The sequence below is a fragment of the Zingiber officinale genome, chromosome 8B, assembly GCF_018446385.1.
Source record: "Zingiber officinale cultivar Zhangliang chromosome 8B, Zo_v1.1, whole genome shotgun sequence".
NCBI lineage: Eukaryota > Viridiplantae > Streptophyta > Magnoliopsida > Zingiberales > Zingiberaceae > Zingiber > Zingiber officinale.
The window spans coordinates 4,000,343-4,141,429 of record NC_056001.1 but is presented as its reverse complement, the minus strand read 5'-3'; the positions used below and the strand labels follow the sequence as shown (position 1 = coordinate 4,141,429).

General features: G+C 41.2%; 11 protein-coding genes, 1 long non-coding RNA gene, 1 other non-coding gene and 2 pseudogenes across 19 annotated transcripts; 5 read left to right on the top strand and 10 right to left on the bottom strand.

Annotated features, from left to right (window-relative positions):
• The first annotated feature begins 5,100 nt into the window (after positions 1 to 5,100).
• Positions 5,101 to 9,437, top strand: LOC122014466 (1-aminocyclopropane-1-carboxylate synthase 3-like). The gene is made up of 4 exons (XM_042570697.1): positions 5,101 to 7,596; positions 7,696 to 7,827; positions 7,926 to 8,086; positions 8,170 to 9,437. Exons 1-4 carry the CDS (start codon positions 7,450 to 7,452, stop codon positions 9,122 to 9,124), a joined length of 1,395 nt encoding a protein of 464 aa, XP_042426631.1. The 5' UTR covers positions 5,101 to 7,449; the 3' UTR covers positions 9,125 to 9,437.
• Positions 9,438 to 9,859: 422 nt separating this feature from the next.
• On the bottom strand, positions 9,860 to 11,110 carry LOC122017104 (probable xyloglucan endotransglucosylase/hydrolase protein 10). The gene is made up of 4 exons (XM_042574607.1): positions 10,892 to 11,110; positions 10,715 to 10,815; positions 10,412 to 10,605; positions 9,860 to 10,332 (listed from the first exon to the last, which is right to left on the bottom strand). Exons 1-4 carry the CDS (start codon positions 11,085 to 11,087, stop codon positions 9,927 to 9,929), a joined length of 897 nt encoding a protein of 298 aa, XP_042430541.1. The 5' UTR covers positions 11,088 to 11,110; the 3' UTR covers positions 9,860 to 9,926.
• A 531-nt stretch (positions 11,111 to 11,641) lies between these two features.
• Positions 11,642 to 11,713, bottom strand: TRNAQ-CUG. Its single transcript has one exon. It is a non-coding gene; the product is annotated as a tRNA-Gln (tRNA).
• Positions 11,714 to 11,796: 83 nt separating this feature from the next.
• Positions 11,797 to 13,334, top strand: LOC122016035 (transcription termination factor MTEF1, chloroplastic-like). Its single transcript, XM_042573178.1, has 2 exons — positions 11,797 to 12,661; positions 13,198 to 13,334. The coding sequence occupies exon 1, from the start codon at positions 11,820 to 11,822 to the stop codon at positions 12,645 to 12,647; it is 828 nt and encodes a 275-aa protein (XP_042429112.1). The 5' UTR covers positions 11,797 to 11,819; the 3' UTR covers positions 12,648 to 12,661; positions 13,198 to 13,334.
• A 139-nt stretch (positions 13,335 to 13,473) lies between these two features.
• On the bottom strand, positions 13,474 to 16,075 carry LOC122016033. Of its 2 annotated transcripts, none has more exons than XM_042573176.1 (3): positions 15,158 to 16,075; positions 14,013 to 15,091; positions 13,474 to 13,905 (listed from the first exon to the last, which is right to left on the bottom strand). In XM_042573176.1, the coding sequence occupies exons 1-3, from the start codon at positions 15,978 to 15,980 to the stop codon at positions 13,750 to 13,752; spliced, it is 2,058 nt and encodes a 685-aa protein (XP_042429110.1). In that variant the 5' UTR covers positions 15,981 to 16,075; the 3' UTR covers positions 13,474 to 13,749. The 2 variants fall into 2 exon arrangements, with proteins under 2 accessions (XP_042429110.1, XP_042429111.1); XM_042573177.1 differs by having other exon boundaries at positions 15,221 to 16,075.
• Positions 16,076 to 24,209: 8,134 nt separating this feature from the next.
• On the top strand, positions 24,210 to 29,970 carry LOC122015441. Its single transcript, XM_042572316.1, has 7 exons — positions 24,210 to 24,470; positions 24,564 to 24,696; positions 25,173 to 25,276; positions 26,153 to 26,324; positions 26,537 to 26,677; positions 26,770 to 26,905; positions 27,058 to 29,970. The coding sequence occupies exons 1-7, from the start codon at positions 24,412 to 24,414 to the stop codon at positions 29,607 to 29,609; spliced, it is 3,297 nt and encodes a 1,098-aa protein (XP_042428250.1). The 5' UTR covers positions 24,210 to 24,411; the 3' UTR covers positions 29,610 to 29,970.
• Positions 29,971 to 30,390: 420 nt separating this feature from the next.
• LOC122016261 (ras-related protein RIC1) lies at positions 30,391 to 33,721 on the bottom strand. Its single transcript, XM_042573498.1, has 8 exons — positions 33,551 to 33,721; positions 32,997 to 33,069; positions 31,486 to 31,533; positions 31,356 to 31,403; positions 31,214 to 31,285; positions 30,985 to 31,140; positions 30,780 to 30,883; positions 30,391 to 30,658 (listed from the first exon to the last, which is right to left on the bottom strand). The coding sequence occupies exons 1-8, from the start codon at positions 33,562 to 33,564 to the stop codon at positions 30,565 to 30,567; spliced, it is 609 nt and encodes a 202-aa protein (XP_042429432.1). The 5' UTR covers positions 33,565 to 33,721; the 3' UTR covers positions 30,391 to 30,564.
• A 31,831-nt stretch (positions 33,722 to 65,552) lies between these two features.
• On the bottom strand, positions 65,553 to 67,821 carry LOC122017780 (transcription factor bHLH87-like). 2 transcript variants are annotated; one of them, XM_042575470.1, is made up of 3 exons: positions 67,621 to 67,821; positions 67,266 to 67,552; positions 65,553 to 67,178 (listed from the first exon to the last, which is right to left on the bottom strand). In XM_042575470.1, the coding sequence occupies exon 3, from the start codon at positions 67,142 to 67,144 to the stop codon at positions 66,212 to 66,214; it is 933 nt and encodes a 310-aa protein (XP_042431404.1). In that variant the 5' UTR covers positions 67,145 to 67,178; positions 67,266 to 67,552; positions 67,621 to 67,821; the 3' UTR covers positions 65,553 to 66,211. The 2 variants fall into 2 exon arrangements, with proteins under 2 accessions (XP_042431404.1, XP_042431405.1); XM_042575471.1 differs by having other exon boundaries at positions 67,266 to 67,478.
• Positions 67,822 to 71,300: 3,479 nt separating this feature from the next.
• LOC122017814 lies at positions 71,301 to 76,592 on the bottom strand. Of its 3 annotated transcripts, XR_006121463.1 has the most exons (3): positions 76,105 to 76,592; positions 75,909 to 75,993; positions 71,301 to 74,452 (listed from the first exon to the last, which is right to left on the bottom strand). It is a non-coding gene; the product is annotated as an uncharacterized LOC122017814 (long non-coding RNA). The 3 variants fall into 3 exon arrangements; XR_006121462.1 differs by having other exon boundaries at positions 75,909 to 76,592; XR_006121464.1 differs by having other exon boundaries at positions 71,301 to 75,993; positions 76,086 to 76,592.
• Positions 76,593 to 77,673: 1,081 nt separating this feature from the next.
• Positions 77,674 to 79,542, top strand: LOC122014418 (protein indeterminate-domain 7-like). 2 transcript variants are annotated; one of them, XM_042570649.1, is made up of 4 exons: positions 77,674 to 77,765; positions 77,883 to 78,030; positions 78,137 to 78,542; positions 78,619 to 79,542. In XM_042570649.1, exons 2-4 carry the CDS (start codon positions 77,907 to 77,909, stop codon positions 79,346 to 79,348), a joined length of 1,260 nt encoding a protein of 419 aa, XP_042426583.1. In that variant the 5' UTR covers positions 77,674 to 77,765; positions 77,883 to 77,906; the 3' UTR covers positions 79,349 to 79,542. The 2 variants fall into 2 exon arrangements, with proteins under 2 accessions (XP_042426583.1, XP_042426584.1); XM_042570650.1 differs by having other exon boundaries at positions 77,880 to 78,030.
• Positions 79,543 to 80,407: 865 nt separating this feature from the next.
• Positions 80,408 to 85,616, bottom strand: LOC122015668 (annotated as a pseudogene).
• Positions 85,617 to 98,200: 12,584 nt separating this feature from the next.
• On the top strand, positions 98,201 to 104,841 carry LOC122015032 (glycine dehydrogenase (decarboxylating), mitochondrial-like). 2 transcript variants are annotated; one of them, XM_042571668.1, is made up of 16 exons: positions 98,201 to 98,604; positions 98,699 to 99,948; positions 100,077 to 100,322; positions 100,425 to 100,502; positions 100,567 to 100,667; positions 100,770 to 100,965; positions 101,036 to 101,161; positions 101,252 to 101,437; positions 101,835 to 101,948; positions 102,380 to 102,532; positions 103,081 to 103,269; positions 103,505 to 103,582; positions 103,813 to 103,938; positions 104,010 to 104,108; positions 104,269 to 104,386; positions 104,487 to 104,841. In XM_042571668.1, exons 2-16 carry the CDS (start codon positions 98,734 to 98,736, stop codon positions 104,585 to 104,587), a joined length of 3,126 nt encoding a protein of 1,041 aa, XP_042427602.1. In that variant the 5' UTR covers positions 98,201 to 98,604; positions 98,699 to 98,733; the 3' UTR covers positions 104,588 to 104,841. The 2 variants fall into 2 exon arrangements, with proteins under 2 accessions (XP_042427602.1, XP_042427601.1); XM_042571667.1 differs by having other exon boundaries at positions 98,202 to 98,604; positions 98,726 to 99,948.
• Positions 104,842 to 106,942: 2,101 nt separating this feature from the next.
• LOC122016009 (cytidine deaminase 1-like) lies at positions 106,943 to 108,463 on the bottom strand. The gene has a single exon (XM_042573140.1). It carries the CDS (start codon positions 108,416 to 108,418, stop codon positions 107,486 to 107,488), a length of 933 nt encoding a protein of 310 aa, XP_042429074.1. The 5' UTR covers positions 108,419 to 108,463; the 3' UTR covers positions 106,943 to 107,485.
• Positions 108,464 to 116,648: 8,185 nt separating this feature from the next.
• Positions 116,649 to 134,793, bottom strand: LOC122015665 (annotated as a pseudogene).
• A 1,146-nt stretch (positions 134,794 to 135,939) lies between these two features.
• Positions 135,940 to 139,279, bottom strand: LOC122017518 (cytokinin riboside 5'-monophosphate phosphoribohydrolase LOG7-like). Its single transcript, XM_042575158.1, has 7 exons — positions 138,965 to 139,279; positions 138,088 to 138,185; positions 137,599 to 137,629; positions 137,190 to 137,289; positions 137,028 to 137,098; positions 136,722 to 136,865; positions 135,940 to 136,346 (listed from the first exon to the last, which is right to left on the bottom strand). Exons 1-7 carry the CDS (start codon positions 139,112 to 139,114, stop codon positions 136,251 to 136,253), a joined length of 690 nt encoding a protein of 229 aa, XP_042431092.1. The 5' UTR covers positions 139,115 to 139,279; the 3' UTR covers positions 135,940 to 136,250.
• Positions 139,280 to 141,087: the final 1,808 nt, after the last annotated feature.

Sequence of the window (141,087 nt, the reverse complement as noted above, 5' to 3'; positions counted from 1 at the left end):
TTATATTTCTAAAGATTTAGAAAAGATCTCGTTAGAAGAATTTTTTTTCTACTTTTGAAGTGCATAAGTCAAGATGTGCAGGAATGAAGGAGCCCAAGAATAACGTCGCCCTCAAAGCTTCGAGAGACGAACCAGAGTCGGAATCCTCTCTCGATGACGAGGAAATGGAAATGATGGTAAGAAGATTCAAGAAGCTTTGTAAATCCAGATCTACTAACCATCCACAGGGGAAGAAGAAAAGGACGATCCGCTGCTACCACTGCGACGAAGAAGGGCACGTCAAGGACAATTGCCCCAAGCTGAAGAACAAGAACAAGGAAAAGGTTAAGAAGCCTATCCAAAAGCGAAAAGCCCTAAAGGCGACGTGGGATGATACGTCGTCGGAGTCGGAAGTCGAGGCATTCTCCGGACTTGCTCTAATGGCAAGTCATCAAGACGACGACTGCGAGTCAAGCTCTTCCGAAATGAGCATCGAGAGCATCGATGAAGGGGGAGCTTCGTCAGAGGAAAGCAGTAGTTCAGGGGGAGACACGGAAAACGAACTCGACAAGGTAAGTCAGGTACGTTCACTTCCTCCCAATAAACTTTATAAATTTGTTAAGTTATTAACTAAAGACTGCTGTAAATTAGAAAAAGAAATAAAAAATTTAAAAATAATCTTAGCTAAATCTTGCCCTATAGAAGAATTAGATAAATCAAAATTGGAAAATAAAAAATTGAAACTTGAAAATAATGATTTGAAAATTCAAGTAGATAATTTGAAAAACCATGCATGTTCATCTAATTCTAGAAAATTTAAAAATTTAAATTGGTATTATAGATATCACCCGGGACAAATTAAGAATATCTCTAGAAAATATGTCCCTAAGAAATTTTTAATCAATCCAGTAGGCTGGAACCTTTATTGGGTTCCTAAATCTTGCTTAGTCTAAGTTTTAAAATTAAAATTAAAATTAGCGCTTTTCAGTGAGAAAATTAAACAATGAATTTCTCTATGAGGTTTTGTCTAAGGAAGTGGTTGTTGCTCCAATAACCAAGAAGGCCTAGTACCTCGCCACGACCGGGAAGCCAAAATATTGAAATAAATGTTTTTAACTTTCTGTCAAAGCATTAAAATTAGAATTAATTAATGCTTTCAAAGTTTAAAAAAAAACATTTTTTCAAAATATTTTTATACTTAGAAAAATACTTTTTGCCAAAGTCAAATTTTCACTTAGAAAAATTCTCAAAGTTTTCACTTAGAAAAATTTTCTGCTTAAGTTACTTAGAAAAATTCTCATTTTTTGTTAATTTAGAAAAATTTTCATAAGACAATTTTGTTTAAGTTAAAAGACCATTTTGAAATTAAAAATTTCTGCTTAAAGTCTTTAAGAATTTTTTTTACTCTAAGTCTTTAACCCTTAGTTCTTTTTAAACCCCATTTTTTTATGATCAAAGGGGGAGAAGAATTAGTATAAGTCTAGGGGGAGGTAGAAATTGAAAATTGAAAATTTTTGAAATTTAATTTTGTTGCACATTATTGCAATAACTTGTTTTAATTTTATGTCTAGTTTTGACCCTAGCTTAACTTGGGTTGATTACACCAAAAAGGGGGAGATTGTTGGAACCCCAAGGTTGTTTTGGTGTGATCAACAAGTTAAGTTAAGTCCTGCGTTGTTTCTAACCTTGTGTCTAAGTGTGCAGGAGCTTAGGAACACAGGTAGTCGAGCGGAAGACGCAGCTAGCGAGAAGGACGGCAGTCCGAGGGACGAGGTGCTGCGGAAGAGTACACCGGCGAACGAGAAGGAAGCGCGCGGTGGTTCCGAGGGACGAAAGCCGGAGCGGAAGATTGCTCGGGGAGCACAGCTAGCGAGAAGGTCGGCCGAGGGACGAAGACTGGGATGAGTATGTTGGCGGACGAGAAGGAAACACGCGGCGAGTCCCCGGAGGAAGCCCGCTTGAGAAGACCGGAAGTTGGGTTGGGTGAGCCCTTTCCGGATGGTAGAGATCACCCAAGTAAGCGGATTCGAGCGGAGACCCGGACCGAGGCGGGACTAAACCAGACGAGGTCCCGGAGCCAAAAGTCAACCGAGTTGACTTTTTGCTCGGCGCCCGAACGTGAGTTTGACCAGCAGCGTCTTTCGCGTTACGGGCGTTGAGATAAAGTTTATCCCAGGCGCCGGAACCCTTCCAGGCGCCCCGACCAAGACTATAAATATAGCCTTGATCCAGAAGCTGTCAATCAACTGAGAACTCAAGCATTCTTTCTACACTTGTACGCTTTTCTGTTTTAAGCTTCTATTGTGCGCTTCATTGCAGTAAGAGGCTTCTCCGCCTGAAGGAGATACTAGTGCTACGCTTTCTTGGATTAACAACCTTCCCGGTTGTAACCAAGTAAATCTCGGTGTGCCTTTTACTTTTCTGCTTTTATTTATTTCTCTTATTTTACAAGTGTTAGTTTAAGAGTTCGAGAAGGGTGTTTGCGTTTTGATTTTTGCAGGGCTATTCAACCCCCCTTCTAGCTGGCCCAATGGTCCTACAGTTTCACACACAAAAAAAAAATCTTTCCCATTTCCCATCAGCTTCCCTTCCCCCCAACTCTTTGTCTTGTGTGTATCTTTCAAACAAAAAGAACACAAGTACAACTTCTCATACAAGTCTCGTCTCATTTAATTGAGTTTTTTTTATGGGCTGACTCTCCTTTTCACAAAATGATAATGCTTTGATTAAATATTAAAAATCAATTTAATTTCACTTAAAAATTAAAATATTCCCAAAAATTTATAATACTATTGAACTTATCTCATGAGGGGCAAAATATATAAATAAGAGAGGGGGGGGGAGCAAATTATAAACTATAATGATACTAATAAAAAAAATTGAGGGAGGGGGGCATTTTCCCTTAATCTCAAGACATGGAATTTTGCATTGTTATTCAAGTCCTTATAGATCATCCAATGAAAAAAGGATTCTCTTTGAGTGCAATGGATTTATTACCAATACCTCTAACACACCGACATGTGAGAGTGATAAGTGAAACCATCCGATAGCCCTTTCATCAAGAAATTGAACCAAATCCATCAAAGCATGCCCCCGAAATGCTAATGAAAAGTATTTTGAAATGAAACTTTTTGCACAAGTTCATTGTATTTAGTATACCAATGAAAAAGTTCCAAGTAATTGTCTCTATTTATTGATAAATTAGATTCATCATGCCCCCGAAATGCTAATCCCCGTCTCAATAGAAAACAAATATAATCAACAGCTACATTTAACCGAGTTCAATATTCAACTCTGTCTTTATTTAGCTTTCCAGTAAATAAAGCAAAACACTCCCACTAAGATTTTGATTTGTTAGATCATTGCATTTCGATTTTGCTATGCTGTGAAAACTATCATGCTTGCCAACATGTAGATCAAACTTCTCTTTCTTTCTCCAATTTTTAAATCCCTCGCCAACAAATGAATCTCCTCCACCTTGGTTACTTGGAGTTCTAAAAAGATAACAATGTAAATACTATGCACTATCTTTGGATATGTTATCCTCCAACCAGGCCGTATATTTTTTAAACTAATCTGCAACAAACCTTCTTTTGACATTTCCTATTTCAGTTTGTGGAAAGTCATGAAGATCAAGTTGACAAGGTCCCTTTAATAAATGTGCCTTCACACCTGATCTTTGTCATTACCATCATAACTCCATATTATTGGTCATTGTCCAAGGTTTGCTGGAAGGTTTTCAAAATAAATAACCCTATTTTGATTATGGGTACGAAGATTCAATCGATGTAAATTTTTTTTTGAGAAATTTATCCAGATATAATATTATTCTTCAACTCCAACTCACTAATAACGAAATTTGAATGTAAATAGATAAAAACTTCAATAAAATTTATAAGAGTCAACAAAAATAAAAGAAAATCTTACCGATGGAAAGTTGGGAGAATAGTTTTTGTTGGAACCCCAAGGTTATTTTGGTGTGATCAACAAGTTAAGTTAGGTCCTGCGTTGTTTCTAACCTTGTGTCTAAGTGTGCAGGAGCTTAGGAACACAGGTAGTCGAGCGGAAGACGCAGCTAGCGAGAAGGACGGCAGTCCGAGGGACGAGGTGCTGCGGAAGAGTACACCGGCGGACGAGAAGGAAGCGCGCGGTGGTTCCGAGGGACGAAAGCCGGAGCGGAAGATTGCTCGGGGAGCAAGAGACGCAGCTAGCGAGAAGGTCGACGACCGAGGGACGAAGACTGCGGATGAGTACGCTAGCGGACGAGAAGGAAACACGCGGCAATTCCGAGGGACGAGAAGCCGGAGGGAAGCCCGCTTGAGAAGACCGGAAGTTGGGTTCGAGTGAGCCCTTTTCCGGATGGTAGAGATCACCCAAGTAAGCAGATCCGGAGCGGAAGACCCGGACCGAGGCGGGACTAAAACGGAGTAGAGGTCCCGGACACAAAAATCAACCAGAGTTGACTTTTTGCTCCGGGGCGCCCGGAGCAGCCCGGGGTGCCCGGAACAGTCCGGGGCGCCCGGAACGTGAAGTTTGACCAGAACGCGTCTTTCGCGTTCTGGACATTGGGGGATAAAGTTTTATCCCCCCCAGGGCGCCCGGAACCCTTCCAGACGCCCCGACCAAGACTATAAATATAGCCTTGGTCCAGAAGCTGTCAATCAACTGAGAACTCAAGCATTCTTTCTACACTTGTACGCTTTTCTGTTTTAAGCTTCTATTATGCGCTTCATTGCTGTAAAAGACTTCTCCGCCTGAAGGAGATACTAGTGCTACGCTTTCTTAGATTAACAACCTTCCCGGTTGTAACCAAGTAAATCTCGGTGTGCCTTTTACTTTTCTGCTTTTATTTATTTCTCTTATTTTACAAGTGTTAGTTTAAGAGTTCGAGAAGGGTGTTTGCGTTTTGATTTTTGCAGGGCTATTCAACCCCCCTCCTAGCCGGCCCAACGGCCCTACAAGTGATATCAGAGCCAAGATGCTTCAGGAGGACTAACCGCCAATCGAAGCAAAGATAATGGCGGTTGCGTACCTGCATAAGGGACAAATCATCCCTTTTTATACTACAACGGATGTTTATGGGGTCTGGCGGGTGTCAGGGAATGTCGACTGTTAGGCTTTGTCTGGCGGTGAATGACACGTGACACCTCCTCATAGGCCGGCGATAAAACCAAAGGGATAATGAACCCCGACTGTTAGCATATTCCCTGACACATTGATTATTCTCTGATAGGCAGTTACGATTCCCTTGCTTGCTTGTCCAGTAGTGCCTGGCATCCTCCGCTCGTGATTGCTACGCTAGACCTTTACACTTCCTAACCTCGTTCTGATATCTTACTAACCCTGGTCGGACATAACTTCCAGTCCTGTCCTTTGAACCTCGTCCTATGTGTTTCCTGCTGCCAACCCTGACCGGTCTTGTCTCTTATTGGCATTACGTGTCGCGCCTTGTATACTTTGGTTATGTTTATCCCTACTTTCAAGCTGTACGTCTGACTTCGTTTGTTCCGACCTGTACGTTTCCTTGCTCCAAGTATTCTGAGCCATATGGCTATAAATCCTAACCTGCACGCCAAGTCTGTATTCCGACTTGCTTCTATTTATTGTTATCCATGGCTTGTACGTTCCGACCTGCACGCCAGGTATGTATCCCAACCTGCTTATATCCGCTGCTATCCATGACCTGTACGTTCCGACCTATACGCCCAATCTGCATACCGACCTGCTTCTATTTGCTGTTATCTCTGGCTTGTACGTATCGACCTGTACGCCCGATCTGTATCCCGGCCTGCTGATATCCGCTGTTATTCGCGGCCTGTACGTTCTGACCTGTACGCCAGGTCTGTATCCCGACCTGCTTATATCCGCTGTTATCCACGACTTGTACGTTCCGACCTGTATGCCAGGTCTGTATCCCAACCTGCTTATATTCGCTGTTATCTACGGCCTGTATGTTCCGACCTGTACATCAGGTCTGTATCCCGACCTGCCTATATCCGCTGTTATCCACGGCCTGTACGTTCCGACCTGTACGCCAGGTCTGTATCCCGACCTACTTATATCCGCTGTTATCCACGACCTGTACGTTCCGACCTGTACGTCAGGTCTGTATCCCGACCTGCTTATATTCGATGTTATCCACGGCCTGTACTTACCGACCTGTATGTCCGATCTGTATCCCGACCTGTTGATATCCGTTGTTATCCACTGCATGTACTTACCGACCTGCACGCCAGATCTGTACTACGCCAGAGGCCTTTCCCTCTACGCCTTTACATGGCCTATAGGCTATAGGCCCACTTCTTAACTGTACTTGGGCTGTAAGCCCCATTCTTGATTGCTATTCGAGGATGGATTTGGTCCAACTTGTAAGCATATCCTTTGACTGCCTCGTAAGCTAAGACTTGGACCATAGCCACGCAAGCTTGACTTCTGACCTCCACGTAAACTTGACTTCTGACCTCCACGTAAGATTAACTTCTGACCTCCACGTAAGTATGACTTCTAACCACATTCTTTTACTGATCCCACCATCATGCACCGTATCATATTACTATAGTCTTATGGTGTTAGAAATTCACTATTCTTCTTCCTGTTTCCGTTAGCTTTGTTTAATCATATGTTTTTTTTCCTATCATCTTGGAATAAATTTAGCATCCAACATGACCGAGAGGGCGTACGTCCCTATGTGTGTCCTCCTGGCCGTGAGTTATACAGAAAGAGACATGAACCCAATTAAAATTCCAAGTGGGAGCAAGTGTCTAATGCCAAATTTGCTCATCATCTGATCTCATGCCCTTTAAAACCGTGGACTAAACCTAAAACAAAGCTAGAGGAAGCTGCAGGGGAAGGACCTTGAGACGTCGAAGGCTTAGCGATGTCAATGTTAGCATGATTATATTAGTCTTCCTAATCTCCATGATTATTATATGATTAGCCAGGCTAAACACAGCTCCACCTCCGACAAAGATGACCTCGACACCATCTCTGTTTTGACCGGATCATGGACTTGGGGTTCAGGATGATGAAACAGAGGAGCTCCCGTTGTCGGCGCGCACACAGGCACGGGAGTTACTTGGGTGGGTCTCTATGTTTCACATCAACTGTGAGTCGCCTCCGTGTGTTTCAACGGGTTCATCATATAATTATACTCTGAAATGAGATGACGATGGTCTGTCGACGGAGAAGACAAGCATTCTTTTACGTGACAAAGAAAAGTGGAACAGCGATTTCAAAATGGAAAACTGGACGAACATGTCCCATCCTTTTCCAATATCATGGGTCCAGAACAGACTTTTTGTCGGCATGGTAAATTTCAACCCCGAGTATACTCGAGCTAATATCAGAAAGCCATCTATAAAAAGCTGCCTCTTGTGCTTCTAATCAACAACCAAATCTCCTCTCGCTCTCTCCTTCTTCTGTCTTCTCTCCGTCTTCTGGTCTATACATCCATAAGCCGTACCTTAGAAAATGATCCAGAAGCTGCTCTCGAGAACCTGCAACACACACGGACAGGACTCCTCGTACTTCTTGGGATGGCAGGAGTACGAGAAGAACCCCTATGATCCCATTGCTAACCCTACGGGGATTATTCAGATGGGCCTGGCAGAGAACCAGGTTGGTCTCTCTGATTTCTAAGTACTCGCGCGAGTTCTTAATTAATTAATTCTAAGTGCGTAAAATTAATCTAATTAACTCTTCGTGCAATGGTTGCAGCTCTGCTTTGATCTGATCGAGTCATGGCTGGAGAAGAATCCTGGCCCTGCCGGCTTCAAGGAAGATGGTGCACTAATCTTCCGGGAGCTTGCTCTTTTCCAAGACTATCATGGCCTGCCTGCGTTCAAGAATGTAAATCCACACAAACGATCGATCAACTTCTTTACGATAACTAGCTAGCTAGTCCGTAATTAACTTCGTATCTAATTGGATGCAAATTAAATTTACAGGCATTGGTTAAATATATGGGAGAAGTAAGAGGAAACAGAGTAAGGTTCGATCCCAACAACCTGGTCCTCACTGCAGGCTCAACTTGCGCCAATGAGATCCTCATGTTTTGCCTTGCCGATCCTGGCGAAGCATTCCTCCTACCTACCCCATATTATCCAGGGTATATATTCACGTCATGGATTAGTTTAACATTTGCTAAATTTGTTGTGAATCACTAATTTGGTTTATGATTGTGTTTTGCAGATTCGACAGAGACCTCAAATGGCGAACCGGAGCCGAGATCGTCCCGGTGCACTGCTCCAGCTCCAACGGATTCCGCATCACTGCGGCGGCGCTGGAGGAGGCGTACCACCGGGCGCACAAGCGCGGCCTCGCCGTGAAAGGAGTTCTCGTCACCAACCCCTCCAATCCACTGGGCACCGCCATGACCCGGCGCGAGCTCGACGAGCTCGTCGACTTCGTTGTCGCCAAGGACATTCACCTCGTCAGCGACGAGATCTACGCGGGCACCAACTTCGCCGAGCCGGGGTTCGTGAGCGTCGCCGAGGTGGTCGCCGATGGAAGGGCCGAGGCATGCCGCGGCCGCATCCACATAGTGTGTAGCCTCTCCAAGGACCTCGGGCTCCCGGGCTTCCGCGTCGGCGGGATCTACTCCGACAACGAGGCGGTCGTGTCGGCCGCCACCAAGATGTCGAGCTTCGGCCTCGTCTCCTCCCAAACGCAGTACCTCCTCGCTGCGCTGCTCTCCGACGAGGCGTTCACGGCGGAGTACGTGGCGGAGAACCGGAGGAGGCTGCGGGAGCGCCACGACGCGCTGGTGCGCGGCCTGCGAGGGATCGGGATCGAGTGCTTGGAGAGCGGCGCAGGGTTGTTCTGCTGGGTGGACATGCGCCACCTGTTGAGCGCCGTCACGTTCGAGGGTGAAATGGAGCTGTGGAAGAAGATAGTGTACAAAGTCGGGCTCAACATCTCTCCGGGGTCCTCCTGCCACTGCGACGAGCCCGGGTGGTTCCGCCTCTGCTTCGCCAACATGTCGGAGGACACGCTCAGCCTCGCCTTGAGTCGGCTTCAGACCTTCGTGGGCTCCTGCCGCAACCGCCCACACTGCAGCGGTGGCGATGGCCGCACGAGAAGGCAGTTTTTGGCTCGGTGGGTGCTCCGGTCATCGCCGGCTTCCGACCGCAAGTCCGAACGCTAGACAGAGATGCTCAGATCATCAATTGCATGCGTAATTATCAAATTCTTTATATTAAATTAATCTGTCTCTTATTTATTGGTTATTATTTTTTCCTCGGTGCACTTCCATCGATCTCATTGAACATTGGAAGTGACCAAGGTTGATGCGTCAGAGTGTGAGTCTTTTGACTTCAAAGTTTTAGCTGAAGTTTATGTCTCTCTCTTCCCGTCGTGCGTAGACAAAAGTATTGTTTGTAAAATGGGCGGGCAGCACTTGTGTTGTCCAATCTGTATTTTCCAGCTGGACTTCAAATAAAGCATTACTTATGGTTATACACTTTATTGTTCTAAGAATATCGTCATATATAATAAATGTATTCAAATAAAATTGTAAAAAAATTCAATTACTGCGTTATTTTTAAACAGATCCAGGCGTCACGTCATATGTTGCCTTGAAATCCTCACGATGCCATAATTGAGACCATGACGGACTCGAGTTAGACCGGACATGGCCGATGTGTGGACCAGCGACACTACAACACACGTGAAGCGCATGTCCCGGCGAGAACACGCCATTTTCTTGTGTCACATATTAAATTTCCGCGGCGACAACCAACGATTTGCCGGAGCCTGATTAGGATTTAGGCGTGGTGCTGAGAACAAGGCGGCGGGCAAGATTGTGCTCTGTCCCCCGCGTGTCGCTCGCTAAGCGGCACGGTCAGGTAAATCGGTTGGAAACTTGAGTCCGTCATGGTAATTAATGCCTTTGAAGTAATTAATTTTCGTATTAGCTATATATAAATATTTTGACAAATCAATCGAGTTTAGTATTCGGGCAATGAACACTCTCTCGGTAGCTCATCCTGCAGGAATCTGTTTGTATCTTGGCAGTAGTCGTAGATGAGGTAGTATTTTCGCACCCACTTGAACAGCCTCCTCTGCCTCCATGTCAAGCTCTCAAATTTGCGTTGGTTCCACCAGTTGCCGCGGCTCTCGGCCCGGCAAAACCGAGGCCTCCCCTTCCAAACACAAGCATCCACCTTGTAGTTCCTCAGCCAGGCCACAAAAGGCCCCTTCGACCAGTTCACCTTGTCGCACCCGCCGCGTGTCGCCCAGCTGTCGCCGTTCCATAGGCTCGCCTTGATCCACATCGGCTGCCACCGGGGAAAAGCTACCCCCTTACCGGCATGGTTCCTGAACACCCTGATTGGCACCCAATCCACCATGAACCTGCAGCAATCATATTTAATTATATGAAACGAATCTGTCTAGTAGTTTAATTCTGGACCAGCTGATGTAATTTACTCACACAATCTGATAAATGTTCCAAAAGATTGAATAAGTGTGGTAGTCTTTGGTTGGATCAAACCAGAGGTAGATCCTCTCCTCCCTATCTCCGGATCCATTTGCATAAATATTTGTTTGCAGAATATATGGTTGCCCGCTCACATTACCCAGGAATTCAAAATCGATCTCGTCGCGATTAGGTCGATCAGAAGTAGCCTACATCGTTAATTAAACGGAAGTCCAATTATATATATAATTCTGATAACTACTGATCAACCTGACGACAAATTCATATGAATTAAGATAGGAAGTTTATACAACTGACGTAGTAGGCAAGAACAGTGCCGGCTGAGTCCCCAGGCACCAGTTTGATCTGCATATCAATTTGTCCAAACAAGAACTTATCGTTGGAAGCAAAAGAAGAGCCTGCAAGGAATTAAATATATATATATGCAAGTTATCGCAGAATTATTGTGTCGATTTAAGTAGCATGCAGATATACCTGATTCATTGTCTAGCAGTAGGCTTCTTGAATGGGCATCAGAGGATGTGATTACATGGCCGGGAGACCAAGTGATGTGGAAATCAGAACTGAAATTCCCAGTGGAGACGACAGACGCGAATACTGAGTTAATAATGCTTGCAAACAAGGAGGTGAGAAGAAGGAAAAGCTTGCTTCTGTCGTATGGATGAGCCATGGCGATTGGTGACGATATTGATTGATTATAGATGGGCTGAGATTGGATGTTAGGATATATGAGGTGTGGTTTGGTGATGAAGCAAGAATGCTTGGCGTGAGGGAAGAGGAAAAGAATGATATGTGTGCATTATAATGAAAGAGAGGTATTCCGCAGGCTTTTTGGCGTTTGAAACACCTACAAGTTTTCTGTTGCGCTTGTTCACTGTTTGTGAAAAGTGATCGATATATATATTGCGATAGATATCAACTTTCCAAAATGGGCCGGGTCTGATAGTCTCTTTCATTCAAGAAATTTGCGTCTTCCTCAATTCAGATCACTTTTTAAAGGCTTGGCATTTGGTTTTGTATACATATATACGTGGAATTGATTTTCCCTACGTCTGTTTACTTTGAGGAGAAGTAAAGCTGGAGGAAAGAGGAAGAGAAGAACCTGAGACAGGATGCAAAATTAATTTATCAAAAAGTTTTTTTTTAGTGATTAAAGTATACAAGAACCAGACTATTTAAGAAAATGCAGTTGAAGAGGAAATAGATAAAAAAAACCATATATTCAGGTCCCACCGAGACTTGAACTCGGGTTACTGGATTCAGAGTCCAATGTCCTAACCACTAGACCATGGGACCACGATGCAATAATCATTGCATTTTTAAAATAAAAGGTATATAAAAAGAAATGCTCAATAAATGGAGTCGAAACAAGCGGCAGAAAGGCCAGGTGAAGCCGCGAAGGATGGCTGTCGCACTAGGCTCCTCCCGCCTTCCCATCATCTCTTTATCCAGACACACGATCCCCAACCATAAACCTTCTCCGGTGACTCCTCGCCCGCACAAACCCCTCCTCCTCAGGTTCCGAACCTCCCGCCGTCAGAGCCTCCGGTACCTCACTTCTCTCGGCATCGCCTCCTCCCCCGAGTCCATCGCCTGGTCCCTCTCAATCGTCGAATTTCTCAAGTCCAAGGGTTTCTCCGATCACCACTTCTCCCGCCTTGCTGCCGTATGCCCTGCCATATTCACCTCCGCCACCGACGTCCACCGCACCCTCGCCCCTGTCTTCGCCTTCCTCGCCAATGACCTCTCCGCCAGTCCCGAGCAGGCCCGCGATTTTGTTCTCCGATGCCCCGACCTCCTCGTCTCCAACGTCGAAAGTCACCTACGCCCCACGCTCTGCTTCCTTCGGAATCTCGGGCTCAGAAACGTCGGAGCGCCGACCAATCTCAACGCGCACCTTCTCAACACCCCTCTCGAGAAGCTGGTCTCCAAGATCAAGTTTTTAGAGTCCATGGGGCTGTCACACGAGGAGGCAGTTGGAGTTTGCGTTCGCTGCCCAGCAATCTTTGGCTACAGCGTGGAGAACAACATGAAGCCCAAGATCGACTACCTGGTGCACGAGATGGAGAGGCCGATCGAGGACGTGAAGAAGTTTCCGCAGTATTTCGCCTTTAGTTTGGAGAATAAGATAAAGCCGAGACATTTGCATTTGAAGAAGAGGGGGGTCCAGATTCGCTTGCAGAGGATGTTGGTATGGAGTGATGAGAAGTTCTACGCCAAATGGACGTGAAACTTATGGCCAGTGTCAGCCCACAAACCTCTATATACTCGTTTCGTTTTAATTTATCGAAATGAAATTTAGATTCTACATTGTGTGGCACTTCAAATAGCATACCGTATTTTTCTAACTAGTTTAGCAGTCATGAAGAATACAAATTATATATTGTAGAACACCAAGTCTTTTAGGAATTAAAAAAGATATGCCTAGCTTCATTAGTTAGATGTTTGAGCAGCTGCATCAAGCAAGCTTAGAAAACCAATGGCTTATCTAGAAAGACTTCGATCAATAAGTATGGGGTATTGAGTGTTTCCTTACTCGTGTAACATCAATGACCATCAAGCAGGTCTATGGGAATTGGCATAGTTAGGGCGATGTCTGATTTGTAAATATTTTCATTCAAGAAAACAATGCTTGTACCTCATGCCTCTTTAAAAGTTTTTCCCTTGTTCTTGTTGAAAGTTTATGCAATCATGCTAAAGTTTATTTATTTATATACTTTTTTTTTTTTACTTAGTTCCTTGAGATTTAGGGTTGAAGCTTCATTTGATTTCTTTTTCAGGGTTTCTTCATTTGCTTCAACTTTCTACATTTTGTACTTTATGTTGGATCAACATGAATCAGTATTCTAATTACAATTACAGATGATAAACCCCTCCAGTGAGAAGAGCTTTAAAAACTGTAGTTGAGCAATTGATCTACCATTTACTGTTGAGTGGCTGACTATTGACCTCTAATGTCTTATATTTTCTTTTAAATAAAAATTGTGAAAGCATGCATTGGTTTGGTTAATATTTATGAGCTAAAATATTCCAATGAACAATCTGTCAGGGAGAACTTTGAAAGATGCATGTATATCTTCTTATTCATCTATGTCTAATGTATCGATCATGAACATATATGACTGACCCTGCAAGTGAGCAGTAGAATTCTTCCTCACCTATGAGGAATGCTATCACAGGCTAACTTCCCCTCTAGTTGACCAATCATCCGAGCTATTTTCAACTCAAGACCTTTCTGAACTTGCTCAAAGATAGTTCTAATGATATCAGCAAACTGCCTCAAGTTGAAGCCTATAGATTTATCATGTGCATCAGCTCCAGAAAAGATAGAATTAGTTTTGGACTGCATTTCTGTGAACTTCTGTCCTGTTGCCACAACACTTTTGTAGTTCAAATGTTTCTTCTAGATAGCACATAAGTGTCTCAGATTGCTCCTTTGTTCTAACACGTTGTGAGTCTCTTCTGCTTCCTAACTGGTAGTTGCCCTCCTAAGACACACCAAGTAGAAAAGAAATTGGACGATGAGGCGAATAATGAGATTCGTGAAAGAAATGCATCAATGGCAATATAAAGGAACTTTATTTCTTTTTCTCACCATTCTATTGCACAAGTCATCAGTCTTCTCTTCCAGTGACTGGTATCTTTTCACTTGTTTGTGTAGCAAAGATTTCATTAGGAAGAAGCCTTTCATGTTTTGTTTGTCCTCATCAATCTTTCTGTCTTCAGCTCCAATTCCACCAGTATTTATTGTATCCATGTTTGCCAACTGTTTATTAGTCAGTAATCCAGCCAACTTCTCGAGAACAAGTTGTTGCTGTTTCAGCCTCTTGATGTTGTAGGAGACACCAAAAGTATGAACGTATGTCTTCCAACAGTATTCTTCTCTTATAAATGATGGTTCAGGGGACGTGAATTTGCCAGAAATTGCAGCATCCTCTTGCAAGCCATTTTGTTCGTTAGAAGTATGAGGATTAATGCGTACCTCTTTAACTTCTTTTATTTCTTCTTTAGGAGAGTGCAATGTCACTGAAGCATCCTCAGCTTGCTCCTGCAATGAAATTTCTGCTCGTTCTGGTTCCGGAGACATATCTTCTCTGCAGTGTTTCTCATGTTCTTGAAAATGATTGGTTCCAATTTCTTCCTTTTCCTTGTAAATTTCACTCTCTTCATTGGATCCCATCTGCCTCAGTCTTGTGTTACCAACTTTGATCTCTGTAAATTTCCCAGTAGATTTGGGCTTTGAATCCTTATACTTCTCTCCTGTTTTCCTCTCTTTGAGTTTCACCTCTGAGCAAAGAGGCTTTTGTTGGCAACCCCCAGGATTAAGAGAGCAACTTGAATTGCTTTTTTGATGTCGATGAAAAAGGAAGCTGAGCTGCTCCTTCAGCAGCTCCGTTTCCTTCTCCTTTTTCAACAACAGGACCTCCAGTTTGACGTTCTCCTCTCTCAAGTGAGACAGACTCCGATCAAGTCCTTCTATGTGAGACTGAAGCATTTTTATTTCCAGTGCCTTCCCCAGAACCTGCCGCTGGTAAATTTCCAATGTCTCTTCTTTCTGCTTCATCTGCTCTATGAATGCCTCTACCTCTGCATGATGCCTCTGCTTGATGATGCTCGCATGCTTCTCATTCCCGGTTCGAACCCAGTCTTGTAGCTCCTGCAAGTCATCGAGTTCTGCAACAAAGCAATACACAATGTGATTTTGAACTGGAAACGAAGAAGATAAAACGGAAGCTGTACCTGGCTCATAACTTCCATCGCTCAATGGAAGGTCCGAGCACATGGACGGAGAAGAGCACCGACCTCTCTTTCCCTCGGCTTCGAGGTATTCCGGCAGCAGATGCTTCGGGTTGCCATTTCTGCGCTTCGACTCCCACATCTTCCTCCACCTCCTCATCTCTGCCTCAGCTTGCATCTTCTTCGCTCTCAGCAACTTCACTTCGTTGAGCAGCACCTGCTTCTCAGTCGCATCGAGCTTAGATTTCCTCAGCACCGCGCCCAAGATTTTGTCCTTCTGCTCGCAGTCTTTCCGGATCATGGCGCACTCCTCCGACAGCTTCGCCTCTGCCTCCGCCGCTGCATCTTTCTCTCGCACCGCCATCTCGAGCTTCCCCTTGGCTGCCTCCACCTGCACCAGCGCGCGTCCCATCTCGGATTCCATTCGGCATTGGTTCGACAGCAGCTCCACCAGCGTCGCCTTGTGCTTCCACAGCTCGGCCGCGTGCTCCTGCGTCACCGTCTTGAGCCTCTCCCTCATCTCCTCCGCCATTTGCTCGCCGAATTCAGCCTTCTCCTCCAATACCATTCTCCTCTTCGACTCCTCCTCCAAAGACTCGCTCAGGGTCTTTAAGTTCGCTGCGTACTTTGTGTCGCTCGATTTGAGGCCGCAGAGCTCGCCGAGCAGGGCCTCGATCTGACGTCGGAGGCTCTGCCTCTCGGCCATCCAGCTCTGCTCTCGGGCGGCGAAGATGCTGACCACCTTCTCGTTAGCCTGCGCGTCCTCTTTTCGCCGCCGCTTTAGCTCTTCGATCTCCGACTCCGCTCTGCTAAGCTTGGCCTCCATTGCAAAAAACTCAATTGCTCGGCGGTTGTCAACCTCAGGATGCGCTATTCTCCTATCATGAATTATTGGAGTTTGCAGGGTGTTAATAGTGTGGGTTTTGTCACCTTAGACTCGTGAGAAGTGAGGGTACGGCTGATCTCATTTTCAGGCGACATGAAAGATTGCATAAGGCTGCGCTAACCAATCCGGGTTTCCAGTGGAAAAGCCTGTGCGTTGCTGTTTATGAGCTTGTCAAGCGAACAATAACTGATAGACTAAGCAAACTGAAACTGATAAATAAAAAACTACCAATGTGGAATGGATTCACAGCGTATCGAAATCAGACGATTGAAAATATTTTCCTTTAAGATTTTCTTTATCTATATTATTCAAGTTTGCTGATCAGTTTTATAAGCAAATAATTTCTAACAAAAAAAATATCGAGCTGCCAAAACATATGGAAATATATAGAAATCTGAATATTTATACAGAAATTGATCTCTTTTTATGAATTAATGGATCTTTTCAGATGATGCAACTATCACAAAATATCTCTTTATTTAAATAACTATCAAGTAGTTACAGATGAAATCATCCAACCAAGAGACATATTATTCAAGATAAATTCAAATGAAAAGGCACATTTGTTTAAATCAAACTCTCCCATGTATTGCAATCTCTTACAATCCATATATAATATTTCTTCCAAACTGATTATAATAGATTCATATACAAAAGAAGGTATCTTTCGAGTTTAACCTTCAATTAGTGAAATACTTCAAAGCATTTGCAAGACGATAGTGTACCTTAACATTGAACTTTGTCTCTAATCAAATATCAAAAATGAGACTATAATAATTCAGAATCAATGATTTGACGGTTCTTGGAGAGTTGACCCTTAACCTTAATTATTCACGACGGTTACAGTTTACGGTTCGGAATCGTCAATTCACGATTCACCGTAGTTCGTTACTATTCACCAAGGTTTGCCACGATTCAAGATAATTATATTAAAAAAATAAAAATTATAAATTCATAAAATAAAAAAAGACTTGCACTTATTTAAGTTGTCTATGTATTCCCTTAGGGTATAATGGAATCAAAAAACACGTAATTTTTTAAATTTTTTATCCTTTTATATTTGTTCCTTCGATATCAAATTCTTCAACATTATCATATGAAAATTGTATTCCTTGAATTCTTTTTTCGGCTCTAGTCCAATCGTCGAGTAATGTTTGGGCTTCCAATGAGTCGAAAGATAAAGTCGATCATCGTTCATCTAATATGTTACTGCTGGTATTGAACGTCTGTTCAATAACAACTACTGGACAAGCTAAAATTTTTTTGGCGATCATGAAGAGGATGGAAAAACTTCGAATCTTCTATGACTACCACTTTAGAACATCGAAATTTGCTTTGCTATTTGCTTCATTAAAATTAAAAGAAGTCATAAATTTCAAATTCATGTGTGGAACTTGAAAATGGTTATAGATGTTTCATCGGTTCTTTTAATAAAATTTATGTTTTTGTAAGTTTTAAATTACTACTAGCTTTTTGCAAACAAATTAAAAATAAAAAAAGACCAAAAAAATCAAACAAATTAGAAGTGATAATGTAGGTGAAATTAAGAACAATAACTTTAATGTATTTTGCCTTGAAAATGATTATCATCATGAGTTTACATGCCCTAAAACACCCCAACAAAATGAAGTAGTAGAAAGAAAAAATAGAACTCTACTTGAAGCCTCTAGGGCAATGCTAAATGAATATCAACTTCCAAAATATTTTTGAGTAAAAACAGTTAGCGTTGTCTGCTATGTACAAAACAGAACCACAATAAATAAAAATTATAATAAAACCTCATTTGAACTCTATTATAATAAAAAAATCTAATATTAAATACTTTAAAGTGTTTGGATGCCCAATTTACATACTAAACACAAGAGAATACTTAGAAAATTTTAACTCAAAAGTAAAAAAATAGAATTTTATTAAACAGTAGAGGTTACAAAGTATATAACAAAAATACATTAAAAATTGAGGAAACCACAAATGTAAAGTTTGAAGAATCTACTCTTAACTTAGAACAAACTCAGAATCAACCAATTGAGTTTATAAGAGGCAACACTAGTCAAGGGGGAGCAAGTGAAAATCTAAGTCAAGAATATGAAGAAGAACATCAACCACAAGAAAATAAACCAACTAGAATAATAAAGGTTAACCCAAACCATCCACTTGATCAAATAATTAGTGACTCAGACCTAAGAGTCCAAACCAGATCAGCTTTTAAAAGCCTAAGCCAAATAACTTTAATCTGTAACATCAAACCCAAAATAGTAGAAGAATCATTAAGTGATACGGTTATTAACAAAAATATACACTTAAGTTACTTAAGAAATTTAGTATGGAACACTCAAAGGAAATTAAAACTCCAATGGCCACAAATTTAACCCTAGACAGTGACCCAAATGGAAAACCTATAGACCTCAAATATTACAGAAGCGTCATAGGAAACAAACTATACCTAACTGTCAGTCAACCTGACATTCTATTTGCAGTTAGTATGTGTGCATAGTACCAAACATGTGCTAAGGAAACACACTTGGCCTATGTTAAAAGAATTTTTAGATACTTAAAAGGAACATCCAACATAGGTATGTGGTACCCTAGAACGACCAACTTTGAACTCATAGGGTTCTCTCACTTAGATTATGCCGACTATAAATTAGACAGAAAAAGTACAAGTGGTGGTTGTCAACTACTTAGCACATTACTTGTCAGTTGGTTTAGCAGAAAGCAACACTGTATCGCTTTATCTATCACTGAGACAGAATATATAGCAATAGGAGAATATGTTACACAACTATTATGGATGATGTACACCCTAAAAGTCTTCAATCTAAACCTTAAAAATACAAAAGTCCTAATTGACAATATTAGTTCGATCAACTTAATAAAAAATCCAGTGCATCATTCAAGAATCAAATATATCGAAATTAAATATCACTTCATCAAGGATCATGTAACTAAGGGTGACATTGAACTCAATTACATTGTGTCCAAGTCAAACTTAGCTAACATATTTACCAACCCCCTTTTTGAAAGTGAATTTAGTAATTTACGTCGACAATTAGGAATGTGCTTCATAGACTAGACTTGCTGTTTTCAAAACATTTTCCAAATAATTTACAAATTCTAAGAAAATTTTGTTACTTCCTAAAATTTCACATTTCCTTAGAATTTCAAAATTGATTTTAGCTTTAAACTAAATCAAATCCATAGAAAGTATGTTCCTATAGAACTAGAACTTGAGCATCTCACAAACACACTCGGATTCCCTTCATTGTGTATTCCAAACCTAGAACGGCGTGAAATGCATAGACACATTATCTAGACTTAAGATGCTTATATCAGTGTATCAAAATAAGTCTGGATGTAAAATACCAAATATTACAGTGATCAAGTTAAGTAATCTATGTTTAGTCAAACACTAACTGGATGCATTTACCTAACATCACTAACCAAATGAATGTTACTATTCTCTGGTAGTTAGTTAATAACTAACGATTAAATAGTTAAGAACGATTTTGTAGATGCATATTTTTAAATACATACTAGGTCCGGGGGAGGAAGGAATATTTCCAAAATAAATTTTTAATTGTCTTGAATTATTTTGCAAATTATTTTCAAATTTATCTTAAAAACACTCTTGAAAAATGTTTTAAATAGTTTTTTCTTTGAACATCATTCTTTGAAAAATTACTTTCAAATTTGCTTTAAAAACACTCTTGAAAAATGTTTTGAATAGTTTTTTTTTTAAATCATTCTTTAAAAAATCATTTTCAAATTTGCTTTAAAAACTCTCTTGAAAAATGTTTTGAATAATTTTTTTTAAAAAATCATTCTTTGAAAAATTATCTTATTTCCAAATTACTCTGTAAACATTTTAAAAATCTATCTGACAAGATCTTTTCAAAAGTTTCTGTTCAAATTTACAATTTATTTTGCAAAAGTTAGTTTTCAAAACATTCATTGCAAAAATTTTGATACTTTTTCAAAATCTATGTTTTGAAAAACTAACTACAAGTATTTTGAAAACTGTTTTAAACATACATGCTTTTGAAAACACTTTGGCAAAATTTTGAAAATTCTTGCAAAAGTTAGGGTGTGTTTGGTTTGCCCCATTTTCATTTTCATTTTCTGAAAAATGCGCGTTTTTCATTTTTTAAAAAATGACTTTTCCGTATTTTTCATTTTCTTAGAAAACACTCTTTCTTTTTCTTAAAAATGAACGTGGAAAACGCAAACCAAATGCGTTTTCCATTTTCTCATAAAATGAAAACAGAAAATAGCGTGGAAAACGCAAACCAAAGGCCCCCTTATCTTTTCAATTTCGCAAGCCTTTTTCAAACATAATCTTATTTCAAAAATAATTTTTCTTAGCAAAATTCTATATTTTTCTTTGCAAATGGGTTGTGTTTCAAAAGGTTAAAAATTTTATAAATTCTTCCCCCAATAATCCTGAAAGTCTTTTGTTGTCAAAATTCTATTACTTTCCCTGAGTACATGATTGACTCACTTATCTATTAATGTTTATTTTTGATGAATGTCAAAGGGGGAGGGTGGTTAGGGTTCAAGTTAGAAAATCAAAGAAAATCAGAAAACTTAATCCTAAAAATCCTAAAAATGATTAAGAGAACAAAACTGGCTGCCTAATTTTAGACTTCTCTTAAAATCAAGTTCTATGTTTATTTTTTTCATATCTTATTTTTCCTAACTTAACCCTAGTTGTTATTTCATCAAAAAAGAGGAGATTATTGGTGCAGATTGCACTAATGGTCTAACTAAGGTTTTGATGAATAACAAGGGAGTTAAGTTAGGTGTTTTGTGATCTAATTGCTTTACCGAGTATGCAGAAACTGACAAGTTTGAAGGACTGGACACCAGACTGAAATCCAGCTAGGTCCGTGGGATGGATAGTTGGTGCGAAGTCTAAGTAGGTCAACGGATTGACCAGATATCTGGCAGGAAGATAGTTGACTCCGCGGGACTGGACAACCGGCAGAAGTCTAGTTGGATCTGCGGACCGGACAGTTGGCATGAAGACCAGGTGGGTCAAGAGGCCAATCAACCGACTGCAAGTTGGTAAGTAGAGGTAAGTCACTGGAGGAGAATGACTAAGTGAGGACGAGTCATAATTGAGGGACAATAGGCATCGTCCAGGTTAGGTCTATTTTGAATCCCTAATATAAGACTTTAACTAATTCCTGGTCCTGGGAGGACGGGAGCTAATTACTACTTTTTATCTTTCACCATGCTAACTTTGTTTTGCAGGTTAGATGTTTTAGTTTTAGACTAACACAACTTGTAGGGTAAAAGGAGCAAAAAATCTTCAGATAAATAGTACCAAAGGCACCTTCACACTGTTCATAGAAGGCGCCTTCAATGGCTTGAAGGTGGCTTCCGTAGGATAACTTTTGGACCCCGTCACAGATAAGGCACAGCGAAGATGAGATCAGATTTCTCAGGTTAGAGGCGCCTTCATGCTTATGGAAGGCGCCTTCCACAACCTTTATAAGGGTTATTCGACCAAGCTTCAAGGAACAACATCGATACCAGCTTCTGTGCGTCCATTTGAGGTCCCGACTGCTCCGGCTTCCTGCTGTGGCACCGGTACAACGTTGTTGTGTGCCCGACTGCTGCCAAGGAGCCGAATGACACTGAGCCTAAGCTAACAATCTTCCAAGGAGTTGGGTAACAATTTGTAATTTGTACATTTTACTATTTGCAAAAGGACAAGTGTAGGGTGTTTCACTTGTTCCCTCTTTCTGTGTATTTGATTCCCTTTTCCGGAGGTACCAGAAAAGGTATTTTAGTAGATTGTCCATCGATAGGTCCGCGGGACCTGGGTCTTGGAGTAGAAGTCGCCGAAGGCTCTGAACCAAGTAAACCAACCATGTATGTTTTGGTTTTCTTACTTATCATTTGATTTCTCTATTTTTTCGCTGCACATACTCGTGTTTTTTATTTAAATAATAAAATAAGTTTTTAAAAACCATTTGATTCACCCTCCCTCCCCTCACGTGTGTATCGATCCAACACATGATAGGTCATAAGTAAATCTTCTCCCTACAAGTTATTTGGCAATTTAGCATTAAGAAATATTGAATTAATCATATCCGTATAAATTCAATTTTTTTCTTTCGACCAAACCATTGAGCAGTAAATGATGCAAACTTTTGATGAATAATATCATGCTCTTCACAGAAGACATCAAACTAATTCGAAAAATATTCACACCTCTATCATTTTGATTCATTTTGATCTTTTTATCCTTTTGATTTTCAACCTGCCTTGAAAAGTTTAAACTTTTTAAATGCTTCATCGTTTGTTCTAATCAAATATACATAGGTATATCTAGAACAATCGTCAATGAAAATGATAAAGTATCTTTTTCCTTCTCTAGTCAAAATACCATTATATTCACAAATATTAGTATGAATAATTTCTAATATTTGTGTATTTAGTTCGGCTTTGGAAATGACTTCTTAATCATTTTTGCTTGTATACAAATTTCATGCTTATCAGATTTTGTATCTTTACAATTAATCAAATCATGTTTAGACATATATTTTAAAGATATAAAATTTAAGTCAAAGGAGTTAACATGATAAACAAAATTTATAGCTTTATGATCATTAACACTTAACTTATACATGCATTCCCATAGATATCCTTTTTCTAACCTTAAATCTTTTAATCATTATTGTCGTTGAAGTTAAAGTTCTTGCTTGCCTCGGCAACATTAACCCTAGAGAATTCATTTCTATTATCCTTGAGATTACGGGACATGCTCTCCCTTTCAATCCTCAAATATTCAGTATCATCATGCAGAATGTTCTCACGTCGAATTAAGACTTCATTCAAAGTGCACAGGCTTGTACCATTTATTTTTTAGAACTTAGCATTCCTCATCAAAACTCAAACACAGTTGCCAAATAAAACAAATATTCTAGAATTTGCTGATAATAATAGAGGGCGAAATTATTAGATGGTGATAAGGATGATGTCACGTCGAATATTTTTCGGACAATCGGACGCATCAGCGCAACTGTTCATGCATGCCTTCCTCTTGACTCTTTACTTAGAATATTCTTTGAGGGCCATAATTATCAGTCTCAGTGTCTCACTGGCTGCCCATCCCAGAAAAAGGAGGCTGTCTTGGTTGACGAAGTTCACGCGCAGCTGTCTCCTCTGCTTCTGGTTGTCAACCGAAACAGGCGCCAACGTAAACAGTCGTTCGGCCAGATCTCGATAAAGCTTCTATCACGCCGTCCAGATTTATGTAGGCATCGATGGCAAGACTAAAAATAACTAAAAAACTATGTAATCAAAATAACTAATAAAATGTTGAGACAAAATTTAAATATTCTACGTCTTTTTGCGCTCAATAAAGTAATTCTTCGATTTGCTTGTTGACGCATTTTAAATTACTTTATGGGCCAGGAAAGACACAAAAGAGAAGCCTTAATGGACATTCACTCGCGGGCCACATGGCCCATTGGATAAATAAATTTTAGCCCAATTACTAGTCCTCATTGAATCTGGTCAAGAAAAGCAGCTTCACTTGCACAGTGCTAAAATCATGAAACAAATTAACTAATGCGACTTTAAATAGGGTTCTAGAATCTGATATATTCCGCGTTCGCCACTTATTATTGCTACCTTGTATTACAAGTATGCAAAAGGGTTTCATCTCTCAGTCATCTCTCTTTCTCAACACGTTTCTCCGCAGTAATAGAAGAACAAGAGAGGAAAAGCATACGATATTTCCTTCCATTTCATTCCCTTTTTGTCTTTTGTTTTTTTCCTTTTTCTTACCGAGCACGAACTTGAAAGTTGAAATGGAGTAAGCCGATGGCAATTGTTTTGGTCAACGCTAGCCCATCGGACGATGTTGACTTTCGATATTTGTTGGATCGTCTCTTCGGTGGGGCCGCCGCACTTGTGGATCTTAAGCAAAGCTTGAAACGTTGCAATTACTGCACTCGCCATTTGATCAACGCTCCCACGGTCCTAACTATCGAGCTGGACAGGACCGTAAAAATACGCGGGCGTTGGAGGCAGCAGCGGTCCTCGCATTTAATTTACCCAAAACACCCCTGCCTGAATAACCTTTTCCGTTTGGAATCGAGGGGGAAATTAGTCATGCGGCGTCACGTTTTCCTTCCCCCTTCGTATTTTGCTTCTATTTATTTCTTTCTCCGTTGCCAGCGAACGAGGAGGAGAAGCAGGGGAGGTTGATCGAATTGCCTCACATCTGCAGCCCAACGAATTGAGAAATCCTTCGATCCGGTTGGTATTTAATCCGGTGTGATCTTGTGGAAGCGGTTTTTGGTGTTTTCTACGTCGTTCTCAGTTATCCGGGCACTTAATTCAGCGGCAGAAAGATATGCAGAGCCGGTCCAGAATTTCGGGGATGCTTTCCCATAGCTTCAAACCGCAGAAATGGTGAGCGCCTTTTCGATCTGAATGTTTGATTGATTTCCTTTCCCCCTTTTTTTTATTTTGACTTATCTTGCGGGCGATTGAACTGGGCGGCAGCAAGACGTCTCTGAAGCTAGCGGTGTCACGGATAAAGCTGCTAAAGAACAAGAGGGAGGAGATGGTGAAGCTCATGCGACGGAATTTGGCTCAGCTACTGGAGAGTGGACAGGAACAAACCGCTCGGCTACGGGTAAGAGTTCCTTTTTACAGAATGGTTAAACTCGTTTTCAGATATGAACCAGTCGATGAAAAGTTTGGGTTTTTGAATCGTAGTTTTTAAGTTTTAATAACTTTGTCCGCGTTCATGTATACTTCAAAATCAACATTTCCCGAGGGTTCTCACTTATCAGCTCCCTATGATAATTTGGTCATTGATTACTTTGTTTACTTGACCATCATTCATCTGGTCAATGTTTATTCTAGGATTGGCTTCTAAAGAAAATGATGTGTTCGAAGGGCTATTAAGGTCAAAGTGTCATGATAATCATCTTGAAATTTAGTTTTGCATTATATGGCGGCTATGGTTTATCACTGTTTTTTTTAGTTCATATATTATTTCAAGAATCCGTATAATCATGTTCATCCTGTGAACATTCAGTAATGCACATGATTTATCTAGAAGTTCATACTTTGTCGATTAACATGCTACATTGTGTCAACTTTCAGGTTGAACATGTTATCAGGGAAGAGAAGACTACGTCAGCATATGAACTCATTGAGATATATTGTGAAATCATTGATTCACGTTTGCCAATAATAGAGTCACAGAAGTATGTAACTTAGCAGCTATATTTCTTTGATGTCTCATTATGCTCCTTTGTTTTGTCTTCCTCTTCCTATTGCTTGTCTTATAAGCTCATAAGTGATGTGTTTGCTAGATAAAAGACATTAGAAGTCAAAATCTGGAATGTTTTACATCCATAGCGACTGCTGACTTTCTTAATCTACTTGGAGGGCAAAACTATGGACTGCCCTTAAAATTTAAAACTGTTTCATATGACGGTGGTTTTCATACTTCCCTATTAAGTTTGTTACTTCACTTCCTGCCTTTTAACAAAGAAATAATTGATTTTACATCACTTACCTCATCGGAGAGAAGCAGAATTTGAACAGAAACTAACTTTTCCCCTAGTTGTTACAGATAAATAAATTGATACATTCTTGCATAATTTCAATGTGGATCAGTGTAGCCGGCCCCAAATAGTTGCAATTTACAGGACTTAGTAATGACGACAACGATGATGATTACTACAGGATAACAACTAAGGTCATATCATCAATATAAAATCTCAAAGTTTGCTTCTAGATTTCATCATTTATTTTAGAACCTAATTAGATATTGGAATATCTCTAACTATTGGATATTTAATCTCACGGTATAACATAAGCCCTTTTGCTTCTTTTTCAGTAACTCTTTCTCTGATGCTTTCTTTTGTTTCTTTAAGTCTTTTTTTTTTTTGTCATTTTATTGCATCATAGCAATGCCTTTCTTCATCGGTTACCCAAGCTGACATGATTGAAAGGCCTTTTGATTGGAATTGCTAAGAAGCTGTAGAAGATTTTTGAAAATAATAGTAATTATTATTATTTTTTGAATGGGATCATTCCTGGCATTGTTTAACTCTTGCAAAATGCTCATCTTGTAGGAATTGCCCCATAGATCTGAAGGAAGCAGTATCAAGTGTAATATATGCATCCCCGAGATGTGCCGATATCCCAGAACTTATGGATATTAGCAAACATTTCACAGCAAAGTATGGTAAAGATTTTGTTAAGGCTGCTCTTGAAATTCGACCAGATTGTGGAGTTAGTCGTATGGTAAGGTTCAATTCATTAAGTTAGCTTTGTTAATAGAAATTACAACAAAATGGAAGAGTATCTCCTCTACATCTCTTTCTGATTTTTTTTCCTTTTTTATTTAGGGACAACCAACATCCATCATTTTTTTTTGGATAGCTAATAGTTCTTATAGATTCAATTTGCAAGTATTTTTTTTCTTAATATTTCCCATTTAAATTACTATGGTTCAGATGGTCGAGAAACTATCAGCAAATGCACCTGATATTCAGACAAAGATTAAAGTCCTGAATGAAATTGCTAAAGAACATGGAATTAAATGGGAACCCAAAGCATTTGAAGAGCAAGCTCAGAAACCTAAGGATGACCTGCTGGTAAATTGCATTGTTCCTTCACTTTTTCATTCAATTTCTGTCAGACTCAAGATGCAATTAAGTCTAAGCTTCATGAATCTGTATCTGAACAGAGTGGTCCATCCTCTTTCAGTACTATGGATAAAACAGAAATTAAATCGTCTGATACAAAAGCCTCTTTTGCTGGAAGCCAGAGCAATGAATCAATTCCCAAGGTTTATCAGAATAATATGGCAACCCAACCACAAGGTATTGTAAGTTATTCTTAGTAAAGATAACCCATCATCTTTCAGCACACGCCTAAACTTATTTGTGTAGAAATATATCAATTAAATTAGTTTACTGCCCTTGGTATTCTCTTCATGATCGATTATAAATGAGATCTTTTTCTTGTATCTTAGCGGTCAAATCAACCCTTGCCCAGGAAGAGAGTGTTTCCTTCCATAGCTCATGGAACATGGAATTTAAGGATGCAACTTCTGCTGCTGAGGCAGCTGCCCAATCTGCTGAAAGGGCTAGCATGGCAGCTAGAGCTGCTGCTGAGTTAGCAAGCCGCGGGAATGTTTCTAGACCATCTTCTGGTGGATCATATGAACAATCTGCATATGTTGTCAAAAATGAAGGACCTCAGTCAATGAAAAACTCTTATGTAGGGAGCAATGACACTTCACATTTAAAAGCATCTGAGGATACTAGCCTGGAGGATTCTCATTTTGTGAACCGAAAGGCACCAGTTCTGCAGAAGGATGACTTGGTACGAACAAACAAATTAGCTAAAGATCAAACCTTCAATAATAATCCTACCTCTAGGGAAAATCTGACATCAGAGAAGACTCGGTTCGCGGGCTTGCCGGTTGTTAATGCTACATCAGAGAATAATCTTCCTGAAGATAATGCCAAACCATATCATTATGCTCAGGAAAGCATTTCAGATCTAGGACCTGCATCCAAGATCGATAATGTTGATACTGATCATGATGTTGCTGTTGTTGATGATGACAGCAGTCTGAACTATGAACATAGACCTAGCATGTTTCCTTCATTTCATTCTGATACTCTTGATGAATATAAAACTGTGGACTATCATGAGGATAAAACTGAAGCTGATTCTCCAGCTGGGCATTATGATGACTACAACAGTGATAATGATGATCACTGGAGGCACAGAGAGAGCAACTTGTTAGATTCATTTTTGCCACAACAAAGTAATGGACCTTCTAATCTCTTGTCAAACGTGGATTCTTGGAGCCAGAAGGAGAGTGTTTCTGGGTTTATGAATAATGAAATCAACTCACAATCACACCAAACAGATTATTCAGATAAGACAAAGCAGGCTGACCTACACTCGGATTCTGATGACAATCTGCCACCAAAGTATAACGTGCCAAAATATGACTCTAATCAATCAAGTTCTGAGAGTGAAGATGAGATGGAGAATCCTAATATTATAGGGCATGGGAGATCAAGCAATTTCGTAGACACTGACAGCAGCTCCAGTAAAGTTTCACTGGCAGCACGACCTAGTCATGGAGCGCATCTCATGGATGATACTATTGCACTTGATTCTAGTAACCAAAGAGTAACTGTCTTCCATGATGAGGAAAACCTTGAATTGGAAAGAGACTCTAATGATAAGAATCGGAGATCTGGCCTTAATGTACGTAATAGCCACCAATTTCAAAGTATTGGAAAATCTCACTCTAATGATGCAGGGGGAGGATCTACAGAAGAAGAATCAGTAAATACTTTGGTCTCAGATGAAGGATATGAAAGTGGGATCCTGAACTTCGGTAGATTATCTGGTGGATTCCGGAATAAAGGTAACACTCGTCCACCTTATGTAAGAAACATCAGTGCTGATGTATCATCCAGGGCGACAATGAATTCAGAAGATATATCTCTCAATGATGATGAAATTACAGTCAGTCCATCTGAATTTTCAACGAGTATTGAAGCCACAAGTGAAGGAAAAACAAGTGGACATATGCATACGAATACTTCCGGAACAAAGTTTAGAGCTTCAATAGCCAATGTGGACACTAGTCTTGATAGTGAAGAGCAGTTTGCAAATAGATCATCAGATGGTTCTTCAGCAACAGGAAGATCAATTTATTCTCAGTATAGAAGCAGTTCTGAAGATTTGGTCCATCCAGTTCAAGAATCACATCTCCAGCAACAAGAAAGAAAGGAGTACAAGGAATCTAATTCAAGATCATCATTGACAAACTACATAGACAGGGAGGAAGAGCAAACTTATTCTGCCAGGGTTAGACAGTCAAGAGATAGTATTTCGACCTCCGGAAGCCAGAAGTCGAACATTTCTCCTTCCACACAGAAATCAACTGACTCTGAGATTACAAATCAGAGGCTTAACAGCCAGATACTACATGCGAGGGCATCTTATGGCTCGAAATCCAGAGTGCCAATCAATGATTCCAATTTTGACAACAAAGAGGCAGAGGAGCTGGAGCTGCAAACTGCATCCATGAGTGGCAATAATAAGAGTGCTAAGCTTTCTCGAAGAACAAGACCCATACCATCAGTTGCTAAAGAAGATAAAGTCCCAAACATCTCAGAACCAGTAAAGGAATCAAAGACCTCGCTACTGAATTCTGAAGGTGAATCTTCTTCTGCCAAAATAAAACACTCCAAAGGTTTACAGGACAGGGATAGTTCCAAGCCTCGACAATCACACTCATCAACCGAAGAACCATCAATGAAACATTCACAAACTGAACCATCTGTTGTTAGCGGTCATTCCAAGCTACCTCAAGATGAGTCAAGGCGGCCTTCCGTTAAAGAAAATGAGAAATCTACTATGCCAAGTTCAGATGGGAAATCAATTTCACGTGAAATCTCTTCTAAAAATTTGTCCCATGTTCATCCAAGGCTTCCTGATTATGATTCCATTGCTGCTCACTTTCAGTCACTCAGAGCAAATGTGCATAAGTAGGTGATATTGAGTCTTCGTGTTCTTTTTTTGGAGAGAATTTTTTTGTATTATAACAAAAGTTAATTATGTTCATGCTAGAGACCAGGCAGTATATTCTGATCCACACTTTACAGATCAAGGATGGATTATAAAGATTGATTGATTTTGATGGACCTACCTATTTAACAGGTGAGATCCATCTAAATCAACTAATGAATATAATGATCCATCCTTAAACTATAAAGTACAATCCAGAAAATCTCCTCTCCCTATAGACGGCCCCTCAGAGTCCGTTCTAGGTGTGTTGAAATTAGCAATGTAAACTTTCTCAATAGCTACCATTTATCGATTTGCTACAGGAAGATGTAGTGCTGTTTTTGCACGTGGACCACCGGACCTCACTTGTAGGAATTAATGCTTTTGTAATCGGTTTTTCCAGTTCCTATTACTTTTTGCCAAAATGATTTTGGTGGTAAAACTTTATTTACGATAAAGAGAAAAGCAATTAAACCACCTTTTCTTTTTTACATATTAGAAATGTGGTTCTGATTTAGAGAAGGTGAATCAATATGATTTGCCTACAAGGAAACTCATCACCATTAACACCAAGGAACTATACGCGACAGTAACCTCATACCTGGCATGACAAGCAGCAACTTAGTAGAATAAATGGCAGAAATTGCTAACCTTAGTCAAGCATGTACCAAAATGGTTTTTTTTTTTTTTAAAAAAAAACCCGAGGAAAAAAAAAATATTGGGGTGGCTGATGATATCCCGTATTAGTGGCTATACTCATGAGTCATGACAGCAGAACAATAGTTTTCAATTTTCATATGACTACAAAAAAGTAACGTGTGCTTCACCCAAGTTCATAGAAAATTCCTGAAATAATCTGATCATTTACATCATGTCTTTCACAACCATATTATATAAAGCATTCATCAGGATCGAGGACTTAATTCATCCTGATGTTGAATCAGGAACAGCAACTGCTGTTCTGAGCTACTGGTTGACCCTGTATTCTCACTGTAGCAGGTCTACTGGTGCTCATTGTTGGTTGACTCGCCATTCTACATAAGCAATGCTAATTAGTTCCTTTTATCACGTTTAAGAAATTTAATCTCATCTAAAACCTCATCCCAAGGTTACTGTGGCAAACAAGTGCATTAGCAGTAGAAGAAATGTACGAACCTGTTCTTGATTTCGGCAGCCATGGTCATAAAAGCCTTCTCTACATTCTTTGAGTCTTTTGCACTTGTCTCCAAGAAGGGTATCCCAATTTCATCTGCAAATGCCTTCAGGCATCAAATAAACTAGCATTAGTAAATGTAGCTGAAAAAATGAGAAACCTTGTTGACAAAATGGGAAATATTAAATTAGGACAAGGACTTTCTACCTTGCCAGTTTCATATGAGATCACTCTGTTTGCAGTCAGATCACACTTGTTTCCAACAAGTAGCTTGTTCACATTTTCACTAGCATACCTATTAATCTCATTCAGCCATTGTTTGACATTGTTGAAGCTTTCCTGATCAGTAATATCATAAACCACCTGCCAACATTGACAGTCATGTCAAACTGAAGAATTAGTTTATAAACAAACCAAATAAGTGGCAGTTAGTTACGATAATCCCGTGAGCACCACGGTAATAGCTGCTTGTTATTGTCCTAAAGCGTTCTTGCCCTGCAGTATCCCACTACAGAATAAAAGATTAGTAGTCAAGTAAGACAGTGAACTAGTCGGTGACAAGCACCAACAAGACTTACAATTTGAAGCTTTATGGTTTTCCCATCTTGCTCAACTGTGCGAATTTTCTGATAAAATAAAAACATCTATAAGCAAAACATGCAATGAGGAAATCACTGTAAAACTTTATGATATTTTATAGAAACTTACAAAATCAACACCAATTGTACTGATGTAACTCTCCAAATATGAGTCATCCTATGCAAAGTAGGAGGTAAAACATACATGAGCTGAAAGCGTGTGAAAGCATAAATCAAGGATAAAAGATGGGCTTCAAGTGTATATATTTATACGAATATTTCACAAGTTTATATTAAACCATCAAGAGTTAGCAATTCCTTATTTAGTAAAAGATGAGTGTCCAAATGGAAGTATAAATAAGTCGAGAAAAAAATATAACAAGCTAAAAAGTATTTTCTAAAAAAATCTTCCTATTGATGAATTAGAAATGCCAGAAAACAGCACTTGCATGGAACTATAATTCCGTTAACTTTCACTCCTAGAAACATGCTGTTAGGATGCCTGAAGCCCGCTAGTACAAAGTACATATCATATCTATTCTATTGTTTCCCTTCTCCATAATTGCTCCTTGTCGTTATATGTTTTATATTCAAAAGTTAAAAAGGTTTTCACATCATGCTTATGACATCTAATTGAACCAAAGTAAATAGTTTTCACCCTATTTTGAACAGGTCATTATGTTTTCCAATATTAATTCTACTACAATGACACGAAGTCTTGCAAACAGAGAATCGACAAAACACCCTTAGACCTGAATCATGGACCTAAAAGAAACAAGATATCCTCTACATAGTTGCTTTTATGCGATTGAATAAGTAAAAAACTAACTTTGCCACCAGTTCAAGATTTCCTGGTGCAAAATCTGAGACATGAACGGAAGGGGTTATTTAAAAAAAGTTGAACTGACATAGAATTTGGTTGATTTTCTGATATTGGGGAACGGGGACAAGATGCTCACCTACAAATACTTTATTATTTCTAATTATATTTCCATAAGTTTTTGTGAAATAACCCTGACACCACAAAAAATTACCTACAACTTATGCATTTTCTTATGTTTTCTTTGGGTCTACTTAAATTCCAAACTGAGTTATTTTGTTCCTTCACTATATCCTGAGTTTTAGATTGATTTGAATTTCTATCTCAATGCTAGAAATTCAAAATGATAATTTGGTTGGTAGCCAAACATGCTACATGGTAATATTTATTACATAGAAAAGCATTCTGCTATATTGTAATTATTACATGATAATTTGGTTGGTGACAGACTAAAACCTGGGGAACAAAATCAGACAACTAGTTTATTATTTACGTTCTTTATGTTCTAAATAATATTTTAGCCATACTCGGTGGAGGAACTGGATAAATAAGACCTGAAACCAGTTCACTCGTCGTCACTTCAGGATTTTTGTATTGCTTTGCAGGTAGCATTTGGGACTTGCAAATACAAACAAAGGATTCCATCAATTAGCAAGGCCATACATGGCTAAACAATTCCAGCACAAGATTTATTCATGCAAAAGGACTCATAAATTTACTGCAAAAGCTGAATATTGAAAATACAAGATGGAGGGAGAGCCAGCATATCAATGATAACAAATAGAAAGCTCTAGAAAAGGCCATTTTGAATGGATCTTTACCGCAAATCTCAACAAAAGGCATGATTTTCCAACCCCAGAATCACCAATGAGCAAAAGCTTGAAAAGATAGTCACTGCAAAATACATATGTGTCACAGTTCTTTGTATACCGAGGCTAGATTGATTCAAGGGTAATGACTACTGGAGCTGATAGATCATGCAGAACAATGAGAAAATCTTTCCAAACATAGCCAAATCTCAAGCTTAAGTCACACAAGCAACGGACCCAATTTCTATATGATTATTTCACACAAGCTTAAGTGGTTCTTTCTAAACAGGCTAACTCTTATTCATCTCTTTCACGATGCCTTAACAATAAATTTAGGTAGCAAAATTCTGTGTCTTCTAAACGGATTTCACTATTCCAATATTTGCTCGAGATGTTCGCTCCGGACAGCAAGAAAGAAGGTAAACAACAATGAAAACTCTCAATCTGGAAAAAAAAAAAAAGGTGTAAAGTACAATCTTAAAAAGGTTATGCCCAAATTTAATTGAAACAGATGGAAATTTTGCCAAACAGGCGACTTCTTGGGTAGGAAATAGGAAGATGCTTACTATTCGGGGTTCATGGCGGAATCCCCGGAATGAAGGGCTCCTCCTATCAACAAGAGATGGCCGATCCGCTTACTCTGTAGCCAAGAAAGGGGAAAGTGAGGGAATTGGAACCTGGTTGAGTGTTGTAGTGTGTGCAGGCCTCGTAGACACCTCCACTTGGATTGTCGATTTCCATCGACGCTATTAATCGACTAACTTTTTCACAAAATTAATATAAATGGTATTCAAAATAAAGAATTCTGAGAGTAAATTCTCTTATAAATTATCTATTTTTTTTTATAAATTACTTTTTTCTCATATAATTGAGAGAAATTAAATTTAAAAAAAATCTAAGTCAATCACATGAAAAAAAAAATAATTTTTCAGATTTTATCAGAATTTGATACATATTCAATTTTATAAATCTGTCACTAATAATCAACTTGATTATGTTGAAAATCAATATCAATACGTTAATGGATAAGAATAAAAATATAGATGGAAGTATTTTTTCTCATTCAATGGATAAGATTTAACGGATAGAAATTAGAATGTGTAGTTCAATAGATAGAATTTAATTGATAAGAATTAAAACTTACGGTTGAGAGTATTTCTCTCATCCAATGGATAGGGATATAATTTCTTGATAGATAGAATTTAGTTTTCTGATAACTATGTATCTTGTATGGTGAGTACTATAAATACTCCCCCTGCATTCTTGTTTCATCATCAAACGAAAAATAAAAGTATAGAGTCTTCAAGTTGAAAGTTGTTCTTCATCTTCCTTTTCTTTTCCTTTCTAAAATTGTGAGTGATCCTCAAAAGTGTTATAGTGTATTTGAAGTGTGAATATAATACAAGTAATTTATTTACTTGTTTATAGTCCAATTTTTTTCTCGATAATTGGTATCAGAGCTGAACGATCAGGGATTGTTCTTGGTGGAGTTATCTTGAATCGTGAGGAGGTTTACAAGATTGTTAATCAAACTTGTTCGGTATATAATCAAAATCTTTTCGACACGATGGGCGACCTTCAAGTAGTAGGAGGAGTCAAGAAACTCAACAATAAAAACTACAACACGTGGACAACATGTATGGAGTCCTACCTACAAGGTCAAGATCTTTGGGAGGTTGTTAATGGTAGTGAAGTCATGCAACCAGCAGAAGATGCTAATGGCATCTTGCGAAAATGGAGGATCAAAGCAGATAAAGCAATGTTTATTTAAAAATCACAATTGAAGAAGAAATATTGGAGCACATCCGAGATGCCAAAACACCAAAGGAAGTATGAGATACCTTTGCTACACTCTTTTCAAAGAAGAATGACACAAGATTACAACTCTTGGAGAATGAGCTACTAACAATAGGGCAACGTGACAAAACGATTGCCCAATACTTTCACAAGGTAAAGTCGATATGTCGCGAAATTTCAAAATTAGATCCAGCAGCTCCTATTGGGGAAATCAAGATAAAGAGAATAATTATCCATGGTTTGAAACCAGAATATCGAGGATTTGTTGCTGTTATACAATGATGGCCAACACAACCATCACTTCTTGAGTTTGAAAATTTACTTGCAGACCAAGAAGCTATGGCTAAGAAAATGGGAGAAATCTCGCTAAAGGGTGAGGAGGAAGCGCTCTACATCAATAAAAGTAAGGACAGCTTCAAACGACATGCTGGTGATGGATCTAAAAAGGATGGTGACAAAGTAAAGAATTATCAAGGCAATGAATCATCATCCAAGAAGAGCCCCACAGAATCATGTCAATAATAGAAAGTTTATTGGCAAGTGTTACAACTGTGGGAAGGTGGGCCACATGGCAAAAGATTACTGTGCCAAGAAAAAGTTTGTTCAAAGTAATACTGCTACCTCCAATCCTAAGGAGAATAGCGAAGATAACTGGGATGTTGAAGCCTTGTTCACTATAGAGGAAAATGAAGTAGCTTTTACAACAATGTCGGACAAGATTAACTACAAAAATGATTGGATCGTAGATTCAGGCTGCTCAAATTACATGACGGGTGATAAAGAAAAATTACAAAACTTATCCGAATATGAGGGAGCTCGTATGGTGGTGATAGCCAACAACTCAAGGTTATCAATAGCTCACATTGGTAAGACAATAATTACGCCCCGATATAATTCTAACCATGTGTCACTTCAAGATGTCTATCATGTCCCAGGAATGAAGAAAAATTTATTATCTGTGTCTCAACTAACATCATCAAGTCACTATGTTCTATTTGATCCTGAAGATGTAAAGGTATATCAAAATCTCAAAATATCAAAAACATCGATAATGGAGGGGCAACGACTAGAGTCGGTCTACGTGATGTCAGCAGAGTCTGCATATATAGACAAGACAAGGAAAAGTGAAACATCAGACATATGGCATATGAGATTAGGTCATGTTAACTATTCCAAGTTAAACATGATGATGAAGAAGTCAATGCTTAAGGGGCTTCCTCAACTAGACATACGAAAAGACACGGTATGTGCGGGATGTCAATATGGTAAAGCACACCAATTACCATATCAAGAGTCAAAGTTTAAAGCAAAGGAACCATTAGAGTTAGTCCACTCTGATGTATTCGGACCCGTTAAGCAACCATCAATCGGCGGTATGCGGTACATGGTGGTATTCATTGATGACTTCTCAAGGTATGTTTGGATCTTATTTATGAAAGAAAAATCTGATACATTTTCCAAGTTTAAAGAGTTCAAACAATCAGTCGAATGAGAATTGAGAACAAAGATATGTTGTCTACGCACAGACAATAAGGGAGAATATAGCTCAAGAGAGTTCTCCCAATACTTAAGAGAAAGTCGAATATGCCATCAGTACACATGTGCCAACACACCACAGCAGAATGGTGTAGCAGAAAGAAAGAACCGACATCTTCAGAAGTTTGTCGGAGTATGTTGCACGACAAGAATGTACCTGGACGGTTTTGGGCTGAAGCAATGAGGACTACAACTTTTGTCATTAACAAACTTCCTCAACCAAGGTTAGAATTCATTTCACCTTTTGAGAAATTATGGAACATAAAACCTACAGTTAGCTACTTTCGAGTATTTGGTTGTGTATGTTATGTATTTGTTTCTAATCACTTACGAACCAAGTTCGACAAGAAAGTTATTAGATGTATCTTTGTCGGATATGATAGCCAAAGAAAGGGGTGGAAATGTTGTGATCCAACAAGTGGAAGATGTTACACTTCACGAAATGTAGTGTTTGATGAAGCATCTTCTTGGTGGAATCCCGTTAAGGAGGTGTTGTCAGATTCTAAAGACCTCGAAGGCAAATTGCAACAAAAGATGAGAGAGCATATTGTTCAACTTCAACCAAATTCAGATGAATCAGGAGATCCAAATGACAATGATATTGAACAAGGAGTGGCTCAGAGTCCTTGGCAAACCGGCATATATCAACAACCAAATGAAGAAGAGAGACCTAGTGAAATGGAAGAATCAACTCCACAATCTCAACTCCGAAGGTCAATCAGAACACGAATGCCAAATCCAAAATATGCCAATGCAGCCATAGTTGAAGAAGCAACAGAGCCTGAGACATTTGAAGAAGCGTCGCAAAGCCCTGAGTGGGTGATAGCTATGAAAGAAGAGATTGATGCACTGCAGCAAAATCAAACTTGGGATCTCATACCAAAACCAAGAGATGTGAAACCCATTTCTTGCAAGTGGGTTTTCAAAATAAAGCATCGTCCAGATGGGTCAATCGAGAGGTACAAGGCACGATTGGTAGCTCGTGGTTTCTCTCAACAGTATGGACTAGACTATGATGAAACATTTAGTCCAGTGGCAAAACTTACAACTGTACGAATCCTTCTTGCACTTGCAGCCAACAAAGACTGGAATCTATGGCAGATGGATGTGAAGAATGCTTTTCTTCATGGAGAATTGGATCGGGAAATTTATATGATCCAACCAATAGTTTTTCAGAACCAACATCATCCTGAATATGTGTGTAAGCTACGGAAAGCACTCTACGGATTGAAACAAGCACCCAGGGTATGGTATAATAAAATTACTGAATTTCTAACTCAAAGTGGTTATTTAGTAACATTTGCAGATTCCAGCTTATTTATCAAAACAAATAAAGGAAACAGATAAAGGAAAATTAGCTATCGTGTTAGTATATGTGGATGGCCTAGTCATAACAGGCGATGACAAAGAAAAAATTCTTCAAACAAAGGAGAATTTATTAGTTCGCTTTCAAATGAAAGAACTTGGGCAACTTAAGCATTTTCTTGGTTTAGAGATTGATCGCACACAAGATGGAATATTTCTTTGTCAACAAAAATATTCCAAAGACTTGTTGAAAAAGTTTGGAATGCTCGAATGCAAGCCGATCTCGACACCCATGGAGCCAAATATCAGAATGTGTGCACATGAAGAGAAAAGTTTAGAAGATGCAACTATGTATCAACAATTGGTAGGCAGTCTCATCTACTTAACCTTAACTCGACCTGATATTTCTTATGCAGTCAGTGTGATAAGTCGGTATATGCAAAATCCAAAGAAGCCTCATTTGGAAGCAGCTGGACGAATATTAAGATATGTAAAGAGCACAACTGATTATGGCTTTTTGTACAAAAGAAATGAAGACTGCAAGTTAGTTGGCTACTGTGATGCTGACTATGCAGGAGATTGTGACACAAGAAGATCAACAATTGGTTATGTATTCAAGCTTGGTTCTGGAACAATCTCGTGGTGCAGCAAGAGACAACCAACTGTATCATTGTCAACTACTGATGCTGAGTATCGAGCAGCAGCAATGGCAGCTCAAGAGAGCACATGGATAATACAACTAATGAATAGTCTACATCAACCAGTAGATTATGCAGTTCCAGTATATTGTGACAATCAATCAGCAATTCGTTTGGCAGAAAATCCAATCTTTCATGCAAGAACTAAGCATGTTGAAGTTCATTATCATTTTATCAGAGAAAAAGTTTTGCAAGGAGAAATTGAGATGAGACAAATCAGTACAGATGATCAAGTTGTGGACGTGTTTACAAAAGGATTAAACTCCAACGAATTTAAGATGTTCCGTTATCAACTCAGCACAGTACAAAGGGTTAGTGTTGAGGGGGAGTGTTGAAGATCAATACCAACCCGTTAATGGATAAGAATAAAAATATAGATGGGAGTATTTTTCTCATTCAATGAATAAGATTTAATAGATAGAAATTAGAATGTGTGGTTGAGAGTATTTCTCTTATTCAATAGATAGAATTTAATTGATAAGAATTAAAATGTATGGTTGAGTGTATTTCTCTCATCCAATGGATAGGGATAGAATTTCTTGGTAGATAGAATTTAGTTTTCTGATCAACTATGTATCTTGTATGGTGAGTACTATAAATACTCTCCCTGCATTCTTGTTTCATCATCCAACGAAAAATAAAAATATAGATTCTTCAAGTTGAAAGTTGTTCTTCATCTTCCTTTTCTTTTCCTCTCTAAAATTGTGAGTGATCCTCAAAAGTATTGTAATATCTTTAAAGTGTGAATATAATACAAGTAATTTATTTATTTATTTATAGTCCAATTTTTTTCTCGATAGATTATGCAAACTGTTTTATCGGACAAGAAGCGACAAGAAGAGGTTACGCAACAAAGTTTTATTTTAAAAAAAATATTAAACATTGGAAAGAAAGAAAAAGACAATCCAATGTATTCTCTTTAAAAAAATTTATAGTCAAAATATCATAAAATCATAAACCACAATAATTTGAGGAAATACTTTCTTACCTCTCCCGAGGAACTCAAAAAACAATCGAGGTTGCTCAAGTACTTCATTGAGATATCATCCACCCCGAGTTATGGCCCAGCTCAACAACAAGCACGCGATGTGCGTGCAATTATTTGTCTGTCTCAAGTCTCCAATGACCTAGTACTTTGAAATCTTTGTTTAGCTAATTTCTCGTGGCAATTATTTCTCCCATCACCAGTTTTTTTCACATTACTTCTTCTTGTATTATTGCTTTGTCGAGCTAATCTATATGGTCGGTCTTAGATATGACTTCGAAAGAAAAAGTCAATCGAACATAAATTCAAAAATCAAGGCAGCCTAATAAGTTGTGCCGAATAGTCGACCAAGCTGGCTTTCAATAAATCAGTGTCAGAATGATGAACATCCTCCTCCTCCTCTTATCCATTCAATCCCCACGATTGATTTAGGAGACCGTTGGATCTGTACTTTCAGAATTAATCGGTATAACTTAAATATTTAATGTCTATTAAATTAAAAAAAAGTAATAAAATAATTACGAAGTAAAAATTTCCATAATTGATGGAGCTGAATGCTGCCAAATTCCAATCGGCTACCTCCAAAACATTAATTAATACGAGCTGTTAACACGTTCCATCGGCACCAACATCTGATTAAGCAAAAGTAAAGCGACGTTTCACCTTTGACAGTTGTCCTTGGGCCCACCGCCAGCTGCATGTCTCCTCTCCTCGACCGCTATAAAGTATAAACCGCTCTCCTCCTCCTGCTCCGCATCGATCCCCAAACCCGGCCCTCCCCCCTCCTTCGTTTCAGATCTCGCCGCGGAGACATGGCTTCCTTCGGATCCACATCTCTCGCGATCTGCGCCGTCGCCGTCGCCCTTCTCGCCGGAGGCGCCTACGCGGCCGACTCGCCAGCCCCCGCCCCCACCTCCGCCGCTGGAGCCGCCTCTCCTCCGCTCGTCGTCGCTCTCCTCGCTGCCACCGTCGGCCTCATGCTCGGTTCCCTCCGCCATTGAAGGATCTGCTAGGGCGGAGCGCTCCTCGGATAGCTCGGGATCTGGTGATCGAGATGTATACTGTGTCCGCTCATGTGTATTTCTTCGTTTGTGTCAGGTACTTCGTTGTGACATTGTTGTTGAGAAATGGGGGTTTTCGGTGCTTCGACGGGTGTGGTTTTGGCGATGGGGATTTAGTCTGTGATGGTGTGGGACTGTAGATACGGCGTTGTTGTGGTGTATTCTAATCTATTTCATTATTGATTCACCTATTCTTCTCTACCATGTACCCTGTCTATATTCTCGATCGATCACATTTGGTGCTCTGATTCGTCTTCAACTGCTGGATCCATCGAACGTCGCTTAAACTTTGAATCCACAGCTATCAGTAATTGCCCCCTTCAATAATTTTTTTTTACAAACCAAAATAATAATATATAAATAGATAATTAATTAAAATAAAAAACAGTGCAATATTTCCATTCTTCAACTGAAAATCTGCAGTTTTGCAAAAGTAATTCCCGAGTAATTAAGGTTGTAAACAACTGCAGTTTAACAATATTCATTAAATATATTATATTAAGTAAGTGCAGGAATTCATATTGAAACATGATTTGCACATATTCATGGAACTTGAGCACAGCTTGAGTGCGATCGAATCGATCCAGATTTAAATTAAATGAATCCGCTAAAATGGCAAACTCATTAAACTAAATGGGTTGTCAATTCAATTAAATAACTTGAGTTTCATAAATTGACCTATAATCAATGATAGGTCGAATAAGATGAGCCCTCGAAATTAGGGCCTAAGTCAAGAAAACTAATTAATATGGCAGTTAAAATTAAAGAGGGATCAATAATCAGAGTTAGCACGGTTGTAGAGCCCAATCGAGTAGCCCGACCGAGCACTTCGGCCAATCAAACCTTTTGTCCAATTAGATTCCAAGTCCTCCTAGCCCAATTGAATCCTGAGTTTCCTCAACTCAATTGGAATCCGAGTCCTCTTGGTCTAATCGGATCTTCTAGAGATACTATTCGACCAAGTTCTTTGTCCAACCGGATGCCGAGTCCTCAAGGTTCCTAACCTTCGGTAGTCGATCAGACTCATTCAAGAGCGATGTCCAATCGGACAGCAGATAGGACTCGTCAGCTCACCGTTAAAGTATTACAATTAATAGCCCCTCAACCGGATGACTTAATATTCTTTTTTAGTGTTTTATGTAATCGTTGTCAGATAATCAAGAGAATATTTCATGTGTTATCTGTACGGTGGAAGTTTCTACCCTATAAATGTTGGTTGCTACTCGGAAAGCCTATAGGTTACACTGTACAAAAATTTTGTACAAAGATCTGAACCTTTTCCTAGCTACCATGTGTTCTTTTAAATTAAATTTTGGATCTCCTGCGGAACTTAACACGTTTGATCCAAAACTTAATCTATTTGTTCTTTTAGGTTTTGACTTGGATCTCCTGCGGAACTTAACACGTTCGACCCAAGTCTCCTTAAGTTATTAATTCCATTAAATATTAATTTCCATAAAAGGTTCCCAGTACTGACGTGGCGAGGCACATGGCCTTCTTGGATATGGGAGCAACCACCACCGACTAGACAAAACCTTTAATAGAAAGCTAATATTTAATTTCCTAAAATAACTTTAGGTTAACCAAAGAGAACAATCAAATCACAAGGAAAAGAAAGAAACAAAAGAACACAACTTCGAAAAAACATATTCGAAATACTAGAACGTAAGCCTCTTGTATTTGGTATTATTTCCATAAATAACTAGCATGATGCGGAAATAGAAATTACTAGTTATACCTTGTAGAAAAACCTCTTGATCTTCTACCGTATTCCTCTTCTAACCTCGGACGTTGTGTGGGCAACGATCTACCAAGATGAGAAACCACCAACCACCTTCTTCTTCTCCAAGCAAGGTTCGGCCACAAAGGAAGAACTTTACCAAAGAAGAAAATCAAAATACTAACCAAGCTCCAAGAGATGCTAGCTTTCTCTCCTTCTTCTTCTTCTTCTCCAAGTAGTATCCGGCCACCACAAGAACTCCAAGAGAGATGAAGTATTCGGCCACCACAAGATGAAGAGAGGGAGAGGGTAATGGCCGGCCACAACACCAAGGAGAAAGGGAGAGAAAACAATAGAGGTTGTGTCTCATGAAGGCACCCCTACCCCTTCTTTTATATTCCTTGGCCTAGGCAAATTAGGAAATTTATTTACAATAAAATTTCCTCAATTTCCTTGACATGATTTATTTGAGAAAAATAAAATAAAATTTCCCAAATAAACTCTAATGGCCGGCCACTACAAGAGGAAGCAAATTGGACAAGTTTTAATCAACAATTAAAACTTTCCTTATTTGTTTCCGAAAATTTTAAAAAATAAAATTTCTCTTTAAAAATCTCTTCATGGTTAATAAAAGGAAATATCTATAATTTTAATTTTATTAACATGTGAATAATTTTAAAGAGAAAATAAAAACTCTCCAATCTACAAATAAGGAAAGAGATCTAATCTCTTTCTTTAATCTTTTGTAAATCTTTTACAAGAGAGATATTTTAATTTTAATTCTCTTTAAATTATATCTTCCACATAATAATAAAATCTAAAATTAAATTTCTTTTTTATTTAATTATGGCCGGCCCTACTAGCTTGGGTTCAAGCTAGGGCCGGCCAAGGCCGGCCCTAGCTTGGTTCCCAAGCTAGCTTGGCCGGCCCCCTTTAGGTGGGTATAGAAGGTGGGTATATGTGGGTATAGTACTCTATAAATAAGAGGCTACGATAGGGACCGAGAGGAGGAATTGGTTTTGGTCTCCCGATAAAATTAAGCATCCCATGTTTGCCCCGAACACACAACTTAATTTTATCAATGATAATTCATTCCACTAGAGAACTATCATTGAACTACCGCACCAATCCCAAATTACATTTTGGGCTCCTTCTTATTATGAGTGTGTTAGTCTCCCCGTGTTTAAGATATCGAATGTCCACTAATTAAGTGAGTTACCGACAACTCATTTAATTAATATCTAAGTCCAAGAGTAGTACCACTCAACCTTATTATCATGTCGGACTAAGTCCACTGCAGGGTTTAACATGACAATCTTTATGAGCTCCTCTTGAGGACATTATCAACCTAGTATCACTAGGACACAGTTTCCTTCTATAATCAAAAACACACACTATAAGTGATACTATTTCCCAATTTATCGGGTTTATTTATTCATCGAACTAAATCTCACCCATTGATAAATTAAAGAAATAAATATCAAACGTATAGGCTTGTTATTATATTAGGATTAAGAGCACACACTTCCATAATAAGCGAGGTCTTTGTTCCTTTATAAAGTCGGTATAAAAGGAACGACCTCAAATGGTCCTACTCAATACACTCTGAGTGTACTAGTGTAATTATATAGTCAAGATAAACTAATACCTAATTACACTACGACCTTCTAATGGTTTGTTCCTTTCCATTCTGGTCGTGAGCTACTGTTTATAATTTATAAGGTACTGATAACATCATCTTCTGGATGTGACACCACATACTATGTTATCTACAATATAAATTAAATGAACAACTACAAACAAATGTAGATAATTAGACCAAATGTGATTCTTTATTCATAATGAATGTTTACAAAGCTTAGGCTTTCAGTATACACTCCAACAATCTCCACTTATACTAATGACTAATGCCATATCTTCTACCATACATCCGATTCCCATTCCTCCACATGCCGATCGAAAGCTTTGGGAAGGGCCTTAGTGAAAGGATCCGCCAGTTATCCGTGATGCAATCTTGGCGATGACAACTTCTCCTCGCTTTACGATGTCTCGTATCAGGTGGTACTTGAGCTCTATGTGTTTACTCGCCTTATGGGCTCGTGGTTCCTTCAAGTTTGCTACTGCACCGCTATTATCACAATTAATTATGATGATTTTGGGCAAACCAAGAATCACATCTAAGTCTATTATGAAGTTCCTAAGCCATACAGCTTCTTTGGCTGCCTCAAAGGCTGCCACATACTCAGCTTCCATGGTTGAGTCTGAAACACATTTCTGCTTAACACTCCTCCATGCAATGACTCCACCCCCTAAAGTAAACACATAGCCTGATGTAGACTTACTATTGTCCCTATCTGATTGGAAGTCAAAATCCGTGTAACCCACAGGAAACAAATCATCTGCTTGGTAAACCAGCATATAATCTTTAGTCCTTCTTAGGTACTTCAATATATACTTTACAGGAGTCCAATGTCCTACTTTGATATTTGTTAACCATGCCCACGGTAAAACAAATATCCGGTCTCGTGCACAATATAGCATACATTAGGCTTCCTACTGCTGAAACATAAGGAAATGCCTTCATCTCTTCTATCTCTTTTGATGTCTTCGGAGACATCTCTTTAGATAAAGATACTCCATGCCTAAAGAGTAGAAAACCTTTCTTGGAGTCTTGCATGCTAAAACGAGCTAGGATTGTATCGATATATGAAGCTTGGGATAAGCACAACATTCTTTTCTTGCGATCCCTTATAACTTTGATCCCAAGAATGTGTGCACATTCTCCTAAGTCCTTCATATCAAATTGTTTGGACAACCATACCCTTACGTCTGATAATACCTTGACATTGTTGCCAATTAACAAAATATCATCTACGTATAGTACAAGAAATACCACCACGTTTCCGTTACACTTCTTATATACACAAGACTCATCCGGACTTTGAATAAATCCATATGATGGATTACTTCATTAATGTTCCAAGACCTTGAAGCTTGCTTTAGTCCATAAATGGACCGATTGAGCTTGCATACTAGATGCTCTTTGCCTTTTCAATAAATCCTTCCGGTTGCTTCATATGGATGTTCTCTCCAAGACTTCCATTAAGGAAAGTCTTGACATCCATTTGTCAAATCTCATAATCCATATAAAGAATGGATAAGAGTATCCGGATAGACTTAAGCATCTGGTGAAAAGGTTTCCTCATAATCGATTCCTCTTTCTGAGTGTACCCTTCGCAACAAGCCTAGCTTTGAAGGTTTCTACCTTCCGTCTGTCCCTCTTTTCCTTTGTAGATCCACTTGCATCCAACGGCTTTTACACCATCGGTGGTTCTACAAGCTCCCGACCTTATTAGAGTACATGAACTCTATTTGAATTCATTGTCTTTTGCCAAGATCTTGCATCTATATCTTGGAGTGCTTCATTATATGGGATCGGGTTCATGTTTACCCGGATCAAGTCCAAGACTCTCCCAAAACATGAATCTTTCAGTGTATACAACCCTCCCACTACGACGAGGCCGTGGTTGTGTATCATGTGTGACACGTGTTGCGTCTCTTGTGGTACTTCATCTTGTCTTGTTGACTGAAGTAGACATGTCCTCTAAGTTCTTCTAAAACAACTTTACTCTGGGCTTGTGATCCATTATATAGTCTTCTTCTAAAAGCGGGCATTGGTGCTAACAATGACCTTCCGGTCTTTAGGACTATAAAATAAACCACCTTTCGTTCCTTTGGGATATCCTACAAACACGCGAACTTCATACGAGATTCTAACTTATCAAGATCTTGCACATGTCTTGGACTACCCCATATCCGAATATGTCTTAGGCGGGTTTTCGCCCATTCCACAATTCTATGGGAGTAGAAGAAACCTGATTTAGAAGGTACTAAGTTTAGAACGATATCTGTTTTCAGAGCATATCCCCAAAACAATTTGGTAATTCGAATAACTCATCATTGATCTAACCATCTCCATAAGAGTCCTATTCCTTCGCTCTGCTACACCATTCTGGGTGTTCCAGGTGTGGACAATTGGGATTGAATCCCGGCCTCGATAAGTAATTCCTAAACTCTCCTAAGAGGTATTCGCCACCACGATCGGATCAGTAGTGTCTTGATACTTTACCTAGTCGTTTCTCCACATCGACCTTGTATTCTTTGAACTTATCAAAGCACTCGGACTTCGCATTAGGTAAATGTATCCATATCTTGAATAATCGTCATGAAAGAGACAAAATATTCAAAACCTCCTCTTGCCAGGACGGACATAGGACCACACAAATCGAGTGAACCAACTCTAACACTTCTTTGGCTCTATACCCCTTGGCCTTGAACGGCCTCTTGGTCATTTTACCTTCTAAGCAAGATTCACAAGTTGGAAAATTTTCCAACTCTAATGAACTTAAAAGTCCATCGGCTATAAGCCTCTGAATCCTACTTAAGTTAATATGACCAAGCCTTAGATGCCAAAGATATGCTTGGTTCATTTCTGAAGGTTCTTTTCTCTTATTAGAATTAGAAGATGAATTATAAATTTCCATGTTTTGCTTTGTGGAAGAATTTGGATTTAAAATATACAAATTGCCAACTAATGCACCAGAACAGATAATCACTTTATTTCTTTTAATAACTACATCGTTACTGAAAGAAACTGAATATCCATCTAAAAACAGTTTAGAAACTGAAATTAAATTCTTTCTAAAACTGGGTACATAAAGACAATTTCTTAAAACCAAATTTCTATTTCTACTAAAAGATAAGTAGACGTCTCCCACTGCAACAGCTGCCACCTTAGTAGCATTGCCCATGTAGACAGTAATCTCCCCTTCAGATAGTCGTCGGGTTTCCTGGAACCCCTGCAAGGAATTGCTGATGTGACGGCGACCACCCGGATCTACACACCAGGTGCTGGTAGATAACACCGCTAAACATGTTTCAACAACTAGAGTATGAGATATACCTTTGTTTTGGTTCCTACGAGGACGATCAGCCTTCCAATGTCCCTTTATAGATGAAGCACTTGCCCTTCTTCTTCTTCAATCTGTACTCCGAGATTTATTCACTTTCTTTCGAACCAGTTTGTTTCTTCTTCTTCTTACCTTTCGGTTTAGAAGTAGAACCATTTTCGACATAGTGAATTTGAGCATTGTGACGAAATAACCCTTCTGTTCTGTCAGTAGTTTCCCTAATGAATAAATCCTTTTATTCATATTATAGTTCAAGTGGAACTGCTCAAAACTTCTAGGTAGGGTTTGGAGGATTATATCGATCTGGGTTTCCCCATCAATTTCTCCTCCAAGGATCAGTATTTCGTTCGGATAAGCCATCATGTTTAGGATATGATCCCTTACAGAGTACCCTCTTGCATGGTGGTCATTATCTTTCTCATAGCTTCTTGTCTAGAAGCCCTATCCCGATAACAAAGAGTTCCTTGAGATTGTTCATAATATCATAAGTCGTTGGTAAATCTTTATTGATGTTGCAATACTTTTGACATTGAAGCCAAATGTAACACGCGCCATCTCATCCGCTTTTACCCATTTCCTATGATATTCAATCTCCTCTTGGGTAGATTCACCGATGGGTGCATCAGGGCAATGCTCAGTACAAATTTATAGCTTTCAAGTAAGAACAATATCCAGGTTTCTTTTCCAATCTATGTAATTTGGTCCAGTAAGTCTATTTTGTTGAAGTATGATGGACGATGGGTTGAAAGTCATCCTAAGAATCACAAATAACTTTTGGTCGAACTCTAAATTTAGAATAATATTGATTCCTCAAACAATACTATTTTAAATTAACCAACACCTTAAAACACCGTGAATTTTGTATGCCACGTTAGTGTGGACGATACAAATTCAACATTTGTAAAAGGAGGTTTTAACCCATTAATTTTATTATCTTGTCAACCTAACTTTTGACAAATAAAATTAATAGTTGGTATTATTTGGTCACACAAATAATAGCAGTGACTCAGTTTGGGAGGATACTATTAGATGTGTCTAAGTGTACACCATTACTTGACACTAAGTCCATTAATAAGATTATGCCCCTTCCGTTGGGGAAGATCACACGCCTTTAAATTCCTATAGTTATCCAAAATGGAAGTCTGTTCTAGTGATCCGCAAACAAGCTCATCCGTTATGGAGGAAGGCACTCAGAGCCAACGCGCAAGCTTGTTTGCATCACTTACAAACCAGTAATGGAGACCATGGGATTTACTTAAAAATCCCTCTCCCACTTAGTTATTTATAAATGAGGAATTTTAACTATGCTAGCCTACTAAACTTGTAAACTAACATGCACACACAGCACAATTTAAAAGCAATAAATAGAAAATCTAATTTTCAATTATTATGGCTTTTATCTTTAATTGTCCTCCGTGTGTTGTCATCCGAAGCTGCTGCCATATTTGGCCACCGCCACCGGGTCTAAGTGTCGCATCCATCTTGCTCCGAGTTCCGCTGCGCCTCTGGTCCTTAGAAGGTTCCACGCTTTGCAAGATTCGATCCGCGACATAAATAGAATTTTACATTTTGATCCTATATTCCATAAAAGGAATGTACATGTATCTAGATCAAAAATAAAATCCTAATAAAACTAAATACAGCTCCTGCTGTATTTTAATACAATCATGCACACACATATAAATTGCCCTTGACATGTCCAAGGGTCCAATCACACACATAATTAACTAAAAGCCATAATAGTTGGATCCTGCATCCATAGAGTTAGCACATCCTACTATTAACCTGCCTAAATTATGTATGACATGTGCATAATTAAACTAAATACCAAATACACAGAGGCAAAACCCTAGCTCTGATACCAATTGTTGGTTGCTACTCGGAAAGCCTATAGGTTCCACTGTACAAAAATTTTGTACAAAGATCTGAACCTTTTCCTAGCTACCATGTGTTCTTTTAAATTAAATTTTGGATCTCCTGCGGAACTTAACACGTTTGATCCAAAACTTAATCTATTTGTTCTTTTAGGTTTTGACTTGGATCTCCTGCGGAACTTAACACGTTCGACCCAAGTCTCCTTAAGTTATTAATTCCATTAAATATTAATTTCCATAAAAGGTTCCCAGTACTGACGTGGCGAGGCACATGGCCTTCTTGGATATGGGAGCAACCACCACCGACTAGACAAAACCTTTAATAGAAAGCTAATATTTAATTTCCTAAAATAACTTTAGGTTAACCAAAGAGAACAATCAAATCACAAGGAAAAGAAAGAAACAAAAGAACACAACTTCGAAAAAACATATTCGAAATACTAGAATGTAAGCCTCTTGTATTTGGTATTATTTCCATAAATAACTAGCATGATGCGGAAATAGAAATTACTAGTTATACCTTGTAGAAAACCTCTTGATCTTCTACCGTATTCCTCTTCTAACCTCGGACGTTGTGTGGGCAACGATCTACCAAGATGAGAAACCACCAACCACCTTCTTCTTCTCCAAGCAAGGTTCGGCCACAAAGGAAGAACTTTACCAAAGAAGAAAATCAAAATACTAACCAAGCTCCAAGAGATGCTAGCTTTCTCTCCTTCTTCTTCTTCTTCTCCAAGTAGTATCCGGCCACCACAAGAACTCCAAGAGAGATGAAGTATTCGGCCACCACAAGATGAAGAGAGGGAGAGGGTAATGGCCGGCCACAACACCAAGGAGAAAGGGAGAGAAAACAATAGAGGTTGTGTCTCATGAAGGCACCCCTACCCCTTCTTTTATATTCCTTGGCCTAGGCAAATTAGGAAATTTATTTACAATAAAATTTCCTCAATTTCCTTGACATGATTTATTTGAGAAAAATAAAATAAAATTTCCCAAATAAACTCTAATGGCCGGCCACTACAAGAGGAAGCAAATTGGACAAGTTTTAATCAACAATTAAAACTTTCCTTATTTGTTTCCGAAAATTTTAAAAAATAAAATTTCTCTTTAAAAATCTCTTCATGGTTAATAAAAGGAAATATCTATAATTTTAATTTTATTAACATGTGAATAATTTTAAAGAGAAAATAAAAAACTCTCCAATCTACAAATAAGGAAAGAGATCTAATCTCTTTCTTTAATCTTTTGTAAATCTTTTACAAGAGAAATATTTTAATTTTAATTCTCTTTAAATTATATCTTCCACATAATAATAAAATCTAAAATTAAATTTCTTTTTTTATTTAATTATGGTCGGCCCTACTAGCTTGGGTTCAAGCTAGGGCCGACCAATACCTAGGCCGGCCCTAGCTTGGTTCCCAAGCTAGCTTGGCTGGCCCCCTTTAGGTGGGTATAGAAGGTGGGTATATGTGGGTATAGTACTCTATAAATAAGAGGCTACGATAGGGACCGAGAGGAGGAATTGGTTTTGGTCTCCGATAAAATTAAGCATCCCATGTTCGCCCGAACACACAACTTAATTTTATCAATGATAATTCATTCCACTAGAGAACTATCATTGAACTACCGCACCAATCCCAAATTACATTTTTGGCTCCTTCTTATTATGAGTGTGTTAGTCTCCTCGTGTTTAAGATATCGAATGTCCACTAATTAAGTGAGTTATTGACAACTCATTTAATTAATATCTAAGTCCAAGAGTAGTACCACTCAACCTTATTATCATGCCGGACTAAGTCCACCTGCAGGTTTAACATGACAATCTTTATGAGCTCCTCTTGAGGACATTATCAACCTAGTATCACTAGGACACAGTTTCCTTCTATAATCAACAACACACACTATAAGTGATACTATTTCCCAATTTATCGGGTTTATTGATTCATCGAACTAAATCTCACCCATTGATAAATTAAAGAAATAAATATCAAACATATGTGCTTGTTATTATATTAGGATTAAGAGCACACACTTCCATAATAACTGAGGTCTTTGTTCCTTTATAAAGTCAGTATAAAAGGAACGACCTCAAATGGTCCTACTCAATACACTCTGAGTGTACTAGTGTAATTATATAGTCAAGATAAACTAATACCTAATTACACTACGACCTTCTAATGGTTTGTTCCTTTCCATTCTGGTCGTGACCTACTGTTTATAATTTATAAGGTACTGATAACATCATCTTCTGTATGTGACACCACATACTATGTTATCTACAATATAAATTAAATGAACAACTACAAACAAATGTAGATAATTAGACCAAATGTGATTCTTTATTCATAATGAATGTTTACAAAGCTTAGGCTTTCAGTATACACTCCAACAATAAATGCATATGTGATGGATCTAATTTAGGAAAGACTATAAAATGTCAAAATGGTTATATTTAGTAATGCATTGATATTTGCATAGTGATGAAAAACAACATTATATAAGGGGACTCCTTTTCAAGGTACAAGTAAGATACGCTATCACACCATGAAGTTTGAGGTTCAAATCTAGGCATAGCTGAGGTAAATGTCTCCCTTATGTGCTAGTCATTATTCCAAAGGCTAGTAGTTGCTTGTGATTTATCTCTTCCGTGTTGACCCTGGGACGGGTTGGCGGGGATGCCGGGGGTGAGTGTATTCGCCTTTTACCACCAAATAAGCTTCGCTATCAGAATTCACTGTTCATCGTCATTGTTCTTCAGCTCCTTGTCTAACTTGAGCGTCGGAGTGTTTGTACCAGGGACCCTTCCCTAGTGTGGTCGCTGACATTTCGTTCCTTCGTTCTTGTTTGACAAGCAAGCTCGCTTGTGCCACACTGTTCTTCCTGCTCGGAGTCTTCTCGTGATCAACCTTGAAGTCACCTAGTCAATACGTCATCTTCCATGATTTTAGACAGGACCAAATTTGGCATCATCTATAGGAACGTCGCATAATTTTGAAACACGAAGATGGAAGAAGCTAGAAGGTTCACAATAGTTACCCTATTACAGGAGGACCTCGATTTACTAGTAGCTGCTAAAGCACAGAAGTTAGCGTAGCAATAGCAAGCAGTCAGGGGTCCTCTGTCGAATGACCCGGCACTATCGGTGATGCACACCGAGCGAAGGACCAAGGTAGAAGGGTCGATGGGATTCCCCATGGTCCCTCCTTCGCCGGTCAATTTCACCTAGGCATCTGTATAGCCGATCAACCTTCTATCCGTGCCCTCATTCCCACTCGCATATCATATGGCATTATTCCGCATGCCTTTCGATGATATAGGCCAAGTGAAAAGGCCTCAGGGATCATCTTCAATAGACACACCCCCTCGGGATCCCCGGAAGGGGAAGGCTCTGGTTGCTAGTAACTCCCCTGAGCGGGTAAGTATGGCGTTATCCCTAGAAATCTTAGAAGACAAATTACCGAGTCATTTCCAACACTTGGCGATTGGAGAATATAGAGTCACGGTTTGATCCGAAGGACTACCTACTCAAGTTTGAAAATATAGTTGATGTGGTAGCGTGGTCGTTAGATATGATTAAATTTAGCGCTGTCTGTGAGAATTTCGCTTGATCTGAAATGTGAAGATGGATGACGCCAAAAAAACTCTGCCATCATCATGATCTAGGTGGACATTAGATTCTCCTTTCACTCTACGAGTATTCGTGAGTCAAACCCTCAGCCAGTTAGCAGGTCAGTTTTTCTATTATATTTTCCTTTTTGATATCCGATACAACTCCTCGATCAGAGAGTAAGGATTTAACTCCATGATCAGAGACTATGGTCCTAGATCCTCAATTAGACACTAGGGTGACAACTTCCCGATCAGAGACTAGGGGGCACAGCTTCCTGATCAGAGATAATTAGGGGCACGACTCTTTGATCACGGACGAGGGACTTATCTCCCCGATCAGGTGTGGTACGCGCTCTGCTCCCTCATATTGCTATGGGCTCCGCTTTCATTGACATCAGGGATTCACCTCCCCCGTTTGGAGTCGAGTTATCGCCATCGATCTCAAACCAAAGTATCCACAAGGTGTTTGGGTCATACACTGTGCCTCCAGACTCCCAAGCCGTTCGACCGAGTTATAAGCGAGTTTTCTATCGTGCTTATATTTCAGACTCTTGAGCCTTTCGGCTGGGTTATAAGCGAGCTTGTTCTCATGCTTATATTTTAGACTCTCGAACTTTTCGGCCGAGTTATAAGCGAGTTGCTCTCGAGCTTATATTCCAAACTCCAAAGCAGAACCGGGTTATAAGCGAACATGCTCTCGCGCCATGTCCCAAATTCTTAAGTAGCTAACTAGGTTATAAGCGAGCTTGCTCTTGCACCATTTCCCAGATTCCAGAGTCGTTCAGCCAATTTATAAGCAAGCCTACTTTAGACAGGAGTATCGCCATCGGTCTTAGATCAGAGTATCATCATGGGTCTCGAACTAGAGTATCCCACAGGCTCCGTGCCCTTTAATTTCATGAGTTCTATTCTAGCTCAATTCACGAGATTCGTTCCTGCTCAATTCACGAGCTTCGCTCCCGTTCGCCTTCGATTACACAGGCTTTATGCACTTTGATCTCTTAGGATCTTCTCCCTCTCAGTTCACGTGATCTGCTCTTGCTCAGCTCACGGGCTTCGCTCCCGTTCGCCTTTGATTACACAGGCTTTGTGCCCTTTGATCTCTGAGGATCCGTTCTAGCTCAATTCACTGGATTCGCTCCTGCTCAGTTCACAAGATTTGCTCCTGCTCAGTTCACGGGATCTATTCCCGCTCAGCTCATGGGTTTCGCTTTCGTTCGCCTTCGATTACACAGGCTCCATGCCCTTTGATCTCTTGGGATACGCTCCCGTTCAGTTCACAAGATCCATGTCTACTCAGCTAATAGATTTCGCTCTCGTTCACCTTTGATTACACAGGATTCGTGCCCTTTGATCTCTCGGGATCCGTTCCTACTCAATTCATGAGATCTGCTCCCGCTTAGCTCACGGGTTTCACTCTCGTTCACCTTTGATTACACAACTTCGTGCCCTTTGATATCTTGGAATCCACTCCCACTTAGTTCACGGGATCCACACTTGCTCAGCTTACGAGTTTCGCTCCCGTTCACCTTCGATTACATAAGCTTTGTGCCCTTTGATCCCTCGAGCTCCGTACCCGCTTGACTCAAAGGTTTTGCTCTCGTTCGCCTCTGATCTCACAAGCTTTGCTCTTGCTCAGTTCTTGGGCTCCACGCCTGCTCAGCTCACAGGTTTCGCTCTCGTTCGCCTCTAGTCTCACAGGCTCCGCAACTGCTCAGTTCTTGGGCTCCACACTTACTCAACTCACGAGTTTTGTTCCCGTTTGCCATCGATTACACAGACTCTGTGCCCTTCGATCTCTTAGGATCCACTCCCACTTGACATCGCTTGGTCACCCACTTGGCATTCTTTCGGCCGTTCGCTCGACACTGTTTGGCATCCGCTTAGTACTATTTGTCACTACTCGCTTGACATTGCTATCGCCATTCGATCGGCACCGCTACCGTCGCTCGCTTGACATCGATTCGACTTTTCACTCGGCATTGCCACAACTACTAGCAAGATGTTATACGATGGGTTTAACGATTTGACTTTATAGTCGGGAGCGATTCAGCCTTTGCGATAGACTATTTAGTCAGTCGGACTCGTGCCTCCTTCGACTAAACTTAAAGGGGAAGCTTGTAATGTGATAAATGGAGAGAGGACATGTGGAAGAATGGGGTAATTTTAGAATTTCACTTTCCCTTTTCCTTAAGGGTTTTCACGGAAGGGGGAAAGAGGAGAGGAGAGTGGATTTTATTTTTTGGGCATCGCATGGAGGCAAGGGGGCGCCGCTTCTTCTCCTCTCCCAATGACCACGCTACTGCCTTCACCTCATCTTGCTGCCGCCGTCAGTAACTATCTCCTCTCACGCTTGAATGTCACTACGGACCTCCCCGCTCTAGCCGATGGTCACCCTCCAGCAACCTCCAGCACCGCCGGCCCTCTCACACGCCATCGCCTCATGACGGGCACGCCTCTCCCTTCCCCTCTGCACACTGGCCACCTCCAGCGGCCTCCAACAACCCCCGGTCATCGGCGTCACTGATGCCCCCGCCTCCCTACTCGTTGTGGCATTCACATGTCACCTCTGCATTTTGGCGACGCCTCCCCTTGGGCCGCCGCCCTTTAGGATGCCACCTCCAGCGTCTCGGCCACTGCAGTCACACCCTTACCACCGCTGTCGGCATTCCCGCTGTCATATTCGACTAACCGACACTCTTGTCATCGGATCTGACTGGGTAGCACCCTTGACCTGACTGACCGACACTCCATACGCCAAGTCGACCGACCTTCTATCAGTGTTGCTAGCAACCTCCACTATCTCAAGTGTAGATCTGACTATCTCCAGGGTAGTTCTTCCGTATGTCATCCATGTTGATCGGGCCTCCGAGCCCTCGCCACAGATGTGCTCCAATCTAACTTGTTGTTATATTCCGATTGTTGCTACCTCCTTTTCGGTTTTGCGCTGCCTATTCTGTTCTAGCCATCGAGCGGCTACTCTGTTTCGGCTCTGTATCGTTGTTGTGTTCTGGCCTTCGTGCCGATGTGGTATTTCAACCTTCGCATCATTGTTATATTTCGACCTACGTGCCATTGTCATATTTTGGTCTACGAGCCATTATTATGATCTGACCTACAACCCATTATTATCCTCTAGCACTCGGCTCCCTAGATCCAACTCATCATACGACTCACATTCATATACTTTTCTAGGGCACAATGACTCGATCAGCGTTACGACCATCTCGTTGGTCTATTAGAGGGTGTTCCCTTGGGTTAGGGTACACTTTCCATTCTTATTCTTCATGTATTTTATTATTTTACTATTTAATTGACTTCTTATATATTATTGGAACCTGCCTCGAGCATTGAGGTGCAAGGGACTGGGGTAACCCAATCATTGTTTGTAGATAGAGTTGACCAGAAGTCTTCTGATGACTTGGTCAACATAGAAGACAACTCATCATACCTTCTCCTCTTCGAGTCATGGCAATTCGGTCAACATTCTAGCTACATCATTCAGATCATTCCGTCTTCTCAACTTTCAGACAAGATCAATAGTAATCCTCCATTAATACACGGATGGTGTCGAATGCTCTTCACTACGCTCTCTGGCTCAGCTCAGAGATGGTTCAATCGACTCCTAGCGGACTCCATCTACAATTTCAAGGATTTCTGACTAGCCCCCATATCACAAAACTACATTAAGTTTATTTTCCCTTAGGTAAGGGGCCCAAGGAGACATTGAGAGTATACATCAAGCGCGGTTCAACCAAGTGGCCATAGACATCCCTTTAGCTACTCTAAAGATTCTGGTGAGTGTTTTCTCCCAAGAACTCACAGACGAAGACTTCTTCCGGTCCCTGATCAAGAAGCCTCTTAGGAATTTCGACCATCTGTTAGGAAGGGTAACTAAGTACATTAACATAGAGGAGGCATAGTCCACTCGAAAGAAGGAGGTGGTTATACCTACTCTTGTCTCTACCTCCGAGGGTTGAGCCACGAGCCCCTCTCCCTCCTCCTCCACACAAAGGACCCAGATTGGGCCCTCAGTCACATCCTTATGAGCAAAGGCTAAACATGGTCCAATATATGGAAGTCGTTCGGACCTTGTTCATCGAGCCCTACCAATGGGTCCAACCTTTTTGCACTTACCATTGGAAAAAAATGCATAACACTCAGGACTACTATAGGTACAATCAGGGGATACACTAAACAGCTAACTGGGAGTTACGAAGGCGATCGTCGTCTCCTAATAACCGACATTATCAATGACCAAATGGACCATAGAGAAGAGGTCCTCGAGATGCTGATCGACCCCAGCCAGTGCCCCAACATCAAGAAAATAGGGCCTCGACCCTCGTCCAAGTCAATCTTGAGCGTCCCCCGACTCGGCAAGAAGAAAACCATGGAAATGCCACTCGGGGAGACATAGGTATGATAACTGGCAGCTCAACTGATAAAGATTTCCACCAAGCTAGGAAGTCACACTCACACTAACTGGAGATTTACACCATCAGTTGCAGCCAAGAGTAAGCACAAGGACTAGCAATAAGTTTGATCCCAAAGAATTAGAAGGGGTGGAAATACCCCACGATGATGCCTTGATTATCAAGGTTATTATAGCTAATTATAATGTGCATAAGATTTTTATGGATACAAGAAGCTCGGTCAATGTTATCTTTAAAAAGGTGTTCAAGCAACTGCAGATAGAAAAAAACGAACTTCAACCCATGATGACTCCCTTGTATGGATTCACTGCAATGAAGTGCAGTCGATAGGATAAATCAGGTTGGCTATCTCTCTGGGTGAGGAGCTCTTGATTAGAACTCGGCGGTCAACCTTCATAGTAGTGAATACGCCTTCAACCTACAACATGATTCTAGGTCGACCGATATTGAACGAGTTCTAAGTGATTGTCTTAACCTTCTATTAAAAAAACAAATTCCCAGTGGAGGACTAGGTGAGCGAAGTAAGAGGAGATTAGCTGGTAGCACACAAGTACTATGTGGACTTCGTCCATACCGAATCTTGCTCAATTCTTAAGATCTAGCAAACGGAGGTCAACATAATACATGAAGCGCCACCAATGTTAATTTATGAAGAGAAAAAAGAAGTGCAAATCCATCAAGGTTGATTGAAGGCTTCTACTTAGATAGCGACTAACCTGACCCCAGAGCTCAAGATAAATCTGGTTGCACGTTTAACGGGCAATGGTGGCGTCTTTACTTGGACACCTGAGGAGATCACCAGCATCTCGCCAAACATTATGAAACATGTGCTCCACATCCACCCCGATGCCGTCCAGTTAAGCAAAGGAAGAGAGATTTCGAAGTCATGTAGAACAAGATCATCTAAACGAAGGTTGACAAGCTGCTTGAGGCAGGGCACATCTGGGAGATACAGTTCTTGAACTAGTTAGCCAACGTAGTGCTGATGTCCAAACCAGGGAACAAATGGTGCATCTACGTGGATTTTTGAGACTTGAACAAAGCGTGCCCAAAAGATTATTACCCCTTGCCGCGTATTGATCAAGTGGTGGACTCAACCTCCGCTGTGAGCTGATATAAATGTTTTATAGGATCATTATATATGTAAGAGGAGGATGAATCACGTGGTTTTAAAAATTTATCTTTTTTAACTTTTAAACGCGAGTACACAGTGAAATAAAATAAAGTAGAAATTGAAAAAGCTAAGTGCATGAGGAGTTACTTGGTTCGGAGCCTTTAATGACTCCTCCTCTAAGACCCACGATTTCTATGACCATATCGAAGGATAATCTGTGAGGGATCGGTGACCAGCTTGAAGGGGGGCTGAATAGCTAGGTCACCCCCAACTTCTTTTCTTCTCTACAAAAGATTAGTGCACACGCGGAAATACAACTAACTAATGAAAACAATAAAGAAAGAATACCAAATCGCTAATAAGCTCGATGTAACGTGGCTCGGAGATTGCTTGCTCCTATTCCACGGCGTGTCCTTGAGGTGCACGAGCCCTTGATCCTTCGGTGGATCAATCCCCGGCAATCTCCGGCTAGAGCTTTCTCCTTTTCGGTGGAGCAAACCTCTCACAAAGGATCTCTTCCTCTTTACAATGATGAACTTAGGTTTAGGAGGAAGATAGTAGGCTTGGAAGCTTTGGGCAATGACAAGGAGTTATTCAACAAACATGAGTAACCTCCTTCAAGCCTCAAAACTTCCTTTAAATAAGAGAAGAGAGTTGATCATCATATCAACTCATCCCAGCACCAGTCGACTGACAAAACCATCAGTCGACTGGTGTTACCGTTAGCTACTTTCCAGCACCAACGGTCATTTACCAGTTGACTAGTAGCTATTTGCTGAGCGAACAGAATGCTTCTGTTCGCTGCCAGTCGACTGCGCAGTCGACTGGCAGTCGACTGGTGCAGTCGACTGCTAAAACATGCAGTCGACTGGTGCAGTTGACTGCTAAAAGTTGCAACCGACTGGACTGCACCTTGTTACACACTCACACTCATCCTCTCCGGAGTCACCCTTGAAGTCCTCTTCCTCGGCCTTCGTCCCTCAAATGCACCCGAGCCCGCGGCTCCTCTCCATGTCATCCTTCACGTTGCCTTGAAGTCCACTTCCCTCGGCTCCACTCCGTTGCTCCTCGTCCGACTGTCCCTTGGATGCCTTCCACACCATCCTTCACCGACTCAAAGATCTGAGCCCTAGGATGAGCTTCCCAAGCTTAGTTGTACCAAGCTCCTCATGTGTGTTTCACCAAGTCCTGCATGACTCAAACACACATATCAAATACATATGAAAAACTAACTTAAATTCTTTGATACACACATCAAAACAATGATCGTATCGATCAAATCTAGGTGATTGCATCAACATAATCCACTAAAAATCTTTTTCAGAACTATTGAAAGAGAGAATCGAGTACAATAGAAAACTAAGGACAAGTGTAACAATCTATACTTTCCTTTTATGCAATAATTAAAAACTTAATTAAAACTTTCGTTACCCAACACTTGAAGATTATCAGATCGAGCTCGGTGTTGGATGACTTCTCAATAGTAGTAGAGCATAACAGCGTCGCAACATAGTAGGAGGATGAAATCGGAGTAGCCGGAAACTCGAAAGGTCGTGTATTGAAGTTGTGTTTAGAAAGTTGCTCGAACAGGGCTTGTATAGGCTATTGAGGGTGCCTCTAGCATCGTTCAAGGTGCCTCCATAGGCAGCATTTATCCCTTTATTCTCAGAATCGATAAGCCATGCAAATTGTGACCTTTATCCACTTGAAGGCGCCTTTCAAGTGCTTCGAGGCGCCTTCTAGACGCTTCAAGGTGCCTCCACACCATACTTCAGGGTGCCTCCAGCAACATGAAAGGTGCCTTCACTCCTTTCCGTGTGGGTCTTCGACCAAAGCAGTTAAGGCACCTCCAATCACACAAGAGGTACCTCAGCATTATTCATCCGAGTGTGTCTTGTGCATTTTTGCTTCTACAAAACACGTTAATCCAAAAATAAAGTGTAACTTGTAAAACAAAGTTACAATAATAATAAACTAGTATTATTAATTAGATCTCGTCTTCCTTAGACCAAGATCTAGTCATAGTCTCAGTTTAGCTATTTAAAATAGACCTAAACTAGACCTGCATCTAAAGTTCCTAATTGGGACTCATCTTCACTATAACACTCTTCTCTAGTGACTTACCTTATCTACCATGCAGAGTCGCTTGACTCTACATTGGTCCACCAAGTCTTCCCGCCAATTGTCAAGTCTGCAGACTCAATTGGACTTTAGCCAGTTGTCATGTCCCACGGACATAGCTGGACTTTTCATCAGATATTGGATCACTCCTTGACCTATCTGAACTTCTACACTAGCGATCAGGTCCTCTAGACCTAGCTGGATTTTAACCTAGTGTCAGACCAGCCAAGTCCTGCACACTTGGTAGAAATGTTAGATCACAACATATCTAATTTTAATATATTTGTCATTCATCAAGACTTAGGTTTGATTATTGGTGCCAACTGCACTAACATGTTGGACGCATATCAGGGCTATCATCAAGTTCCGCTGGCCAAATAAGACTAGAAGAAGGTTAGTTTCGTCACTACAAGGGGAACCTATTGTTATAATATTATGTCATTCAGACTAAAGAATGTAAACGATACTTATCAACGACTTATAAATAAAGTATTTTGGAAGCAGATTGGAAGGTATATGGAGGTGTATGTGAACAACATTCTGAACAAGTCCCTCCAATCGGTGGATGAGTTAGCTAAGTTGGTTGGCTCCTTAGTCCCTTAGGTGCTAGACAAGCTTGTGGAACAAACATTATTAATAGCCCACATAGAGCGATGGAATTGTAAAGTGACTGGAGACCACCGTTAATTTCTTTCCTCCAACAGGAAAGTTTACCATCCTAGCAAGAACAAGCACGTATGATCAAGGAATGATATGATCGATTCACATTGTTGGGGGATCACTTGTATAAGAGGACTTTCTCTTGCCCTTTGCTTAAATGTATCGGGTCGGAGGGAGTTCAATACATTCTATAAGAAGTCTAACAAGGCTCCTGTGGAAGCCATGCGGGAGGCCGATCACTCGTCAAAAATATTTTATTAGTTGGATATTTCTGGCTCACTCTACAAGCCAACTCGGCCAAGTTAGTATCCACTTGTTTATCATGCTAGAAACTAGACCATTTTACACCACCCCCATAGAGCTTTTGAAAATCTCAATTGTTTTATGTCTTTTCAACAGTAGGGAATGGATATTGTAGGACCTTTTGCGATGACATCAGCTCATAAAAGGTTCTTATTGGTGGTCGTCGATTATTTCTCCAAGTAGGTGGAAGTCGAAGCTTTAGCAAAGATAACCGAGTAGATGATCATCAAGTTCTTATGGCAGAACATCATATGTCGATACGGAATTCCCTACAAACTCATCTTGGATAATGGAAGACAATTCTAGGATTGAAAAATTCAGGAGTGGTGCTCAAGTTATGCTATCTTACAAGCTTTTGCGTCCGTGACCTATGCTCAGAGTAATAGTCAAGCGGAAGTCACTAACAGGGAGATCCTCAAAGGCCTCAAAATCAAGCTAGATCATGTCGGAGGAAGTTGGATAGATGAACTGCCCAGTGTGCTATGGGCTTACGCACTACCCCTCGGGAGAACACAAGTATAACCCCTTTCATCTCGTCTATAATGGAGAAGTAGTGGTTCCAGTTGAAGTTGACTATGAGTCCGATCAGAGAAGGTTATACGATGAAGATAATGTCGATCGACGTCTAATGGAACTAGACCTGGTTAGTGAGAGCAGAAAGAGAGAGCTACCGCTCGGTTGATAGCCTACCAACATCGGATGAGATAAAACTACAACCGGAGGATCATTCCCTAATTCATTCAGGAGGGAGACTTAGTGTGAAAACGAGTAAAGCCGGTAGAAGATGTTAACAAGTTAGAACCTCAATGGAGTGGACTATACAAGGTGATGAAAAGGCTCGCCTCAAGTGCTTATTATCTTCAAGACGCTAATGGAAGGAACTTGGACAGGCCATGGAGCGCCAACTATCTTCAGCCTTACCAAGTTTAAAGGTATACTCGTATTGCATAAATATATATCTTGTCAAATATTTGTGCTCAATGAAAATGTGGACAAACTTAGCTCGGAAGATGCAGATTCTAACTCTCGAGCCTTAGTGATGAATTATAAGCTAGTTTCCTTGTGTCCTTCAACTATCCGGTCAGAGGTTCAATTTCAGACTTTCGAGCCTTAGCGCCGAGTTATAAGCAGATTTTACCGTGCCCTTCGATCATCTGGTAGGAGGTTCAATTCCAAACTTTCGAGATTTAGTGCTGAGTTATAAGTAGATTTCCCCGTGCCCTTCGATCATCCAATCGGAGGTTCAATTCCATACTCTCAAGCCTTAGCGCCGAGTTATAAGCTGATTTTCTCGTACCCTTTAACCATCCGGTTGGAGGTTCAGTTCCAGACTCTCGAGCATTAGCGCTGAGTTATAAATGAGTTTCCCTGTACCCTTCGACCATCGGGTCAGAAGTTCAATTCTAGACTCTCGAGCCTTAGCGTCGAGTTATAAGTGGGTTTCCTTATGCCCTTCAACCATCCAGTTGGAGGTTCAATTCCAAACACTCAAACCTTAACGTCGAGTTATAAGCGGGTTTCCCCCTGCCCTTTGATCATCCGATCGGAGGTTCAATTCCAGACACTCGAGCCTTAGTGTCGTGTTATAAGCGGATTTCCCTATACCCTTCGACCATCCGGTCGGAAGTTTAATTCCAGACTTTCGAGCCTTAGCGTCGAGTTATAAGCGGGTTTCTTCGTGCCCTTTGACCATCCGATCGTGGGTTCAATTTCAGACTCTCGAGCCTTAATGTCCAGTTATATGCGAATTTTCCCATGCCCTTCGGCCATCTGGTCGGAATTCCATACTCTCGAGTTTTCGAGCCGAGTTATAAGCGAGTTTCCCCTTACCTTTCGACCATCCGGTCAGAGGTTTAATTCCAAACTCTTGCGCCCTAACACCAAGTCATAGATGGGTCCCCAGCTCAAGCACTCCGAATTTGGTCTTGTCTGAAATCGGGGAAGATGATGTGCTGACTAGGTGGCTTCGAGGTTGACCGCGGGAAGACTCCGAGCAGGAGGAACCTAGTGCCACGAGCGAGCCATAGTGTCAAAGAAGAACGACGGAGGAACAAAACGTCAATGATTGGGCCAGGAAAAGATTCCGGTGCAAGCACTCTGACGCTCAAGTTAGACGGGGAGCTGAAGAAAACGAATGAAGAACACCGGCGATTAACAGTGAATTTTAATAGCGGAGCTTACATACGCCTTGATCAGGAGGAGACCCCTTATATAGTGTTGTTATTCATCTCTACACTAATATCAATGCATTACTAAAATAAGATCAATCATTCTGACACTCTGTAGTCTTTTCTAAATTGAAATCATCACCTCTGTGTTTACAGGGTAAAAACTTTCACCATACGGACGACACAGGTAATATTCTATTGATTATTTGATAGCGGTTATGTAAAACGTCAAAAAAGAATATCGATCCCTTCGGTTGAGAGGCTATTAATTGTAACACTTCAATGGTGAGATGATGAATCCTATTTACTATCCGATTGGACATCATTCTTGAATGAGTTTGATCTGCTACTAAAGGTTAGGTACCTTGAGGATTCGGTATCCGGTCGGACAAAGAGCTCGATCAAGTAGTATGCATAGAAGATCCGATTGGACCAAGAGAACTCGGGTTCTAATCGAGCTAAAGGGACTCAGGATTCCATCGGGCCAAGAGGACTCAGAATCCAATATGAAAAAAGATCTGATTAGTCGAAGTACTCAGTCGGGCTGCTCGATTGGGTTCTACGGTCATGCTAGTCCTGATTGTTGACCCCTTTTTAACTTTAACTATCACATCAGCTAGTCTTCTTAATCTCAACCCCAACTTTAGGAGCCCCACCTTATTCTCCTTATCAATCAATGTTTAGTGTAGTTCTAAAAAAAAATGTTTGATTTGATTTGATGTATAATTTGTACCAATAATTGCTTGCTGCCCGGCTACAACACAATAATTATCCATATGGCCTGTCGATTCTTAGCTGAGTCCTGAATTTTTAGAACCTAAGAAAACTTAGGAGGATTATATATGTGTGCACAGTCGATAAGTTCTACTTATGGTAATTCAAACTATTTGCATCTATAACTGATTTTACTTAAAGAGCCTGCCCATTTATATATTTATCAACTTATAAAATAAATGTTAATTTGTAAATTAATTTGTACTTTTATAATTAAAAATATTGACCATAATTATAAACTTTTACAGTTTGTTTAGGAGGAGGAGAGGGAAGCATAAGTAAAGGGAATATAACTTTGAGGAGGAGAGGGGAGGAAGGAGAACTTCTACCCTCCCTTACCCTTCAAATGCCCCCTCACTCCATCTAAAGAGTTATATTCATTGAGTAGAACACATTAGGTTTTTTCTATGAAAAAAAAATATTTTGATGAATAATTTAAACAATTGTGTAAATTGATTTATAATTAAGTTTATGCCTTCAAAATTAAAGACTTTAACCATTATAAATTTCAATATACTTGTTTACTTTTTTTAATATAAAAGAGTTTGTTTTTGATAAAAACAATCTAAAGTAAGTATTTTTGTAAAATAAAATTTTTGACATGTATTCTGGAAAGAAAAATGTTTTGTAAAATTTAATTTTATGTTTTTTATCATTCTCATATTTTAGTAAGTTACCTAAATGTTAATATAATTCTAATTATATGTTATAAATGAAACCGCACTTGAGTCTATCACACACAAATTGAGTTTAAACTCAAAGATGATGCACAAACCGTTTCTTCTAAGAAAAAGTTTACAAATGATATTATAATTATTTTAAAAGATACAACGGACGATGCTGACTAACTAAATGCCAATTCTGAGAGTTCCAAAGCATCACATAATACTTTAACAAATTTTTGATCGACCAAAACACTCAAAGAATCTGAATTGAAACAAATATATTAAAGGTTAGCTTTTGAATGTACATAAATTATAATCTGAATTTATTTAGTAGTAAAAAAAACTGTCTGATTTTAGGATTAATTGGACGAACCTAAACATCTGAATTACTAAAAAAAAAAAAAAAAAAAAAAAAAAAAGGGATCGATCATAACATCCAAAAATGATAAAATCTCCCACATTCATTGAATCACAGTTTCAATATTAAGGGTAGGCTGGGATCATGCATATACAGCTGCCATGAAAAGCTCTGAACAACGAGTTTTACTTCAGGAAGGGTTATTGGGATTAGACACATTGGATTGTCACCATAATAATAATAATAATAATGGCATCAATAACAATGATAGTAATCATAACAATGACTACACGGAGAAAAGACTATCTAAATAAGCCAAGAACATTAAAAAAAAAAAAAAAAAAAAAAAAGCAGAAGAAGCCAATCCCGATAACAAAAGTCACATTCCAGCAGAACACCGCCTTTTTTTGAATAAAGAAAAGGATCAGATAAGATAGCAAAGAGCTAAGAAAGATAACTGTCTGTCCCCAGCTAGAGCTAGCCATCCCCATTCCTTCTCTCAGATTGTATAGTTTTCTATTTTGCTTGACATAAGCAGTAATTTACTTTACATGCAATCAGTAACAGAGTGAGTGCCATGCCATGGGCATGGCTGCCAATCTTCAACTTCGTGCCTTCAACTCCCTTTGGAACTAGTTCCTACAGAATTCGCTCTTCTCTTTTCTTTTGTTTTTTTTCTCATCGCAAGGCAGAGGGGATGTGTGACTCTCAGGCTTTATTTCTCTGATTGATGAAGAAATAGGAAATGGGATATTCAAACTGTGTGTTTGGAATTGCGAATTGAATAGGAACTTTTTCCGAAAGCTGGAGCGTTTCAAGGATTCGTTAATTCTGAAAGACCAGGATTGCTTTATTGTGGACAGGGAAAGGTAGTTAAGATTAAAAAAAGAAAGAAAGTGAGAAAGAAAGAAAGAAAGAAAGAAAGAAAGAAAGAAAAAAAAGAGGGGCGGCAGTGGTTCCTGGAAAAGCTGAAGTTTTATATATAAATAAAAATTGAATTTTGATCAGGAAGATTTATTGAGGACGAGATTTGAGCCCTAATCCCCGAGCTAATGATGAAGACGATCATGTGTTAATTAGGGTTTTAGGATGGTCGGGTGAGGTCTCTGAACGGCGAAAGCCTGGTTCAGAGCGAGTGGAAAGGAGGGGCGCTTCAAGGTGGCGGCGGCGGAAGCGGCGCCGTTAGTGTTCGACGGGTTGCCTAGGGTTTCTAGGGCCCTGACCTGCGACTTGAGGAACTTGAGGTAGTTGGCGGCCTCATCGAGCATGGTTGCGGTGTCCAATTTGGTCCCGCCGGGGACGAGCCTCTGCAGCACCCTAAGCCGCTCGCTGATCCTCTCCCGCCGGTGCCTCGCCGCCACCGTCTGCGGGTCGCTCGATATCCTCACGTTCTTCCTCTTCGGCCTCTCCGCAGTCTCCTCTACGCCGCCCAGACTCACCGGCCGCAGTGCCGCCGCCCTGTAGATCATCTCCTTCACCTGTGCGATCACCTCGACGTCCGGCTCCCGGCTGCTCTCCTCGCTGAAGCTTATTGTCATGCACCCCGAGTGCTTCTCCGACCGCGGCCTCTTCCGGCTCCGAGAACCGACGATCTGATAACTTTCCTCCTCGAACCTCCTCCTGGAGTCAAAATTCGACCTTGGAGGGGGATTGAGGCAGAATTGAGAGGCCGCTTCATCCTTGCCGAACTTATGGTGGTCGAAGGAACCATGGTTGATCTCGGACTCACCGCTGCAGCTCAAGTTACAGAAGTTGTCACCGCCGGAAAAGATAGCAGAGATCACATCTTCATCGTTGATTAAATTCTCGTCCCCTCTCCCAACGAGCGGGAAAGCAGCGGCACAGGGTTGAGAAAGAAGGCCATCACTCCACGCTTCGCCTGATTCCATTAGCTCAGAATCCGAGCACGCGATGATTCCTTGGAGCTCAATGCCAGAGTAGTTAAGAAAGGAAGCATCAAGATTGGATTTTGAGGCTGTTGGATTGCCCCAACCCACCTTCTGATCCATCTAGCTAGCAGCAGCAGCAGCTAGAGCTGTAATCCTGGGACAAAGTAATTAACATCAAATCAAATCCAAGAGTTTGCATGCCTTCATGCACAGTAATCATGTCAAGACGTCAAGTGACTACCTTCTTCAGATTCAGCGACAGAAAGATCTCAAGAACCCGATGAGATCTTAGAAATTCTTGGCCTGGGACTTTAGTACCTCAATGGAATTGAAAACTCCTCCAATGGATGTACGACAATGCAGCTGCGGTCGGGTGCGGCATTCATTCATATAGTTGGTCGAGCAAAACAGTCTTCTCTATGCCAATCGTCATCGCTTGCAACCGAAACTTAAGCTGACCGTATACAAACAGACAAGGCATTCAATTCCTGTAACCTCCCAATAATGCAATCCAGGCTCACCAAATAACTGAATCGACGAAGAAAAGTAAAAGAGAGGAAACAAAAGAAACAAAAAAAAAAAAAACAGAAGCTTACCTTATGATTTCGCATCACCTCCAATCTGCTCTGCATTCTACCTGCAGCTGTTCATACAAGCTCCGCTTATAAGCAGACAAACGCGAGCTAAGAACCAATTTTTTTTTTCAGCAATTTGGAGAAATGCATTACTTTTTGGAAGACAGCCAAGTGGTGATTACGATTTACAGTTAAAGTCTCATGCGTTCTGCCAACTTTAACTTTATTTCTGCCTTGTGAAGTGCAAGGTCCACAAAACTGAACTGTAAATTCAAAAATGACGACGGTGACTTGTTGTTGCAGTTTCATCAACTTTTGTCAACATCTAATTTCAGTCACTAAAACGGGAAGAAGAAAAACATACAAACTGTGCTAATGTTTGTACTTCTCCAATCGACAACAACCGAGTGTTTGCAGAATCCAAGTGTATTATGCTCCCTTACTAAAACATTTGTGCAGGTATGATCGTTGCGGTTGTTAAAAAGGTCTGCACAGCACTGCAATTTGGGTTTAGAAAGTCTGGAAGCAACTCAACTCAGGCCAAACACTGAGTGCAGTGATAGGGATATTGATTTAATATATGTATATTTTTAATTGCTTTGACTAAGAGTTTGAAGCATCGATTGGATAGTAAAGTTTTGTTTGTGTGAAATGAAGAGGAATGGGATGGTGAGTAATTAGAATTAATGGAGTGGGCCAAGTGGTTTCATTAATAGGGACTAGGAATCTAACATTGGATTTGGGATGGAACACTCCAGCTTCCATTGATTTTTCTCACAAAGCAAAATTGGAGTCAGGACACAATTAGTGATGGCCGCTGTTGATCATCCAGATCAAGCTTGTTCTAAGGAGGAGTCCTGTTTAGGCTGAAAGTGAAAGAACATTCAATTTTTGATCCTAGTGTTTGGCATGATTCATGAGAGCAAGCCGCCCATTTTCCAGTGGGAAAAAAGAGCAAAAATAAAAAATAAAAACACACACAGTGCAAAATATTGACGTGATTAATTTGGTCAACTAATCTCTAGCATTAAATGGACTTTGATTACTGTTCAGTCACGTTGTTAGCGTTGTGAGAGGAACACCAACTCCACAAGTGTAAATCCCCATTGTTTTTTTAAAGACAAATTGGAATTATTACTTCTATAAAACATTTTTTTTTAAAAAAAATTGTTTATCAAGTTAAAAATTTTATGGAACAAATGATAATTTTATATTTAATTTAATTTAATTTAATGTTGGAAGAATGTGTTTCTTGTGCGAGCGTTTTGATTCCGATAGCAGTTTTGTTTTTTTTTAATGGACCATTCAAAAGTTATGTCGCTATTTTATTTTAGACAAAGTCCTTCTTTTGTTTCTATTCGAACGTTGACTATGCTTTGACTGCCATAGATCATAAGCTTGGTTAAAATAGCAAGAGTAATGCATTATAAATCAAATTTAAGAATCTAAAAGATAATAAATATGATCACTTCTATACCAAATAAAAAATCATTTTGCATCAAATACAATAATACAAAACTAGCTCTGCATCAATAATTGATAAGCACCCTTCTGTAATAAAATACCAAAATAAGTCAAAATATAAAAAATTCATAGAACAATCAAACTCATCATATTCTGCTCTCAATTCACCCCAAATCTCTAAAACTATTTGAAAGGACGATTGAGTTTCTGCTAAAATTCTTTGTAAATGAATTGCTTATTTAATCGAAATTAGTAAAAGATAAATCACAAGAATGGAATGGACTTTGAATTATTGTGAATGCATGATTGAGTTAATAGTTGTATAAAATAAAACTGAGTCACCCCACAATCCACATAACCATAACCATATGCAGTGTATTTGACCCTACCAAGTTCCATGGACCACCCTAGCAAAGTGGCCCCTCGACCATATCCGACCATTAATATATATATATATATATATAGTAATCAATATTTATATATATATATATATATAGTAATCAATATCTAAATATTGATATTGGAATTGAATATAAATTTAAATAAATAAATTTAATCTTGAATCGAGATAATATTTTCCATTTTCTTGTGAAATGAGCTCGACGTTAAATCAACGGATTGAATCGAGCCGACGACAAAATATGTTGCGTTAATGTAGTTGCCGATATTATCACGATGTTTTCAAGAATTAATTTCACCAAAGACAAACTAAGAAGTATAATAATATATATATATATATATATAAATAATATAATATAATATAATATAACGATAAATTAGAAAAAAATCTAAAGTTTTTGTAAAATTTTATTTGCTTCAATTTCCTCGTGCAAATATAGTTACATAATTGTTCTTTAAATTAGCACTTTAAACTAGAATCCAGTATATATTTCTATCAAAATTGTCCTTCATATTTTTTTTTTAGATATAAAAAGTCTAAAAATTAGTATAATTTTTCTTAACATGTTATAGAATCTATGATATAATTTCTAAAATAGTGCTTTCATAATGATATTTTCATAATGAAAAATATATCAAGGGCATTATTTTGTTTTTTTTGAAAAAAAATCTTTTTAACAAAATGATAATAAAAGTTTACTTTTAATTAATGCCCAAATTTATATAATCTTTATTAATATTTTTGAAAAATAAAATTAAAAATAATTAAATTAGTTTTAAAATAATTAAAATATCAAGGGATAAATAATTAAATTTTTTTTTCATATTTATTTGTGAGTTTCATATCCGAAAGGGTTTTTTAAATTTAAAATAGATGCTCGTTTAATCTTTTATAATACTTGTTCTTTCTATTCGTTCGTTTGAAATAAATAATTATGGATTAATTATTTTTCTCTTTATATTAGAAATAAATAAATAGTTTCCTTTATTTTTCGAAAGTAGAATAAAAAACAACCTCTTTGATATTAATTTTATCTGCAAATTTGGATGCACTCGTCTCGTATTATTTTTTCCTTTATTTCGAGGACGTTGATCTATCTATCTGATGTGACGATTGACAACCATCTCAGTTGACACTGTTGGAATGTTTCAGAAACGACATGATCCACGAATGGAAGAACAAAGCAATAGAAATGCCACGACAAGTACGTCCCCTTTGGATTTTCCTCAACAGTGAGATGATATTTTTTAAGTAAATAAAAAATAGAACAAAAATAGTTGGCATCATAGAAAAGGTTCCTTGTTTTACTTGAAAGAAGAAAAAAATGAATACGTTTGTATATAACTAAATTTAACTTCCAGTATTACATTAGTTTGGGGGAGAACACAGGAGAAAATATATCCTTGATTGGATAAATCATTAATATACAAACTTCACCAAGTTAAATTGTACTGGGGCATTTAGATTCACCTCTTTATGAGAGCATATCTTTGACTTGTACTTGCGATGTTCCCTGCTTTAAAACTTCCAGTGCTTCATGCTATTGGTTATAGAGGAGTTGCAGATGATGGACACGAAGTAATTTACAGAAGAGGGACCAAACCAGGTACTCAGCTTTATTCACTTAATTGACAGGACCACTTTCTAGACAATAAAAACAAAAGGAATGGTCGCAGCCAGATTTTTCTTGCTACCTTCTTAAATCTGTTCGCTGGGTGAAATGATAACTTCTGTTGCGAGAATGAATCAATCGAGATCAGTTTCAACTATGGTAATTACAGATAATAGTTGTGAGAAATTGCTCAGTTAAACATATGTATGGGTGAAGAAAAGGACATGAAAATTCCAACCATTCATTCATTCATTCAATTGTTCAGAAACAGCCACTCGTTTCCATATTTTATGTCATTCTGTCACACTTCTTTCTTGCACTCCTACTGCGGTGACAACTGCACTGTTCCATGGAGATATATCCGGAAGTGTCTTGCTTGTGGACCAGTTTCCCTAGTCGAGCTGACAAGGAAGTCGCTGTCCTGTTGCTATCGCCGACCTGTCGCTTTCCTGTCTGCATCATCGTGCTCGACCTGACTGCCAGGCCACTCATTCCATTCATTCTCTCTTTATCCCTATCAAGCTTCATTCCATCTAGCCAGAATTGATCCACCAACCTCCCATCTCCACTGGCAGCCTCACGGCAGCTTGTCTCGGTCCCCCACTTACCTATCAATTTCATTTTTTTTCACCACAGAGATTGAAAAGGAAATGTAGGATACTGCCTGCGAGAATGTTCAAGATACATGTGGTTATACATCAATGGAGACAAAAACAAAATCCTACTGTATAAGAAGAGAGTAAGTTACAAACTACATACGAGTTCAAAGCAGAATATAAACAGAACCCGAATTCACAGTGTCTCCTGAAATAACAGATCTGTGGGTATGCATCCAGTCTCCAATATTTATAATGAAAGTAGATGCACAATGGTAATGGTCCACTTCCATTCAATATACCGTGATTGATTCAGGCAACAAGATTAGTTGAATCTAGTGTGATCCTAGCATTTAAAGTAGTAACAGATTGCCATTTCCAAAGTATCACCAAATACTGACTATTCATTTTCATCCTCGTATCTGCAAAAAAGTGGTCAACTACAGAAAATATTCAATACCCCATGGACGATAAGGTGGAGTTTGTTGGATTTTTTTTAAAATTTTCAATTGCACTCGCAGAAGTGGCTCATGAAGATACAAATTACCACTAAAAATGTTGGTGAAGAATTCAAATTGAAGATTACACGAAAGAGGAAGAGAAGAAAACTTGACTTGCAGGAACATGACGGTCATTATTTATAAAAGAGATACTAATTCCATATACAAAATACGGAGTACATCACAATCATTGGCAAAGTTGGAGAAGGATAATGATCCCAGTATGCAAAGATTCCTACAAACTGTCAGATTTGCTACTTAACAAGTCCAATAATTCAAAATTATGAACCTTTGCATATAAGATATCAACACAAAACTGCATATCATTGTGAGGATTAGTAAAACCACAATTAACAAAAACAACAGATGTACAAGTATGAAACAGCACAAAATTAGAACAATATATATTCCGCTTTCAAAACTTATGCCATTTATAAACAAAACTATCTTGTGTCCTTAGAATACATGACACCATCCAATGAAACAATGATCATTTGCCAATAGAACATGGGCAGATTGAATGATCCGATGACAAGCCAATATTATACAAAAAAAAAATCTTAAAAATTATTAAATTTAAGCTTTCAAGTAGGAACCTCAACACAGTTAATCTGTTTATTAATAGACTAACTGCTTCCAGAGGCAAAATGTTCTAATTGACTTCTATTGAGATATATCTGAAAATATTTGCCTTAACTAGGGTGCTGTTTCCAACACCACTACACATATACAATTTGTATTCCATTGCATTCAATTTGTAGATGCATTATTCTTCTGTATATTCAGGAAAAATGCAATTAGTCCAGATGAGAAACAGCTGAATAAAGTGTCAACTAGCTTAGTAGGTGAGGACCTTAGAAGTTGTTGCTAAGGTCTTAGATTAAAATTTTGCTTTCATCAGAAAATGAGAGATTAAGGGCTTTTGATAGGTAATCTAAAAAACAAGCAGAAAGTGTACATCTTAGGAGTTGCCAATAAAGACATAAGATGGGGGAGGTGATGGTCAACCTGCAAACTCGTTTAATTTATGCAACTGGGCTTGCTTTGAATGTTAGACAGCAAAGGATGAGGATAAATAATGTTCATTGATAGAGAGAACACAAAATCACCTTGAATTAGTCAAGGGGAAGAGAGGTAATCTGAATCTTCTTGGAGGATAAAGAAAGTATTACTTGGATTAAGCATGCTTAATATTGTTTTTTTTTAAAAAAAAAAACATTACAAATATATAGAATACACAATTTCTTTCTATAAACTTGGTCTGGCTCCTAATAAATAAATTTATTCTTAATCCCTTAGTCATGATGGACTCTCATAGCTAAATCCAATTGCATTATGGTTGGTGACTTCTTCAAATTAAAACCACAAAAAATATAACTGGGACAACATAAAATGCAATTGTTAAAAATGCGCCCCTGGCAATACTCCTCTTCATTGCTGACATGGAGCCGATGGTGATTGTTGATGTAGCAAAGAGACACATAACATTAAGCGAGCTAGAAACTCCAAGGTGGCATATGGAGTCTCCATACAGCCTGTCATTCTATGATAAGACATGGAGAAGGTGGAAATTAATATCAACAGCTTTAATTATCATTCAGAAACTTTTACATAAATCCAAAGTTAAAGATCCTGAGAAGTGGGAGTAAATTTGAGGTCAGAAATGTTTGACAACCTGATTTTAAGTTAATTCAGTGAATACAGCATAGCAAAAATTCTTCAAAATTTTATCTTCATCAGCTTTGATCTGAGTGAACCTCAGAAAATTTGTGCAGAAAAAGAGAACAGAAAATTTCTCATAGAAGAATACCTGGAATGTTTGGGATTTTTGCATGTTGAGAATCATTGAGGGGGAATCTAGATGATCAGAATTTCCTTTCTGCTCTGGGAATGGACATGGGGGTTGTGGTGAGAAGCCTCTTTCCAGATCTATACCTAGTATGTGCTAATAAGCTTGTCAGGATTTAAGAGCTCAAATCCACCCATCTTTCTCTTCGGCTATTATATGATAAGCCTGTCTCATTCAGTATGCTTCAAAATTTGCATCATTTGCCATATATAATCTCATCTGAGTCTGCAAATTGGAGACAGTTACATGGCAGTATAGTAGCAGTAAAATCAGCTTACCATATGATTACTTTTCACGGCATAGTAGATTTACTTGCACCTTTCCCAGTGAGTTCTTTGCACTAGCCCCACCTCAGGCAGGTTGTTCTGAATTTATTTCAATTATCATGAATGGAGTCCTTCACTTTCCAAACTTAGGTGGAATTATCTTCTTCTTTCCAAACAGCGTGCAAGAAGATCAGGAGGCAATTGAGAAGCATGGGTGATATATTGACCAAAGATGTTGACAATTTATAAACATTACACGAAGTTGGGAGGAATTAGAGAAGAGGAAGGGAAAAGGGGGCAGAAGAGGTAGGGGGGTCCACAATCAAAATAAGGTCTCTGGTTTATGTGACCTAATCACTACGAGAAGGCAGTCATATCTTGTGAAGAACCTAATCAATACGAGAAGGCAGTCATATCTTGTGAAGAACCTAATCTAAGGTTTTTAATTCACTTTTCATCAAAATCCCATCAAACATTTCAACCATTGGTTTTTTAAAATCAGTGTACTACTTTAATAATCAGCCTCTCAATCTAACTCCTGTACCTTGTCAAACATCCAAGTCAAACAATGACACTAAAATCCAAACCTAATGGGTTCATAATCACATTTAATAACTTAGAGAATAATGTGCTGTACACCTCAATCAAGAAGTATGCACTTCTCCATTGATCTTGTTTAAAAACTATTAGAAAATAAGACATTGGACAACTAGATCCATAGCTAGAGTCTAAGTAATATAGATGTATTATACTCTAATGCTAACGAACACTTAGAGAAAGTTCTGCTCCAACTCACAAAAGTGCCCAGTTGGGCCCTGACATGTTTGCACAATATAGAGGATTAGAAAAATTCTATATAAATTAAGGGGAAAAAAAAGAAATAAAATAAAATAAAATAAAATGGGAACCTACAATTCATCACTGCAAGAGTAAGATAAATATGAAACAACTCATTTCTGATTGTTAAATCTATCATTGAATAAGGGTTTTCAATGTTAGGGATTTTAAGGAATTTGCAATCAAGGAATTCAAAGTTTTCAAAATTAGTAATTGGAATGGCAGCAAGTGTAGGTCTTTGAATATCTGAATCATAGTGAAATGTGACATTATCATTGAGGTTAGGATTTTACACATAGGCTTTCAAGTTAACACATTAATGATCCCTTTTTATTTGTTTATTTATTTATTTATAGTTGGCATCAGGTATACAACTAATGATCCCTCTTTTTCAATCCATAAACAGGATGTCCATAAATTTTGGTGATGTGGAATCTGAACGAACAAAGATCAAAATGATAAGGGACTAATGGAAACAATCGATTATTATTTATATCAGAAATTTTTAGTCATACGAGTATATGAGATGAAGTGACAAACTACAAGCAAACATAGAACATCTAGAATACATAAGATGAAACCAGACAAATCTCTCCAATCCTGGATTTATGTTAAGAAAGCACCTCAATGAACACCAGAGCTTTAACAACAATCCCGGATGCATTGACGAGCAAATTCATTCAAACATAAACAAAGACATTGGCAGGGTTATGAAATGATAAAGGATAGAATATAGAAATAACATCCAAACATATTTCATATATACTGCCAGAAAATAAACTTACCTAGGACATAGCAACCTCCATCATAAACTGACCAAGAGATCAAACCCAATTTTGCCATCCCCAAACCAAAATTTATTCTCTACGCCTGTAAAATTCATTCAATTCCAAAATTTATTCTATACGCAGCTCGATTGCTAGAGTCGCTGCAGCAGAAGAAACAAATCTGATTAAAGTTACTCGATGGATCGTCGCCCACCCTTTCTTCTCTTTCTGATCTCGCCAGCGATGACAAAGGGCGAACTAGAGAAGCTAAACCAAGTTCTCTCAGTTTTCATGTGGAACGCTTCGTTCCGCCTCAAGGCCTTAGAGAGCGGTCAAATCTGTCGATCTCCCTTTCCCCGATCTCCGGCCATCTTTATTCTTTACACCAATTCTGCTGCTTCTTCTTTCTTTCCTCCCTCAAAAGAATACCTAGAAAACGGCATTTCCAAAGCTCTTTCGCATCGCTCTTAATCCATTGCAGAAGCTCTGTTTCCGAAGCATTAGATCTCTTCTGGAAAAATAATCAAATAGTCAGAGGAAAAACCTACCTTCGCGAGGTAGGATTTATCGCGTATCAGTCAATCCATTGCTGCAGGTCGTCAAATGCATCCTAAAATCGAGCTTTGTGGCCACTGGATCGGATACGATACCTGCAATTCTCATAGACCGAGGAGGAAGAAGATTATTACCTCGTTCCATTTCGCCCATTGGTTCAACACGTTTAAAGAGGGAGTTGAGCCCATTGGATCCAATAATTCTTGAGCCCATTGGATCCAATTTGTTGAGCCCATTGATATTGAGAAATTTTGCTATAGTAATCATATGAAAAGTTCAATTCCCTCCTCAAAATGCATCCTCTTTCTCAAAATATCCTAAAAATCTTTAAAATCACCAAAAGAAATCCTTTAAATTCTCAATGCTTTACCACTTAATCATTGACACCGTTAATTTATTTGCTGAATTTTGATAATTTCGAAAAAAAAAGAGAGTAAAATTTGATAATTTCATATTAACTTATTCTACTTTCAATAGTTGGTTTAAATAGCAACGGAGAACCAAAGGCCACAAAAGTCAATAAGTCGCGTACGATGTTTTGAACAATTAAATGTGAGAGAGAATGATTTGTTCAGAACTGTCTCGAAATATATTTGGTTTAATCTCAAATCTTACTCATATGCCTGCTGTCCCCTCCACAAAAAGTAAGAGCAAAAAAAATAAAATAATAATAATCGTGAAGTAGATAAACAAATCTTGTATAAAGAAAACAATAGACTATTCGACAAGGAAAAAGGAAGAAGGCACATGTAAATGTCTGCCTAAGTAAGTTCGATCAATGAGCCCATCATTGCTACCAAAGATATCAAAAGGTAAGGGGACAGAAAAGATGAATTTTTACCACAGCAGCCATGCTCTCCCCTATATGAACACAGCACCAAGTGCCCATCCCCATCATCCTCCTCCTCCAAACAATATAACGTTTTACATTCTTACTTTTCCTTGAGAAATGGAGTTTCAGTAAAAGCATAGAGAAAAGAATACGCAGTTTAATAAGTTCCAACTGAGTTCATTCTGATGTTGTCGGAACCGGCTTTGTGTTTTCATTGGTGCAATTGAAACAAAAGCTTACGCAGTTTGATCGTTAACTTTTAATAAAACCATATTAAACTGAGGAGGAGGAACAGTGAAAAGGACAAGTTTCAGGAGACAAAGTAAAGGACAGAAAGTGCAACGTCAGAACACTATAATATAGAGAGTATTGCATTCTTTGTTTGGCTCTCCTCATCGGCTCCCTATATCTATCTATGCATATTATTTATCACTTTTCATTTTTCCTGTGCTTCTTGGTCTATCAGATCTCTGTTCTTGTTGTATTCAGTAAGCTTTTGGCTTTATGCCGGTTTTGCTTTCTAAATTATATGCTTGAAATCAGTTCTTTCTTCGACCAAATCAACAAAAACGAGAAAACTAAACTGAGCATATATAATTAAGCAGCTGAGCGAGTGGAGGGAGGAGAAGATGTCCAATCTCACATCTCCCGCCGGCGAAGCCTGTGTCACCTCAAGCCCCCGGTTCTCTTCCATGGCTTCTCAGTCGCCGCCTAAAGGAGCGAAGAAAAAGAGGGGCCTTCCAGGAAACCCAGGTGTCACTATTTCTTCACATATTAATTATTATGTTGCTACCGCGCGCGTTTAGTTTGTTCTTGTTACCTTTTCCTTTAATCTTTGGATTCGATTCGATCGATTCAGACCCGGATGCTGAAGTGATAGCTTTGTCACCTAAGGCACTGATGGCGATCAACAGGTTCGTGTGTGAGGTCTGCAACAAAGGGTTCCAAAGGGATCAGAACCTGCAGCTGCACAGGAGGGGCCATAACCTGCCATGGAAGTTGAAGCAGAGGGCGGGGGAGGATCATCAGGCCGTGAGGAAGAAGGTGTACATCTGTCCTGAAGTGTCATGCGTGCACCATGATCCTTCCAGGGCGCTCGGAGACCTCACAGGCATCAAGAAACACTTCTCCAGAAAGCACGGCGAGAAGAAGTGGAAGTGCGACAAGTGCTCCAAGAAGTATGCCGTGCAGTCAGATTGGAAAGCACACAGCAAGATCTGCGGAACGAGGGAGTACAGATGTGACTGTGGAACTCTCTTCGCAAGGCAATAATTACCATTACCACTGTTTCACAATATTGACTCATGATTAATTTCTGTAATTACGTTTGGTACTTTGCAGAAGGGACAGCTTTATCACCCACAGAGCATTCTGTGATGTTCTAGCTGAACAAACTGGAAAAGCCATAACTCCAGTTGAGAATGATGCTCACCAGCAGTCGGTCAACTCTCAAGTCATGTCATCTCGTGAACTCCCAGCGGTTTTCCAAACTGACATGATCGTGAAACCCCAGGAGGCTGCCAATTCTTCAGAAATGTTCTCAGCGCTATATTTCAACATGATGCAGGAAGTGGCACCTGCCGCTTCGACATCCAAGATCCAAACGGAACTCTTCCCTTTAGTAAATCAGCACAAGATCCATCCTTCGTTCCCTGCTTCGTCTCCTTATTTGTCGGCCACGGCACTGCTCCAAAAGGCAGCTCAAATGGGTGCCATGATGGGGAAAGCACACCAGTATGCTGATCAGACGCAGGGGTTTAGCCACGGGTTTTCCTCTGCTCAGGGAGAAAATTGCAGCGACAGCCATTTGCATGGATTGGGAACTAGAGCTGGTGCTTTTGATCATATGCATGAAATAGTGCAAGATAGGATTATTGGGGGCTGTGAAAGAAAGCAGCAGGGATCAGAGGGCAAGAGTGAGAAGGGAAGAGGAAGAGGAAGAGGAAGAGGTGACAGTAACCAATTGACTCTAGATTTGCTGGGGAAGAGGGCTACGTTGGAGTTGGACCCGTCCATGAACGATTCCTCTTCCTACGAGGCTGCACTACAAGAACCATATTGGCATCAGTAAGCTACACAGCAGCATGTTGTCTGTAGTGTGTCATTGTTTTTCTCTCCATTATTCCCTTCATCATTTCTTATTAAGCCTGTCATAGTTATTATTTGCCTTTTCTCGTTTAAATTTAATTTGCTGCTTTTGCAATTCTCCTCATTAGCGTAAGGCAACAGCAGCTATTTATCAAATCTACGTATTCGTTGGGTTAACGTCTGTCTATTTTGGATGATATTGCACAGGACGATATTAATTAAATTACAAATTGATTAAGGTATTGTTATATGTAGTTAACATTAAATTTTTCTACACCAATGGCACGGTGGATACAATGTCTCTTTCATTTGGACCACTGTGACTGTAGCCATTCCATCAAGCTACAACATGTACATATGCGATGCGTGCGTGCGTTCATGTGCCATCAATCAACGTGCCAATTAGTTAATTTTTCATGATTATGATTAATTAGCTCACGCATATTAAGCTAAGGGGCGTTATAATATGGATGGCTTATTATATATAATGCATAATAGTCTAAGCAGCTAACCATTAAACAATAATGATAAATTATTTTTCAAATATATATTAAATTTAGCGATGGAGAAATTCCACGACCGAACTAAAGGTACAATTATATTTGATCCTATATATTAATCGCCGATCGATTTTATAACCAGTCTCTTTTAAAAACACTGCAACAAAACAAAAGCAATGAATAGATAGATCCAGAAGGAGACATGAGCTGTTATAGATGAAACATGAAAGCCTCTAAAATTTTTGTCCACAAGCAATCATGAGGCTCTTTAATTATTCAAGTAATGTAATTAACGAGTCCAACATGGTTAATAAATGAGAATGAGCCCATTCACTTGCAATAATACATGCTTGTCGTGCAATTGCATAAACATTCATTATGGCTAACGATTAAATAATATATAATTCAATATGAATTCAAAATACCAAAAATTAAAGGCAATATTTCAAATAACTAAAGAAGCTAGATTACAGAAACTTTTTTCTGAAAGAATGATGCACAATATGCATGCAGTTTACATTAGCAGTCTGGTTGATGAACAATCATCTTGAAGCAGCTTCAGCAGTCTTTCCTTTTGTGGGTGTTCCAAAGAGGTCAATTGTCCCCAATGCCTACAGGTGGTCCGATGCTACAATGATCGGTGTTGTGCAACGCGCGCGATAGCACCCTTGATTTTCTGAAACTGAAGAAATTTAAAGGAGATGATAATTCAACCGCATGCTCTGTTGCTACTAAACGTAGTATTAAATAAATTCATACAATTCTTCAGCAGCCAACCTTTTTGACAAACGTCTAAAACTCAGGAAAAAAACAATTAAAGAATAATATGTGGTAAAGAAAATATCCAACCTTTGCTAAGGAACATGAAAAAGATTCCAACAACCCAACTGCATTCCGGTAGAAATGAAAATACGGAAGTACTCTAAGATTTAACCTTTTGCACATTGACTTGTTCTTGCCATGATTCACTTTGATGACTAGTAACTCTGGATCTTGTTCTTCCACTGTTTTGCAAAGTTGAAGCATATTTAACAGGAAAGCGATGCCATTGAAAGAGATCCTTTTATTCCACCAAAATAAGCAAGATGTTAAATTTATGTATCTAAAAGTATATGCACCTTAACATGATAGCTGTTATAAAAAAAAAAGTCATAAACTTCCCAAGTGAATAAACTTAAGCCAGCGTCACTTCAGTAACAATGATCTATGTACGATCATGGTCAATGAGGAAAATGAAGGTCAAGAATAATGAAACATTAGGCTCTCAAATATTTCAGAATTGTAAGGGGAATCTCCAACATTTTATTTACAAGGGAGTCATGTATGTCCACAAGAAATTATTGATGAAGCTTTGGCCATACAGTGCATATAACAGATATCCACACTGCTGTTGCTTAGTAGGTAGATCTTTTGTCATTTTCAGTTAGAAAAAGAGTTTCTATTATTACAGCATATAGTACATAATAATTGGGAAGTAGTGGATGGGACCAGAATCCAAAAGATAAACCTCTGTTCAATGGCTTTTTCCTTTATCAAAACCCATTTGGCAACAGAATTTGAAGCAACAGGCAGATATCAAATTGTCACATTTGAGCATATATTTTGGTATGGTGGGCTAGAAGATTTCAGACTTCTGATGAGAACATATGATTTCCCAAATACAGCCATGTTGTTTCTGTGCTAAGAAAGTAAGAAAGATTATATAAGGCACTACCGATTCATGGTTCTCTAATTTGTGGATATCGATGTTGAGGTTATTTATCTCCAAGCACTATCAATAAAGCATGCTTATGTTAAAAAATATAAGTCTGAGATGGGTTTAGGTATTAAAATTTCTTTTGAGCTTAATTTTCATGGTCCATAAGACTCGTCAAATAGGATGTCGTATGTGCAAAGGTTTACCAGAATGCTGTTTAACGACTTCCTTGCTAGTGGATAAACCATGGCCAGTATACATGCATTTTTTGCATCGTTGGATGGCTCCAAAGCACAATCCATGAACTAATTATCATCAAACTAAGCAAACATGCTTCTACAAAAATGCTGTTGTAATGAGATAAGTCAGCTCTTAAAAGAGAGCTTTAACTGCAAAGCAATTGAATCACAGAAATTAAATTGTTGATCATTAACAGTTTCAGAGCAGCAAAAAGATACTCTTATAATTAGAAGAGTTTGAAGAATCTCTCATAGATGACATGGAAATTAACAAAAATATCTCATAGTATGCAAAGGAAATTAACAGTTATAACTAAGATATAATGCAAACTACCCTAGTGTATAATGCTTGACAAGAAGCACACCATGTGCCATAGAACTTGACAATCACGAGCTCATTACCAGCTTCACTAAGTGCATGAATAAACTGATCCATGGAATGGATATCGATCATATTAGGTACTGGACTTTTCTCTCACCGCATAGGATCATCATCCTTGGCCACAACTGCATGAACCTGAGATAAACAACCATAACATAGTAAAAACAATATGCAAAAATCAAGAAACTCTCAAATTCCATGGAAGGTATTTCCACCGAAAAAACCCTAATCAAAAAATAAGAACCATCAAATGCACAATAAGAAGCATTCTTCAATGCTCATAAATGCATACGATTACTAAATGAATGAATAGAATTAAGCAGATAATAGAACCCGTACAGGTTAAGAGATAAGCAGAAAAGCAGAATCAAGAAGTTTCTGCCTACAGACAAATTAGTTTTGTGTACTTCCTTCACTCTACCTCACACTCAGGGAGTCATAGAAAATATTATCATAAATGCTGCAAAAACAAGAGTCGTCACTTGAACTCTGTGAATGCTAACTAAATCCAATGTTGGCATTTTAGTACCTTTCTTAATTCTTTCAATGCAATAATTATTATGTTTCCCAACAAAGCCATATTTATATTCATACTTAAAACACATGGAATCGTGCATTTGAAATTGCTTGGCTTAGCGCGTCTAAAGTTGTTTGCAGTTTAGTGTTTTAATCTTTGTTGTTTGTTACTGCCATAAAGCTTTATTGGGGAACTTGAGTGTTGCGTACAACCTCAAAAAGGTTGTATCAAGAAGCCAAAACTTTACACATTATTGTTAGCATGAAGAAGATCAAACAATATTGCCATGCGACAACTACTGTACTCGCAGTCCAATGACCTCTCTAATGAAATGATATAAGAACATTTCATAGAAAATCATCAAATTTGTTGGAAATAGAGAAGTTTTTGCTCCTTGATAAACTAAAGCTCATTTAGTTTTATTCCCCCTTTTGGAACTAAATATCCTCCTACACTCCTTATAAATAGGGATGCAATTTTAACTTTGTCAAGGAATAGAAAGTTGTCTTGATCTTCCAAAAAGACTCAATCTTGAATCTGAATACTAATGTTGCCTAATATGATGTCTCTCATGAGAGAAGGGTTTGGGGGTGTGAATAAAACTTGCCTTCGAGCGAACAGGTCGCCCGATGAGGGAGGGCGAGAGAGGAAGAATCAGCATCTATGGGATGCTTGCCTCCTCAATCACTGCAATTTGTGTTAATCCTGGGACGAGCGCCTTTTGCCACTTTTGACGCACAGGAGTAGCCCAAAGAAGTAACCGCTCCTTTCTCTTTCCCACTCCTCCTTGCAAGTTGTCGCCGCCTCCGAGTCGCTTCGGTTACTGCCTGCTCACCCTGCTGACCACGGCGGGGAAGAAACAGAAGTGATACAGACGACGGCGATGTAAATTTGGGAGGCTGACGATGTGGGTGCAGTTTAAAATAAGCTTATAATATTTTTATTTTAAAAAATTATTTTAAGTTCAATAAAAAACATTATTCTAGACAGGATATTTTAAAATTTTATATTGGTGAAGATTTTTAATTGTGAGTGTAAACTGAGTAACAAATAATTTAGCTTAACATTGAAAAAAAAATAGTAAAGAGATATGTAAGCTAATTACAAGTCATTTATCACAAATTTTAATCAAAGCAAAATTTTTGGAATAAAATTTTTAATAATTTATAATAGTAGACAAATTGAAATAACTTATTACTCTCTATCTCTATCTCTATCTCTATCTCTTTTTTGTATTTTTTTAGTTATAAAGCAAGACCTTTTAAATCATTAATTTTAAGCATTATTAACCTCTAGTGATTAAATAAAGCATGTCATTTTTTTTACCGAAAAATAATTTTAATAAATGATTTAATGATAATTAATTTGTAATTTCTATTACATTCTAAAGTGCAAATGATTAATTTAAAATTTGTCGTATTTGTTAAATTTTTAAATACCGTACTTTATAAACTTGCTTATCACAAACCAATTTACTAATGACCTTTGAAAATTTTAGTTTTAGTTATTATAAGTTCAAGTCATTCTAATAAAATAAATCAGCTTTCTGGAAAAATTAGTAAATCTGAGTAGTTCTGGATGATCAATTTAGTCGCGCAAAATTTTTTATGACCATCAAAATAAGTTAAAAAGTACTCACAAGGAACGATCAAAAAGTATTAATTGCACATCCAAGAAAACAACTTTTCTGAAAACAGATATTTATCAGGAAGGATAATTTTATTTGATTTGCGAATTATTTTTACTACTTTTTATTACTTTTTAGGGTTTGGCTATAAACTAACTTACACTTTTTAAATAAAAATAATTCTATGAGTTTTTGATAGCTCAAATGATATATAAATATCAAATTTTAGTGAGTAAAAATTAAAAAGGAGCTCTTTATTTTTGTTATTGACAAAAGATCCCATACCATAACAATCCAGTATTATTCCAAAAACTACCTTAATATTTTAAAAATTATTCAAATAACATTTTAGAAAAATATTATTACCAAAATAATGTGATTCGGGAGGTAATCGTATAGTCACACGGATAAAGAGGTTAACAGTACTCTTATTCAGGTGACAAATAAAGTCAAGGAAGAGCCAAGTCATTTCTTGAGTCTGTACGACCTCGAATGCTAGTAGTCTTGGACTCCATGACACTCCTGTCTCCGAGTTGTTCGTCCATGAGCTATCTCCCGATTTGACTACATCTTGACTTCATGACTTTCCAATCTTATTTATGTAAGGAAGTAAATAATGCACGCACGAATCTTAAAATTTTAAACTATTTCAAAAAATAAATAACGATTGCACAGATATCGAGATTACAGACTATTTAGAAAATAAATAACAAATTAACAATCACACATATCTCAGGATAAGTGGAGATCGTAGAAAACAATCATTGCTTTATAAAAGGTCCTACACACCTAGGAGCTTAGGTATATGAACACAAGCATTCAAACCTTAAACATCTCATTTTCGTTATTCTTTATTTACCTTCGCACAACTAACTTGTGCATTGGAGTAGCTGCATTATGAAACCCCTGACCGTCATTTTAACCCTCTTTCTTTCATCTTCTTCTATTCATGCTCCAACGGATATCCCTACCAATCCTTGCTGCCACTAGATGATTGGCAACCAAGGTGGCTTCTACGCCTATTCACCGATGGTTCGTTCATGACGTTTTCAAATAAGATCAAATTGTCATCATCTGTGGGAAAATTAAGTTAAGATCTGAACTGAGACGTTATAATAAATGACACTAAAAGACCCAACGTCATCGCCATGGAAACGAAAGATTTCAACAAGATGGTAGCTACAATAGTGCAGATAGTATTGTAAGGGCAACCCCAACAACCACTCCAATGGGAACCAATCCGCCAACTGGCCACCGCTTCAGTCTGTCGAAGCTACGCCAGTGCCTCATCAGAGGACGCCTTGGCCAACAGAAACGTCGTAGACTGCATTTCCCATACTGATCGGTACATCAATCGCGAGGAAATCTTTCACGAAATCTTCAGGAGAGACCCCTATTGAGATACTCTGAAAGGAAAGACCCTCTATTGGGCATTCTCGCAAGTCTTGATCGATGGAGATTTCTTCAAATATACGGTGAAGAAGCCCCCGGTTGAATTCGACGGATTGTAGGCCCATGCACTCAAATATGTCAAGTCGAAGAAGTTAATGTTGGTGCAACCTTAAGGTCAAGGTTGACCTGGTTGACCCGACTCGAGCTGACTTGACTCGAGTTGTATTTTGATGTTTGACTTGGGAAGATTGTCGGTGCAACCTTAGGTCAAGGTTGACCTAGTTGAGTTGCATGTTGATGTTTGACACTCGTGAGAGAGTTCTATTCTTGATGTGAGACAAGAATAGATGGTTGGGAGTTTATTGGTCCAACCCTAGGTCAAGGATTGACCTGGTTGACCTGAAAAGTCCAAGTATGGAGACTTGGCACTGGGAAAGTCCAAGCAGGGAGCTTGGCACGCAAAAAGTCCAAGTATGGAGACTTGGCACTGGAAAAGTCCAAGCAGGAGCTTGGCACGGAAAAGTCCAGCGGAGGCTTGGCAAGTGGAAAGTCCTAATTGGGATGTTAGGCGGTGTGGAAAGTCCTGGTGAAGCCAGGCGGTGGGAAAGTCCTAACTGGGATGTTAGGCGGTGTGGAAAGTCCGGGTGTAGGCGGTGAAAATCCTAGTGAGTGAAGCTAGGTGAAAGTGGAAGTCCCGGTGAGTGAAGGCAGTTGGAAAGTCCAGTGAGTGAAGCCAGGATGGAAAGTCCGATGAGTGAAGCCATTGGAAAGTCCGGTGAGTGAAGCCGGGCAGAAATCTGGTGAGTGAAGCGGTAAAACCCTAGTGAGTGAAGCTAGGTGAAAGTCCGTGTGAGAGGCAAGAAAAATCCAGATGGATCAAGGGTGATTGGACATCCGGTGTTGAGAAGGTCAAGTAGGTCAAGGGAGGACCGGATACTTGACACGAAGAGAAAAGTCCAAGTGGGTCAAAGGATTGACCGGACACTTGGTAGGGAGTCTTAGCAGGTCAAGAGAGTGATCGGATGCTAAGCATGAGATACCAATAGGTCAAGGTTGACCGGATATTGGTTGGAAGACTTGGAACTTGGTTTGGGCAAAACCCAAGCTCGGATCGATCGGTGGATCGATCCGATAGTTTCCCTCGATCGGTCCGGTGACCGATCGATAGCGATCGATGGCTTTATCGAGGTTCTTGATCGGCCGCACCGATCGAAAGCGAAGGCAAAGAGAAAGGAGGGATCGGCGGACCGATCCATACACCTGATCGGTCCACGCACCGATCAGAGACGATCGAAGAACTTGGGCGAGTTCTTCAGAAGAGTGCCGATCGGCGGGACCGATCAGCAGTCCTGATCGGTCCCCAAGACCGATCGAGGATCTGGACCGATCAGAGACGATCGGACCTACCAGGCTGAAGCAACGACTAGTTCTCTGCTCTTCTTCTTCGCAGGTATAAAAGAGGGCTACAGGACTTCGGTGAGACTCTCTCTGAAGCTACTTCTTCTTCCTTCTGGAAGTTCTCTCCTGCCTGAAGCTTCTGCTTCTTCTTCCTGCTGAGCTTTGTTGAGCTCGTTGGGTGCTAAAGCTTCGCGTGAGCTTCTTCCTGTTGCTGGTTTTCTAGCTGCTGCTTCACCAGGGTTCCTGCTGACTTCAAGAAGGCAAGCAAGTGTTGTTTACATTTCTGTTCTTGTTTTCTTGTTCCTATTTGTACTCCTATTGCTGTTGCAAAGATTGTGGTGAGGTTTCTCCACCCACAAGGAGTATCTATTAGCCGGGTTTCCGGGGACTCATCCACCGACGGATTGGTAGGCTTCGTCCACCTTACGGACACGCCGAGGAGTAGGAGTTCATCTCCGAACCTCGTTATATGGTTTGTCTTTCTTCTCCTGTGTTCTTTCTACGTTGTATTTCCGCTGCACTAACCTAATCGTAGGAAGAAACGAGAAAGATTGGGGTCGGCTATTCACACCCCCCTCTCTAGCCGTACGAAGGATCCTAACAGTTAAGTCAACAAAGAGAAATGAAGTGCTGACTCTAGCTCTTACCTCTACTCAGCTAGACTACAAGCCCCTCCCCTGCCTTTGCAAAATTGGGATACATGAATCGGAGAGGGGAAAAGGTGGTGTAGAACATGGAAGAAGCCCCGACTCCTACTTTGGAATCCGTTCAAGGATTTCCGGTGGAAGCAACCACCGATCTCCCTTCGAGGTTCAAACAGGAGTTAGTTGTGTGTCTCTTACGCAACCACGAAGTTTTTGCTTGGTCATCAAAGGATGTCACAAGCATCTCCCGAATGTGATGGTTTATCTGCTGAACACGTATCCAGATGTTCGGATAGTCTGATAGAAGAAGCGAAATTTCTTGCCATAGCAAGACCAAGTAATTTAGTGTGGAAATTGACAAGTTAATGAAAGCGGGCATGTATGAGAGGTTCAATTCTTGACTTGGTTCGTCAACGTGGTATTGGTGTCCAAGCCGAGTGGCTAATGGAGGGTCTGTATAGAATTTTGCAATCTTAATAAGGCTTGGCCAAAGGATTGCTACCCTCTCCCTCACATCGATCAGCTCGTAGATTCAACTTCTGACTGTGAGCTCATATGCATGCTGGATGTCTATCAAGCCTATCATCAAATCCCCTTGGCATTTTAAGATCAAGAAAATGTCAATTTTGTTACCGCTAATGAGATCCTTGTTATATTGTCATGTTATTTAGTTTAAAGAATTCAAGGGAAATTTATTAAAGGCTTATGAATTTGAGATTTCAGTACCAAATTAGGAGGAATATCGAAGTGTATGTGGACAATATTTTGATAAAGTATGTTCAATCTGAGACCCTAATCGTGGATATTGAAGAAAAATGTCGTATGTTCAGGCAGTACAGGCTCAAACTTAACCCCAATAAATGTCTATTTGGGGTTAATAGCGGTAAATTTCTTCAGTACATAGTGATTAAACGAGGAATCGAGGTGAACCCCAAGAAAATTTAAGCGATCCAGAATATGATGCCTCCCCACAACCTTAGGGAAGCCCAACTAAACATTTAATTAAACATGATTAAAACTAACCAAGCTTAAGCAAAACTTTAATTAATAATTTATTTAATTTAACCTTAATCTAATTTAATTAAAAAAAAGGTTCGAGGCGCCTCTCATTAAGTCAGGAGCGCCTCACACAAAGGCAGCAAAAACCCCTCTAAAACACGATCAAGGCGTCTTCAACGACCTTGAAGGCGTTCTCCATAAACCATTAAAGATGTCTTCCATTAGGTTTAAAGCGCCTCCAATCTAGTTTGTTAGCAGCAAACAGAAGCGTTGGACGCCACTTCTGTTCGCTTGATAGACGCCTTCCAACCACCCTCTAGTCGTCTTTTCTCCCTTTTTCACGTCCCAAACTACAAATATTCCTCATAAGTATCCTCTAAACCTAACTCTTCAATATAGTCTTATTTATTTACTGTATTTGCTTAAATTTATGTGTATATCTATTAATTATTTAGGAAAAGATGAGTTTTTAATCCGCTTATTACTACCCTTTCTATTGATGTTAGATTCCCTACTGAGCAACTTAGGTTGCATTTTTTAGAGCATACATATGTGGCCCTTAAGACTAAATTTTTGAATAGGACTTTCTTTTCCTGTTCTTGTCCAAACATAAAAGAAATAATCGAGTACTATAACTTAGGTCGTCTAGTTTACTGTAACCAGGTAGTTAAGCAAGATCTATGTACTCAGTTTTATAATAACCTAGTTAAGGTAAATGACTTGACATACTCTACCAGAGTAGCTGGTAGGGATATTAGTTTTCCCACTACCCTTCTGTTTGACTGCTTAGGCATATGATAGTCAGCATGTCCATTTTTCTACTACCCTAGTAGGGACTTGCCATTTGGCGAATACTACTCCAATATTCCCTTAAATACCATCCATCTATACTTTGTCGGGAGGACCAGGTCCCTACTATCACATATTTTAGGTCTCTATCTTTGAGGGTGCAAGACTATGTATTATATTGAGTCCTTACCACCTGCATCCTTCCAGTCACATTCCACGATGTTACGATGATGCGACCATCCCACTTATTTTTTCTTTATGCAATGTGTCAGAGATTAGACATTGACATTGCATTGCATATATTTCATAATGTCATTCACACATCTAGTATGGTCACTAGGGGACACATACACATGCCTTATTGCTATGTGTTGACCTCCATCTTTTCGAGTATAGGGGTTAATGTCACCAGGGTATACTCACTCCTCTGAATGAGTACGATAGTTTTGGACAGCGTCAGTTAGCCATAACACATATAGAGGTCACTGCTCAGAAGGGTCTAGCTTGGAAAGGAGTTATACAATCCCAGCCAGCTATACCCACCAGGGTTGACGAGACAGTCGAGCCAGCTGAGGCCACAAAGGAGGAGATGTCAGAGTTTACATTTGACGACATATTTGCATCTTCTTCATGCCCGACCTAGCCTTCAACCTCACTTTCTATAGATGAGGGTCTTGCTAGATTAGAGTAGTCTTCCACCCAGATCGAGCAGTCAGCCTCTGAGGGTTTCACCACTCTTCGTGACGAAGTGACTACTCTTCATGTTGAGATGACAACTCTTCATGACAAGATAATTACTAGATTTTGGTAGATAGACCAACAAATGCAGGTCATTCTTCGGGCCTTACATGTGACAGTCTAGCCTCCACCTCCACTTGCCGATGACGATTAGACGTTGTTTTATGAGTGCTTTTGTACATATTGTCTACTTGACTTATTGAGTATATATGTCCGGTAGCTATTTATTATCTTTTGTTTATCTAGTAAACTTATTTGTTATCTTTTGATAATCTAATTAAAGGATAGGATGTGTCTCTCTTCAAATACTTTTCAAATTCTAGGTTACTCCTATTTTTACATTTTTCTCAAAATCCCTATTTTTCTAGTTTTGTCAAAATATGTTACGGACTTATCCTAGGTATTTCCCTTAGACAGCATGATCTTATAGTTCTAGACAGTCAACATCTCACAAGGACATTAGAGTTACGTTGCTTGTGTATTCCAAAAATCTAGAATAGTGTGAGATGTATAGGATATTACTTGGACTTCAAATACTTATATCAGTACATTAAAATAAGTTTAGTGTAAAATATTAAAATATAGTGATCAAATTAAGTAGTCCTTCTTAGTAAATAACAAGCTAGATACATGCACTTAACTTAACTAACCAAGTGAACACTATTATCTTCTAATAACTAGTTAATAACTAAAAGTTAGACATTTAAGAATAAATTTTTTAGATGATTAATTTCAAAGTAATATCAGGTTAAGGGGACGATATTTCTTTAAAATTACTTTAAAAAATTACTTTGGAAAATATTTTGTAAGATATTTTTGAAAATACTTCAAAAATCATTTTGAAAATTAACTTTACTCACTTTTGAAAAATTAGTTTGAAACATCTCATTTAAAAACCACTCTGAAAAATTACTTTCAATAATGCTTTAAAATATTACTAGTTTTAAATTATTTTGAAAAGTATTTTTAAAAATTACTTTACAAGTATTTTGAAATTTCCTTTGAAATATTTCTTTGAAAATACTTAAAAAATATTGACAAAATACCTTAATTTTTAATTTTACTTTGAGCATTCTTGGCTTTTCAAACAATAATTTTTAACAACTTCTCCTGGAAGTAGACTTTACTGTCTTTAGTACTTAATTAGTTTCCTTAGTTTGTTTTATATTTGTGGTGCATTTATTTGCATGAATTTTTTAATGAATGCCAAAGGGGAAGGGTAATGATTTAAGTATGAAAAAGTAAGAAGATATGAAAATCTTAATCCTAAAATGATTAAGAGAATAAAATAGAAATTTAAATTACTTAACTTCTCTTAAATCATTTTCTATATTGTTGTTTCTTGTTGCATTTTTTCTAACTTTAACCCAGATTGTCATTGTATCAAAAAAAGGATTATTGTTGGTGCAGTTAACATCAATGGTCAAACCTAAGTTTTGATGAATGATAAATTGATTAAAGTTAGGTATGGTGGAATATAACCATGTTACTAAGTGGGCATGATTTGAGGGTCTATAGGACTTGACACCAAAATGAAATTCAGCTAAGTTTGTTGGACCTGATAGCTGATGAAAAGTCTAAATATGTCAAGGAATGAATTGATATCTAGTGGGAAGTCCGACGGGGTACGCGGGATTTGACAGTTGGCCGAAATCTAATTGGGTCTATGGACCAACTGGCGAGAAGACCTGGTGGGTCAAAAGTAAGTTAAGCGATTTAGCATGGTAAGTAAGATAAGTCACTGGAGGAGAGTGTTCCAGTGAGGACGAGTCCTTAAGGACTTTAGGCACTGGTCTAGTTTAAGTCCATTTTAGATACCTAAACTGAGACCGTGACTAAATCCCGGTCTTGGACAGATAGGATCTAATTAATAATGCTTTGTTATGTTGTGATAACTTTATTTTGAGGTTTTCAATATATATGTATGCAACTGACCCATCATTCGGAAGCATATTATAGGAGATACATGATAGTTACCGACATGATTTTATTTTTATAATGGTTATCTATTTCGTGGATTGCAATTGTGTATTCCAGACTGTTCTCTAAGGCAGCAGATTATGAGTGAGCTTCATAATGAGAGGCACTTTGGATGTGATAAGACGTTGGTCCTCATCTCTGTCAATTTCTATTGGCCCAAGTTGACTAGCGATGTGGCTCATTTTGTTGATCAATGTTCTGTATGCCAATAGTCTAAGGGGGTTCTAACCAATGCATGCTTGTACACTCCCTTACCCGTTCCCGAAGCTCATTGGCTCGATGTTAGCATGAATTTCGTATTGGGATTACCCTGCACCCAATGAGCCTCAGACTCAATTCTTGTTGTCATTAATAGATTCTTAAAGATGGTGCATTTCGCAACTTGCAGGAAGACTATGGATGTTGCACGGATTGTCCATCTTTACTTAAAGGAGATCATGCGTTTACATTGCATTCCTTGGTCCATGACTTCAGATCGAGATACCAAATTCATCAGTCACTTCTAGAAGAGCTTATGGGAGAAATTACGAACACAGTTAAATTTTAGTAGTGTTTACCACCCTCAGACAGATGAACAAACCGAGGTGGCAAATCAGAGTTTGGGCAATCTTCTGAGATGCCTTATAGGAACTAAACCAAAGCAGTGGAACATAGTGTTACCTCAAGCAGAGTTTGGCTACAATAGATTGAAAAACTAGATCATGGGATTAAGTCATTTTGAGATTGTCTATGGCAAAAATCCATTAGGAGTTCTAGACTTAGCCCCTGTTCTATGTGTAAGGTGAATTAGTGCTAAAGTAGATGAAATGGCAGAGCATCTTCGAGATATTCATGAGCAAGTGAAATTGGCAATTATGTAAAGCAATACTAAGTATAAGGCTTAGGTCGATCATCATCATCGACGGATACTTTTTGAGATTAGAGATTTTGTCTGGACTATATTGACTTGTGATCATTTCCCTGTTGGAGAATATAGTAAGCTAAAGGATTGAAAAATTGAACCATGCGAGATATTGCAGAAGATTAATGATAATGCCTACAAGTTGAGCCTTCCTAGTCATCTGAAGACTTCTAATGTCTTCAATGTGAAGCGCCTAACTCCTTATTCGACAGTTGCTAATGAAGTTAATTTGAACTCGATAGTGAGTTCTTTTCAAGTCAGGGAGACTGATGCAGGCCCAACCCATGTTGAAGTCTAACATAAGACTTTAAACTTAAAACGGACATAACTTTTGACTCGGGACTCAGAATCAAGCTCTGTTTGTCGTCACGGGTGCAGAATTTGAAAACCTATGTTTATTATAGTGAAATCATAACCGTAAAATTTTTAGCTTCAAATTCTGATGTTTAAACCCTTTTTAGGGCCTTGTGCTATTTTTTGAGTAATTTTTATTTTTTAGATATTTAGGGCAATTTTCATATTTCTAGTATTTTTTAAAGAGGATTTGTCTTGATATGCATCTTAATTTGAGTTAAGATTGTTAAGTTAATTACTTTCCTTTTTGGGTAAAAGTATATTTCTTTTTTTTATAAGATTGGAATTAAAATATGTTAATTACAATTTTTTTTCCTTATTTGAGTCTAGGTTGTGGTATATATAAGAGTCATGTTTAGATATTTAGGGATTAACCCTCAAATTTTAATAAAAAGTTTTCTTCTTGGAGGTTCCTCTTCTTGTCTTCTCCTCAATCTTTCCTCTTCTCGTCAGCCGCAGGATAATCACTATCTTGCTCGCGCGCCAACACCTAATTGAGAGATGATTGAAACAAATAACGACATGAAGGAACAAAGCAACTTGCTGAATGCGAAGACATAGAAATCTTGAAGATGAGGGAGATGAAGAACGATGGACTCAGAAGCAGCGATTGCACGATTAAGGACAAGGGCATCATTCTTCAACCTAATATATCTCAGCGGGTTTGACTAAGACCGTCAGAATTTTGTTAACACATGAGCAGGATGAAATTTTAACCCTTGGATCAAGTGCATGGATTAAATCAAATCCAAGTAATCATTATAAGACAAATGACACTTTATATTCCCTGTCACGGGTGACATCATATTAATGTGATGCAATCTCAGAGATATACTGGTGTATTATGGTCTCAGAGATTAAGACAGATGACGCATGCACTACATTTAAAATGTAATGTTGGAGGCGTGCTTACATTTACATATCTCTTCAAAAATATGCAAGAGATCTATCACGTGGCTAGGGTAGTCGAGGTAGTTGGAGTTGCCCCTTTCGATCCAACACAGTCCAATCAGTCAGACTCTGGCCTCTTTCTGTTAGATCGTAGAGCTCGCTAGGGGGGGGGGGTGAATAGCGATCGAAAATTTATCTTCGAGATAGAGTAAGCAGCGGAAAAAAATAAAAGCAAAACACAACGCTAATACAAAACCAGTTTTACTTGGTTCGGAGCCTTCGTCGACTCCTACTCCAAGATCCGCACTCGTCGAGTGATTTCGTTGGGCAATTCACTAGCAGTTCGAAAAAGTGATTACAGATGTACGTACAAGAATTCTTAAAACGAAATACCGACAACAATTGAAAAAGAAGACTTGAGCCGCAAGTTCTCGGAGAGGCTTCGTAGTGTCGCAGCAGTACAGAGCAATAAAGCAGGCGTTGGAAGACGTTCTTATTTTTGATGCTCCGTGGAGGCCTTCTTTTATAGGCATGCTCCGGGCGCTCGGATCCCTTCCGGGCGCTTGGATCCCTTCCGGGCGCTTGGACTGTGATGTCGGCCGTCCAATCAGCGCTCTCCTAGCTATCAGGATAACTTTTGCCTTCCGAGTGCCCAGACCGATTTCGGGCACCCAGATCCCTTCTGGGCACCCGGACCACCTTTCTCCAGAAAGTCCTTTTCTTGCAAGAAGGTGTTAGTCTGAGGCAAAATAAAAGCTAAACTACCCTGCAAAACAGAAGTTAGCACAACTATAGTAAAAGAGTAGTAATTAGATTCCGTCTCACCGAGACCGGAATCTAGTCACGATCTCAACTTAGATTCCCGAAATGGTTCTAAGTTGGATCGACGCTTACTGTTCCCTTGAACGGGAAACACGTCCTCACCAAGTCACTCCCCTCCAGTGACTTACCTTAACTTACCTGTCAGATGTCCGGTCAGCCCGTCAACCCGTCTGGACTTCGTGCCAGTTATCAGGTCAGCCCGTCGACCTAGCTAGACTTCGTGTCAGACGTCTGGTCAGCCCGTCGACCCGTTTGGACTTCGTGTTAGCTATCTGGTCGGCCCGTCGACCTAGCTGGCTTCGTGCCAGACATCCGGTCAGTCCGTCCACCTGTCTGGGCTTTGTGCCAGCTATCCGGTCAGCCCGTCGACCTAGTTAGGCTTCTCCTACACACTTCGTCAAAGTGTTAGATCACATTGAAACTAACTTAACCTTATTTTGTCATTCATTAAAACCTGAGTTAGGCTGTCAGTGCTAACCGTACCAACACTTTCGGCTAGACTCGAAGGAGAGACTTATAATCCGAGAGGTAATCATAGAGTGTCACTTGGATAAGGAGGCCAACAGTCCTGTTGAGGTGGCGAACAAAGTCAAGGAAGAGCCAAGCCGTGAGTCCATACAAGCTTGATTACTAGTAGCTCTCGAGTCTATGGCTCTCCCGACCTAGGGTTGTTCATCCCCAAGCTACCCCTGACTTGACGACATCTCAACTTCATGGCATTCCCGATCTCGGATCGTTAGTCTTTGAGCTACCTCCATGCGGATCTCATGATTTTAGACTATTTCACAAAGTAGATAATGATCATGCAGATCTCGAAATTTTAGACTATTACAAGAAGTAGATAATGATTGTGCGGATCTTTGGATTTCAGACTATTTCAGGAAATAAATAATAATCGTGTGGATCTGAAGACACATGGAGAACATAGGAAACAATCATCGCTCTATAAAAGGTAGCCCGACCTTATGGGCTTAGGTACGCGAATACATGTATCCAAAATCCTAAACATCTCCTTTTCGTTCTTCTTCTTCCACCTCCACTAACAACTAACTTGAGCGTCCGAGTGGTTACACCAGGGAACTCCTAAACTCCTAAATGTCATTATAACTCTTTTTCTTTCATCTTCTTCTATCCAGGTTCCAACAAATCTCTCCACCAATTCTCGTTTCACTAAGTGATTGACGACTAAGATGATTTCTATACATATTCACTGGTAGTTCGTTTGTCGATGTTTTTAAACATGATCATAGTGTAATAAAAAATTTTATTTAACTTAGATCAAATTTGTTTAATATTAATATAGTATTTTTTTTATCAAAATTACTAAACTTGTACTAATTTTGGTCTAGGTTAAATATTTTTAAATAAGATTATTATTTATACTAATAATTAAACAAAATTGATATATATATATATATATATATATATACAGTTTTATACTACGGACTCTATCCTGCGGATTGTTACGGACCAACTGCCATGTCATATTATTTTATTTTTTTAATTAAATATTCTCTTTCTTAATTTTTTTTCTTCTTCTCGCTGTAACGAAGCCCACGCCTCGTCGCCGCTGGCCACCCGCTTGACCACTGCCTCCTGACGCGTCGGAATCCGGCCGCGATCCCGTCGGATTCCGGTCACGATCGCTTCCGGAATTCGGAGCGGTCGCGACCGGACTCCGGACGCTATCGCGACTGGACGCTCGCGACTGGATGCTCGGGACTGGACGCGATCGTGCCAGATTTTGACGAGATCGCGGCTGGATTCTGGCGCGATCGTGGCCGGAATCCGGCGGGATCTCAGCCGGATTCTGGACGCGATCGCGCCAGATTCCGGCCACGATCGCGTCGGAATCCGGCCGCGATCTCGCCGAAATTTGGCACGATTGTGTCCAGTCGCGATAGCGTCCGGAGCCCGGCCGCGATCCCCAACGAGTTCACCCTTGGACTATAGTGTGGGTGGGTCTAGGCGGTGGGCAGATGGTCGGTGGCAGGGCGGGTGGTGGGCGCGCGAGGAGGTGCGGTGAGCACAGTGAGCAGTGAGAACCAATTGTTTCGGCGAGAACGAAGAGGAAAAAAAAAAGAAGAAAAAGTTACATTTAAAAAATTAAAAAGAAAATGACATGACAAGTCCGTAACAATCCGTAGGAAATAATCCGCATCATAACAATCCTCTATATATATATATATATATATATATATATATATATATATATATATATATATATATATATATATATATATATATATTCTTAGGTTCATCTAACCATATAGGTTATAATTTAAGTTAAGCCAAACAATCAGAGGTCATCGATGGTTGGATAAATTATATGGCACTGACAAGTGGACGCGTCTACTACTTACTATTGACGGCCTCTAATTACTTGGTTCAACCCAAATTATACATAAGTGGAAAGGTAAATTGAGAAAAGATCATGATGAATTTTAGTCGAAATCTGATCGTAATTTAATGTGTATATATCCTTTTAGCGAGTTAACCATCAAAGAAGACTTTCTTTTTTTAACTTAATTTTGAATTAACTCATGTTCCATATTTTTCTCGTTTTTATATTTGATCTTTAAACTTTAATCTTTATATATATATTCCACCTACTTAAAAGACCGTTTAATTGGTATCCACTAATGGACCTACAGCAGTCACCAGTTGCACTCTTTTTATCAAGCCGTAAAATAAAGAATTTAAATGCCTTGGAACGAGACATCGCAGCGACTCCAAGATTCCCAAAGATTCCTTTCCATGCGCGGGGCGGTTGGTGAGAAAAAGAGAGAGACTTGGCCTTGCATTATCCCCGAGTCACCCGGGCCAATCGAACCCGATGTAGACGGCCCTTGCATTCCGGTTCGAATCCCCACCCGAACCGCTTCGCTTGCCGGGCTAATTCCTGCCTCACACGCACCCTTCTTCCCCTTCCTCCTGCGACCCTCGTTAAAGCGATACAGCCACGGGACGGGATCCGCCGCATCTGACCACTCTCACACGTTCGTCTATCGCATCGGGCAGATAACAACAGAGAAGCCAATGCAAGCATCGAGCTCGCGATTCAATCCGCGCCAGATTCCAACGTCACCTTCATCGCCATTGGTTCTCCTGTAGCCATCCAAGAGATCGGTGTCCACCTACCCCCTCGCCTACTCTTGACGAAGAAAATGGAATCCTAGATCTGGATCTGGATAACCAATCACCAAACCTCAATCTATCGCTTCTCACCAACCTAAAGTAGTGTGTCCTGTGTAATTGAAGCACTTTGGCGGAGCGACAGCGACTCGATCGAGGAGGAGCCGGAGGATTGCTGGAAGAGTCGTCTCTACATTACTCTTCGATCCCCTTTCCTCGCCTCCTCTCTGACACAGTAAGAGCGGAGTTGAATAGATTTGTTTTAAAAGCGTGGTTTGTGGTGGTCTGCGTAGGAGAAGGATTTTATTTTTTTGGTGTTTGTTTCAAAGAAGCGATCTGCTTCGGTGTTTGCGCAGGTCGCACAATGGAGCGCGCTCGTAAACTGGCGAGCCAGGCCACCATCCGCCGCGTAATATCGCGCACGTTTCCGTTCTCGGCGATCACGGCGGCCGCCAATCGCAACCTGGCGCCCGCCGCCCTCTTTCCTGTCAGTTGCTTCACCACTTCCCTCTTCCGTGTACCCGCTTCCACCCGTTCCCTGCTCCGCAACGCCCAGATCCGACTTGTCTCGATCGACGCCCTCCGGCCCTCCGATACCTTTCCCCGCCGTCACAACTCCGTCACGCCCCAGGAGCAATCAGCCATGGCTGCTTCCTGCGGCTTCTCGTCGCTCGATGAGCTTATCGACGCAACTGTCCCCGCGTCCATACGCCTTCCAGACATGAAGTTTTACAAGTTCGACGCTGGCCTCACCGAATCGGAGATGATCGCTCACATGAGCCGCCTCGCCGCCAAGAACAAGGTGTTCAAGTCGTTCATCGGGATGGGTTACTACGGCACCTTCGTCCCCAGCGTCATCCTCCGTAATATCATGGAGAACCCGGCTTGGTACACTCAATACACACCCTACCAGGCCGAGATCGCCCAAGGCCGTCTCGAGTCTCTCCTCAACTTCCAGACAATGGTCACCGACCTCACCGCCTTGCCCATGTCGAACGCCTCCCTCCTTGACGAGGGCACCGCTGCTGCCGAGGCCATGGCCATGTGCGATAACATCCAGAGGGGCAAAAGGAAGACATTCTTGGTTGCCTCTAATTGCCATCCCCAAACAATCGACGTCTGCAAGACCAGGGCCGATGGGTTCGGCATCAAGGTCGTCGTAACGGACCTCAAAGATTTTGATTACAACTCAAACGATGTCTGCGGAGTTCTTGTGCAATACCCTGGCACCGAGGGTGAGATCTTGGACTACGGGGAGTTCGTCAAGCACGCTCACGCCCATGGCGTGAAGGTCGTGATGGCAACTGACCTCCTAGCTTTGACGGTTCTGAAGCCACCGGGTGAGTTCGGGGCCGATATTGTCGTTGGATCTGCGCAAAGGTTCGGGGTGCCCATGGGCTACGGTGGTCCGCACGCCGCTTTTCTAGCGACATCACAGGAGTACAAGAGAATGATGCCCGGTAGAATCATCGGCGTCAGTGTCGACTCCACAGGTAAGCCTGCGTTACGCATGGCAATGCAGACTAGGGAACAGCACATTAGGAGAGACAAGGCCACCAGCAACATTTGCACGGCGCAGGTGCAGGAAATGTGTTAATTTTGCTAAACTCAATTTGTTTGTTGATTTGCTTCTCTTTTCTTTTCTTTTTTATTTCTTTTGGAGTGAAGGTTCAAATTCTTATTCGGATTGGAAATTATAACTTCTAGGCATTGCTTGCAAATATGGCCACAATGTATGCGTTGTATCATGGTCCTGAAGGTCTCAAGGAAATCGCTGATAGGGTCCATGGTCTTGCCTGTGACTTTGCACTGGGGCTCAAAAAGCTTGGGACCGTGAATGTTCAAGATCTTCCGTTCTTTGATACTGTGAAAGTCAACTGTTCCAATGCAAAAGCAATTGCTGAAGAAGCTTGCAAGAATGAAATGAACATTCGGGTTGTTGACTCTAATACGGTGAGTGAATTTATGAAAATTTCACTTTATAATGTGTAGTACATGTTGAGTCAAACAGCAGGCTCTGGAACTGTTATAATGCATTGTTTTCTGGAATTTCAGGTAACTGTGGCCTTTGATGAGACTGCCACCCTCGAGGATGTAGATAAGCTGCTCAAAGTTTTTGCTTGTGGCAAACCTGTAAGGCCTACTGTAAACTCGCAGTTGTAATTTCTTGTTAGTGATATAATTGTTTTTTTCTTAGGTCAACTTCACTGCAGAGTCTCTAGCTCCTGAGGTGCAGAGTCGTCTCCCAAAGGGCCTTGTCAGAGAGAGCCCGTACCTTTCACACCCAATCTTCAACTCGTATGCGATTTTTGCTTCTTTTTAGTAAAAACAGCATGCCCGCATGCTTAAGTACTTACCATTCTTTTTTCTTTTTTCTGTTTTCTTTTTTTTGTTCTCCAGCTACCATACAGAGCATGAACTGCTTCGATACATGCACAAGTTACAATCCAAAGATCTATCTTTGTGTCACAGCATGATTCCTCTTGGATCTTGCACAATGAAACTGAATGCTACTGTGGAGATGATGCCAGTGACTTGGCCCAGTTTTGCAAATCTTCACCCATTTGTCCCTGCTGATCAGGCCCGAGGATATCAAGTAAGAAATTTTTTACTACTTACCCATGGAAATTAGGAATTTTGACTAACCTTTTTGATTCTCATATCAGGAAATGTTTAAAGACTTGGGTGAACTTTTGTGCACAGTCACTGGCTTTGATTCTTTCTCATTGCAACCAAATGCTGGTGCTGCCGGAGAGTATGCAGGGCTCATGGTTATCCGTGCTTACCATCTAGTAAGTTATCTAGAATGAGCCTTTGGAATTGAACTTTTGTTATTTGAAAATTGTGTGCCTGATGCTATTTTGACAAAAAAAAAAATGTAGTCAAAAGGAGATAGCCATCGCAATGTTTGCATCATTCCTGTTTCTGCTCATGGAACAAATCCTGCCAGTGCAGCTATGTGTGGAATGAAGATTGTTGCAGTAGGAACTGATTCCAAAGGCAACATCAATATTGAGGAATTAAGAAAAGCAGCTGAGGAACACAAGGATAATTTGGCTGCTCTTATGGTGAGATGGAAATCATTGGACTGCATGATGTTCTTGCCTTAGAATTATGGTGCACTAATTCCAACATTTTATCTCCATGACAATATGTCTTCTTTTGCTTAAAGGTGGCCGGAGCAAGCTTTCCTTTGAATTGACATGTTTGTAAAATTATATGGTAGTCATTTTTATTTTATTTTTCAAATCTCATACAATAGCACTGATGTAAGACCAACTTGCCTCAAGGTGACTGCCATAAACATTAGAGCATGAACCATGTAAAGGATTGGTTATGTTTTCAAGTACATATTACCTAATCAAAAAATAGGCTAGGATTGTATATCCCCTGTTGAACAGAATAGGTATAACAGAGAATTATTGAATGATTTATCACTTTCAATACTTCTTCCTGTCTCCTCAGGTTACCTACCCATCAACTCATGGAGTCTATGAAGAAGGCATTGATGAGATATGCAATATTATTCATCAAAATGGAGGGCAAGTTTACATGGATGGTGCTAACATGAATGCACAGGTTAGTAATTGCATGTTGTTAAAGTATTTGAAACAATGTAACTGTTGGCTTTTGTTCTATGCAAAGTGAATGGTGGTTGTATTAGCTGAATCCTGGTAAAGTAGTTAGGATTGTTGATATCAGTTAGGAGGACGATGAAATAGCCTGCCTAGTATTTTCCAGTTTGCTAATGCCACACAAGTTTTGCTTAAGATATACTTTCTGATGGTTAATTGATTATTCGATACTATTTTTCCAAACAAAATTTGACAGTTCTGCCTATATTGAAGTGGAAAATTTATCTTAGCTACAAATTTGAACATCCTTAATAAGTAGATGATCTGTCTGGGCTTTTGGTCAGTCGGATGTTGAGTTGGAGTTCGGAGTTGTTTTAGGTATTGAAGATTGGATGAAGTTGCCTCTTGGAGAGTTGACTTTTGCATATTTTTCAGGTTGGCCTTACAAGCCCTGGCTTCATTGGAGCAGATGTCTGTCACCTTAACCTGCACAAGACATTCTGTATTCCACATGGTGGAGGTGGTCCAGGAATGGGCCCTATTGGTGTGAAGAAGCACTTGGCACCGTTCTTGCCATCACATCCTGTGGTATGATACTGCATATTTGCTAAATCTGTGTGTTTAGAACTTAGGGCAGCATCTAATACATGTAACATCTGGTATTATCATAATTTAACATCAAATTATCTTTCACTAGCTGACCATTCTTTTTTCCAGTCTACATTTTGGTATTTTATTTCCCTGCATTAGTATGATTCACTATGGTTCCTTTCATCACTTGTGTACTATCTTTTTTCTATCTTTGTCATACATCTGATCAATTGTGCCTGTTATGCTTTATATTTTGGAAGCTATTATTTTCAGTGTCATATCAGAGTATGAGTTGCTACTTGAGAGACCTAATTAGAGTATCACAGGCCTAATTTTTTTAATTTTGTTATATAAACCTGCTCAAATATTGAATTATGAATAGAAAACTGTGCGAGTGGTTTTTATGATTATCACTATTGTTTCTTTTGTCTTTTTGATTTATAATAAACATGGGGCTTTCTATCGTGTCCTGAGAGAATTTCGTCTATTAAATGGCGTGGGCTACTTTTGGTTGTTACTTTTTTGTTCTTTTTGGTAACTTTCAGGTACCCACTGGTGGGATACCTCCACCTGAGAATGCCCAGCCTCTTGGTACAATTTCGTCAGCACCTTGGGGTTCTGCACTTATTCTGTCAATTTCATATACATATATTGCCATGATGGGCTCTACGGGGTTGACAAATGCTTCAAAAATAGCAATACTAAATGCAAACTACATGGCAAAGCGTTTAGAGGTAATTCAATCTTTTAGTAGGCAGGAGGAGCCTTTTGATGCCTAACAAAAGGGTCTTCTTGTGCCAAAAATGATCATACTGTCTTTTATTCATTCTATCGTATCTAGCAAACTACTCCTGAAACTTTGCTTGTCACCCCAGAGAACAAAGAACGAAAGTATTTTTGATGGTTCTAAAATCGGGTTAATTTCAGCTTCTATTGTTGTTGATTCCTAAAGATTCTACTACTGTGCAGAATTATTATCCCATTCTTTTCCGTGGAGTCAACGGGACTGTCGCCCACGAATTCATTGTAGATTTGAGGGCTTTCAAGGTGCGTGGTACATATTATCTCACACATCATCATATATCCATGTTTTGAGCAATAGAAGACAATCATCAGACTTACATAAATGCAGGGTTATGATTCATTTTCATAAGTTTAAATAAATTTTACCATGCCTAACACAATCCTTGATCTTTTTTATCTAGCTTAGGACCAAAATTGGTATTTTTGCACTTTCTTGTAAGTAATAGTTTCTATGATTTTTTTATTTTCTGCAGATTAGTGCTGGCATAGAGCCTGAAGATGTTGCTAAACGCCTAATGGATTATGGATTCCATGCTCCTACAATGTCTTGGCCAGTGCCAGGGACACTCATGATTGAACCAACAGAAAGTGAAAGCAAGGTACAATCGGGACACTGCTCACAGATTGTCCTCCATAAGCCGTCATTCTGAGAAAATTTGGTTTCTTGCAGGCAGAATTAGATAGATTCTGTGATGCTCTTATCTCTATAAGGGAAGAAATTGCGCAGATTGAGAGTGGCAAAGCTGACATTAACGTCAATGTTCTTAAGGTATGGTACTAGTAGCATAAACTGTTTCGATCTATTTCTGAGACTTCTTTTACAAAATTCACGCAGATTGATTTAGGATGCCTGCTGACTCTTTTAATTGCTATTGTAAAAAAAGAATAATTAAATAAATAAATACGATGACTAACGAATTTAGCCTCAGGGTGCTCCTCATCCTCCATCTCTGCTAATGAGTGACACATGGAACAAACCATACTCAAGGGAGTATGCTGCTTTCCCGGCTTCTTGGCTCCGAGGCGCCAAATTCTGGCCTTCTACAGGTATTTCTCAGAATCACTGATCATCAAGTTTTAGTTTGCTTGGCTGCTTGAACAAATAAGAGGTGGTGTTGATTGTAATGTGCACGGTGATCGATCGCAGGACGTGTCGACAATGTGTATGGCGATCGTAATCTCATCTGTACCCTTCTCCCTGTGGCGCAAATGGCTGAAGAAGCTGCAGCTGCAGCAGCAACTGCATAGGCACATACATCATAATGCTGAATCTTCAGAATCTGGCAACAATAGTCAAATTCCAATTTTTTAAATCCAAAGCGAGAAGGGACAGAACTAATAAACATGATTGTGGCCAGCCTAATCATTGGCTCCAAAAAAAAGCAATGGAATACGTGCCCAAGTCAATCAGATTGCCAAGCTTAAAAAGTAAGGAAATTATTACATTGTCCGTTTAACTATGCTCTCAAAATTTTATTAATATGAAAATGCCCCTTATTTCACTGTCGAATTATCTTCTCACCCTTCTAAATTTACCATTAAGTTGTTTGAAAAGGAGGCAGTTTAAAAATAAACTTGAAATGTTAAAGGAGTATTTTGACTGCAATAAAATTTTAAAAGGTCTTTTTAAAAAGTATTAACCCCGCGCGATATAATTTAGTGCAAAAATTGTTAGCGTCTTGCTATCACACTGGCGTTGGAGCTTGTGGTGTCTTATCCAGACTTTTAAACGTAACGAATTGTAATTATTGTGCAAAAAGGTGGGTCCCGCCGCCCAACAGCCCCTAGGCCTGGTCCTACAGGGATCCTAGGAGGAGGTAAATCAACGGTAAATATTGACCTGGGTAAAACGTGGTATCTCCGGAATTTAACACAGCCGGCCCGTAACGAATTGTAATTATAGTAACATTGATGATGGCTCTTGTGGTGTCTTATTACAATAGCATTTCACTATCCTCTAATATCCTCACAGAAAGCGTGATTTTGAGAGTTGCAAGAAAACAAATGTAAAAGAAAAATCAGATTGATGTCCTATGAAAGTCAGATTGAGCGTATCAGGGCTGCACGCAGGCCTCAGGAGAGAGGAGTAAGTATTACGTGTTATTTCATCAGACGATTAAAAAATTTATTGCTTAACAAATTTAAATTCGCGAACATGAACAAACCAGAAACTATCCGTGAAATATTGCCATGTATTAAGATTAAAATTTCAATACCCGCATTATTTTTGATCTAAACATATTTTGCAGTATCATCACACTATTCCAGAAAACAAACCATCCATGTAATCTAGCAATAAAAAATTTGGAAAAAAAATAAATCCAGAACCACATTTAACAAATTTTTGTACCGTTCTCAAGTCATGAAATTAATCTAGTTGTCCAAACCTTTAATAATCATCAGGAGGCTTGTCAGTCTTCATATTAACAAATTCAGTACATTAAAACTCATTATATTGTCAAGTCTTCACATCGGTCTTCAAGAATCATTGACTTCTCTTTGCAACTAATTTTCAAATATGTAAACACACCTTGTACTTCAAAACGAAAACAATGAGCTAGTGACAGTTTGAAGAACTCTCTCATCTAATACTGGTTCATGTTCTGTCAACTCTTAATCAATATTCTCAAACATGTTTTGGTGAACTCTTTTGTCATCCAGATAATTGTTTAGGAAATGGAAACACCCTTAAGGGATGGGTATCTCCCCCCTTTTCTAGCTTTTCATTGAAAATTAAGCTCTTCTTTCTCTTATCGATTTTTAGGAATAATAGGAATGCCAATACATTAGAATACTCAAGGGTCAATATGGCTTCTTGGCTCTCTCAATACTTAAGAGAGCAGTTTCAATTTAAAAAAAAAAATACTCAAATAACAAATTGTAACACTCTTTTATAGGAAGAGAGCTTGAATAAACAATCAACTACAAATTCTTTGTTTTGCTAGCAAAAAATGTCTTTCTTTTAAACCACTTCTCTTAGCCTTAACATAATTATTCTAATGTATTTTAGACTTAGCAATTGGACCAGGTTGATAATGATATCATTCCACATGTTAGACACTCTCAATTTGACTCTCTTTTTTTGTTAGCAATAAATAATTCAACCAAAGATACTAACAACAAAATATTATAATTTTCACTAATCTGATTTAAATGGAATGATGACGTGAAACTGGCCTATGCTACATGGAAAAGATGAATGTGGACTCTTGGTTACCCAAGTGACTTAGCATAATGACAAAAGTAAAATTAATATTAATTTTAAAAAAAATCCTGTTAATCTAGGAAGCAAGAGTTCCAAACTTGACTAAAATGCATAAACAAAAGAATGTTGGTTAAGACATAGTCCATTGTCCTTTTCCTTTTGGGAAAAAAAAGACATGATTGATTGTGAGTGTTTTCAACATAAAGAAATAAAGCTTTCCTATCATTGTGATTTTGCTAAGGTCGGGTACAACAAACTAACAAAGGCAAAGCATCAACAGCTCTACCCAAAAAGAATTCATATACAACTACTGTTAGTTTCTTTTTGACAGCAAAATCATGCAATTTCCAGCTATTTTCTTTCAGTATAATTAGAATCAGCATGAATAGGAGTAGCATATGATACCTTCCAGGTGACTGAAACAAAGAAACTTCATCAAATCTCAAATTTCACATGGAACAATTAGAGAAAATAACGGAAGCTTGTTGAAGTCCAACAGACCTCTGAATTCTTGCCACCCTTCCAGACAATGTTCTAAAAGACAACCTGGATGCCACTTTGTTCCGGTTGAGCCAAGAACAAAAACAACCAATTATTCCGTCCAAATTACAAAACAATCCTAAGTTTTTACTAACTTGGTTCTGCTTCTAAAGAACAATACTTCAAGATTTATTTATTGAAATTACGTTTATTTCAGAGATTAAAAAAGGATAAAATGCTAGATTTCTGGCAGGAATAATTCATTAATATGGAAGGAAAGATCATGGGTACAAGTATTTTCGGCCTAAGTTAATGAGCAGTTATTTCTTAGCCGTATATACGATTCTATACAGCTGTGGTGGATAAATACCTTTGTGGTGAAAACCAGCAGAGAAGAAGAATGCAAATGCTGCTCAATTTGATCGCGAAATCTGATCGTCCGATTTGATCACCATCGTTCATCAAGACCGGAGACGGTACACTCTGAGATGGGCTCGAGGCGCCACCGCAGCCAGAAAGACCCTCGCCGTCCCTTCGTGCGCCACCGCCGCCGCCTCATTCTCCACCAGCGCCGCCGCCACGATATCCCACCCTTCCTCCCCCGTGCCTCCCCTCGCCGCCACGTATGCAACGATTGCCGCCTGCACTGGCCCTAGACTCGGGTTGTACGCCGCGGACTCCGCGTACGACCCGGCGTACACCTTCCCCTCGCCGTCCGCCACGGCGAACCCGGAGAGGCACCGGCTGTACGGCGCGTGGGAGGCCCTCGCCGCCCCCTCCGCGGCCTCCCTCAGTCGGTCCTCCACCGATCTCCCGACCCCTTTGGACGCTTCCCTGGAAGCCAACGGGTGGAGGAGTCGGGTGTGGTTGTCGTGCGGCTCGAGGAGGAGGGGGAAATCCTTGTGGAGGAGGTCGAGGGGACCGAAGGGGCAGGGTAGGAAATGGGAAAGCGGGCGGAAAGCTGCGGCGTCAGCGTCGGAGGTGACGAGGATATGGATCTCCGACGCGCCGCGGATCTCCTGTAGGAATTGGCGGCAGTGGCCGCATGGGGCGGCGGAGACGGCGATGAAGCGGATGGCGGCCTCGCCGCATGAGGCCGCGTTAGCCACCAGGAACTGCTCAGCGTGGACGGAATGGTGGAGCGGAAGGCCCGGGAACTCCAGGTTCACGCCGAGGTAGATCCGTCCGCTCGATCCCAATCCGACAGCCCCCACACGATAATTGGAGATGGGCGGCCGGGCCAGCCGCTGGGCCGCAGGAACCAGCAAAGGGAGGAGCTCTGCCACAGTGGAGACGCCCCATTCCCGGGCGATGGCGGCCGCCTCGTCGGCCTCGATGACGAAACGGTGGAGGCTAGTCTTTTCGGCCGTCGATCTCACGTGTTTCGGCTCCATTTCGGAGAAAAGGAAGTGTTTTGGAATCGTGACAAACTGAATGAGAGAGGGCAAGGCTGGTCACCCTTTTATGATATGATCCTTAATACATGGATAATGTGGTTCATCCCTGGCACAAGTTAACAACTGTCAGGCTTCAAAATCAAAGTGATCAATGATGGAATATCAAAAAATTGAACGAAGGATAATTACAATGATCGATCGGATGATCAGATCTTGATATGTAAATCAGTCGATGCTCAATACAGAATAATATGACATCAAGGGAGATCACATAACTGGTTTGAAGGGGGAAGATATGTTACTATACAGTCACCGCATAGAAGAACTATGGAGGTCGATAGAGTGGAGGAGTCCTGACCGAGCGGCTGCCTGGTTCGGCCCAACAATGAGACCTGGCCATGGACCAAGTGGAGTCCCGGTCGAGCGGCTATTATTAGAGTGTATATTAAAAACCTAACTTTTGTATAAACATTTATTTAGAAATAAGAATTACATTGGTCAAATGTCTACATTTATAAGTTAAGTGTAGTTATTCAATTAATTTATATTGTAGATAACATGGTGTATAGTGTCGCACACAGAAGATCATGTTATCAATTCCTTATAAATTATAAACAGTAGCTCACGATTAAGATGGAAAGGAACAAACCATTAAAATAATCGTAGTGTAGTTTGATATTAGTTCATCTTAATTATAAAATTACATTAGTACACTCTGAGTGTATTGAGCAGGACCAATTAAGGTAAGTTCTTTTTGTACTGACTACATAAAAGAACAAAACCTTTATTATTATGGAAATGTGTGCTCTTAATCCTGATATAATAACAAGCACATATATCTAGTATTTATTTCTTTGACTTATCAAAGGGTGCGATTTAGTTTGATAAATCAATAGGCCCGATAAGTTGGGAAATGATATTATTTATACCGTGTATGTTATTGATTATAGAAAGAAACTGTGTCCTATTAATCTAGGTTGATGATGCCCCCAAGAGGAGTTCATAAGGATTGTCATGTAAACTCTGCAGGTGGATTTAGTCCGACATGACGATAAGGTTGAGTGATACTACTCTTGGAGCTAGATATTAATTAAGTGAGTTGTCAGTAACTCATTTAATTATTAGACATTCTATATCTTATGATAAAAAGGAACCCAAAATATAATTTGGGATTGGTGCGGTAGTTCAATAATAATTCTTTAGTGGTATGAATTATTATTGACGAAATTAAGTTGAGTGTTAGGGGCGAACACGAGAAGCTTATTTTCATCGGGAGACCAAAATCAATTTCTCCTTTCGGTCCCTATCGTAACCTCTTATTTATAAAGTATTATACTCACTCATACCCACCTTCTTACCCATTCTTATGTGGCTGGCCAAGCTAAAGCTTGGAGCCCAAGCAAGGGCCGACCAAGACATTGCTTGGATGGGATGAAGTGTGGCCATCCCTAGCTTGAGTCCAAGCTTAGGTGGTCGCCCACAATAAAATTAAAAAGATTTTATTTTTTAAAATTTTTCTTATGTGGATATCATGGTTTTAAAACAGAGTTTAAATTTAAATATTTCCTTTTATAGTTTTCTACAAAAGATTAAAAGAAAGGTTTGAAATCTTTCCTTATTTATAGGTGATCCTGTCGGGAAGCTGAGAAGACGAACCTGCCAGTGTGACGTGTCTGGAACGTTGACCGCATCCCCATGACCCGGTTGATGATCTGTCTTCTGTGTTGACCGAGTCGTCAAAAAGTCCTCCAGTCAACAATCCCTGCATCCAGTGACTGGGTCACCCCGATCTCTGGTGCCTCGGTGCTCGAGGCGAATTCCACAAGTATATAAGCAGCTGAATACTAAAATAAATGCAGGAGGGGTACGGTAACGTACCCTGGCCCCGGGGGCGCCCTCGGATAGGTAGATGAGCTGATCGGGATACTGACTGAGTCGTCGCGGCTCTGAATAGTAGATAAATATCCACCAGGAGAGTAGCCGGCTTCGGTGGCTCGAAGCCAGGCGTGATATGGATCCACAAGGCAAAGCACGGTCCGACTACAACCTCGGCTCGCAAGCCGGCATACAACAGCGGCACGTAGGCCGGAATATAACCACGACACGAAGGCCGAACACAATCTCGGCTCGCAGGTCGCAGTATACAAATAGTATGATACCTGAGCACTTGGACGGCGGCTGCCCGGAAGTATCGGCGGCGACCCCCAAAGCCGCCGAGGACGGCAGTAGCCGCGAGAAGCTATGGTAGCCGCTGTAGGTGGCGGCGTGTGTCGGAAGAGGTGACGACAGCCGCTAGAGGGGGCTGTGGTGGTCACTGGGAGTCACTGTAGCGGACGCTGGAGGCGGCGGTGACGGCGTGAGACGCTGGCAGCCATGGCGGGAGGCGTCGGAGTCGAAGGAAAAGGGAGGAGGTGGCTCTAAGGGCGGTCGTCGCCGGTATATATGTCCAGCCGCAGCGGTGAAGGACTAAGGAGAAGTCCATCTTCTCCTTCTCCTAGCAGCGGCGGAAAGATCACACACGAAGCCCTCGAGCTCGATGGCAGCGGAGAGAAGGAGGCAGCTGTGAGTGCCTGTCGCCGGTGGCAGTGCAAGTCCAGCGGTGGGAAGCACTGGAGAGGATTAGGAAGAAAAGTCCTTCCTGTGTGCGGCGACGAGAGCCCCTCTCACGAACCAGCCCAGCCCCCACCTTCTTCTTCCTTTCCCTATGCACGGTGCTCCTTAAAAGCACTCAAACCCTTATCTGAGAAATGACCCAAATGCCCCCTCCCTCATATATTCTAACCTGCATCCGGATCACTAGCCTCCCCCTCAAGTCTAGTCGAAGGAGGCGCAAGTCCGACTGACTGGATAGTCCATCGCAAAGGGCTGAACCTCCCACGATACCAAAGTCAAATTGCTGAACACAATGTACACTGTCACGCGAGCGGTCACTATAATAACGGTGTCGCATGAGATAGCAACGATGCCGAGTGGATCAAGTCGACAACCGGCCCGATGCCGAGCGAACGATAAACATCAAACGAGCGGCAAAACAACAGGCGAGCGACGAGTGCAAGGATAGTATACCAAGCGACATGTTGGACAACGAGTAGACCAAGCGGACGAGCTATGCCTAGCCTGCGACCGCGAAGATGCCGCACGGGTGATCAGCAGGATGTCGATCGGTTGGATAGATGTTGGGCAGACGATGCCGAGCGTGCGACCTAGCTCAAGCGTGTGGCCGAACGGACGGTCAAGCGATATCGGTCGGATGACCGCGAGGGTGCTGACCGAGCAGCCCAGAAGATATTGAACGGGCGATCGTGAAATGTCGACCTGGCAATCGAGTGGTACTGAATGGGACGATGCCGAGTGGCCGCATCACCCGTGAGCTGATCGAAAGTGTAGATCGTGAATCAAAGACGCACGGAAGCGAAAGTCTTTAGCCGAGCGTGCATAGAGCCCGTGAGATATCCTGGTCCGAAACCAGTGAAGACTGCTCGACTCCGAACGGGAGAGATGTAATAACCGAAGCTGGTCCGAGACCAGTGAAGACCACTTGACCCCGAACGGGGGAGATAGATGCTCGCTAAGAATGCTCGACCCCGAACAGGGGAGATAAATGCTCACCAAGAATGTTCGACCCCGAACGGGGGAGATAAAATATATGATAAGCTGGTCTGAGACCAGTGAAGACCACTCGACCCCGAACGGAGGAGATAGAATATCTGAAACTGGTATGATATCAATGATAATCACTCGACCCCGAATGGGGGAGATAAAATATCTGATAAGCCGGTCATTCAACCCCGAACGGGGGAGATACACGCTCTGATACGCTCGACCCCGAACGGGGGAGAAAGGATATCCGATGAGTTGGTCCATGAAGTAGTCTTCAAGCCGGGGTTTTATAGTCGCCGATTCGACTCTAGAGTTTAACATTGGAGCTCGACGGTCTTCCGGCCGGAGGGTTTATAGTCGTCGGTTCGACTCTCGATATTTTCGAGCTCTTCTGTTCGGAGGGTTTATAGTTGTCGGTTCGACTCTCGATATTTAACGTCAGAGCTCGACGGTCTTCCGCCCGGAGGGTTTATAGTCGCCGGTTCGACTCTCGATATTTAACGTCGAAGCTCGACGGTCTTCCGTCCGGAGGGTTTATAGTCGCCGGTTCGACTCTCGATATTTAACGTCGGAGCTCGATGATCTTCGACAATGAGCTTGCAACTCAGATAATATACACCCGGCCGATCGGCGCGGGGTCTTCGACATCGAGCCGGTGGCTCGGATAAAATACGCCTTGCCGATCGGCACAGGGTCTTCGACATCGAGCCAATGGCTCGGATAATATACGCTCGGCCGATCGGCGCGGGGTCTTCGACATCGAGCCGGTGGCTCGGATAATATACGCCCGACCGATCGGCGCGGGGTCTTCGACATCAAGTCGGTGGCTCGGATAATATACGCCCGGCCGATCGAGGCGGGGTCTTCGACATCGAGCCGGTGGCTCGAATAATATACGCTCGGCCGATCGGCGCGGGGTCTTCAACATCGAGCCGGTGGCTCGGATAATATACGCTCGGCCGATCGGCGCGGGGTCTTCGACATCGAGCAGGTGGCTCGGATAATATACGCCCGACCGATCGGCGCGGGGTCTTCGACATCGAGCTGGTGGCTCGGATAATATACGCCCGGCCGATCGGCGCGGGGTCTTTGACATCGAGCCGATGGCTCGGATAATATACGCCCGGCCGATCGGCAAGGGGTTCCTCGATCTAGGAACTAGGGCAACTCATATAACTGCAAGGGAAAGCTAATGTAAAAACTGACCGAGATCATGAGGATGGTAGAATTTTCCGGCGTTGTCCATCTTCACGTTCCAGATCAGGTGCGTTCCCACAGACGACGCCAATTTGATCCTGTCGGGAAGCTGAGAAGATGAACCTGCCGGTGTGACGTGTTTGGAACGTTGACCGCATCCCCATGACCCGGTTGATGATCTGTCTTCTGTGTTGACCGAGTCGTCAAAAAGTCCTCCAGTCAACAATCCCTGCATCCAGTGACCGGGTCACCCCGATCTCTGGTACCTCGGTGCTCGAGGCGAATTCCACAAGTATATAAGTAGCTGAATACTAATAACAGGATAGTAAAATAAATGCAGGAGGGGTACGGTAACGTACCCTGGCCCCGGGGGGCGCCCTCGGATAGGTAGATGAGCTGATCGGGATACTGACTGAGTCGTCGCGGCTCTGAATAGTAGATAAATATCCACCAGGAGAGTAGCCGGCTTCGGTGGCTCGAAGCCGGGCGTGATATGGATCCACAAGGCGAAGCACGGTCCGACTACAACCTCGGCTCGCAAGCCGGCATACAACAGCGGCACGCAGGCCGGAATAGAACCACGGCACGAAGGCCGAACACAATCTCGGCTCGCAGGCCGCAGTATACAAATAGTATGATACCTGAGCACTTGGACGGCGGCTGCCCGAAAGTATCGGCGACGACCCCCGAAGCCGCCGAAGACGGCAGTAGCCGCGAGAAGCTATGGTAGCCGCTGTAGGTGGCGGCGTGTGTCGGAAGAGGTGACGACAGCCGCTAGAGGGGGCTGTGGTGGTCACTGGGAGTCACTGTAGCGGACGCTGGAGGCGGCGGTGACGGCGTGAGACGCTGGCAGCCATGGCGGGTGGCGTCGGAGTCGAAGGAAAAGGGAGGAGGTGGCTCTAAGGGCAGTCGTCGCCGGTAGATATGTCCGGCCGCAGCGGTGAAGGACTAAGGAGAAGTCCATCTTCTCCTTCTCCTAGCAGCGGCGGAAAGATCACACACGAAGCCCTCGAGCTCGATGGCAGCGGAGAGAAGGAGCCAGCTGTGAGTGCCTGTCGCCGGTGGCAGTGCAAATCCAGCGGTGGGAAGCACTGGAGAGGATGAGGAAGAAAAGTCCTTCCTGTGTGCGGCGGCGAGAGCCCCTCTCACGAACCAGCCCAGCCCCCCTTCTTCTTCCTTTCCCTATGCACGGTGCTCCTTAAAAGTACTCAAACCCTTATCTGAGAAATGACCCAAATGCCCCCTCCCTCATATATTCTAACCTGCATCCAGATCAGTAGGTGAAAGGAATATTTTAATTTTTTTGATAAAACTTTCCTTTTTTAACCATCCTTATGATTTAAAAGAGAGTTTTAAAATTAAATATTTCCTATTATAGTTTCTACAAAATCATCCACATATTTTAATAGAGAGATTTTAATTTATAAAATTTCCTTTTATAACCCACCATGAAGAGAAAAATTAATAGAGAAATTTTAATTTTAAAATTTCCGGAAATAAATAAGGAAGTTTTAATTTTTTAAAAAAAACTTTCCTTACTTGGATGATTTAGAGGTGGCAGGCCAAATTAAGTTTGAAAGCGAAATTTTTTATTAATCTTTCCTTTCATTGGCTAAGAGAATAAGGAAGTTTTTATAAAATTTTCCTTATTTACCAAGACCAAGGAATATAAAAGAGAGGGCAGATGTGCCTCACCTCATAACTTATGTTCTAGTTTTCCTCTCTTCTATTTCTTTGGTTGGTGGCCGACCCTTCTCATCCTCTTCCTCTCCTCCTTTTCTTCTTCACTGGTGGCCGGTGGCATCAACTCTCTAGGCGCTTGTTGATGACCCGATTTTTCTTGGAGAAGGAGAGAAAAGAGGTTTTGTTTCTAACATCCCTTGGAGCTTGGTGGTGTGGCCGAAGCTCATCTATTCTTGGAATTCTTGTGGTGGCCGAAACTCACAAGAAGAATAAGGAAGCTTGGGTGGTTCTCGTCTCAGTAGATCGTCGCCCACACGACGTACGAGATAAAAAGGGAATACGGTAGAAGATCAAGAGATTGTTATTTACAAAGAAAGGTATAACTAATAATTTTTATTCCGCATCATACTAATTTTCTTTGTATAATTTTTGAAATACCAAACATAAGAGGCATATGATTATAGGTTTCGAATTTGTGATTCGAGTTTGTGTTTTTTTTTGTTTTTCGAATTTGTGATTCGATTGTTCCTTTTGGTTAAACCTAGGGTTATATAAGGAAATTAAATATTAAATTTCTTTAAAAGGCTTTGTTTAGGCGGTGCTGGATGATCCCATACTCAAGAAGGCCTAGTCCTCACCATGCAGTCCTGGAAGCCAATTTTAGAAATTAATATTTAATTGAATTTATAACATGGGTGGATTTGGATCAATAATGTTAAGCATCGTTTGTGATCCAATTCTAAACTACTAAGAACGGATAAGTTAAATTTGAAATCAATAATGTTAAGTTCCGTTTGCGATTCCTAATTTAATTTCTAAAGAACACAATATGTTGTTAGTATAGGTTCAGGACTTGTACAAAATTTTTGTATAGGGGAACTAATATGATATTCCGCATAGCAACCAATACTGAATAGCAGGACGTTAAGGGAGACTACATAGCTAGTTTGAAGGGGAAAGATATGTTACTATACAGTCACCGCATAGAAGAACTACGGAGGTCGACAGAGTGGAGGAGTCCTGCCCGAGCGGCTGCCTCGTTCGCCCCAACAATGAGACCTGGCCATAGACTAAGTGGAGTCCTGGTCGAGCGGCTACCCCACTCGATCAAACAACGGGACCATTGTAGTATCTCTCAACATCCTTTTGGGAGATAGTACCGCTGACACGAGACATAGTCGACAGGCGGATCGTATAACAGAAACTTCTACTGTCACGTCAGGGATATGCATGTCCTGTTAAGGTATGATGTCAAGGTACTTTCCTGACAATATCCTTTAATGGGACACATCAGAGAGCATGTCCATACCTCGAGAAACACGCACGTTGCCCATTAGGGTTCTATATAAAGGAGGATCTATTACCAGCAGAGGTACGCGTTATTCTTGAGTTATACTATTGCTACTGTTGCTCCATTTTTCTTCACATTTTAGTGATTGACTTGAACGGATGGTCAACGTTGGGACCCCTTCCCTGACCCGGTACTATCGCAATTTATTTTACAGAGCAGAGTGGAGTCCACGTCCGATTAATGAAGTCGTCATCTCTTAACTTTCCAACTTCACGTTTTCAGACAGGAAATTTAACATATTCCTGTATTAATTCTGTAAATAACTTAAAATTATTTTGACATTACAAAATATTTGATAACAATAAAATAATAGTATTCTATCAAGGCTCTCCAAACAAATCCTCTTATTAAAATAAAATTAAAAATTAATTTAAACAGAATACTAAGATGCTTTATTCAGTGTACTGTAGGAGGGTTACAACTTACCCACGCTGTTCTACCTATTTAGCTACACATTTCCAAGTAAAATATGACTATGAAAAGTCGATGAAAAACATTTGGTTCATAAGTAATTACAACAGCTGGTCCGACAAACTGGGCAGCCGCCGGAAAAAGTTCAGGCTAGCCCGTGGCATTGGGTCCCAGAATATGGGGCGACGGAGGAAGTAGAAGCCGAGCGCCATAACCACCACCTTGGGCGGCACTACGAAGAGCACCATCGCCACCACAAGGCAGACAAAGATGAAGAACCTCGTTGCCCTGGGTCTCTCCAACTCACCAACGCCTGCACGCGCTCCCCCTGCGTCGCGAAGTCCCCCATCACCCTCAGTACACGCCCTGGCACCGTCCTAAGCCGGTCGTCCTGCGCCCTCACCACCTCTGGCGGCTTCATGCTAAGCACCGGATCGAACTCCTCTAATTCGTTTGCCTCCACTGTGTCCTCCTGTGATAACCGAGTATCCATCCTTGAAGGGATGGCGCTCGAGGCCTGAAACGATGGTACCAAGCCCTAATCAGGAACAAGTAGAGCGCCATCATGGGCACCACCAACTCTGGGTACCACACCAGCAGCAGGTGCATCACATGGACTAGCACCGTGGTGGTGGGGTTCCTCAACCGCCTGATGACGCCCATGACCCGGAACCAGGTTGGCCTTGCTTCTAATGACAACAAAGATAGTAATTCAGGAGATTTAGAGATTAATTTTAAATATTGATGATTTACCATATTTGGATTGTAATCTAAACCATATTTCTATATTTATTATTACTATATTTATAATAATATATTTCCATATTTATCATTATATTTTCTATATATTATCTTGATAATATATAGAAAATAAGTGAGTTAGCTTATGACAATTATCAATCAATAATAAAGAAACAATTATCTTTTCTTTCCTTATCTCTCTAGTTTTTGTCTATGTTTCCGCATTATGTATTCCAACATGGATGGTATCAGAACCATCATATTTAATTTCTTTCCATCAATTTCTCTCTTTTTCTCTGCTCGACGCAACCAATTTTCTTTTTTCCTAATTTTTCTTCCCATCATTTTCTCTCTTCTTTCTCTTCTTGACAGTAGCAACCAGTAGACCTCTGGTTTTCGTTGTCCTTTTCCAACCAACAGGTATGATCCGGCGGTAAAAATCCGGAACCCCATAAGGAGTCAACGCTGAGGGGAGGTCACAAGGTCCAATGGCTCGCCGGAAAAAGGCGAGCCGACCGGACTCAGAAGAAAGGAAAATCTGATAGTAAAAGGCACCCTGGTAGGGACCAGGGGTCCGACGCTCAAATAAAGCAGTGCGTAATGACCGAGCGGAAGGAGGTGCCGCCCGGACGGCGCAAAGAATCAAGGCCGCCCGGACGACGTTCATCGCCCGCTCGGCGGGCCGGGCACCCTAGTCAGACGGTGGGTAAAAGACGGGGACATCTTCTGACAGCCGTCAAGTCGTATGGCTGTGCCATACTTCTAGTCTGACAACGGGTGGTCCTGCCGTCCCATCAAAGAACATGCTCGGACTGTGGCAGCATGGTGTCAGGTAAGCTCTCTGACAAGTGCATACCGTGGTATGAGTTGCTGACACGTACGCACCTCGGTGGGCGTGCATCGGTTCCTTCTCCGTCTTATATAAAGAGGCTATTACTTCGCCAAAGGTACGTAGAATACAAATTGGGCAGCCACTTTCTCCAACACTTACCTGACTTGAGCGTCGGAGGACTGTCGCCGGGACACCCCTCCCGGCTCGGTTTTGTTGCAGGTTCGCCGGAGCACTCGAGGATCCAGTAGAGAGCGCCACGTGCCCAGCATCCGCTGACTCTTGATTCGGACAGGATCAAATTGGCGCCGTCAGTGGGAACGCTCCTACATCCGATCGGAGACAATGGATGAGGCTGGACGACAACACACGGTGACGCTTTCAGCAGAAGAACTCGATGCTCTGGTCGAGATGAAGGCCGCCAAACTCATGGAGCAAAAACAAAAAGCATCCGCCGAGCGGGCGGAGCAACAAGCAACATCTGCGTCTGGTGGCCGAGCGGAAGCACCTCCAGCCACCGTCGCATTCCATCGGGCCTTATTTCGCACCCCTGAAGCCATACCAGCCCGAAGAGATAGAGGATCTTCCTCAGATGAAATGCCAAGACGGGATGACAGGAAGGGGAAAGCTCCCCGAGCGGACTCCTCCCCCGAGCGGATCAATCGCCAATTTTCGGAGGCTATCCTACGAGACCCTCTGCCCAAGCACTACGTGCCTCCGACGATCGGCGAATACAATGGAACAACAGACCCGGATGATCATCTGGGTAAGTTCGACAATACAGCCACGCTCCATCAGTACACAGATGGAGTAAAGTGTAGAGTCTTCCTTACCACCCTCTCGGGATCGGCTCAACGGTGGTTTCGGAGGTTGCCGGACGGATCCATCACGAGCTTCAAGGAATTCTGAACGGCCTTCCTCCACCACTTCGCGTAGTCGGCGTTATCAAAAGACAAGTGTCAACTATTCGCCATCAAGCAAGAGCCAAGAGAATCGCTACGAGGCTATATTCGATTCAACCAAGTGGCAATGGATATCCCCTGCCACATCGGAGACGATGATGAATGCCTTCACGCAAGGCCTTGTGGATGGGGACTTCTTCCGGTCGCTCATCCGAAAGCCGCCCGAGATTATGATCACATGTTACATCGGGCCAACGAATATATAAATGTGGAAGAAGCGCAAGCCGCTCGGAAAAAGGAAACTCCCACCGAGCGGGCACCTGTTCATGCCGAGCGGAGACAGCACGCCGCTCAGCAGCCACCCAGAGGACCAAAAACTGAAGCAATCCGAAGAGGTGGACCCCTATGTTTTGCAAATTCCACCAGACGGATACGCACAACACGAGGGATTGCCGAAGCTTTCCCTTTGTGTCCAATCCTGTTCCGAAAGCCGAACGACGGTCGCCTCCCATCGGCAGGAGACGTAGGACTCATGAAGCTGACCGGACCCGCACCGAGGGGCGACATCAGCAGACACCCGATCGGCACCGATCCCAAGGCGGGAGAATCGCCGGACGTCCAGAGAACAGTCACGACCGTCCGCTCGGGAGGAGGAAAATAAGAACAATACTTCCGAGGCGAGATCAACGTTATTCTGGTGGGCCGACCGAGGAGATTCACAAGGCGAGAAAGGCGGGCGTTCCGCCAGATCCACGCGGTCGGTTGCAACCAAGAGCGGGCAAGTGGACCGAAATCACTTTCGGACCGGGGACTTAGAAGGAGTAGAAGTGCTCCACGACGACGCTCATTAAAGCGATAATATCAAATTACACCATTCACCGTATATTTGTTGACACGGAGCTCGGTCAACATCATATTCAAGAAGGCGTTCGATCACCTGCAAATAGATCGAGCCGCTGCCCATGACGACCCGCTCTACGGGTTTACAGGCAACGAAGTTCAGGTCGGACAAATCCGGCTAGCCACCTCGCTGGGAGAGCTCAGGAGGACAAGGACAATAAACTTCGTGGTGGTCGACTCTCCTCATCCTACAACGTCATTTTGGGACGGCCGGCGGTTGTCTCAACCTTCCACCAGAAGATAAAGTTCCCTGTGGAGGACAAAGTAGGGAAGTGCGGGGAGATCAGCTAGCAGCTCGGCGGTGCTAGCAGAAGCTTGTTCCGCTCGGAAGGCGCCCCGAATCGAGGTACACGCCATAACCGAGAAACCTCCTGCTTTAATTTATGATGAAAAGGAGGAAGTCCAGATCCATCCGACCCGATCGGAGGCCACGACTTTTATCGCCTCTGATCTGGAGAAAGAACAGAAGGAGAAGCTGATTCAATGCCTCCAACAAAATCATGATGTCTTCGTCTGGTCGACACATGAATTACCTGGAATTTCCCCAAGCCTAGCGCAGCATGAATTGCATGTCCGACCGGACGCTAGGCCAGTGAAGCAGAGAAAAAGGAACTTTAGCGCCGAGCAGAGTGCCATTATCCGGGCGGAGGTGGAAAAACTTCTGAAGGCCGGCCACATACGCGAGGTGAGCTGGCTAGCCAACGTAGTCTTGGTCTCCAAGCCGGGCGGTGGGTCTGCATCGACTTTCGAGATTTGAACAAGGCATGCCCCAAGGATTTTTATCCTCTGCCTGGATAGATCAGTGGTGGACTCTACGCACTGCGAACTAATTTGCATGCTTGACGCTTACCAAGGATATTATCACATGGCACCGGAAGATCAAGAAAAGTAAGCTTCATAACTGCAGGTATTGTTACAATGTGATGCCGTTCGGATTGAAGAATGCCGGAGCCACCTATCAACGCTTGATGAACAAGGTGTTCAAGGAGCAGATCGGGAGGAATCTGGAAGTTTATGTGGACGACATTCTTATCAAATCCGTCCGAGCGGCCGATCTTTTCAAGGATATGGAAGAAACCTTCCGAACGCTGCGCAAATATGGAGTCAAACTAAATCCCCAAAAGTGCCTGTTCGGAGCCAAAGGAGGGCGCTTCTTGGGGTTAATAGTGACCGAGCGGGGAATTGAAGCAAATCCCAGCAAGATTAAAGCACTGCAAGACATACCGCCCCCAAGAAATACAAGAGAAGTGCAAAGGTTGACCGGTCGGATAACTGCTCTATCGAGATTCATCTCCAGAACCGCCGACCGGAGCCTGCCATTCTTCAAGATCCTGCGCAAGGCTACTAAATTCCAGTGGGATGAAGAATGTGACCGAGCATTTGAAGAGTTGAAGACATATCTTAATTCTCTACCAGTGTTAGCCAAGCCGGTCGGGGGTGAGTCACTTATATGTCGTCAACTGAGCATGCTGTAGGCTCAGCACTTGTGAGGGCGAACGGCGAAGAACAGCCGGTGTATTTTCTAAGCCACATTTTAAAAGATGCTGAATCTCGTTACACTGGGCTCGAGAAGTTGGCCTTTGCTTTAGTTCTAGCCGCTCGGCGCCTGCGACCGTATTTCTTGGCTCATACCATTATTGTCCGGACGAACAGTCCACTTGGAAGAGTGCTGTTGAATCCAGAAGCGTCCGGACGGCTTATCAAGTGGACGACAGAATTAAGTGAATTTGACATCCAATATCAGCCCCGCTCGGCGATTAAAGCTCAATCCTTGGCTGATTTTGTGACCGAAGTGCAAAGGCCAGAGCCGGAAGCTATGTGGAGAATATATATGGATGGATCCTCCAGTCGGCTTGGAAGTGGGATCGGAATATTACTACTCTCACCTCAGGAAGAAAAGATACACCTATCCGTCCGGCTAGATTACAAAGCTACTAACAATGAAGCAGAGTATGAGGCCCTCATAGCCGGATTACAGGCGGCACGGCATGTGGGAGCAGGTCGGGTGACACTCTATTCCGATTCGCAGTTGGCCGCTTAGCAACTTTCCGGCACCTTTGAAATCAACTGTGTTCGGCTCAAACTCTACGCTGAGGCCTTTGAAAAACTCAAAGCTACTTTCCGAGAGGTGCTTATTCAGAAGATCCCTCGAACGAAGAACGATGAGTTAGCCAAACTCGCGAGCTCAATAACGCGGTCGCCATTCAACAACCAATTGAAAAACGCTGCTGGTGGCGCATGTCGACCGGATGCAAGGCCTCGCGTTTCAGAACTGGAGGACACCTATTATAGAATTCCTCCGTTCGGGCACCACACCATCCAATGAATATGCAGCCCGGCTCCTCAGAAGAAGAGCCGGTCGGTTTACACTCATCGGAGAGCAGCTTTACAAGAAAGCTTTCTCGTGCCCTTTGTTGAAATGTGTAAGCTCGGAGGACTCAACTTACATCCTCCAGGAAGTACATCAAGGATCATGCGGGGGTCATCCGGGCGGACGCTCATTGGCCAAGAAGATCCTCTTGGCCGGATACTTTTGGCCAACTTTACAAACAGATGCCGCTCGGACAGTATCTACATGCCTCTCATGCCAGAAGTATCACAACTTCTCCCACCGACCGGCAAAGGAGATGAAGGCATCAACCATCTCATGTCCGTTCGATCAATGGGGAATGGATATTGTGGGTCCATTTCCGATGGCGACCGGGCAGAGGAAATTTTTACTAGTGGCGGTAGACTATTTCTCCAAGTGGGTGGAGGCCGAGCCGCTGGCAAAGATCACTGAACAAATGGTTAAAAAATTCATCTGGCAACACATCATTTGTCGGTTCGGCATCCCTCGCCGACTAGTGTCCGACAACGGGCGGCAGTTCACAGGGAAGATGTTAGAGGATTGGTGCAAAAGCTACGGCATTGAGCAACATTTCACGTCCGTGGCCTATCCTCAGAGCAACAGGCTGAAGTCACCAACCGGAAATTCTTCAGTCTGCGCACTCGGCTCGACCATTTGGGAGGAGGTTGGCGGATGAAGTGCCGAGCGTCTTGTGGGCCATCCGAACGACGCCAAAAGAGGGACGGGAGTCACACCGTTCCATTTGGTATATGGCGGTGAGGTTGTCATACCGGTCGAGGTCGGCGTCGAGCCGGATCCGAGCTATGATGATGACAACGCCGAACGAAGAAACATGGAGTCGGACTTGGTAGAAGAGGAGAGGGCAAAGACGTCCGTTGGCAGTGGATGAAGCAAAACTACAACCGCGCGTAATTCCCAGATCGTTCCAAGTCGGCGATCTTGTCCGGAAGAAAGTCAAGCCGGTCGGCGACGTCAACACGCTTGAAGCTCCATGGGCAGGCCCTTTCAAAATCATCGAAAAGCTACGCGGGCGCGTATTATCCGGAGGACGAGGACGGACGGCACTAGATAGGCCGTGGGCGCGAACCACCTCCACCTTACGGGGTGAAAGGTGTATCATCGAGATCACCCCGTATTTCATTTTCGACTAAATACTTGAAATGCAGAGATGAAAAGTCAAAAGAGCGAATATAAGGCATTATCATCGTAAACAGAAGGCCCCCGAGCCGATCGGCCGGGAGGTTTATATCCGAGACGGGAGCTCGAAACAGAAGGCCCCCGAGCCAATCGGCCGGGAGGTTTATATCCGAGCCGGGAGCCGGCGTCTATAAACCCTCCGAGCGGAAGGCCGACGAGCACCGTCGTTAAAGATCGAGAGCCGCGCTGATCGGCTATAAACCTCCAGGCCGACGAGCACCGTCGTTAAAGATCGAGAGCCACGCCGATCGGCTATAAACCTCCAGGCCGACGAGCACCGTCGTTAAAGATCGAGAGCCGCGCCGATCGGCTATAAATAACCGCGCCGTCGACCCCCGACGATAAATATCAAGAGACGAGCAAAGGATGGTTAATCGGAATTAAAGAGGCAAACAAGTTTGCGCGCTGAGCGGTTGATCAGGCGCGTAAGCTTGTCTGGCATAGCGAGGTGCCGAGCGGAATGGTTATAAAGAATACTTAGTAAGTTCTTGCCACAATAAAAGGTGAAAGGAACAGAAGATCATCTATTACGCAAGCTAAAAAAGTCATTACAGAGATAGTTCGGGCCGAACGGCTGGAATACAAAAAAGTTTATAAAAACGCTCCTCAGACATCAAAATCAAAGAGAGCGTTGGGGATGGTGTCCATCACGCTCGCTATATCTTCGGGGGGGATGGTCAACTCGGCAGACAAGTGACCTTTGGTCTTTAGATATCCCACCGCCGCCTTGATCGCCTCCTCGAACGTGAGGGATATCTTGTCAGTGAACTTCTCTCCGAAGTCCTCCGAACAAAGGAACGCTTTCCTCACCTCGTCAGAGCGGGCCGACTCCCCCTCCTGGTATTCCTTGAGCGCGGCATGGGCGGCATCGCTGGCGGCTTGGAGCTCGGCCAGATCTCCGTCGAATCTTTGGAGATCCGCCGATCGGCCCTCCTTTTCGGCGGCCAACAGGGCGTCCAAGTCTTTGATGCGTTGTTCCAACCCCCTGATCTCCACCTTCATATAGTCCATATCATTGATGGCCTGTTGCTTCCGAGTGGTCGCCGTTGTGAGCTCCTTCTCTCGTTGCTTGATCATCGTTTCGAGCCGAACGACTTTGCTCGCCGAATCGTTAGCCCTTTTCCGTTCGGCATCTAGCGATTTTTTGGCCTTCGCCAGAGCGGCAGCCGACTGCCCGTTACCCCCAACGGTTTTTTGTTTTTTCAACTCGTCCTCCAGCTCGGCCAATCGATTGCTAATAGCGATCTGCTCCACCCAGTTCTACCAACAAATGTCCACAGGTTAGAAACCTAATTCGAATATGCAAATAAAGAAAAGGAGAGCATACCCCGGTGGCCTGTTGAAGGTTGCTATCGCCGAGCTGCCCGGGAGTCATCTTGGCTATGCGACGCCGAGCATCTAGCCAAGCTTGGGCAAGAGGGCCCGTCAGAGTAATCTGCTGCTCGGGGACCACTGGCCGGTCGGCAGCAGCCATGTACGCCTCTGAGGGGAGGCGCAGAACGGTCTTTATCAAGTTTTGGCCGCTCGGCTCGCTCTGAGAATCAGTGGCCTTATCGGACGGCCCACCGGCAGAAGAGGAGGGAAGCTCACCTATACGCCTGATACGGCGCAAAGTTCTGGAAGGGCTGGACGGCGGCACCTCCGAGCTGGCCCTCGGAGAGCCCTGAGGAGTTGGGGTACTCTCGAGGGAAACCGTCCCGGATAGCGCCGGTGCCCCCGCGCTCCGCTCGGGCAGTGGCTCATCAAGATTAGAGGCAGGGGCAAAGGCAGGGGCAAAGGCAGGGGCAGATTCTGGTTTTCGACGCTTCCGAGTGCGTAGCGGCACATCATCGGCCGAACGGCCCCCTACCTCAGCCTCGGTAGGAGGTTCCAGGTCACCCGCGGCCTCATTGTGAAAGGCAGGGACATCTGAGGCTTCGGGGACAGTTGGTGCCCCCTCACTTTCTCCACCGGTCGGATCGGATGGAGCAAGGCCCCGCTCGGCGGCCTCCTTGTTCGTCACCTCCTCAATCTGAGCAGCTTTCAGTTTGAGCTTCTCGGTAGCCTTGGCACGCCACATGACTTCAGTTGCAGAAGCAAAAAATAAATCAGTTAGAACAAAACAAATGGGAAGATAAGGAAACTTACTCATGCTGTAGGGCAGATCGGCGGGGATAGAAGACAAGCCGAATATATGCATTACTCCCGGAAGGAGCATCTCGTCAATATGATAGCGCTGACCGACTAGCCGCTCGGCTGCATGGAGATAGTCCGCGTCACCTCTAAACTTGCCGAGCTCCGGTTGCGCGGGCATAGCCGTCTGCCACTTGGTGCGGAAAGTCGGCCGCTCGGGAAAACGTATATAGAAAAAATGCTCCTTCCAATGTTTGTTGGAGCTCGGCATATGATCAAAAAGCACGAAGCCTATCCTAGACTGGAAAACAAAGGTACCCCACTCGGCTTGCTTGGGATAGTAAAAGTAATGGAATATTTTTGGGTCCAAGGGGATGTTGTTCAGCTTGAACAAAACTATCACTCCGCTCAGCAGCCTAATAGAGTTGGGAACTACCTGGCCGAGCGGAATGCGGAAATAGTTGCAGACTTCTAAGAAAAATTTGTGAGGTGGAAAACGCAGTCCGGCCAGAAATTGGTCTCGGAAGAAAAGCACTGTGCCGGACGGCGGTGCATGAGGCCGATCGGCCGGTGTGGCTAACACTATTTGGTGGTCGGTCGGCAGGTCATAAGTCCGGACGAGACGCAAGGCGTCTTCCTCATCAAAACGGCTCTCCATGGTCGTGTACCATAGACTTGGAGCTCCGCCAGTCGACTGTGAAGTGCTAGTCATGGTCAAGGGACGAGAATATAGGATGCCGAGGGGAGGGGTGAGCAAAGAAGGGAGAAGAAGCCAATTGAAGGAAACGGGTAACAAAAAGAAGAAAGCGCTGGGAACAAGAGAAAAGGCCTTACAAACAAAGAAGATGATCGACGAAGGGCCGAGATTTGCCGAAGAGTTGAGGGGCGAGGTTGCCGGAAGAGAATACGAGCAGAGAAGAGCTGGAGAAGAATGAAGCAGCGAGGCGGCAGCGGAAGCGGAGCCGCAAGCTTTATATGGCCGCCCGGAAGCAACCTCCACCGTCCGATCCAGGTCGTCGATATCGAGGTTGTCATCGGATCGTCCGTTTCAAACGGCGGCTGTCCCATCGGAAGTGACGTAACCGCCATACTCTGACAAATGTACGGTCGCCACGTGTCAGCCGGGTACTAGCCGCATTTAATGAGCTCCCCTTACCTCGCGCAGAGCACGTGATGGGTAGTATGGGAGAACAACGGACATCGATTCCCAAAAAATACAAGGCATGGACAAAGTATCGCCGGACAGACAGATATCGCCGCACGGATAAGCATCTTTATGCCTGGCCGAGCGGCCTAAGGCAATGATCATTGTTCGACAGATCGGCAGTCCAGTCAGTCGGACTTTGCCTCCTTCGACTAGACTCGAGAGGAAGGCAAGTGATCCGGCGGTAAAAATCCGAAACCCCATAAGGAGTCAACGCTGAGGGGAGGTCACAAGGTCCAATGGCTCGCCGGAAAAGGGCGAGCCGACCGGACTCAGAAGAAAGGAAAATCTGATAGTAAAAGGCACCCTGGTAGGGACCAGGGGTCCGACGCTCAAATAAAGCAGTGCGTAATGACCGAGCGGAAGGAGGTGCCGCCCGGACGGCGCAAAGAATCAAGGCCGCCCGGACGACGTTCATCGCCCGCTCGGCGGGCCGGGCACCCTAGTCAGACGGTGGGTAAAAGACGGGGACATCTTCTGACAGCCGTCAAGTCGTATGGCTGTGCCATACTTCTAGTCTGACAACGGGTGGTCCTGCCATCCCATCAAAGAACATGCTCGGACTGTGGCAGCATGGTGTCAGGTAAGCTCTCTGACAAGTGCATACCGTGGTATGAGTTGCTGACACGTACGCACCTCGGTGGGCGTGCATCGGTTCCTTCTCCGTCTTATATAAAGAGGCTATTACTTCGCCAAAGGTACGTAGAATACAAATTGGGCAGCCACTTTCTCCAACACTTACCTGACTTGAGCGTCCGAGGACCGTCGCCGGGACACCCCTCCCGGCTCGGTTTTGTTGCAGGTTCGCCGGAGCACTCGAGGATCCAGTAGAGAGCGCCACGTGCCCAGCATCCGCTGACTCTTGATTCGGACATGATCAAGGTACAAATAGAAATTTAGTGGCAACTTTTTTTTTCCTTCCTAGCAACGAGTTCTAGCAGCTAGCAGTCTTTTGTCTTTCTTTATAGCAACTAGATTCTAGCGGCTTCCTTACTGGTACGGGTCCTTATTGGTATGGGAAATCTCACCATCGCATTCCTCTACAACTGTTTTTCTTCTATTCTTGATTGAGTTATCTCAAACCTGCATTCACTACTTCGAGAGCAGATCCTCTGAATTGCTTTTTGCGGTCCAGGGGGTGGTCCCTCCATATTCATTGGTGGAATAGAAGCCCCTCATTCATAAAATAGGTGGGGATCATTCATCCTCACCAATGCATGTGGAGGGACCATCCCCTGGACCGCAAAAAGCGGTCCAGAGGATCCCATTCCCACCCCTTCACCCTTCTTTGTTTTAAAAAAAACAAATCACCAAAGTCGTATTTCTATTTATACTTATTGTTTCTCCTTAAATCTCTTCAACACCCCCACCTCCTTATCATATGTAGTCATTTCTTCATGAGCATATTTCTAAATTGCTGGTCTTCTAATTTTTTTTTTTTTAAAATAAAATTCTACTTTTCGTTTCTTTCCTTATTTTGACCCGCTTCTTTTCTTGTTTTTAAATTCCGTAACAGTCCAAATTTCTTTTTCTGACATGCTTTCCCACAATAAATAAATAAATATATATATATATATATATATTCTTCTCTTCCACGACTTCTATTTCTCTCTCTTCAAGAATCGAAACCCACTTTACTTTATCAAGTCCTCTTTTTCCAAGAAGCTGACGTCCTCTAACACGTCCTCTACCTTCTGAGCCTTTCTCCTCTCTTTCCCTTCCCTCGTTGTTTCGACTTTTAGCCCCTATTTTTTATTTCATTCTATTGTTGTTTCCTTCTAAAAAATAGTCTGAAATTATTTTTCTTATCTTTCCTCATTAATGTTCCCCTTCTTCTTCTTTCAAATTTCGATAAGAAATCTTCTACTAACAAATTTCTTCCTCTTAATCTTTCTTTTTCAAAATCAACAAGTTATTCTAAAACTCCTCTCTCTTATTTATTGTCATCTTTTCTTCGCTTTCCTATCTTCTTTTTAGTGAGGCAATTCCTCCTCTTTTCTCTTTTTCTTCTTAATTTTCTTGTTGTAAGAGCAATATTTTTGTTCTTCATAATTTCAAGGACATCAAATTTCATCCCTTTTTATCTCTTTCTCTCTTTCTTCTCCTTCTATCTCCTCTTTTACAATAGCAGGTTCATTATTACTATCTTTTCTCCATAACTATTGTTTCTTTTTTAGACGGTCAAATAACAAGTTTTTGCTAAGCACACAATAGCAGATTTTCTTCCTCTGCTCTAGCATATGCAACCATCAAAATGCAGCCTTATTTCTCTGTTGCTTTTATTCCGGAGACAGATCAGATTCCAACCATCAAACAACAACTCTTCGTCTCCTTCTAGTTGTTGTCTTCTTTCATCAAAGGCAAAGTTCAACAAATCTGTCGTTTCATTGATCGCATTGATGGATTTTGCTCTAGAAGATATGATTGGTTAACACCAAAGTCAACGACATTCAAATATCTCCCGTTGAATTTGTCGAGAGGTAATGACGACAAAGATAGCAATTCAAGATATTCAAAAATTGATTTTAATTATTGATGATTTACCACATTCGGATTGTATTTCAAACCATATTTCTATATTTATTATTACCATATTTATAATAATATGTCTTCATATTTATCATTATATTTTTCTATATTATCTTGATAATATGTATAAATAATGAATTAACATATAATAATTATTAATCAATAATAAAGAAATAATTATCTTTTTTTTTTTTTGCTTATCTCTCTATTTTTTTTTTGTCAGTGTATTTCCGCATTATGTATTCCAACGAATGCTCCACGAGTGAGTGTCGGCGTCAAGCATCCACCGCCCCAGTGGCGGTTCCGACCGCTCCAGCTAGACCCGACCCCGGGCCGCGTCTGGCCCGGACCCAGCCCGGGCCCGTAACCGGGTCAACGGGCCGGTTGCCCGTTGACCCGGTTCGCCGGGTCGAACCGGAACCGGCCCGGCAAGTTGCCAGGCCGGTTCCGGTTCCGGTTCATTGGTTGTAAAACCGGCGGTTCAGTCGCAATTTTTTTTTTTAAACGGCGGTTCAGCCGTTGGAACCACCAGTTAACCGGCGGTTCGTAGCCGTTGGAAGGGTTTTTTGGGTATTTTTTTTCAACGGTTAGGATCATTTGACCATTTTTTGATCAATGACTATGATTTAGTGTCCGTTACTATCAAAACTCTATAAATAGAGAGCTCATTTCATCATTTTTCACACACATCTTCTCTACTCTTAATCTCATTTTCATATTCTCTAATCTGTACACGTTTTCGTTTTCAATTTTCAATTACAATGGAAGGAGGCCGCGGAGGTGCATCATCTCGAGCTCGGAAGGGAAAGCAAATAATGAATCCGCGAGAGGAGGACCCCAACATTCAATCCACCGATGATAAGATCGAGCATCTTCCGAATCCGACACCCGAAACACAAGGAAGTACCGATGCAATTACTTCTAAGGTTCGAGAACTTCCTCCTCTAAAGTCTTATATTTTCACTAAACATTTTGAGAAGATCACTCTTTCGTCGGGAGAAATGCGTGCAAAATGTAAGCACTGCAATGCTTCCTACAAATTCCAAGCCGGCGACGGCTATGGGTCGTTGAAACGACATGTAGAAATGAAGCACCCGACGGAATATGGACTCGACTGTTCTCAAATACAATTATCAAGATTTTCTTCAACTAGCGGTAGTACCGATTCCGGTTTATTTTTATATTCGGATAATAAATTAAGAGAATCATTAGCTAAATTTGTTTCCGTATAACATCTTTCTTTTAGTTTTCGATCTAAATGCACATTTGAAGATTTTTGTAAAGAATCTCTTAATCCATGTACTAAACGTGTTCCTAGGACTACACTTACTCATAAAATTAAAAAATTAGTAACACAAGGGAAAAAGAATTTAATTGATGAATTTAGTAAATTAGATAATAAAATTTCTTTATGTTCCGATATTTGGAGTGATCATTGGCAAACACATTCGTATATCGGTGTGACTTGCCATTGGATCGATAACTCTTGGAACCTCCAAAAAAGATTATTAGCTTATAGAGTTTTTGATGAATCACATAATGCTCATAATATCACACAATTATTATGTTTAATTTTAGAAGAATATGGTTTAACTCATAAAATATTTTCAATATCATTAGATAATTCTAGTTCTAATACCGCTTGTATAGATGATCTAAAATTTGTTTGTCAACCTATTATTGGAGGTTTATTTTTTGCATATTCGTTGTGTATACCATGTTTTAAATTTATGTGTCCAAGATGGTTTAAAAATTTTAGAAAGTTATATTAAACCAATTAGAATTGCAATTTCTTATTTATGGTCTCATCCATCTATAATGAAACAATGGGGTAGGTTTTGTAAAATTAATGGAATGAGACCAAAAAAATTTCCACATGATGTACCAACACGTTGGAATTAAACATACCAATTATTACAAGATTATTTCAATATAAAGAATTATTATGTTCATTTTTTTCACAAAACACTAATATTAATATATATTTATTTTCACAACAATGGAATATTTGTAGTAGTATTTGTGAAATTTTAAAAGTATTTAATGATGCAACCGAACAACTTTCCGAGGTTTATTATCCCGCTGCTCAATTAGTTTTAGAAAATTTTTCTAATATAGTATTAGTTTTAAATGAACATATTAATAATGAATCTTTATCTCCTTGCATCTTAGCTATGAAAACTAAATGGGAAAAATATTTTTATTTAATTCCTGAAATTTATTTAATTGCATTTGCTTTAGATCCTAGATTTAAATTAGAAGTTTTACCAGAAATGTTAACTTTATATTATGACGCTTTAATTCCAATTAAAGATTCTTCTTCCCCTTAATCCAGTTAATATTATATATAATGTTAGAATTTATTTATATGATATTTATAATCAATATTATGCAAAATATGGAATATAAATTAATATTTCTGAAATTCAACAAACTACTAGTAGTAATTTAAAACTTACAAAAGCACAACTCTTATTAAAAGAACGGACAAAACGTCCATGAGGATCCTCAAGTTCCACACAGGAACTTGAGAATTATTTTATGACTTCTTTTGATTTTAATGAAGCAGATAGTGAAAACTTTGATATCTTAAAGTGGTGGTCACAGAAGGTTCAAAGCTTTCCCGTTCTCTCCATGATCGCAAAAGAAATTTTAGCTTTTCTAGTGTCAACTGTTGCTGTGGAGCAGATGTTCAGTGCGGACGACAACATATTAGATGAACGACGATCAACTTTGTCTCCCGACTCATTGGAAGCCCAAGCATTACTGGACGATTGGACTAGAGCGGAGAAAAGAATTCAAGGAATGCAACTTTCAGATGACGAAGTTGAAGATTTTGATACTGAAGGAAGATTTTGATACTGAAGGAACAAATACGACAGGAACAGGAAATGAAAGTGAATGAAAATGTAAAAGGATAAAAATGTAAAAGAACTATGTGGGCTTTGATTCCCCTAAAGGGATACGTAGACAACTTAAATAAGTGCAAGCCATTTTTTAATAAATTTAAATTTCTAATTTTTAATGTTTAATTTTTAATTTTTTTTAACATATTAATCTTGAACCGTGGCGAACCGTGACGAACTGTGAACCGGCGGTTCTGAACCGTGAACCGTAATCATCTTAGACGATTAAGGTTAAGGGTCTGACCTGCCTGGAACCGTCGAACCGACGATTCCGAGCCGTCGGTTCCAAATCATGGTCAAGCGTAGCTCCAGCCACTACGCCATCATCCTAATTGCCGACACCAGCAACACCTCTTGGTGCACCACCCCAATGGCTTTCAAGTAGTGCATTCGGGGAAGCATTGGCTGGGCGTACATGGCGCAGGTGTCGCGCAACAGCGTCGTGCACGCGAAGCGGACCGCCAGCTGCACCTCTCCCATCTTCTTGACACCGGGCCGTAGCAATTGCAGCAGCGGGTAGGAGTTCGTGTACACCTTGTTGCTCTCCAAAGTGGAGACCTGGACCTTGCCGATCCGGTAGTCCTGCCGATCGCTCGTCGGCTCGAACATCCGCCAGTTGTCGAACACGACAACGTTGAGCACCGTGCAAGCGTCATACACCTGCTACGTGTACTGCTCGTTCCATCTAGGGTCGAAGCTATCGAGAACAGTCCACGTCCGCATCCACTTCTTGCCGTACTTAGCGACGCAGTAGACGTCGGTGGAGCCCTTGCCTCCGCCGTCGCCATCGGGAGTAGACCATGGACCCCTATAATGCCTAATTCCAGCACGCCTACTGCTGACTTCCAGAACTGCTTCGCCGTCTACCGGAAGTCGTTGCACACATGCATGCGCCGCCTCGTCCAGCACGTAATATCCTCCCTCCAGGCACAGCCGGAGGTTGATGCGGCCTCAATAGTGCCGCCACTCAACGGCCCTCCTACTCCCCCTCCTCCCTCCCCTTCGATTGCCGCCTCGAGGTTCAACTACTGCGACGCCACCCCCTGACACTCATCTAATCTTTGCTCCACCGAGGACAAATTATTACTGTGTATCCGAGCAGCGCCGCCTCCTTGGTTGTTCGGTCCTCCATCATCACGAGCATCTCCTTGTTTGTGAGGGGCTCGGACACGACAAACATGAGATCCTCCATCCATGTAAAGGAACACGAACTGCGATTCATCGAGTTGGGCCGCCACGTCCTTGACGATTGAAACCCCGGCCGAATCTTGATGCGCACGTCGTGCACTGACGCCGGCGCTGCAAGGCGCAGATCCTGGGCCTCGATGATGGAGGCCCGAAGGTACCACATCGTAGGCGAGTGGTACACTTTTGATCAGGTGTAGACCTAACTCACATACGGCTCGTCCGAGCTCCCAGCTGAGATCCTCTGGTCTGCGGACCGGAGGATGATTCTTTCGTACGTATTAGTGGAAATTGATGTTCCCCAATCTATATAAATAGATGATTTCTTGATCAATAAAATGTGAACAGAGGATCCGGGCATCCAGCCTTCCCGAACTTCACGCCTCGGGAACGATTCGTCTGCCTGCGTCCCCGTCCACACCGCCACCATGATGTCCCCTGTTGTTATTGATGCATCGTTGCCGCCGCCACCCTCTAAGAGCCAGCGGCCCGTCCGGCACTTCTCGGACGGGGACGTCTGTCAGATCCAAGCACGCGCCACCTATGAAAATTTCTGGTGGCCAGCTGTCCCAAACAGAAATCTCTAGCCTAGACTCTGGCCTGCCATGGTTCAGAGCGAACACTTGGTTCCACTCCGGGTTTCCGCTACCGCCACCGCAGTTGCGCCCCGGCAAGGAACGGCGGGCATGTGACCCCTCTCGGATCCTCACATGCGAAGGACTCGGTCGGGCGAAGCCCCCATGCCTTCCCAACGCGGGCAAAAAGGTAGTACATCGGCTCAACCAAGTCGTAGACCGCCGGCGGTGCTCGGTCGACGGACTCGCTGCCAGAAACGAAGCTCTTCGACGAAACCCGTCCATCCCTTTCCTTGCTCGCGGAAGTTTGCTTCTTCCGCACCTCCGGCGGGTACGCCTCTATCGATGTGGGCTCCGGGGACGGTGGTGCCACCGCTTCAGCGTTCATGTTCACGGAAGGAGGCGGAGATTCCTCCACAACCACAATGGAGACCAGCGGCGGGGACTGCGTCTCGATAGCGGCCTCCGTAGGAACAGGAGCAGGGGCATCCGGCAGCAGGTCCTTAGGTTATTCAGGCTTGGGAAGCGGTGCGGGAGTGGGATGGTTTGGATCCGCTCCCTCTGGCTTGGCCTCCTCCAGAAGGAGCGGTTCGTCGTAGTAGTAAATCTTGAGGCCAATTTCGCTTTGGATCCAGCTGAGGCGGCCAATTTCGCTTTGATTCTTCTCTAGCAGCCCACTCTGCTTTTTCGCGCGCTGCATTGCTGATGGGTCGGTTGCTTCGCGCGCTTTCGCGTATCGAATTCGCGCTTTACAAAAAGGTTAGTTAAAGAATTTCTGATCCTTTTACGGCTTCAAACTAACGGCACTCCTAACAAGAGAGTATTAATTTTGTATACAGAAATTAAAGCCAAAAATCATACGTAACTCATATCTCACCCCAAAGCTCAAGAACTGCTCAACCTCAATCTTTAAGGTGATTCGACGGCGACGAGTGGCATATGCCACCATTGTACTTGTCCACTGCAACCTGATTTGGAAATCCACTCGCTGTTTATAAATTATCATTACAGAATCCCTGTGATTCATGGATTTCAACATCTGTTGAAAGTAAGGTTAATTTTTCAGAAAGAAGAAAGGCATCACTTTGTAAGGAGTCAACATAAATAATGAAGCATGAATGCCTGGAATCTTGTGATATCAATGTACTTTTTATTCCTTCCGACTATTTATCTTGTGATATTTCAAATTTCTTTCACCTCACAACTTACTCTACGATTTCATGGACTTCCTCGTCACCACTTCCGCTATCTATAAGTCTCGCTCCTGTTTCTATCTTCTTCTCCCTCCTTTTCTGCCTCATATTTAACATTAGATAGTTCTCTCACTGCTATTTCCGTCTTCCAAATTTTCATGGCTTACCACTTATCTTTATCGAACACTTTCTTAGAATCCAACTCGACTATCATTGATTCATCTTCCCAGTGTTTCTGTGTTTGCATTAGTTAATTATCAATAAAACACACATCTAAGAATCTCCTCTTGAGAGGACCAATTGATATTTTCCACTGAGAAAAAGGAACATCCTTTGCAGTTGACCCATGAGAGCAAAAACGCTGTGCTTCCATCCATGAAGCTCTATCAAAGCTCCAAGCCGGCCAAATCAGAATTTGAAGCGACAATTTAAAAATTAAAATAACTTTATTAATCAAAATGGACTACTTAATGACTTCAAACACTAGTTCTAGTCAAGCATTCTTAGTTTTTTTTTTTTTCTTTTACTTCTCTTAGTTACTTTCAAACAGAAAACCCATTTTTTAACCTTTATCACCAGCACAGGACCTCGTACGTAACGTTTGCTTCGCTAAATCATGAATTCAAAAGGAGACTACAAGACGGCAACAAGGGTCCAATCCAATCATTGAGTTTATGCACGATAAATAGATACAGAATTCAAAATCTATCTATCCTTCCACTGGAAGTGACACACAGAACGAAGTACACAACTTGTGATTTAAATTGATTCATGAGGAATGGGATATGTCATACGAGTCATCAAATATTTAATCTACTAATGGGAAGTGCAGTCTAATGCAAGTCTATGGAGAAGATATAGGTCCTGACCGCTATTTACTTTCAAACTGTACTTTGTTTCTATTTATCCTGGTGTTTGAAGAGTATATAGTAAGTTTCGTTAGGAAATCAGTTGGCCGGAGAAGTTAGGAAGCAATGCCGGATTCTGGTTCCAGCACAAAGCTGAGAGGCTGCTGTTCAGTCTCCCACACCAAAGTGGATTCATACTCCGGTATGTATTCCTACAAAATACAAAGCACAATCTCTTCAGGCTATATTTCTAAGCATTCCTGGTTTGTTTGGTAAATTCTTATGATTAAGATGTCACGAGTTTAAATTATTTAGGGTCCGTTTAAAGGAATCTTAACCTTCACTACATAATCAAAACCGTTAACTTTAAAAGAATGTGACTTATAACAAGAAAATGAAACGTCAAGCTGAAACAGAGTGAATGGTTTTTTATAAATTAAATTTGCCCAGTCAAACTAATTAAATAATTAATTACTATCGGATGAGGCCATTGCCGAGATAATTGAGACATGCACGCAAGGGCAAGTTGGAGGGCTATAAAATTGCATGCGTGAATCATAAGCTTACAATATATTATTGATGCGTACCTCAAGTTTTCTCATTAGCTCCTTGGCGGAATGGGCAGATATAATTATGTGCCGAGCAGCTTGGGAAATGAAACCTTCTTCGACAGCCATATCAATGAATGACAACAATGAATTGTAAAAGCCATCAACATTCAATAGTCCAACCTGATGAGTCAATCACGTCGACATTTCTTTAAATAACATGATCCCACTTATATGAAGATAAAATAGAAATATACATGTGAAAGGCAGGCACGTCGGGTATGGAACGTTGATAAATCAAAAGGTAGGTCAATATTGCAGCTAAGCTTAAACTATATAACTTACCGGCTTCTTGTGGATTCCAAGCTGAGCCCACGTAATGACCTCTAGTAGTTCTTCGAGTGTCCCATAGCCACCTGTTGTGTGATTGGCATTACAAGACGCATGTTAGGAAGACCACGGATTAAGAAAAAGTAGAACTAGTTATAAAGTGTTTCAGAAGTATACCAGGCAAAGCTATAAAGGCATCTGCCTGTCGAGACATCTCAGCTTTTCGTTCATGCATGTCTAATACTGCCCTAACTTCTCCTATTGTCCCACCAGTTAACTGCAAAAAAACAGCACAATACATTACGATGATTACTAAGGTGAACAAAAAGGAGCACTTTCAACTTTAATCTACTTAAACAAAGAGGGAAGTAAAGGAAAGCTGGTAGAACAAATTTATTTATGCTCTTCAAATTCACATTAATACCACATCCTAAATGTAGGCAACTTCCAAAATATAATTATGAAAAAGAAATACAAACACTTTCGATCCCAAAGGTCTAATGAGCACTGATAGTAAAGTACTTGAGAACAAATCCATAAGCTTCTTCTGTGCATCGAAAAAAGAATGGATCTGAAATTTACTCACCTCCTTTAGCATCAAAGACTTCGGAATAATCCTGAAAAACATAAAATAAATAAATAAATAAATGCATTAAGTACATGAGATAGAAATAGAGCAAGATCTTTCTATGCAATAACAATATGATATTAATTAAATATCAAATGAAATTACAAGACATATATTTGTAAGAGTTAAGACTGACAAATAATAATACCCTTGGAGCTTTCCTGGTAATCCAAATAGACAAAACAGATTACGTGTTGAAGAATTATAATGCAGTTTTGCATGCAACAGATTTGCTTGTGCCAAAAAAAAAAAGTGCCTTTTGTTCACATATAGTTTAAATCTCCAGATTGCTCCACTTTTTATGTAACGCAAATACCATTACTAGGTTCCACTAGTAAAATATGTACCTGGTGAAAGGAGATGGAAAACGCGTCGCTAGTTCTTAAGCATATGACCAAACAATGGGAAACCAGAGTCGGTAAAAGAGGAAGGGAGAGAGAGACTGACCCCAAGACATGGCGCCCTCCATCATGGACTGCTTGAGAAACAAGGCCCATTAACCCAATGCTTCCTCCTCCATACACCAGATCGATGCCACTGTCCACCTGTTCAGGAACATGCCAATAAGAATAAAATGACATGCATATGCGGGGAAACCAAGAGCTAGTATTTTTGAATTGCCAATTAAGTTCCTAAGCTTGAGGACCAGTTAACGAAATCAAAGAAGACAAATCATAGATGGAACGGAGTCCAGATTAGTTTGGAAGGTCGAAGGTAGCATAGTAATGTCATGATGCCAACTTGCAGAGGTCAGCTCGTCGCATACATCAGTATCCCATGTAAGGTAAATCGATAGCCTCTATTTAGATTGGTTAAAGCAATAGAATATTGCTTCCTTCTTTTCGTTTGTTTGGCACTTGACAGAGCCCACGCAAGAAGGCTGATCGACAGACAACCAGATTACAGCTAGCAATCCATCATGCCAAACTCCCGAATTACTCCCACTGCGCAAGCACTCCCAAGAAACCCCATCCAACCTTTCGCTAACACAACAATCAGATCAAACGTTCGAAAAAAGATTTATAAAAAATCCAAGAAGAAGATGGAATCTTAATTAAACCAGTGCAACCCATGGAATGATCCACTAAAAAACAAATCACAAAAAGTTCTCCTTTTGAAACAAAAGGATCCCGAAAAGTCATTCGACCAAAATTTAACAAAAAACGACAGAAGTTCATTTGCTCTTCGACAGATCCCAGATGATCGAATGCGGGATTCCTCGTGGTTGTTCTAGAGAAACCTCGAAACCCTTCGAATCCATCAGGAAAAAAGAATAAAATTATCCGACAAAGGAAGCAACTTGATTTACGCAGTGTGAATGTACCAGTTCCTTTCCGAGCTCAACCGCCGCCTCCTGGTAGCTAGACTTCTTCCCGCATTGGCTCCCGCAGAATACGCAAATCCTCCGGAACCTAGAACCTTTCTCCGCCATCGTGGCCTCCGCCACCAACTCCAAACCTTGGCCTACCTCCATCGTCCGCCTGGAGCTCTATACCGAAAGGGCAAACGCACCTCTTGGAAGCTTTCAACCATCCACAATCCCCCAAAGACTCTCTCCTATTTATAAGCGCACGAGGCTTAGAATTCCAACCTTGATTTTTTTTTTTTTATAGCTCACGCTTCGCCTCGTTCTCACTTTGGTTGTCTAGGGTTTTGGGTCCAGCAGCGAACATACGATGCGGACCCCGCATACGAAGGCAGCCTTCCTTGAACCGCTACAGACAGATCAACGACCATGTGCGATCGCGTATGCATCATGAACGACTCCGATTGTACCAGGCTACATTTCACCCATAAGTGTTCTGTGTCCCAGGAGCAAAGCTGCGGATACCGAGAGCCTTCCTTTTCTGTCTGTGGAACATTATTTTTGTTTGTTTCCGCGGAGCAATGAACTGCAGTAGTTTTATTGAGTGTTTATGAAGAAAAGTCATCCACAAAATTAATAAAAGACTTGAAATGGGAGCGAAGGACAAAGGCAGTAGATGGAATGGCTCTGTCACAAGAACATGATAAACTTTTAGCCATGCATTGGCTTACCTACTCTCAATACTTCTTTAAGAATAGAGAAGAATTGTCGTGATAAGAATTTCTACAAAGATCAAGTTATTCTCCACGAGCATATAGATGCTATATATAGCAACTGGATTTCTTTAGGGTCATCCAATTGGATGAATGTCGTGGCTGGCGAGTATTCAGACTTTTTTAAGGTTTAACAAAGAAGAGTGGATTCATTCCACACCATGATAAAAGAAATAACGGACAGTTAGTTTAATTCAGATGTGGATCACGAGGGAAGAGTTTTCTATAGAATGGAAAGCTACCTGACGCATGCGAATATCTTTGCTTTTTGTTCTCACTTTGTCGACGACTCAGGCATTAATGCGCCGAGAGTTTCTTTGTTTCTGAAATTTTTAATCCATCAGTCGATGGATTTAATTATACGATCACAAAGGAATATACGGTAAAGAAGAATTAAATATTTTATATAAATTTTGGCTTTACTTGAGATGATACGTTGAAAAATGAAGATAGAGAAGAAAGGTAGAATCTGTTAGAATTGAAGAGAATCCGGAATCCCTCTTCATTATTGATTCTGTTGGGAATTTGATAAGACGGAATTGTCAGGATGACATGATTGAAATGTTGACCGTATCTTTATAACCTGGATTGTGAGTTGTCTTCTGCATTGACCAAGTCATTAGAAGTCCTCTGGTCAACAGTACTTACAGTAAATGACCGGGTTGCCCCGGTCCTTGGTACCCTGATGCTCAAGATGAGTCCCACGAATATATAACCAGCCGAATGATAGAAAAATCACGAAATAAATGCAAAATGAGTACAGTGACATACCCAAACCCCCGGGGGGAGCCCTCAGATGGATCGGTGAGTTGGTCACGATGCTGATCGAGTCGTCGTGATTCGGAAAGGTAGATGAACATGAGTCAGCTGAGGAGCCGGACCTGGGGGCGACGACACAGAATCAAGTGCAGCATGGGTCCCAAAGGCGGCATGTAGGCCGAGACATGACAACGGCACCTAAGCCGGATACCATAGCGGCTCACAGGCCGATTAATGCCAATGACTCACAATCATAATAGCGGTACGAAGAGCGAAATACATCGACTCGATGGCCAGAACACGACACACAAGGCAAAACACAGATCACGGAGGCAGAGTGCAATAGCAGTAGCCCGAAGGTCGGATCAGCGGTGACTCGAGCGCCAGATCAACGTCGAAATCGTACGCTGATATGGATCGAATATCGGATCGACGTCCGAACTGTATGATAGTGCGGATCGAGGGCCGAACATGCACCACAAATATGGCAGCGACACTGAACGGTCGGATTTGGCTATAGGGGTGCCAACAACCGCGCTGGCACTGTGCCACCGACGAAGGTCATGGGTCGACTGGTTGTTGTCACTGGAGGTGGCATCAGAGGGTGGC

What these genes read in the sequence shown, in the direction of transcription:
- LOC122014466 (XM_042570697.1), top strand. Translation starts at nt 7,450, where the DNA reads ATGATCCAGAAGCTGCTCTCGAGAACCTGCAACACACACGGACAGGAC. An exon ending in GCCTGCCTGCGTTCAAGAAT is followed by an intron (nt 7,828 to 7,925) that starts GTAAATCCACAC and finishes TTAAATTTACAG; the next exon opens with GCATTGGTTAAATATATGGG. An exon ending in CCTACCCCATATTATCCAGG is followed by an intron (nt 8,087 to 8,169) that starts GTATATATTCAC and finishes TGTGTTTTGCAG; the next exon opens with ATTCGACAGAGACCTCAAAT.
- LOC122017104 (XM_042574607.1), bottom strand. Translation starts at nt 11,087, where the DNA reads ATGGCTCATCCATACGACAGAAGCAAGCTTTTCCTTCTTCTCACCTCC. An exon ending in ACTGCTAGACAATGAATCAG is followed by an intron (nt 10,816 to 10,891) that starts GTATATCTGCAT and finishes AATTCCTTGCAG; the next exon opens with GCTCTTCTTTTGCTTCCAAC. An exon ending in GCACTGTTCTTGCCTACTAC is followed by an intron (nt 10,606 to 10,714) that starts GTCAGTTGTATA and finishes TTAACGATGTAG; the next exon opens with GCTACTTCTGATCGACCTAA.
- LOC122016035 (XM_042573178.1), top strand. Translation starts at nt 11,820, where the DNA reads ATGGCTGTCGCACTAGGCTCCTCCCGCCTTCCCATCATCTCTTTATCC.
- LOC122016033 (XM_042573176.1), bottom strand. Translation starts at nt 15,980, where the DNA reads ATGGAGGCCAAGCTTAGCAGAGCGGAGTCGGAGATCGAAGAGCTAAAG. An exon ending in CGATGGAAGTTATGAGCCAG is followed by an intron (nt 15,092 to 15,157) that starts GTACAGCTTCCG and finishes GCTTTGTTGCAG; the next exon opens with AACTCGATGACTTGCAGGAG. An exon ending in ATGACTTGTGCAATAGAATG is followed by an intron (nt 13,906 to 14,012) that starts GTGAGAAAAAGA and finishes GGTGTGTCTTAG; the next exon opens with GAGGGCAACTACCAGTTAGG.
- LOC122015441 (XM_042572316.1), top strand. Translation starts at nt 24,412, where the DNA reads ATGCAGAGCCGGTCCAGAATTTCGGGGATGCTTTCCCATAGCTTCAAA. An exon ending in ATTGTGGAGTTAGTCGTATG is followed by an intron (nt 26,325 to 26,536) that starts GTAAGGTTCAAT and finishes ACTATGGTTCAG; the next exon opens with ATGGTCGAGAAACTATCAGC. An exon ending in AACCTAAGGATGACCTGCTG is followed by an intron (nt 26,678 to 26,769) that starts GTAAATTGCATT and finishes GTATCTGAACAG; the next exon opens with AGTGGTCCATCCTCTTTCAG.
- LOC122016261 (XM_042573498.1), bottom strand. An exon ending in GTGGTGCTCACGGGATTATC is followed by an intron (nt 31,141 to 31,213) that starts GTAACTAACTGC and finishes CAATGTTGGCAG; the next exon opens with GTGGTTTATGATATTACTGA. An exon ending in GCTGCCGAAATCAAGAACAG is followed by an intron (nt 30,659 to 30,779) that starts GTTCGTACATTT and finishes TTGCTTATGTAG; the next exon opens with AATGGCGAGTCAACCAACAA.
- LOC122017780 (XM_042575470.1), bottom strand. Translation starts at nt 67,144, where the DNA reads ATGGATCAGAAGGTGGGTTGGGGCAATCCAACAGCCTCAAAATCCAAT.
- LOC122014418 (XM_042570649.1), top strand. Translation starts at nt 77,907, where the DNA reads ATGTCCAATCTCACATCTCCCGCCGGCGAAGCCTGTGTCACCTCAAGC. An exon ending in GGGCCTTCCAGGAAACCCAG is followed by an intron (nt 78,031 to 78,136) that starts GTGTCACTATTT and finishes CGATCGATTCAG; the next exon opens with ACCCGGATGCTGAAGTGATA. An exon ending in TGTGGAACTCTCTTCGCAAG is followed by an intron (nt 78,543 to 78,618) that starts GCAATAATTACC and finishes GGTACTTTGCAG; the next exon opens with AAGGGACAGCTTTATCACCC.
- LOC122015032 (XM_042571668.1), top strand. Translation starts at nt 98,734, where the DNA reads ATGGAGCGCGCTCGTAAACTGGCGAGCCAGGCCACCATCCGCCGCGTA. An exon ending in GCAACATTTGCACGGCGCAG is followed by an intron (nt 99,949 to 100,076) that starts GTGCAGGAAATG and finishes TATAACTTCTAG; the next exon opens with GCATTGCTTGCAAATATGGC. An exon ending in TTATCCGTGCTTACCATCTA is followed by an intron (nt 101,162 to 101,251) that starts GTAAGTTATCTA and finishes AAAAAAATGTAG; the next exon opens with TCAAAAGGAGATAGCCATCG.
- LOC122016009 (XM_042573140.1), bottom strand. Translation starts at nt 108,418, where the DNA reads ATGGAGCCGAAACACGTGAGATCGACGGCCGAAAAGACTAGCCTCCAC.
- LOC122017518 (XM_042575158.1), bottom strand. Translation starts at nt 139,114, where the DNA reads ATGGAGGTAGGCCAAGGTTTGGAGTTGGTGGCGGAGGCCACGATGGCG. An exon ending in GGAGGGCGCCATGTCTTGGG is followed by an intron (nt 137,630 to 138,087) that starts GTCAGTCTCTCT and finishes TATGTTTTTCAG; the next exon opens with GATTATTCCGAAGTCTTTGA. An exon ending in TGCCTTTATAGCTTTGCCTG is followed by an intron (nt 137,099 to 137,189) that starts GTATACTTCTGA and finishes ATCACACAACAG; the next exon opens with GTGGCTATGGGACACTCGAA.